Raw genomic sequence first — 123,593 nt, forward strand, 5'->3', positions numbered from 1 at the left:
TTCATGATTGGCCAGAAGGCATCACCTGCCTTTATCTCCATCACTGCCCACAGATCATTCCAGGTGGCTGCATATGTGCGCTGGTTCTGCTGCATTCTTCTGTAGAATGGCATGGGGTGCATCTCTGGGTCTGGAAGATTGTTGAGGATACTGGTCACCTGACTTGGGGTGAAGTGCACATAGTGTAATGGTGGTGCTTCTATCTGCCCGTCTCCTAGGTGCCCGTGGGTTTTTCTTTCTAGTACTGGGTAGCATGTATGAAGTCCCCTCTTCATCCTCATCAGAGGAATAGTTGTGATAGAGTGCACTGGGGTCCTGCAGTGGCTAATAAGCGGTCTTGGATATTGTCTTTTTGTGAGAGGATGTGTCCCCACCCTGCTGAGGCTGTGGAGGATTATAGTTCCATTGTGGTGTGAATGTTGGCTGCTCTGACCGGGGATACTGATCACCATCTGATGGTGATGCCTGTCCCCGGACCTGAGCTGCCTGCTGCCGGGTTTGCCTGGGGGAAGCCTGCTGCGGCTTGGGGGGTGCCTTCTACTGGGGGATCTCCACCCTCCTCCCCCGATACCATGACTGTCAGAGGCTGGGCTGTATTGGGAACATAGAATGTGCCTTGTGCTGTGAGCACTGGATACAGAGACACCACACTGCCTGGACTCGGCACCTGCCCGACAGGCAGCAGATCAGGAGAAGGAGAGTGTGTCACAGAGTAAGGAAAAGATGGGTGAGTATTTATATCATGTAGATCTCACTTGCATGTATACGCCTTTAAATCATATACATGTATACTCCTTTAAATCATATATATCTATCTACTCAGCTACTTTATAATCAATTGCTTAAAATGGCTGACATAAACTAATATAAGCCAGACAGACTGTTCGGTGTTTTCCACCCAAAAAGCAGAAGAACTCCAGATGTATTAAGTGCTGACGAGTTGTCTCAACTTTGTCCCAGATGCAGAGAGCTACATTTTAGTTGCATAATCAGCAGTCATATGCGCATTAATCACAATATTCCATATATATCAGATAACCAATAACTGAATTGTATGTTAATTAACTAACCGCCCCAACCACACCTTTCTATATGCTATTATAAAAACTATGTATCAGGAAATAAATGGCCAGTCTTTGATTGAATGTCAAGCTGTCACCACGTGTCAGACTCATTCTTTAAGGGCTCAGAAATAATTGGGAGCGGCCACAGCACACACGGGTAGATTTATCCAACCCAAATTTCCATATCACATTCTTAGAGCCCGGAAGGTACGAAACCACAAAATCAAAACGGGAGAAAAACAGCGACCATCGAGCCTGTCTAGGATTCAACCGTTTGGCAGACTCGAGATAAGTCAAATTCTTGTGATCCGTCAAAACCACCACGCGATGCTTGGCTCCTTCAAGCCAATGACGCCTCTCCTCGAATGCCCACTTCATGGCCAACAACTCTCGATTGCCAACATCATAATTACGCTCAGTAGGTGAGAACTTTCTAGTAATGAAGGCACATGGTTTCATCACCGAGCCATCAGAACTTCTTTGCAACAAAACAGCCCCTGCTCCAATCTCAGAAGCATCAACCTCGACCTGAAACGGGAGCGAAACATCTGGCTGGCACAACACAGGGGCAGAAGAAAAACGACGCTTCAACTCCTGAAAAGCCTCTACAGCCGCAGAGGACCAATTGACCACATCAGCACCTTTCTTGGTCAAATCAGTCAACAGTTTAGCAACACTAGAAAAATTAGCGATGAAGCGACGGTAAAAATTAGCAAAGCCCAGGAACTTCTGCAGGCTCTTCACAGATGTCGGCTGAGTCCAATCATAAATGGCCTGAACTTTAACAGGGTCTATCTCGATAGTAGAAGGGGAAAAAATGAAACCCAAAAATGAAACCTTCTGAACTCCAAAGAGACACTTTGACCCCTTCACAAACAAGGAATTCGCACGAAGGACTTGGAACACCATTCTGACCTGCTTTACATGAGACTCCCAATCATCCGAAAAGACCAAAATATCATCCAAATATACAATCATGAATCTATCCAGGTACTCTCGGGAGATGTCATGCATAAAGGACTGAAATACAGATGGAGCATTAGAAAGCCCGAATGGCATAACCAGGTACTCAAAATGGCCCTCGGGTGTATTAAATGCTGTTTTCCATTCATCGACCTGTTTAATACGCACAAGATTATACGCCCCTCGAAGATCTATCTTGGTGAACCAACTAGCCCCCTTAATCCGAGCAAACAAATCAGACAGCAGCAGCAAAGGGTACTGAAATTTGACTGTGATCTTATTAAGAAGGCGGTAATCAATACAAGGTCTCAAAGAGCCATCCTTCTTGGCCACAAAAAAGAACCCTGCTCCCAACGGTGATGACGACGGGCGAATAAGACCTTTCTCCAAGGATTCCTTTATATAACTCCGCATAGCGGCGTGCTCTGGCACAGATAAATTGAACAGTCGGCCCTTAGGAAACTTACTACCAGGAATCAAATTAATAGCACAATCGCAATTCCTATGGGGAGGTAGGGCACTGGATTTGGGCTCATCAAATACATCTCGGTAATCCGACAAAAATTCAGGGACTTCAGAAGGAGTGGAAGGCGAAATTGACAACAATGGAACATCACCATGTACCCCTTGACAACCCCAGCTGGACACAGACATAGATTTCCAATCCAAAACTGGATTATGGACCTGTAGCCATGGCAACCCCAAAACGACCACATCATGCAGATTATGCAACACCAAAAAGCGAATATCCTCCTGATGTGCAGGAGCCATGCACATGGTCAATTGGGTCCAGTACTGAGGCTTATTCTTGGCCAAAGGCGTAGCATCAATTCCTCTCAATGGAATAGGATACTGCAAGGGCTCCAAGAAAAAACCACAGCGCCTGGCAAACTCCAAGTCCATCAAATTCAGGGCAGCGCCTGAATCCACAAATGCCATAACAGAATAGGACGACAAAGAGCAAATCAGAGTAACGGACAAAAGAAATTTAGACTGTACCGTACCAATGGTGGCAGACCTAGCGAACCGCTTAGTGCGCTTAGGACAATCGGAGATAGCATGAGTGGAATCACCACAGTAAAAACACAGCCCATTCCGACGTCTGTGTTCTTGCCGTTCAGCTCTGGTCAAAGTCCTATCACATTGCATAGGCTCAGGCCTATGCTCAGAGAATACCGCCAAATGGTGCACAGCTTTGCGCTCCCGCAAGCGCCGATCGATCTGAATGGCCAAGGACATAGACTCATTCAGACCAGCAGGCGTGGGAAATCCCACCATGACATCCTTAAGGGTTTCAGAAAGACCCTTTCTGAAAATTGCCGCCAGGGCACACTCATTCCACTGAGTAAGCACAGACCACTTTCTAAACTTCTGACAATATATCTCCGCTTCATCCTGACCCTGACGCAAAGCCAACAAGATTTTCTCTGCCTGATCCACTGAATTTGGTTCATCATAAAGCAATCCAAGTGCCAGAAAAAATGCATCTACATCACGCAGTGCAGGATCTCCTGGCGCAAGGGAAAATGCCCAGTCTTGAGGGTCACCATGCAACAAAGAAATAATGATTTTTACTTGTTGAACGGGGTCACCAGAGGAGCGGGGTTTCAAAGCAAGAAACAGTTTACAATTATTTTTGAAATTCAGGAACCTAGATCTATCCCCAGAAAACAAATCAGGAATTGGAATTCTAGGCTCTAACATCGGATTCTGAACCACAAAATCTTGAATGTTTTGTACCCTTGCAGTGAGATGATCCACACAAGAGGACAGACCTTGAATGTCCATATCTACACCTGTGTCCTGAACCACCCAGAGGTTGAAAGGAAAAGAAAGACAAAACACGCTGCAGAGAAAAAAAAATGGTCTCAGAACTTCTCTTATCCCTCTATTGAGATGCATTAATACTTTGGGCCAGCTGTACTGTTATGGACCTGGTGGTTAGGAGCTCCCAGAACGACCTGATGGGTAAGCTAACACAGAACAAGCTCTGGGAAGTGGGAGCTCTGCTGACCGCAATCCCTAATCCTATCACACACACTAGAAATAGCCGTGGAGCGTACCTAACAGGCCTAGACGCCTCTTCACAGCCTAAGAGCTAACTAGCCCTAGAGATAGAAAATAAAGCCTACCTTGCCTCAGAGAAATTTCCCAAAGGTAAAGGAAGCCCCCCACATATATTGACTGTGAGTTAAGATGAAAGTCACAAACACAGAAATGAAACAGGTTTCAGCAAAGGGAGGCCAGACTTACTAAACAGACTGAGGATAGGAAAGGTATCTTTGCGGTCAGCACAAAAAACTACAAAAAGACCACGCAGAGTGTGCAAAAAGACCTCCACACCGACTCACGGTGTGGAGGTGCCACTCTGCATCCCAGAGCTTCCAGCTAGCAAGGCAAAATCATGATAGCAAGCTGGACAAGAAAACAATGAACAAATAATAAACTAGCAGGGACTTAGCTTCTGCTGGAGTAGACAGGTCACCAGAAAGATCCAAGACCGAACTGAACCAGTACAAGAACATTGACAGCTGGCATAGAGTAACGATCTGAGTGGAGTTAAATAGAGCAGCCAGCCAAAGAATAAACTAAATCACCTGTGGAAGGAACCTCAGAAGCAGCGGCTCCACTCACAGCCACCAGAGGGAGTCCATGGACAGAACTCGCCGAAGTACCATTCATGACCACAGGAGGGAGTTCGATAACAGAATTCACAACAATTTTGCACCCGTCTGGGGATCCATCTGTCATTCTCTTCAGCATATTTCTAATGGGCAGTCTGAACGAGTTAACTAGAATCTTGAGATGTATCTTAGATGTTTTGTCTCTTAGAATGAGGAGGATTGGGTTACTTACTTACCGCTAGCTGAATTTGCAGTAAATAACCGTTGTCATGAGTCTACTGGTAAGTCCACATTTTTCAGGGTATACGGGTTTCTTCCTCAGTTCAGCTCATTTAACAGGAATCATTATTCTGGAATACCTGAAGAACAATTTCCATCATCAATTATATCTGTGTGGCAGGGGGATATTGATAACTTGGGGAAGATGGGTTCCAAATATATGTGTGGCTGATCGGGGACGTTTTTCGGTGACCGTGTGGTTGACCTCAAGGAACATCAAGTTGAAGGTTTCCTCTTGGAAACTGGGTCCCAGGTTCATCAGTCCTTATAAGATTGTGGCCGTTGTCATTTTGTCGCATTCTGCCTTGCCGCACAATTTTAGGATCCATAATGCGTTTCGTTGATCTCTACTTAAAAAATAAGTTGGGTCCTCTGTACCATCACCACTACTGCCAACCCGTCACGGTGGATGGAAATTTCAGATAGCCAAGATGGTTGAGTCTCGCTTAGTTCGTCGGTCGGTTCATTATCTGGTACATTGGAGGGGAAACGGTCCTGGAGAGGATGTGGGTACCAGCATCTGACTTCCATGTGGCCAGGCTAATCCGGTCTTTTCACGTGGCACACCCTGATAAACCTGGCCCTGAGGTCTCTCGTAGAAGGATGGGTACTGTCACGGGTTTACCATGACAGAGAAGAGCCAGAAGACTATAGCATCTGATTTCTCTTACTCCTGCACTGATTAGATGCACTTCACCTTCATATTTAACAATGCAGGTTTCCTTTAGCAATGCAGGCGTTAATCTGCTCAGTTGAGAGCTCCTAGATTTCCTGCATTAAGGGTCTCAGCTGTGCACTGTTAGCCACTCCCATCTCCTATAAAATCTGGGTTCTGGCTAGCACTCATTGTCAGAGCATAGCTAATGCTGCATGGCTGGTGGTTGTTATTGGAGACAGCGTTTGGTGGATTTATCTGTGACTGTTTCTAGGTTTTCAGTGTGTGATAATTCCATTTCTTCTCCTACTTTGGTTTTACCCCATCCTCCACTGCCCGATGCATTTCTTTTGTTTGTGTGAGTATATTTGTGTAATTGGTATTTTCTTTTATCCCAGTTTGTATTACCTGGTTAGTCTAGTTGGTGTATTACGGTATACTACTACTCCCCTCTTCCCTGGGTTGGACATGGGTACAGACTGAGCTAAGGCAAGGTACGTGGCCCTGGCGTCTTCACCATCAGAAGTAATTAGGGAAAAAAGGGCGCCTTCCCGCACTGGGGACAGGGTAGGAGCCCCCAGTCCTGGGAAATGAGACTAAAGAGTTGTGACACTAGTATAAAGATTTTAAAAAACTCATGTTTTTGAATACACTTATTATTTTGAACAGTACTGTACATTACTCTGTGCTTCTTTTTCTAGAACCAACCTCTGCCTTTTACATTACTGTGTTCCTCCTCCTGGACCTTTCCTCTGACTTGTACATGACACTGAGCGCCAGCTCCTGTCCTCTGCCTTCCATATAACTTTGAGCTCCTCCTCCTAGAGCGGTCATCTGCCTCCTACCTTACTCTGAGCTCCTCCTCCTAGAGCGGTCATCTGCCTTCTACCTTACTCTGTGTTCCTCTTCCTAGATCTGTCTTCTACATTACTCTGTGCTCCTGCACCTGGACCCCTCCTCTGCCTTTCACATTACTCTGTACTGCTCCTCCTGGACCTGTCCTCTGACTTCTACATCACACTGACAACCGGCTCCTGTCCTCTGCCTTCCATATAACCCTGAGCTCTTCCTCCTAGAGCTGTCCTACAAGAGAAAAAAGTAAGCAAAAACCCTGATGTAACTAAGTAAAAAAGCATTCTGTGCAAGCTGGGGTGCAGCCTCCCTGTTTCTGAGCTAGAGACTATATATAAGGCTTCCACAGTCTGGTGTTTCACTGGTTGGGTCCAGTCCTTTTGTCTGCCCTTATTCACACTGAGGTCAACACTGACACATGGTAAGGTTTTAATATTAGACAGTGTAGGACTGTCCCGATCAGAGTTACCTTGACGCGGTGGGATGGCTTTTGTGCTATTTTTTGATAAAAAAACAGTATTACTAAAAACTGTTATTTAAACGCACTTTTGCTTTTTTACTTACTTACATCAGGATTTTTGCTTACTTTTTTCTCTTGTAGATTTTAATGTTTTGTGGCCAATGTGAACATGCGTTTAACCTCTGCATTTGTACCAAATCAAGTTAAGCTCAATTTTTGTGATTTTTTTTTTTATTCTACATTATTCTGTACTGATTTTCCTGGACCCGTATTCCATCTTTCACTTTACTTTGTGCTCCTCCACCTAGCCCTGTCCTCTGCCTTCTACAATACTATGGGCACTTGCTCCTGTCCTCAGCCTTTCACATGATCCGTAGTTCCTCCTCCTAGACCTGTCCTCTGCCTTCTACCTGCAAAGGAGCACAGTAAGCTCTGTGCTCCTCTTCCTAGACCTTTCCTCTGCCTTCTACATTACTCAGTGCTCTTCCTCTTAGGCCTGTCCTCTGCCTTCTACATTACTCTGTGCTCCTCCTCCTAGACCTGTCCTCTTCCTCCAATATCTGTTCTCTTCCCTCTATATCACATTGAGCACCAGCTCCTGTCCTCTGCCTTCCATATGACTCTCAGCTCCTCCTCCTAGATCTGTCCTCTGCTTTCTACATTACTCTGCTCCTTTTGCTGGACCTGTCCTGTCTTCTACATTATTCTTCCGTCGACCTGGTTACCTCACTGAGCTCCCCCCACCTGGTCCTGTCCTTTGCCTTTTACCTCACTGAGCTCCCCCCTTCTGGTCCCGTCCTTTGCCTTTTACCTCACCGAGCTCCCCCTTCTGGTCCCCTCCTTTGCATTTTACCTCACCGAGCTCCCCCTTCTGGTCCCGTCCTTTGCCTCTTACCTCACCGAGCTCCCCCTTCTGGTCCCATCCTTTGCCTTTTACCTCACCGAGCTCCCCCTTCTGGTCCTGTTCTTTGCCTTTTACCTCACTGAGCTCCTCCTTCTGGTCCTGTTCTTTCCCTTTTACATCACTGAGCTCCTCCTCCTGTCCTTTGCCTCCTACCTCACTGTGCTCCTCCTCCAGGTCGTTCTTTTACATTAGGGAGCTCCTGTCCTTTTACATCACTGAGCTCCTCGTTCTGGACCTGTCCTCTACCTTGTACATCATTTGAGCTCCTCCTCCTGGTCTTGTCCTTTGCCTTTTACATCACTGTGCTGCTCCTCCTGGATGGTCAGAATCACACAGAACTATGAAGCAAGCAGAGGGAGCACAGGCGTCTCCTGTAACATGCACTGTCAGGATGTCTCAGCTCCTATGCTTATTATGGCGGCTGCCCCCAAAGCTCAGTCCACGCTGGCTCCACATAGCGAGACCCCACTGAGCGGTAGGCCAGTCACCCCATTGCACAATGACAGATCAGTCAACAGTAGCAGATTGATGGTTTCCACACGCCTCAGTGCCTGCAGCCATTTCTTGGCTCTGTGTCTGGGAAAGCAGAGTTACCACTAATATTACTCCTATTCCCCCAGTCCAGCACGTCAGTGCAGGGTGAGGGGGGTGGTAGCTGGTAGCACCTAGCTTTCGCAAGATCAGACAGTGTTGGATGACATGAAATAAGAGTGGTGGCAGCGGGTACGGTACACAGGGTGGAGTTTAATAAAGTCCACACAAAGGTCAGTGATGAAAAAGAGGAGTGGCCCCTAGTGGTCACCCCTGTGATAACTGTGCACTGCCCAGCAGGGAAAGGCGGTGGTGGGCGGGGCTTCTGGACATAGGCTATGATGGGAATGGTAGGCAGGGCCAGTGCTGAAGGGCGGAGTTTCACCACCACAGCCACCGATAAATAAAATGTGCGCAATAAACAGTGCGGTCGTCTGAATGTGAAACGTTACCAATCACAAGGGATAGAAAGTATCAGCGGGGGAGGGGTAACAAAAATGTATAGAATCCCACAATATGGCATCCTCGGCTGTTGGCTCAATTGCCAATTCCAAAAATACATGAGTCAATCTAAGATTTAATGGCAGTAACCTCACAGACCACATGCTGCCTTAAAAAAATAGCTCAATCTTTTATCTTTACATTCAGATAAAGAAAACTCTGCTCCTCGTGGGCGGCATCTAGATGGAGAAAGGGGAGGGGCTTTACAGGAAGGCAGCTGGACATCCAGGTATGTATATTATATACAGGAAGAGCACAGATTACTCGCTATCCGCTGGGGCAGCTCCAAGCTATCAGCCCAATCACACAATGTCTCTTGATTCGGCATTTGGCACTTTGCGTCCATCCTAAAGAGTCCACAGATTGGGCTGAGGCGAGACTCGACGGCATCATGTCTGCTCCACAGTCCACAGCACTAGTCCGGGTAGTCTCTGGGACCCAATACTGGAAACGGGTGATGAAATCCAAACGCAATAATCATACAATGAATAAATAATTCCAGGAGGGAAATGGGTGGAGCTTAAAGTCCATAGGTAGAGCTTATAGTACATGGGCGGAGTAATGGCACCTTTTGGATCATCGCTGTTTCAGCAGAGCCTTGTACATAGCAAATCCCAATACTGCAAAGATGGTGGCCCCAAAACTGGCACGGAGCCAGAACGTGGAGCCTTTCAACTCCGCCTGCGACATGTGCCTGCAACAGAAAAAAACATCAGTAAAGTGACTGCGCCACCTCAGCAGCGGTAGCACCAGCCTGCACTGCAACTCCCAGCATCCCTCAGACGAGGCAGCAAATATGAACACCCACGTCAACACTGCAAATAAAAGCACCATTGAGGACGCTCTACACTGGGCCCCAACTACAGGCACCCGCTCAACACTGCTTTATGCTGAGTACAGGGGGATGCAAAACACAGCTCTACGCTGCGGACTACAGGCGGACACGCAATACCTCTCTACCCTGAATACAGAACACCGCTCTACGTTGACTAAAGGAGGACGCTCAACACCGCTCTACACCAACTACAGGAGGCTCAACATCGCTCTAAGCGGAGTACAGGGGGACACTCAACACCTCTACGCTGACAACTACAGGCGGACACTCAATAACTCTCTACTCTGAATACAGAACGCCGCTCTACGTTGACTAAAGGAGGACGCTCGACACCGCTCTACACCCACCACAGGAGGAAGCTCAACATCGCTCTACGCCGACTACAGGAGGACACTCAACATCGTTCTACGCCGACTACAGGAGGACACTCAACATCGCTCTAAACTGAGTACAGGGGGACATTCAACACCTCTCTACGCTGAAAACAGAACGGCGCTCTACAGACTACAGGAGGACACTACACCGACTACAGGAGGATGCTCAACATCGCTTTAAGCTGAGTACAGGGGAATGCTCAACACCACTCAACCCTGACTATAGGAGGAAGCTCAACACCGCTCTACGCTGAGGACTACAGGCAGACGCTCAATATTTCTCAATCCTGAATACAGGACGCCGCTCTACGCTGACTACAGGAGGACACAACATCACTCTACTCTGGATATAGAAGGACGCACAAATACGCTATATGCAGACTACAGGAGGACGCTCAACACCGCTCTACGCCGACTACAGGAGGACGCTCAACATCGCTCTAAACTGAGTACAGGGGGACACAACACCTCTCTACGATGACAACTACAGGCGGACACTCAATACCACTCTACTCTGAATACAGAACGGCGCTCTACACAGACTACAGGAGGATGCTCTACACAGACTACAGGAGGACGCTCTACACAGACTACAGGAGGATACTCAACATTTCTCTAAGCTAAGTACAGGGGAACCCTCAACTCTGACTATAGGACGACGCTCAACACCGCTCTACGCTGAGGACTACAGGCAGACGCTCAATACTTCTCAATCCTGAATACAGGACGCCGCTCTACGCTGACTACAGGAGGACACAACATCACTCTAGTCTGGATATAGAAGGACACACAAAGACGCTATATGCAGACTACAGGAGGAAGCTCAACACCACTCACGCCGACTACAGAAGGACGCTCAACCCTGACTATAGCAGGACGCTCAACATCGCTCTACCCTGGATACAGGAGGACGCACAAAGCCGCTCCATGCCGACTACAAGAGGATGCTCAACACCGCTCTATGCCAACTATGGGAAAACACTATGCCAACTATGGGAAGACGTTCAACACCGCTCTACGAAGACTACAGGAGGACGCTCAACACCACTATATGCAGACTACAGGAGGACGCTCAACACCGCTCTACGCAGACTACAGGAGGAAGCTCAACACCGCTCTACGCAGACTACAGGAGGAAGCTCAACACCGCTCTACGCAGACAATACGAGGAAGCTCAACTCCGCTCTACGCAGACTACAGGAGGAAGCTCAACTGCTCTACCCTGAGTGCAGGAGGACGCTCAACGTCGCTCTACCTTGGATACAAGAGGATGCACAAAGCTGCTCTATGACAAATATGGGAGGATGCTCAAAACAGCTCTACGCCGACTACAAGAGGACGCTCAACACCGCTCCACGCAGACTACAAGAGGAAGCTCAACAACGCTTCACGCAGACTACAAGAGGATGCTCAACACTGCTCTGTGCTAACTACAAGAGGACGCTCAACACCGCTCCATGCGGACTACAAGAGGACGCTCAACACCACTCCATGCAGACTACAAGAGGACGCTCAACACCGCTTCACGCAGACTACAAGAGGATGCTCAACACCGCTCTGCGCTAACTACAAGAGGACGCTTAATGCTGCTCTATGCTGACTACAAAAGGACGCTCTATACCACTCTGCGCTGACTACAGAAGGATGCTCACCATCGTTCTGCGCTGACTACCGGGCACTCAACACTGCTCTACATCGAGTACAGGGGGACACTCAACACCGCTCTACCCTGAATACAGAAGGATGCTCGACCCCACTCTACGATGACTACAGAAGGACGCTCAACACTGCTCTACGTCGAGTACAGGGGGACACAACACCGATCTACCAGACTACAAAAGAATGCTCAACACAGCCCCTATGCCAACTACAGGGGGACGATCTACGTTGACTACAGGACAATGAACAAAGCTCTACGCTGACTACAGGAGGGGTCTCAACAGCACTCCACACCGACTACAGGACAATGCTCAACACCGCTCTACGCTGAGTACAGGGGGAAGCTCAACACTGTTCTGCCCTGAATACGGGAGGATATTCAGCCGTTCTTTGCTGACTACAAGAGATGCTCTGCACCAGGTTGCCTTAGCTCCGACTATAGGGGAGGCTCAACACCACTGTACCCTGTCCTCACCACAGGAGGCGCTATCCACCGGTCTGCCCTAAGTACGGGGGGCGCGATCCATACAAATTGCCCTCACCACAGGGGATGTTCCGCTCTAGTCACTGCCCTCACCAAGGGAGTCGCTCTGCTCTATTCGCAGCCATCTCTTTGATTTTGTGCTGTTTCGTCTGGCATCTGCACTGGAGGTGTTATCGCGATGGTTCTAATCTCACGTTTGAGCACCGTGGCAGCTGCTCAGACTAACAATGACAGTGGTGCTGTGTACACAGAACAACGCTGACATGGACTCAGGTTAGATACAGCCAGTCCATGCACACACAGGCCCGGGAGGTTAGTAAATGCCCAGTCACACCCCTATGAGGGCACACGTCTTGGTACCTGCCCACCAGCTGCTCTGCAGATGATTCCATGAAGATGGAATGTTCCATGTGGGTGACGGGGTGGACTTGGTGTCCCAGGCTGCTCTCCGCATCGGTCATCAGCGACTCTCCCAGGACGTCTACCCAGGACCTCAACCTTTTACAGACACACAGGGGGCAGTCACCAGGGGCCCAGACTCCCACACCACATGCTGAGAGCCTACCACTGGAGGGCCGCAAAGGGGAAGACGTCCATCACTGGAGGGCGGCGCAGGGGAGGAGCCTGTCACTGGAAGTCAGCACAGAGAGAAGGAGCCCATCACCTGAAGTCAGCCCAGGGGGAAGAGCCCATCGGGGAGGAGCCAATCTCTGGAGGGCAGTAAAGGGGAAGGAACCCATCACTGGAGGGCAGAAAAGGGGAAGGAGCCCATCACTGGAGGGCAACAAAGGGGAAGGAGCCGATTTTGTAATTGGGACAGTACTGGGTTAGGAGCCGGTCTCGCTAATGGGGGCCAGAGCAGGGGGAAGAGCCAGTCATAATTGAGGGCCAGCGTGGGGGAGGAGTCCATCTCGTAATTGGAGGCCAGCGCGGAAGGAGGAGCCGGTCTCATTATTGGAGGCCAGCATGGGGGGGAGGAGTCTGTCTCGTTATTGAGGGCCAGCGCAGAAGGAGGAGTCAGTCTCATTAAAGGGGGCCAGCATGGGGGAGGAGCCGGTTTCGTTATTGAGGGCCAGTGCGTGGCAGGAGCCGGTCTCGTTATTTGGGGCAAGCGAGATTGGAGAAGCTGGTAATTGTGAGAAAGCACGGAAGGAGGAGCTGGTCTCATTAAAGGGGCATAGCATGGGGGAGGAGCCGGTCTCATTATTGGGGCAAGTGAGGTGGGAGAAGTTGGTCTTGTTATTGGGGGCCAGCGTGGGGGGGAAGAGGAGGAGCCGGTCTCACTATTGGAAGCTAGCGCGTGGGGGAGGAGCCAGTCTCGTTATTGATGGCAGGGCCGGCACAAATTCATTCAAGTATGATTAACACAGATCATGGGCCATTTCAGCAAAATAAATCAACCATTCAGTAGGGAACAGTCAATACCCCAATGTAAACATTCTCAATGTCTGAAGAATAATGAATTCAGCTCTGGAGGTGACTAGAGTATAGTAGAGCTCAACATATGTCATGAGGCTCAGTATGCGGTAACAGATGACCGGGCTGATCATGGACAAGGGCAAGTCTAGATTAAAAGACATGGGGTGACATTAGGAGGGCCGGAAGTACCTAGACCCCAACAAGAAAAAGGACCTACACCCAGAAAACAGGAGGACCACCCGAGAAGCCTGCAACCTAACAAGAGGATAACCTTAGGAGCCTATACCCTAAAAAGAGGACCCTAGGAGCCTACACCTAGGCAACAGGAGCTGGGTCCAAGGAGCTTACACCCCAACAAGAGGCAGACCTGAGATGCCTACACCCCAATAATAGAAGGACCCTAGCAGACTACACCCAGACAACAGAAGCAGGGCCCCAGGAGCCTATACCCCAACAAGAGGAGGACTCTACACCTTAACAAAAGGAGCTTACACCCAAAGAGGAGGAGGGCCCGAGGATCCTACACCTCAAAAACAAAAGGAGGACCTGAGGAGCCTAAACCCAGGCAACAAAAGGAGGACTGTGGAGCCTATACCCCGAGAACAAGAGGAGGGCACAAGGAGACTACACCCCAACAACAGGATTAGGTCCTGAAAAGCCCATTACTCAACAAAAGGTGGACCCAAGGAGACTACACCACAACAACAGGAGGTCGTCCTTAGGAGCCTAAACCCAAACAACAAAAGGAGGACTCAAGGAGCTTACAACTCAACAACAGGAATGCCCAAGGAGCCTATACCCCAACAAGAGGCAGACCCGAGGAGCTTACACCAACAAGGGAAGGACCCTAAATCCAGACAAGAGGAGCAGGGCCCGAGGAGCCTAGACCTCAAGAGGAGGATCATAGGAGCCTACACCACAACAAGAAGAGCCTACACTCCAACAGGAGGAGGACCTGAGGAGCCTACACCTCAACAACAAAAGGAGGACCTGAGGAGCCTAAACCCAGAAAACAAGAAGCAGGACCGAGGAGCATACACCTCGAAAACAGGAGGAGGGCACAAGTAGATTACACTCCAACAACAGGAAGTCCTGAGGAGCCCTTAACCCAACAACAAAAGGAGGACCCGAGGAGCCTACACCACAACAACAGAAGGAGGTCCTGAGGAGCCTACAACCCAACAACAAGAGGAAGGCCCAAAGAGCATATACCCCAACAAGAGGCAGACCTGAGGAGCTTACAGCAAGAAGAGGACCCTAAACCCAGACAAGTGAAGCAGGGCCTGAGAAGCCTAGACCTCAACAAGAGGAAGACCCTAGGAGTCCACACCCAGACAACTGGGGCTGGGTCCGAGGAGACTACACCTAGACAAAAGGAGCAGAGCAAGGCCCGAGGAGTTTATACCCCAACAAGAGGCCGGCCTGAGAAGCCTACACTCAAACAAGTGAAAGACCCTAGGAGCCTACACCCAGACAACAGGAGCAGGGCCCGAGGAGCCTATACCCCAACAAGAGGGAGACCTGAGGAGCCTACAACCCGACAAAAAGAGAAGGAAGATAGGATCCTACACCCGGACAACAGGAGCAGGGCCTGCGGAGTCTACACAAAAAAACAACAAAAGAAGGATCTGAGGAGCCAAAATCCAGACAACAAAAGCAGGACCGAGGAGCCTACACCCTAAGAACAGGAGGGGACAAGGAGACTACACTCCAACAACAGGAGGAGGTCCTGAGGAGCCCATAACCCAACAACAAAAGTAGGACCCAAGGAGCCTACACTGCGACAACAGGAGGAGGACCTTAGGAACCTACACCCCAACAAATGGAGGAGCCTACATCTTGACAACAGGAGGAGGTCCTGAGGAGCCTACACCACAATAATAGGAAGAGAATAGTGGAGCTAACACCCCGATAATAGGAGGGCCGCGGAACCAACACCAAGATAATAAGAGGGCCGAGGAGCCAACACCAAGATAATAAGAGGACCGAAGAGCCAACACCAAGATAATAAGAGGGCTGAGGAGCCATCGACACCCCGACGACAAGAGGGCCTGAGACCCCAACGACAGGAGGAGGGCCCGAGATGCCGAAGTCAGGAGGGCCCGAGACCTCGACGACGGGAGGAGGGCCCGAGACCTTGACACCCCGAGACCTTGACACCCCGACGACAGGAGGACCTCTCCTCCCCCTCTGGTGACCTGCTCTCCTTCTCTCCCCTCCGCCTCTGGCGACCTGCTCTCCTTCTCCCCTCCGCCTCTGGAGATCTGCGCTCCTCCTCCCCTCCGCCTCTGGAGATCTGCGCTCCTCCTCCCCTCCGCCTCTGGAGATCTGCGCTCCTCCTCCCCTCCGCCGACCTGCTCTCCTTCTCCCCTCTGCCCCTGGTGACCTGCTCTCCTTCTCTCCCCTCCGTCACTGGTGACCTGCGCTCCTCCTCCCCTCCGTCAGCCCCCTGGTCATACACATACAGTAGCAGTGTTCCTCCCATGATTACAGTGCTGCCCACAGCAAAAAACAGCGGATAAAGCAGAGCAGCAGCCTCAGGTGTCAGAGCGGTATGGCGACATGCAGCGGCCGGACAGCAGTGCAGAGCGCTACACCCTGCACCAGCCATGCAAGCGCCAACGCTGGGGAAACCAGGCAGCACAGGACACTACAGGCTACACCAGGACCCCTGTAATCCGGCATCATCACAGCGGACCATCAGATAGGAATAGGCTGTCAGCAGGTTCCTGCTCCCCCACCTGATGGGCTGAGACCCTGACTCCAGTGACTTGTCACCTAGTGGGATCATCACCGAGGACTAACTAGTAATCTGCTCCAGTCATCAGCTCAGTGTAACCTCACCCCCGATTGGCTGCTTTCTCTGTATACACCGCCCCCTGCTTTTTGCCTATGAACAGAGTACACAGGAAGTGTCAATCAGTTGTGTGGGCCGGGTTACATGGCGCCCTGTGGGCAGGGATGCGCATGGAGCGGAGCAGTATCACCGGAATCAGGGGCTCTGTCTGAATGACAGATTGGCAGCACTGACCTGCTGACAGCCCCTGCTATTGGCCACTCCTGAGAGTTTCTAGCATTTGATGAAACGTTCAGCTGCTCCGGCAGTGACTGGGAACATATGATCTGCACTGCTCACAGCTGAGGATTCGTTACAGTGCGTGAGATCTCTGTAGTCCCGACAGCTTGCTTCAATGTCCTCAGGGAATCCTGCACACACTGTAACAGCCCATCAGCTGTGAGAAGCATAGGGGGCAGTTACGGTTGTCGCCTCTGTATGGGACCAAGAACGTTCCCATTCACTGACAGCAAGTCAAGTCCAGAAACCTTTGGCCAGTGATGAATCCTCTTGATTTCAGCTCTGCAGGCTGTTTTGTAATTAAAGTGGAGACTTTCAGGGCTCAAAGGTAATTGGACAAATGAACTTTCCCATAAATAAAATCTCCATCTGTAATCCTTTGCAGAGAATCCTTGCAGCAAGGACGGCCTGAAGTCTGGAGGCCATGGCTGTCACCATCCAAAATTTCCTCCTGTGTGACGATTTTCAGGTGTTTCAGAGTTCCCAGTTTACTATCTATTTTTATTACAGAATGTACCAGACTGTTGATCTGGCAATGCTCCTAAACATTTCTGTCCTCTCATGGATTTCATTTTTTTCGAACTAATGGAGGTCGGTTTTTCTAGCTTTATCCACATGTTGTGGGTTCACAGCAACAGCTTCCAAATGCAAATGACGCACCTGGAATCAGCCCCAGACCTTTTACCTGGTTAACTGATGATGGATTAATGAGGGGAAAGCCCATGCAGCCAATTAAAGATCTTGTGATAACTGTCCAATCACCTTTGGAAGCTCCATATTAAAGAGCTGTAATTCCTGAACCGTTCCCCTAATTAGGATGTGACTCCCCCCAAGAGTTGTCACTTTACACCCAGACTGATTATAGGACTAGATCTTGTAAAAAACTAAAATGCCAAAAACTTGTGCCACCGTCCAAATATTTCTGGAGCTAACTGTACACCAAGGAAGGCGCCTCTCCAGTCCAAATCATCGGATGCCAGATTACAGGGACTGTGATCAATTAGTGGGTTAAGCAGGTGAGGGGAAGCTCCTGTAACTCTGCCAACCGTGCAGATACAGTACTGACATCAGGTATATAGGAGACATTCTAAACAACGCGTATATATAGTGGGGACTTAAGTATTGGACACGTCAGCAATGTCTTCAGTAAATCTATGGTAAAGGTGCTATTGACATGAAATTCTCCCCAGATGTCGGGTAACATCCAATCCACACAGGACAAAAATCCCGAGATGTCCATAAATGATGTGTAATAATGAGAGATGATGCAGGGTAAAGTAGTGAACACTTTCCTGCTATGTAATAAAAGCCTTTGGTGATGAAGCCTTGTGTATGGAGAAACTAGTCGCAGGCATTGCTCAGGTGTGATGTTGGCCCATTCTTCCACACTTGTCACATCCTGAAGTTTCCGCGGCTCCTTCTATGAGCTCTAAGCGTTAGTTCCTTCCATACATTTTCTGTAGGATCCTGGTCCAGTGATCGGCCATTGTAGCAGCTTTATTGTCTGTCTCTGACACCAGTGGAGAGTTTCCTCGGCTTTGTGTTTGGGACCATTGTCTTGCTGGAATGTCCTCCCTCGTTTCATCTTCATCATCCAGGTAGATGGCAGCAGATGTTTATCAGGAATGTCTCGGCACATTTGTCCATTCATCTTTCCTTCAATTATATGCCATTTGCCAGTGGCGTATGCTGAAAACTAGCCCCATGATGTTTCCACCTCCACACTGCACTGTTGGGATGGTGTTTTTCGGGTGACAAGCAGTGCCTTTTGGCCTCCAAACATGACGCATTATGGCCTCCAAGGAGGTTTCATCTGCCCAGACTCTATTCTCCCAATATTTCACAGTTTAAATGTTGCGGAGCAAACAGTAAACATGCTTGACAATGCTTCATGTTCATCAATGGAGTCTTTATAGTGAAATCTTGGTGGGAGCCACTGGTCATGGCCAGTGTATAGTGAAATCTTATGGGGAGCCACTGGTCGAGGCTGGTTTATGGTAAAATATTGTGGGGAGCACCCGGTTGTGGCCGGTATATAGTGAAATCTTGGTGGGAGCCACTGGTCGTGGCCAGTTTATAGTGAAATCTTATGGGGAGCCACTGGTCGTGGCTGGTTTATGGTGAAATCTTGTGGGGAGCACCTGGTCGTGGCCGGTTTACGGCGAAATCTTGTGGGGAGCACCCGGTCGTGGCCGGTTTATAGTGAAATCTTGCAGGGAGCACCTGGTCGTGGCCAGTTTATGGTGTAATCTTGCAGGGAGCCAATGGTGGTGGCCAGTTTATGGTTAAATCTTGTAGGGAACCACTGGGCGTGGCCAGTTTATAGTGAAATCTTGTGGGGAGCACCCGGTCGTGGCCGGTTTATAGTGAAATCTTGCAGGGAGCACCTGGTCGTGGCCAGTTTATGATTAAATCTTGTAGGGAACCACTGGTCGTGGCCAGTTTATAGTGAAATCTTGTGGGGAGCACCTGGTCGTGGCAGGTTTATGGTGAAATCTTGTGGAGAGCGCCTGGTTATGGCCAGTTTATGGTGAAATCTTGTGGGGAGCACCTGGTCATGGCCGGTTTATAGTGAAATCTTGTGGAGAGCGCCTAGTCGTGGCCGGTTTATGGTGTAATCTTGCAGGGAGCCAATGGTCGTGGCCGGTTTATGGTTATATCTTGTAGGGAGCCACTGGTCGTGGCCAGTTTATAGTGAAATCTTGTGGGGAGCACCTGGTCGTGGCTGGTTTATGGTGAAATCTTGTGGAGAGCTCCTGGTCGTGGCTGGTTTATGGTGAAAAGATATTCTTCCCACGTCTGATTTATGGCCCCAGCAGCGCTCACTGGAAATTTCAGTAATTTAGAAATTCTTCTGTAACCAATGCCATTAGGATGTTTTGTAACAATAAGGTTGTGAAGGTCTTGAGACAGCTCACTGGTGATACCCATCATGAGATATTTCTTGTGTAAGGACTCCTTTTTATTGGCCATCAGATTACTGATAGAGCTCAGCCGTTGTCAGGACTTTCCGGGGCTCTTTGCTCATCTCTTTCATGAGTTCAGTACTTTACCCTGCATCATCTCTCATTATTACACATAATGTGGTGATTTCTTTCCTGTGTGGACTGGATGGTTGTTACCGACATCTGGGGAGAATTTCATGTCAATAGCACCTTTACCATAGATTTACTGAACAAATGGGTGAGGTGTTCAATACTTATGTCACCGCTGTATATACACACACACTCGGCTCAGTATACAGAGTATATAGTGTTCGGGGCTCGGTATACAGAGTACATAGTACACAGCAGATACGGTGGGGAGCGGTTAGTGGTCAGGCTAGGCTGGAGAATAAGATGAAGGACCTGGTCACAATGGAGGTGAAGAGTTTGTTCTTTACGGCCTGGAGCAGGTCAGAGTGCAGCAGCTTCTGACACAGGCAGTATGTACACCTGTTGCAGGTACAGAGGCAGCGGAGCCGGGCGTGACTGCGGGGAGACACAGAAGACACAGGGTCAGAGACTGCACACGGCCCATCATCAGCATACAGTATACATGACCCCAGGAAGGCTAGCCCCGCCTCTAAGAGAGCACCCCCAGGCAGCCCCGCCTCTGGGATAGCAACCCCGCCTGTGGGACAGAGTACCCCCAGGCAGCTCCGCCTCCAAGAGAGCACCCCCAGGCAGCCCCGCCTCCGGGATAGCAACACTGCCTGTGGGACAGAGCACCCCCAGGCAGCCCCGCCTCCGGGATAGCAACCCCGCCTGTGGGACAGAGCACCCCCAGGCAGCTCCGCCTCCGGGATAGCAACCCCGCCTGTGGGACAGAGCACCCCCGCCTCTGTGAGATAGCACCCCCAGGCAGCCCCGCCTCTAGCACAGAACACCCCCAGGCAGCCCCGCCTCCGGGATAGCAACCCCGCCTGTGGGGCAGAGCACCCCCAGTCAGCCCCGCCTCCGGGATAGCAACCCCGCCTGTGGGACAGAGCACCCCCAGGCAGCCCCGCCTCTAGGACAGAACACCCCCGCCTCTAGGACAGAACACCCCCAGGCAGCCCCGCCTCTAGGACAGAGCACCCCCAGGAAGCCCCGCCTCTAGGACAGAGCACCCCCAGGCAGCCCCGCCTCTAGGACAGAGCACCCCCAGGAAGCCCCGCCTCTAGGACAGAGCACCCCCAGGAAGCCCCGCCTCTAGGACAGAGCACCCCCAGGAAGCCCCGCCTCTAGGACAGAGCACCCCCAGGAAGCCCCGCCTCTAGGACAGAGCACCCCCAGGCAGCCCCGCCTCTAGAACAGAGCACCCCCACCTCTAGGACGGAGCACCCCCAGGCCGCCCCGCCTCTAGGACAGAGCACCCCCACCTCTAGGACGGAGCATCCCCAGGCCGCCCCGCCTCTAGGACAGAGCACCCCCAGGCAGCCCCGCCTCTAGGACAGAGAACCCCCAGGCAGCCCCGCCTCTAGGACAGAGCACCCCCACCTCTAGGACGGAGCACCCCCAGGCCGCCCCGCCTCTAGGACAGAGCACCCCCAGGCCGCCCCGCCTCTAGAACAGAGCACCCCCAGGCAGCCCCGCCTCTAGGACAGAGCACCCCCACCTCTAGGACGGAGCACCCCCAGGCCGCCCCGCCTCTAGGACAGAGCACCCCCACCTCTAGGACAGAGCACCCCCAGGCCGCCCCGCCTCTAGGACAGAGCACCCCCAGGCAGCCCCGCCTCTAGGACAGAGCACCCCCACTTCTAGGACGGAGCACCCCCAGGCCGCCCCGCCTCTAGGACAGAGCACCCCCAGGCCGCCCCGCCTCTAGGACAGAGCACCCCCAGGCAGCCCCGCCTCTAGGACAGAGCACCCCCAGGCAGCCCCGCCTCTAGGACAGAGCACCCCCAGGCAGCCCCGCCTCTAGGACAGAGCACCCCCAGGCAGCCCCGCCTCTAGGACAGAGCACCCCCAGGCAGCCCCGCCTCTAGGACAGAGTACCCCCACCTCTAGGACGGAGCACCCCCAGGCCGCCCCGCCTCTAGGACAGAGCACCCCCAGGCATCCCCGCCTCAAGGACAGAGCACCCCCAGGCAGCCCCGCCTCTAGGACAGAGCACCCCCAGGCAGCCCCGCCTCTAGGACAGAGCACCCCCAGGCAGCCCCGCCTCGAGGACAGAGCACCCCCACCTCTAGGACGGAGCACCCCCAGGCCGCCCCGCCTCTAGGACAGAGCACCCCCAGGCATCCCCGCCTCAAGGACAGAGCACCCCCAGGCAGCCCCGCCTCTAGGACAGAGCACCCCCAGGCAGCCCCGCCTCTAGGACAGAGCACCCCCACCTCTAGGACGGAGCACCCCCAGGCCGCCCCGCCTCTAGGACAGAGCACCCCCAGGCAGCTCCGCCTCTAGGACAGAGCACCCCCAGGCAGCCCCGCCTCTAGGACAGAGCACCCCCAGGCAGCCCCGCCTCTAGGACAGAGCACCCCCAGGCAGCCCCGCCTCTAGGACAGAGCACCCCCAGGCAGCCCCGCCTCTAGGACAAAGCACCCCCAGGCAGCCCCGCCTCTGGGACAGAGCACCCCCACCTCTAGGACAGAGCACCCCCAGGCAGCCCCGCCTCTAGGACGGAGCACCCCAGGGAGCCCCGCCTCTAGGACAGAGCACCCCCAGGCACCCCCGCCTCTAGAACAGAGCACCCCCAGGCAGCCCCGCCTCTAGGACAGAGCACCCCCACCTCTGTGAGAGAGCAGCCCCACATCTACCTAGGAGACCATTGGAGGGAGGGGGCACACGTTGGTCCAAGCAGGAGAGGATGGAGTCTACTTCACATGCCGGTACTTTGCTCCGGCCTCATGCACAGACATGAATATAACAGCAGCTCGCCCCCGCGCTCAGTATCAGCGCTCAGTGTCAAGGAAGGAAAGATTTTTGTTTACATTTAGTTGTTAAAAATGTATCCTAAGTGCTAGTCACACAATGCGGCAGTGCCCGAACTGGTCCTCTAGAGGGCGATGTATGAGGATATCCCCCACATTACAAGGTTCCTAGCCACGGCACATGATGGGGGGTTGGGCCGAGGCACGGCACATGACGGGGTGGAAGCCTAGGCGCGGCACATGACGGGACAGCCTAGGCGCGGCACATGATGGGGGAGGCCTAGGCGTGGCACATGATGGGGGGGTTGGGCCTAGGCATGGCACATGACTGGACAGCCTAGGCGCGGCACATGATGGGGGGGAGGCCTAGGCGCAGCACCTGATGGGGGGGTTGGGCCGAGGCGCGGCACATGACGGGACAGCCTAGGCGCGGCACATGATGGGGGGGTTGGGCCGAGGCGCGGCACATGACACGACAGCCTAGGCGCGGCACATGATGGGGGGAGGCCTAGGCGCGGCACATGATGGGGGGTTGGGCCAAGGCGCGGCACATGACGGGGGGGCAGACTAGGCACGGCACATGACGGGGGGGGCAGACTAGGCACAGCACATGACGGGGGGGGCAGATTAGGCACGGCACATGACGGGGGGGGGGGGGGGCGGCAGACTAGGCACGGCACATGACAGCACATTCTGGCCATGGGATCACGGGTTCTGTATTTTGGGGACTATGGCACCCGATGAGCGCACAGGGTATAATACCTATGACCGCCACGAGGTCGCGGGGGGAGCGGGAGGCTACAGGCAGATACATGTAATGCTGGGGCAGCAATCACCCATCTGCCAGCCCCCCGGCCCCCTCACCAGACAGGCGGTACTCACGGGTACATGGACATGGTGGTCATCTTGATGAAGATTTCCCGGCTGGGGCTGTCGGCAGTGTTACAGGTGAAGGCTTGGGGTGGAGGCATCTTGTGCTTTTTACAGAATTCGGCTGGGGAGACGCTGCTCTCCTGCTTCACCTCATGGAGGTCCGACTTGGCTGCGACTATGAGGCAGGGGGTCCGGCTGTCCATGAAGTGTTGCTGTGAGGGATGGGAGATGAGCAGGTAATAAAAGCCAAGGCCCACCGGAAAACATCAAAGTGGTGACAGAGGGGATAAGGCAAAATTGCAAATGGGGGCCCTCAAGACTAGGGACTCCGGGAGCTGCGTGTTCAGCTCCCCCCACAGCCAAATAACAGCAATCAGCCGGGCGTCCCCCCAACCCAGGATGAAAATCAGCGTCCCCCCACCCCAGGATCCATCGGGGGGAAAAACGCATACCTTGAATATCCTGGCGCAGTACTCGAAGGACGTGGGGTCGGTGATGTCGTAGACCAGGCAGACGACATCACAGGCCGTGTCGGCAGGAGACAAGGACTCGCACTCGGTGATGTGGTGCAGCTGGAAGATAAAGGTGCGGCGGTCAATAGCGCAGGTAGAGCGCGCGCAGGTAGAGCGCGCGCAGGTAGAGCGCGCGCAGGTAGAGCGCGCGCAGGTAGAGCGCGCGCAGGTAGAGCGCGCGCAGGTAGAGCGCGCGCAGGTAGAGCGCGCGCAGGTAGAGCGCGCGCAGGTAGAGCGCGCGCAGGTAGAGCGCGCGCAGGTAGAGCGCGCGCAGGTAGAGCGCGCGCAGGTAGAGCGCGCGCAGGTAGAGCGCGCGCAGGTAGAGCGCGCGCAGGTAGAGCGCGCGCAGGTAGAGCGCGCGCAGGTAGAGCGCGCGCAGGTAGAGCGCGCGCAGGTAGAGCGCGCGCAGGTAGAGCGCGCGCAGGTAGAGCGCGCGCAGGTAGAGCGCGCGCAGGTTGGACACGGTGCTGTGATGTCCTCGGCACCTACCAGCAGATACTTCTCCTGCCCGTACACGTACACGGTGTTTACAGCATAGTAGGACTTGTGCTCCTCACGGATCCTCTTCTGCCGCTGTGGGGAGAGATTGGCGGCAGGTTACTACCTCTGGCCTCCATGTAGCCAGCAGCCCCCCATGTAGGGGCGCTCTGTGGTCTGTGCAGACTCACCAGCAGGTTCCTCCCCAAATGCGCCTGCAGGATCCCACTCTTCCCGCATCCCCTCGAGCCGATGACGTTGCACCTGAAGACGCTGCGCTGCGTCTGCCGCTTGTGAAGATCGATCTTCTTATCTCTCGTCACTAGGAAGGATAAAACAGCATGAGAAGTGCTGCGCTGCAGAGTCTCTCACCCTCCGCTCTACGGCGCGCTTTCTCCTCAGCTCCTGACCTGTGACTGCGGTGGCCTGAGACTCCTGCTCCGTCAGTATGGAGTAACCCAAGTATCCCAGGTACTCCAGACAGCGCTGTACGTCCAAGTACGTCGTTAACCTGTAGAGACCGAACCGTGTGAGCAGGAAGGGATAGGACGAAAAAACGTGGGGTAAGGGAAGCAAGGTTGTGTGAGCAGGGAGAGGAGGGCAAGGCAGCGGCAGAAGAACAGGAGAGCAGGGCGGCGGCGGAAGTAGAAGAGAGCAAGGCGGCGAGGGAAGAAGAGGAGAGCAAGGCGGCGAGGGAAGAAGAGAAGAGCAAGGCGGCAACGGAAGGAGAGGAGAGCAAGGCGGCGACGGAAGGAGAGGAGAGCAAGGCGGCGACGGAAGGAGAGGAGAGCAAGGCGGCGACGGAAGGAGAGGAGAGCAAGGCGGCGACGGAAGAAGAGAGCAAGGCGGCGATGGAAGAAGAGGAGAGCAAGGCGAAGGCGGAAGAAGAGGAGAGCAAAGCAACGGCGGAAGAAGAGGAGGAGAGCAAGGCGGCGGCGGAAGAAGAGGAGAAAAAGGCGGCGGTGGAAGAAGAGGAGAGAAAGGCGGCAGCGGAAGAAGAGGAGAGTAAGGCAGCGGCGGAAGAAGAGGAGAGTAAGGCAGCAGTTTAAGAGGAGAGCAAGGCTGCGGGGGAAAAGGGTAAGGCTGCAGTGGAAGAGGAGAGCAAGGCCGCAGTGGAAGAAAAGGGCAAGGCCGTTGTGGAAGAGGAGGGCGAGGTCACGGCCGCGGCTGAAAAGGAGGGTAAGGCCGCGGCAGCGGAAGAGGAGGACAAGGGGGAGGCAAAAGAAGAGGAGAGCAAGGCGGCGGCAGCAGAAGAGGAGAGCAAGGCGGCAGCGTGGGAAGAGGAGAGCAAGGCGGCGACAGGGGAAGAGGAGCACAAGTCGGTGGCGGCAGAAGAGGAGAGCAAGGCGGCGGCGGAAGAGGAGAGCAAGGCGGTGGCGGCAGAAGAGGGGAGCAAGATGGCGGCGGAAGAAGAGGAGAGCAAGGTGGCGGAAGGGCAAGGCCACGGCAGCAGCGGAAGAGGAGGGCAAGGCGGAGGTGGAAGAGGCGGACAAGGTCGCGGCAGTGGTGGAAGAGGAGGGCAAGGCCGCGGCAGCGGTGAAAGAGGAGGGCAAGGAGGCGGAAGAGGAGGGCAAGGAGGCGGAAGAGGAGGGCAAGGCGGCAGTGGAAGAGGAGAGCAAGTTCGCGGTGGAAGAAAAGGGCAAGGCCGCAGTGGAAGAGGAGGCTAAGGCCACAGCGGCGGCGGAAGAGGAGGGAAAGACCATGGCAGTGGTGGAAGAGGAGGGCAAGGTGGAGGTGGAAGAGGAGGGCAAGGCCGCTGCGGCTGTAGAAGAGGAGGGCAAGGTCGTGGCGGCGGCGGAAAAGGAGGGCATGGTCGGGGCGTTGATGGAAGAGGTGGTCAAGGCCACGCTGGAAGAGGAAGGCAAGGCCGCGCCGGTGGTGAAAGAGGGAAAGGCGGCGGCGGAAGAGGAAAGCAAGGCGGCGGAAGAAGAGGAGAGCAAGGCAGCGGCGGAAGAAGAGGAGAACAAGGGGGCGGCGGGAGAAGAGGAGAGCAAGGCGGCAGCGGAAGAAGAAAAGAGCAAGGCGGCGGCGGAAGAAGAGGAGAGAAAGGCGGTGGAGGAAGAACAGGAGAGCAAGGCGACGGCGGAAGAAGAGAAGAGCAAGGGGGAGGCGGAAGATGAGGGCAAGGCCGTGGCAGAAGAGGGCAAGGCGGACGTGGAAGAGGAGAGCAAGGGAACGGCGAAAGAAGAGGAGAGCAAGGCGGCGGCGGAAGAAGAGGAGAGCAAGGGAACGGCGGAAGAAGAGGAGAGCAAGGCGGCGGCGGAAGAAGAGGAGAGCAAGGCGGCGGCGGAAGAAGAGGAGAGCAAGGTGACGGCAGAAGAGGAGAGCAAGGCGACGGCGGAAGAAGTGGAGAGCAAGGTAATGGCGGAAGAAGAGGAGTGCAAGGGGGCGGCGGAAGAAGAGGAGAGCAAGGCGGCAGTGGAAGAAGAGGAGAGAAAGGGGGAGGTGGAAAAAGAGGAGGGCAAGGCCATGGCGGAAGAGGAGGGCAAGGTGGCGGTGGATGAGGGCAAGGCCGCGGCGGCGGTGGATGAGGAGGGCAAGGCCGCGGCGGCTGTGGAAGAGGAGGGCAAGGCCGCGGCGGCTGTGAATGACGAGGGAAAGGCGGCGGTGGAAGAGGGCAAGGCGGCGGCGGAAGAGGAGGGCAAGGCGGCGGCGGAAGAAGAGGAGAGCAAGGCGACGGTGGAAGAAGAGGAGAGCAAGGCGACGGTGGAAGAAGAGGAGAGCAAGGCGACGGTGGAAGAAGAGGAGAGCAAGGCGACGGCGGAAGAAGAGGAGAGCAAGGTGGCGGTGGAAGAAGAGGAGAGCAAGGGGGTGGTGGAAGAAGAGGAAAGCAAGGCGGCAGAAGAAGAGGAGAGCAAGGGGGAGGCGGAAAAAGAGGAGGGCAAGGCCATGGCGGAAGAGGAGGGCAAGGTGGTGGTGGAAGAGGAGGGCAAGGCCGCGGCGGCTGTGGAAGAGGAGGGCAAGGCCGCGCCGGCGGTGAAAGAGGAGGGAAAGGCGGCGGTGGAAGAGGGCAAGGCGGCGGTGGAAGAGGAGAGCAAGGCGGCGGAAGAGGAGAGCAAGGCGACGGCGGAAGAAGGAGAGCAAGGTGACGGCGGAAAAAGGAGAGCAAGGTGACGGCGGAAGAAGAGAACAAGGTGATGGCAGAAGAAGAGGAGAGCAAGGCGATGGCGGAAGAAGAGGAGAGCAAGGCGATGGCGGAAGAAGAGGAGAGCAAGGTGACGGCGGAAGAAGAGGAGAGCAAGGCGATGGCGGAAGAAGAGGAGAGCAAGGTGACGGCGGAAGAAGAGGAGAGCAAGGGGCCGGCGGAAGAAGAGGAGAGCAATGCGGGAGCGGAAGAAGAGGAGAGCAAGGCGGCAGTGGAAGAAGAGGAGAGCAAGGCGGCAGTGGAAGAAGAGGAGAGAAAGGCGGCGGAAGAAAAGGAGAGAAAGGGGGAGGCGGAAAAAGAGGAGGGCAAGGCCATGGCGGAAGAGGAGGGCAAGGTGGCGGTGGAAGAGGAGGGCAAGGCGGCGGCAGCTGTGGAAGAGGAGGGCAAGGTCGGGGTGGTGGAAGAGGAGGGCAAGGCCAAGGTGAAAGAGGAGGGCAAAGCCGCGGTGGAAGAGGGCAAGGCCGCGGTGGAAGAGAAGGGCAAGGCAGCGGCGGAAGAGGAGGGCAAGGTTGTGGCAGAGGTGGGCAAGGCCACGGTGGTGGTGCAAGAGGGCAAGGTGGCGGGGGAAGAGGAAAGGTGGCGGGGCAAGCGAGCAAGGCGGCGGGGGAAGAGTAAAGCAATGCGGAGGGAGAAGAGAGCAAGACGGCGGGGGAAGAGGAGAGCCATACGGCGGGGAAGAGGTGAGCAAGAACACAAAGGCATCGTGGTGTAGGATGGCTTCCCATGAAGAGCGACACTCACGTCCACTGTGACAGGAAGCCTTGGTACGTGATCCAGCCCTTGTCATTGGTGCAGACCGTGTTGTTGACATCAGGACCCCAGGGCATGTATGGGAAGACCCTAAACAAATCCTTCAGTTCCTCAGGAGACAGCGCGCAGTCCCGGTCCTGAACAGGAGAAGATATGAGAATTGCTAAGAGGATCTGGGGGAGAAGGTGTCGAGTCACATGGTCACACGCTGGAAAAAAAGGCATCGAGATCCCGACACCCGTCCATCATCAGAAGGATCTGTAGTGACAAATTGGAGGCCATGGTCAGCAGTGACCTGACAGGGGGCTTCAGCCAGTCTACGCGGTCTTCCTACACCAGAATGGAAGGCGACACCTGGCCAGAAGTTTCTCACCTGGTCGTGCTTGTCAAATATGCTCTGCAGGAAGAGGTAAGCGTGGTGGTTCAGCTCCGTGGTGCAGTCCACAGGGACCTTCAGTCTGAAACACCACACACAGATGTGAATAGGAAATATGGCACCAGGCCCATCCCACCGCTGCACCTCTGCAAACTGTCGCGCCACAGCGCAGCCCCTCCACAGCAAAGCACATCCCCCCGCAGAGCAACTCATATCCCCTCTGCAACCTATCCCCCTCAGCACAGCTCAACGGTCCAGCCCTTCTGCAGTCTGTCCCTCCCACATGGGAGCCTCCATGGTTCAGCCCCTCTTCTCCTCCCCCGTGGTCCAGCTCCTTTCTTTACTTCCCCCACCCACCGTGTAGTCCAGCCCACCCTCAACCCCGCATGGTCCAGCCCCTCTCCCCTGCGGTCAAGCTCGCCCTAAACCCCAGTGTGGTCCAGCCACCCTCCCCTACATTCCAGCCCTTCTGCAGCCCCTCCCCTGAGGTCCAGCTCCTCACACGAGGTACTTCCCCTTTGTAGTTCCTCCCCCGGGGTCCAGCTCTTCTGTGAGGTGCAGCCTCCACCCCCCCCCCAGTTGTACAGCCCACCCCTAGCGGTACAGCCCCTCTCCTCACCCCTGGGGTCCAGGCCATCTGTAGCCTGTCCCACGCCAGTCAGCCTGCCCCCACATCTGTGGTCCAGCCCTTCAGCAGCACAGTCCCTCGCCTTTGTCCCTGTAGTACAGCCCCTCCGCAGCCCGTCCTCCCCGGCGCAACCCCCTCCCGTAGTACAGCCCCCCGGCAGCCTGTCCCCTCCGCAGCCCATGCCACCGATCATAAGATGAGGACACATTACTGAGGGAAGAGATACTCCGGCGTCAGCTCCAGGTTATCGTCATATCCAAATCTGCGCATCACCGTCCACGTGGTCTCATGTCGCCCCCTCTGGATGAAGAGAGTGTGAAGGAACAGGAAACCTGCGAGAGGGAGAGAGGTCATCCCTTACTGATGTATCCACTACTCATCTGTATCTAAGCTGTTATTCTGTACTGATGTATCCACTACTCATCTGTATCTAAGCTGTCGGCACCATACTCACATATCCACTACTAATTTGCGTCTAAACCGCCTATGGGAGAGCGGAATCACCCAATAATCATGTATCCACTATTCATATATATCCAAGCTGTCGGCAATATACGCACATATGCACTACTTATCTGTATCTAAGCTACCAGTGGGAGACAACGACATCACCCTATACACATGTATCCACTTTTCATCTGTATCTAAGCCGCCTGCGGGAAAAGAGCAGAGTCACCTTGTACTCATCTATATCTAAACTGTCAGCACTGCGCTCACAGTAGGGATTCAGCTCTCTGGTATCCGCTTGGATGCGCACTTGCACAGGGTTTTTTGTTGTGAATTCTGTTGTCGAACTCCCTCCTGTGGTCGTGAATGGTACTTCGGCGAGTTCTGTCCATGGACTCCCTCTGGTGGCTGTGAGTGAAGCTGCTGCTTCTGAGGTTCCTTACACAGGTGACGTGGTTTATCCTTTGGTTGGCTGCTCTATTTAACTCCACTCAGATCGTTACTCCATGCCAGCTGTCAATATTCCTGCATTGGTTCAGTTCGCTCTTGGATCTTTCTGGTGACCTGTCTTCTCCAGCAGAAGCTAAGTTCCTGATAGTTATTATTTGTTCATTGTTTTCTTGTCCAGCTGGTTATCATGATTTTGTCTTGCTAGCTGTAAGCTCTGGGATGCAGAGTGGCATCTCCGCACCGTTAGTCGGTGCGGAGGTCTTTTTGCACACTCTGCGTGGTCTTTTGTAGTTTTTTGTGCTGACCGCAAAGATACCTTTCCTTTCCTCTGTCTGTTTAGTAAGTCTGGCCTCCCTTTGCTGAAACCTGTTTCATTTCTGCGTTTGTGACTTTCATCTTTACTCACAGTCAATATATGTGGGGGGCTGCCTTTTCCTTTGGGGAATTTCTCTGAGGCAAGGTAGGCTTTATTTTCTATCTCTAAGGCTAGCTAGCTCTTAGGCTGTGAAGAGGCGTCTAGGGAGAGTCAGGAACGCTCCATGGCTATTTTTAGTTGTGGTGATAGGATTAGGGCCTGTGGTCAGCAGAGCTCCCACATCCCAGAGCTTGTCCTGTGTGAGTTTAACTATCAGGTCGTGCCGGGTGCTCCTAACCACCAGGTCCATAACAGTTTTTATAACAAATCAGCATACATTTAAGTGTCCTTCATGAACTTTACAGCTTCCAAATGAAACCCGCTTTTCTCCAGTACAAGCAAATAGCAGACAGTCCTTTCTTCAGGCACAATGAGACTAGGTGATGTAGCATCCCCACCAGTCTCGATGTTCCAGACAGTAGCAGCTCAAGCAGTTTAAATGTGTTCAGAAAAACAAACACCTTAGTTAAGCTCCAGCCCAAACTCCACACTGCTGAGCTAACCCAGCTGCTGTTATTAGGCCTGCAAGCCCCAGGCTGAATTATACGAACCTTTCCAATCCAAACCCTTTTTGTCACTCCTAAATCCAGTCATATTATCCAGCTCCGTAACCTACTGCGACTGGTACAGACTTTACAATATCGAGACCAACCTCCTCAGTGACATCTGCCATCCTGTACCTTACCTCCTGCTTTCTTACATACCCACCCCCCTCTGCCCAAAAGCAGGGCTGGGCACAGTCTACTCTTGACAGAGCATACTCATTTCCATGTAGCTTACCAGGTCTATACTACCCTCTGGGACATGACAGCTCCCAGCCCATCATCCGATGTCTCTGTCTGGACTATGAATGCTCTGGAGAAATTTAGTGCTACCAACACTGGTTGTTTACACAAGTCCAGTTTAAGCTCCTAAAATGCCCTCTCAGTCGCTGGGGACCACTTAACCATCAATGACTTGTGCCCTTTAGGAGATCAGCTAAAGGCGCTGCTATCAAAGAACCCTAAAATGTTAGAGTTGGAAGGGACCCCCGGGGTCCTCGTGTCCAACCCCCTGCTCAATGCAGAAGTCACTGTCTAGCCTCTGTGTGAAGACTTCCATTGAAGTAGAACTCACCACCTCTCGTGGCCACTTGTTACACTCATTGATCACCCGCACTGTCAAAAAGTTTTTTCTAATATTTAATCTGTATCTCTTCACTTTCAGTTTAATTCCATTTATTCTCGTGTTTCCACGTGCAAATGAGAATGATGATCCCTCTACACTGTGACAGCCCTTCAGATATTTGTAGACAGATATTAAATCTCCTCTTAACCTTCTTTTTTGCAGCTAAACATTCCCAGATCCTTTAACCGTTCCTCGTAGGACATACTTTGCAGTCCGCTCACCATCCTGGTCGCTCTTCTTTGAACTTGCTGTAGTTTGTCAATTTCTTGTTTACAATGTGGTGCCCAGAACTGGACACAGTATCCAGATGAGGTCTGACCAAGGAGGTAGAGGGGGATAATGACTTCACGTGATCTAGACTCCATGCTTCTATTAATACATCCTAGAACTGTGTTTGTCTTGTTTGTTACTGCATCACACTGTTGACTCGTGTGCAATCTGTGATCTATGTATACCCCAGTCTTTTTCACATGTGCTGTTGCTTAGTTCTATTCCTCCCATTCTATAGATGTAATTTTCATTTTTCTTGCCCAGATGTAGAATCTTGCATTTCTCCCTGTTAAATACCATTCTATTAGTCGCTGCCCATTGTTCAAGCTCATCTAGATCCCTCTGAATCTTTTGTCTTCTCTAGTGTTAGCTATCCCTCCTAGCTTTGCATCGTCTGCAAATTTAATTAGTTTACCTACAGTTTCCTTACCTAGATCACTTATAAAAATGTTGAACACTGGGACCAGGACAGAGCCTTGTGTTACCCCACTTGTAACACTGAATACAGGACAGAGCCTTGTGACTCAACTTGTAACACTAGGTTCAGGACAGAGTCTTGTGGTTCCCCATGTGACACCCTCTTCCAATTGGATGTGCAACCATTTATTACCACTCTGAGTACGATCGCTGAGCCAGTTATGAATCCGTCTAACCGTAGCCTTGTCAATCCCATACATGATAATTTTTTCAATAAGGATAGAATGAGATACTTTGCTGAAGTTGAGATATACTATATCTACCGCATTTCCCTAATCCACCCAGTCAGTGATTCTATCATTGAAGAAAATTAGATGAGTCCGGCATGACTTGGTTGCTACAAACCCATGCTGGCTCTGGTTAATTACTGTATTAAATAAATAAAATAAATAATCTTTATTTTTATATAGCGCTAACATATTCCGCAACGCTTTACATTTTGCACACATTATCATCACTGTCCCCGATGAGGCTCACAATCTAAATTCCCTATCAGTATGTCTTTGGAATGTGGGAGGAAACCGGAGTGCCCGGAGGAAACCCACGCAAACACGGAGAGAACATACAAACTCTTTGCAGATGTTGTCCTTGGTGAGGTTTGAACCCAGGACTCCAGCGCTGCAAGGCTGCAGTGCTAACCACTGCGTCATCTTACCCAAGTACTTACATAATCTGCTGTTTAATAATTTGTTCACATCTTTCCTGGTATATAAGTAAGGCTCACTGGCCTGTAATTTCCTGGTATAGAAGTAAGGCTCACTGGCCTGTAATTTCGTGGCTCCATCTTCTTTCCTTTTTGAAGATGGGGACAACATTTGCCCATGTCCAATCTTCTGGGACTTCTGCTCTCCAGGATTTTTGTAGATACTGGCTAGTGGTTTTTCAATTTCATCTGCTCACTCTTTCAGTACTCTGGGATGTAATTCATCTGAACCAGTAGATGTAAATTCATGTAAATTAGCTCAGTGTTCCCTCACCATCTCTGTTTATAGATAGCGTGGATTCTTTTTCCTTTGATGGCCCCGTGAAGATCAGTTGATGTTACATTTACTTTCTTGAAGAACACAGAAGCAAAATAGGAATGTAAAAGTTCAGCTTCTCAACATCAGTTTTGACCACTTCTTACAAGCCTCAGTTCATTACTGGCTTTAGCACTGCTAACTCTTGCCCTCCATTGCCTGCAGACACAGACAGCATTATGTTCTTCTTTAAATATGCCCCCTCTTTCCATTTAATATACATTTCTTTGTTGCTCTTTAACAAGTGATAAGTTCTGTGTTCATCCATCCTGGTCTCTTTAAATGCTTCCAATTCTTCCTTCTTTTCGGGATTGTCACCGATTGTGCGATGAGAATTTCATTTAGTAAAATCTCCCATCCTTCTTGGACGTTTCTGTCCTTTAGAACATCCGGCCATTGGACCTTTCCTACCCTCTTACTGAGTCCATTAAAATGTGCCTTTCCTAAGTCCAACCTTAAAGTCTGAGTCCTAGCTGGTCTTCTCCTGCAATCCCAAAATTTGATGACAGCATGATCGCTGCCTCCTAAATTTCCGGCCTCAACCATTTTCTCCCTGTTGGTAAGAATTAAGTCCGAGATTGCAGGTCCTCTTGTTCCCTCTTCTACCTTTGGAAATATAAAGTTGTCACCAAGAGAAGATGAGAATTTTCTGGACCCAATACTTTTGCCTGAGAGAGATTCCCAACAAATATCGAATATCTTTACACTGACCCGAGCGTGAGGCTCAGTGAGTATCTCATGCCTGATTCCTCAAGGAAGACCTGGTAACTCCAAGAATATGTCCCTATTCTGGTGCTGGTTTTGGAAAGGCGTCAACAAGGCGGGGGCCAAGAAGCAAGGGATTTTGCTCCATATATCGAGATGGGCTTCCTTTTCCCTGGTCGGTGTAATTTACAGTTGCCCTCTCCCACCTTTTCTACTACCCCATAGTGTCCCCCTGCCACTGTGTAAGAAACTTGCTGTCCACTGTGGGAACTAACAAGTACCCGATACAGTCTTTGAGCATATCCACCTGGGCCATGGGATAGTTCTTGACACCTCCATGGATGCACTTTATCTCCAACCTCTTCCCAGGGACTAGCACATGCAGAAGTGTGGCCTCTACCAGTGTCACCAAACTCCTTGGGTCCAGTCACAGTAATGCCGTTCACAGGCAACGGCACAACTTAAGTTCATCACTAAGGTGCGGTAAGGCACAAGGGATATGTAAAATATGAGAGGCGTTGGCCTACGGAGCAGTCCCTCGGGTCTGAGATCAAAGGACAACGGGCCAATATATGACCCAGGCCCTGACACCTCCAGCAGAAAATGGTATGAGATTGATATCAGCTCTGACCCTTCCTGGGTCTTTGTGCGCCCCTCAGACGTGGACTTGGGCCCTTCTTTTAGGTGATCTCAGACTCCCTTGATTGCTCAGGGATTTCTCCAAATATCTGTCCACCAGGTGATCTGCATTCTGGAGATCTCCTTGGGCAACCCAGCTTTGCACAGATTTAGGTAGTGAGTGGATAAATCAGTCCACCACCTCTCTTTCCACCATCTGTGCTGGATAGCAGGTCTCAGGTTGCAGCAGGTGCAACATAAGGGACCAGGAAGGCTTATCTGTTATGAACTGGTGATTTAGAACCACAATGGACCTGGTGGTTAAGAGCACTGAAAATGACCTGATAGTTACTAATAACATAGGACGAGCTCTGAGACGTGGTAACTCTGCTGACCGCAATCCCTAATCCTATCACACCACACTAGAGGTAGCCGTGGAGCGCTCCTGACCAGACCTAGGCGCCTCGGGCACAGCCTGAGAAACTAGCTAGCCTGAAGATAGAAAAATAAGCCTACCTTGCCTCAGAGAAATTCCCCAAAGGAAAAGGCAGCCCCCCACATATACAGGTCCTTCTCAAAAAATTAGCATATAGTGTTAAATTTCATTATTTACCATAATGTAATGATTACAATTAAACTTTCATATATTATAGATTCATTATCCACCAACTGAAATTTGTCAGGTCTTTTATTGTTTTAATACTGATGATTTTGGCATATAACTCCTGATAACCCAAAAAACCTGTCTCAATAAATTAGCATATTTCACCCATCCAATCAAATAAAAGTGTTTTTTAATAACAAACAAAAAAACCATCAAATAATAATGTTCAGTTATGCACTCAATACTTGGTCGGGAATCCTTTGGCAGAAATGACTGCTTCAATGCGGCGTGGCATGGAGGCAATCAGCCTGTGACACTGCTGAGATGTTATGGAGGCCCAGGATGCTTCAATAGCGGCCTTAAGCTCATCCAGAGTGTTGGGTCTTGCGTCTCTCAACTTTCTCTTCACAATATCCCACAGATTCTCTATGGGGTTCAGGTCAGGAGAGTTGGCAGGCCAATTGAGCACAGTAATACCATGGTCAGTAAACCATTTACCAGTGGTTTTGGCACTGTGAGCAGGTGCCAGGTCGTGCTGAAAAATGAAATCTTCATCTCCATAAAGCATTTCAGCCGATGGAAGCATGAAGTGCTCCAAAATCTCCTGATAGCTAGCTGCATTGACCCTGCCCTTGATGAAACACAGTGGACCAACACCAGCAGCTGACATGGCACCCCACACCATCACTGACTGTCGGTACTTGACACTGGACTTCAGGCATTTTGGCATTTCCTTCTCCCCAGTCTTCCTCCAGACTCTGGCACCTTGATTTCCGAATGACATGCAAAATTTGCTTTCATCAGAAAAAAGTACTTGGGACCACTTAGCAACAGTCCAGTGCTGCTTCTCTATAGCCCAGGTCAGGCGCCTCTGCCGCTGTTTATGGTTCAAAAGTGGCTTTACCTGGGGAATGCGGCACCTGTAGCCCATTTCCTGCACACGCCTGTGCACGGTGGCTCTGGATGTTTCCACACCAGACTCAGTCCACTGCTTCCTCAGGTTCCCCAAGGTCTGGAATCGGTCCTTCTCCACAATCTTCCTCAGGGTCCGGTCTCCTCTTCTCGTTGTACAGCGTTTTCTGCCACATTGTTTCCTTCCAACAGACTTACCATTGAGGTGCCTTGATACAGCACTCTGGGAACAGCCTATTTGTTGAGAAATTTCTTTCTGGGTCTTACCCTCTTGCTTGAGGGTGTCAATGATGGCCTTCTTGACATCTGTCAGGTCGCTAGTCTTACCCATGATGGGGGTTTTGAGTAATGAACCAGGCAGGGAGTTTATAAAAGCCTCAGGTATCTTTTGCATGTGTTTAGAGTTAATTAGTTGATTCAGAAGATTAGGGTAATAGGTCGTTTAGAGAACCTTTTCTTGATATGCTAATTTATTGAGACAGGTTTTTTGGGTTATCAGGAGTTGTATGCCAAAATCATCAGTATTAAAACAATAAAAGACCTGACAAATTTCAGTTGGTGGATAATGAATCTATAATATATGAAAGTTTAATTGTAATCATTACATTATGGTAAATAATGAAATTTAACACTATATGCTAATTTTTTGAGAAGGACCTGTAATGACTGTGAGTAAAGATGAAAATACAAACACAGAGATGAAATAGATTTTAGCAAAGTGAGGCCCGACTTACTGAACAGACCGAGGATAGGAAAGATAGCTTTGCGGTCAGCACAAAAACCTACAAACAACCACGCAGAGGGCGTAAAAAGACCCTCTGCACCGACTAACGGTACGGAGGTGCTCCCTCTGCGTCCCAGAGCTTCCAGCAAGCAAAACAAACCAATATAGCAAGCTGGACAGAAAAAATAGCAAACAAAAGTAACAAGCAGAACTTAGCTAATGCAGGGCAGACAGGCCACAAGAACGATCCAGGAGAGAGCAAGACCAACACTGGAACATTGACTGGAGGCCAGGAACAAAGAACTAGGTGGAGTTAAATAGAACAGCACCTAACGACTTAACCTCGTCACCTGAGGAAGGAAACTCAGAAGCCGCAGCCCCACTCACATCCACCAAAGGAAGCTCATGGACAGAACCAGCCGAAGTACCACTCATGACCACAGGAGGGAGCCTGACCACAGAATTCACAACACTTATCCCTTTGTTAGCACCAGAGGTCCACCTGTAGTGACCCGACTACCAGGGTTATGCCAAGACGAGCCATATTGTCCACCTTCAGATTGCCGAACTCTATGACATCCTTCAGGGCAAGGTTGCAGAACACTTTCTGCGGTTCCCCTGTAAGGCATGGAGCTAGGACCTCTATTCATTACTCTGGGGGCAGTTTCTATTTGTCTGCCATCCTCTCAAAGATAGTCTGGAAAGCCTCAATGTCATCCTCCAGAGTCATTTTCTGCAAGGCCTTCCATACTGTTCGCCTTACATGGGTACTATCACTTTGGCTGGCAAGAGGTGCGGTCTCTCTGGCCTGGACAATTTGTGTGCTGCTGTATATTATTGGCCTGGACCAGTTGATTAACAATGTCCCCCATTCTCTCAGACCGTGGTTGCAACGATGTAGCTGCCTATACTTTTGGGACTTCATGCCCGCATTCTCCACCAATTGTAGAGACTCAGGTGTCTGGTAACGGCTTGGATAGACCCATCCACAGGGTTCTTATACCAAAACAGCATAAGGTTTACTGTGCATCAAACTCTACAGCTCTAAAATGAAAACATCATTTCTCCAGTACAAAATAACCCCTTCTGTTGTGAATTCTGTGGCTGAATTCACTCCTGTGGTCACAAGTGGTACTGCAGCTTCTGAGCTTCCTCCCTCAGGTGTTCTGGTGAGCTCGTTAACTGCTTCATTACTTAACTCCGCCTGATGCTGCTATCCTTGCTCCTTGTCAATGTTTCAGTGTTGGATCTGAGCTTCTCCTGATTGTTCCTGTGACCTGCTGCTCTGTATAGCTAAGTGCTTTTTGCTTTTTTGTTGCTTTTTTTCTGTCCAGCTTGTCTTTTGTTTTGCTGGAAGCTCTGAGACGCAAAGGGTGTACCGCCGTGCCGTTAGTTCGGCACGGTGGGTTTTTTTTGCCCCCTTTGCGTGGTTTTGCTTTAGGGTTTTTTGTAGACTGCAAAGTTCGCTTTACTATCCTCGCTCTGTCCTAGAATATCGGGCCCCACTTTGCTGAATCTATTTCATCCCTACGTTTTGTCTTTTCATCTTACTCACAGTCATTATATGTGGGGGGCTGCCTTTTCCTTTGGGGAATTTCTCTGGGGCAAGTCAGGCCTATTTTTCTATCTTCAGGCTAGCTAGTTTCTTAGGGTGTGCCGAGTTGCCTAGGTAGTTGTTAGGCGCAATCCACAGCCGCTTTTAGTTGTGTTTAGGATAGGATCAGGTGTGCAGTCTACAGAGTTTCCACGTCTCAGAGCTCGTTCTTGTATTTTTGGGTATTTGTCAGATCACTGTGTGCGCTCTGATCGCTAAGCACACTGTGTTTCTGGATTGCCTTCATAACACCTGTCATTAGCAAACATAACACCCTTCCCGACCTTTGACACAGCGTATGCGTCATGAAAACCCGTGCCAATCCGACCTGTGACACAGCATATGCGTCATGGCCGGATTGGGCTCCTGCATGCCGGGTGAAAGGGTTAACTCCAATTTCACCCGGCCTGCAGGGACAGGGGGACTGGTAGTTTAGCCCAGGGGGGGTGGCTTCGCCCCCCCGTGGCTACGATCGCTCTGATTGGCTGTTGAAAGTGAAACTGCCAATCAGAGCGATTTGTAATATTTCACCTAAAAAACTGGTGAAATATTACAATCCAGCCATGGCCGATGCTGCAATATAATCGGCCATGGTTGGAAACACTTTTGTGCCCCCACCCCACCGATCGCCCCCCCAGCCCTCCGATCTGTGGTCCGCTCCCCTCCATCCTGTGCTCCGCTCCCCCGTCCTCCTGTCCGCTCCCCCCATGCCCCAATCCCACCCCCCGTGCTCCAATCCACCCCCTGTGCACACCGATCCACCCGCCCGCACACCGATCCACCCCCCCGCACACCGATCCACCCGCCCGCACACCGATCCACCCGCCCGCACACCGATCCACCCGCCCGCACACCGATCCACCCGCCCGCACACCGATCCACCCGCCCGCACACCGATCCACCCGCCCGCACACCGATCCACCCCCCGTGCTCCGACGCCTGTTATGACCTGGTGGTCAGGACAATAATGGACCTGGTGGTTAAGAGCACACGGAATGACCTGATAGTTACTGATAATATAGGACGAGCTCTGGGACGTGGGAACTCTGCTGACCGCAATCCCTAATCCTATCAACCACACTAGAAATAGCCGTGGATTGCTCCTAACGCTCCCTATGCAACTCGGCACAGCCTAAGGAACTAGCTAGCCCTAAAGATAGAAAAATAAAGCCTACCTTGCCTCAGAGAAATTCCCCAAAGGAAAAGGCAGCCCCCCACATATAATGACTGTGAGTAAAGATGAAAATACAAACACAGAGATGAAATAGATTAAGCAAAGTGAGGCCCGACTTACTGAACAGACTGAGGATAGGAAAGGAAGCTTTGCGGTCAGCACAAAAACCTACAAAAAGACCACGCAGAGGGCGCAAAAAGACCCTGCGCACCGACTCACGGTGCGGAGGCGCTCCCTCTGCGTCCCAGAGCTTCCAGCAAGCAAGACAACAATCAAAATAGCAAGCTGGACAGAAAAATAGCAAACCAGAGAAAAACAAGCAGTCACATAGCTTCTGCTGGGAAGACAGGTCACAAGAACGATCCAGGAGTGAACTAGACCAATACTGGAACATTGACAGGTGGCATAGAGCAAAGATCTAAGTGGAGTTAAATAGAGCAGCCAGCTAACGAATTAACCTCGTCACCTGTGGAAGGAAACTCAGAAACACCCACAGCCACCAGAGAAAGTCCATGGACAGAACCAGCCGAAGTACCATTCATGACCACAGGAGGGAGCCCGACAACAGAATTCACAACAGACGCCCCCCCGTGCCCTGATCTCCCCCCACTTATATTTACCGAGCCTCCCGGGGTCCGTCCGTCTTCTTTCCTGGGCGCCGCCATGTTCCAAAATGGCGGGCGCATGCGCAGTGCGCCCGCCGAATCTGCCGGCCGGCAGATTCGTTCCAATGTGAATTTTGATCACTGTGATAAAACCTATCGCAGTGATCAAAATAAAAAAAAACAGTAAATGACCCCCCCCCCTTTGTCCCCCATAGGTAGGGACAATAATAAAATAAAGATTTTTTTTTTTTTCCACTAAGGTTGGAGTTAGAACTAGGGTTAGGGTTAGGGGTAGGGTTTTGGTATGTGCACACGTATTCTGGTCCTCTGCGGATTTTTCCGCAGCGGATTTGATAAATCCACAGTGCTAAACCGCTGCGGATTTATGGCGGATTTACCGCAGTTTTTCTGCACATTTCACTGCGGTTTTACAACTGCGATTTTCTATTGGAGCAGTTGTAAAACCGCTGTGGAATCCGCAGAAAGAAGTGACATGCTGCGGAATGTAAACCCCTGCGTTTCCGTGCAGTTTTTCCGCAGCATGTGTACAGCGATTTTTGTTTCCCATAGGTTTACAATGAAATGTAAACTCATGGGAAACTGCTGCGGATCCGCAGCGTTTTCCGCAGCGTGTGCACATACCTTTAGAATTAGGCTATGTGCACACGGTGCGGATTTGGCTGCGGATCCGCAGCGGATTGGCCGCTGCGGATTCGCAGCAGTGTTCCATCAGGTTTACAGTACCATGTAAACATATGGAAAAACAAATCCGCTGTGCCCATGGTGCGGAAAATACCGCGCGGAAACGCTGCGTTGTATTTTCCGCAGCATGTCAATTATTTGTGCAGATTCCGCAGCGTTTTACACCTGATCCTCAATAGGAATCCGCAGGTGAAATCCGCACAAAAAACACTGGAAATCCGCAGGTAAAACGTAGTGCCTTTTACCCGCGGATTTTTAAAAAATAGTGCGGAAAAATCTCACACGAATTCGCAACGTGGGCACATAGCATTAGGGTTAGGGGTGTGTTGGGGTTAGGGTTGTGGTTAGGGTTACGGCTACAGTTGGGATAAGGGTTAGGGGTGTGTTGGGGTTAGTTGGCGTTAGAATTGAGGGGTTTCCACTGTTTAGGCACATCAGGGGGTCTCCAAACGCAACATGGCGCCACCATTGATTCCAGCCAATCTTTTATTCAAAAAGTCAAATGGTGCTCCCTCCCTTCCGAGCCCCGACGTGTGCCCAAACAGTGGTTTACCCCCACATATGGGGTACCAGCATAGTCAGGACAAACTGCGCAACAATTATTGGGGTCAAATTTCTCCTGTTACCCTTGAGAAAATAAAAAATTGCTTGCTAAAACATCATTTTTGAGGAAAGAAAAATGATTTTTTATTTTCACGGCTCTGCGTTGTAAACGTCTGTGAAGCACTTGGGGGTTCAAAGTGCTCACCACATATCTAGATAAGTTCCTTGGGGGGTCTAGTTTCCAAAATGGGGTCACTTGTGGGGGGTTTCTAATGTTTAGCCACACCAGGGGCTCTGCAAACGCAACGTGACGCCCGCAGACCATTCCATCAAAGTCTGCATTTCAAAAGTCACTACTTCCGTTCTGAGCCCCGACGTGTGCCCAAACAGTGGTTTACCCCCACACATTGGGTATCAGCGTACTCAGGAGAAACTGGACAACAACTTTTGGGGTCCAATTTCTCCTGTAACCCTTGGGAAAATAAAAAATTCTGGGCTAAAAATTATTTTTGAGGAAAGAAATGTATTTATTATTTTCACGGCTCTGTGTTATAAACTTCTGTGAAGCACTTGGGGGTTGAAAGTGCTCCCCACATATCTAGATTAGTTCCTTTCGGGGTCTAGTTTCCAAAATGGGGTCACTTATGGGGGGTTTCTACTGTTTAGCCACATCAGGGGCTCTGCAAACACAACGTGACGCCCGTAGAGCATTCCATCAAAGTCTGCATTTCAAAACTTCACTACTTCACTTCCGAGCCCCGACGTGTGCCCAAACAGTAGTTTACCACCACATATGGGGTATCACCGTACTCAGGAGAAACTGGATAACAAATATTGGGGTCAAATTTCTCCTGTTACCCTTGGGAAAATTTAAAAATTCTGGGCTAAATAATTATTTTTGAGGAAAGAAAACGTATTTATTATTTTCACTGCTCTGTGTTATAAACTTCTGTGAAGCACTTGGGGGTTCAAAGTGCTCACCTCACATCTAGATTAGTTCCTTTGGGGGTCTAGTTTCCAAAATGGGGTCATTTGTGGGGGATCTCCAATGTTTAGGCACACAGGGGCTCTCCAAGCGCGACATGGTGTCCGCTAATGATTGGAGCTAATTTTCCATTTAAAAAGCCAAATGGCGTGCCTTCCCTTCCGAGCCCTGCCGTGCGCCCAAACAGTGGTTTACCGCCACATATGGGGTATCTGCGTACTCAAGACAAACTGGACAACAACATTTATGGTCCAATTTCTCCTATTACCGTTGGCAAAATAGGAAATTCCAGGCTAAAAAAATCATTTTTGAGGAAAGAAAAATTATTTTTTATTTTCATGGCTCTGTGTTATAAACTTCTGTGAAGCACCTGGGGGTTTAAAGTGCTCAGTATGCATCTAGTTAAGTTCCTTGGGGGGTCTAGTTTCCAAAATGGGGTCACTTGTGGGGGAGCTCCAATGCATAGGCACACAGGAGCTCTCCAAACGCGACATGGTGTCCGCTAACAATAGGAGCTAATTTTCCATTCAAAAAGTCAAAAGGCGCGCCTTCCCTTCCGAGCCCTGCCGTGTGCCCAAACAGTGGTTTACCCCCACATATGAGGTATCGGCGTACTCGGGAGAAATTGCCCAACAAATTGTAGGATCCATTTTATCCTATTGCCCATGTGAAAATGAAAAAATTGAGGCGAAAAGAAATTTTTTGTGAAAAAAAAGTACTTTTTCATATTCACGGATCAATTTGTGAAGCACCTGAGGGTTTAAAGTGCTCACTAGGAATCTAAATAAGTTCCTTGGGGGGTCCAGTTTCCAAAATGGGGTCACTTGTGGGGGAGCTCCAATGTTTAGGCACACGGGGGCTCTCCAAATGTGACATGGTGTCCGCTAAAGAGTGCAGCCAATTTTTCATTCAAAAAGTCAAATGGCGCTCCTTCCCTTCCAAGCCCTGCCGTGCGCCCAAACAGTGGTTTACCCCCACATATGAAGTATCAGCGTACTCAGGACAAATTGGACAACAACTTTCGTGGTTCAGTTTCTCCTTTTACCATTAGGAAAATAAAAAAATTGTTGCTGAAAGATAATTTTTGTGACTAAAAAGTTAAATGTTCATTTTTTCCTTCCATGTTGCTTCTGCTGCTGTGAAGCACCTGAAGGGTTAATAAACTTCTTGAATGTGCTTTTGTGCACCTTGAGGGGTGCAGTTTTTAAAATGGTGTCACTTTTGGGTATTTTCAGCCATATAGACCCCTCAATCTGACTTCAAATGTGAGGTGGTCCCTAAAAAAAATGGTTTTGTAAATTTCGTTGTAAAAATGAGAAATCGCTGGTCAAATTTTAACCCTTATAACTTCCTAGCAAAAAAAAATTTTGTTTCCAAAATTGTGCTGATGTAAAGTATACAAGTGGGAAATGTTATTTATTAACTACTTTGTGTCACATAACTCTCTGGTTTAACAGAATAAAAATTCAAAATGTGAAAATTGCGAAATTTTCGCCAAATTTCCGTTTTTATCACAAATAAACACAGAATTTATTGACCTAAATTTACCACTAACATGAAGCCCAATATGTCACGAAAAAACAATCTCAGAACCGCTAGGATCCATTGAAGCGTTCCTGAGTTATTACCTCATAAAGGGACACTGGTCAGAATTGCAAAAAACGGCAAGGTCTTTAAGGTCAAAATAGGCTGGGTCATGAAGGGGTTAATAACATGCAGTCCTTTCTTCAGGCACAATGAGACAAAGTAAATGTAGCATTTCAAAAACCTGACCTGCACATCCAAACATAGACCGAGTGTGAACAGGTGCTGAACCCAGAGTCGCCAACTCGTACATAGTTAAGTAAACAGGGCAGCACACTGCAGCGCCAAAACATGCAAACTTGAAAACACGAAATTTGAACTGCATTACTGCACTAGAAACATGAAAAATGAGAGCTTTTAGCGCATAAAAATGGCCAATTTTATGTGTACCTCGTAGCCACTTTACGGCATCTCTACGAGGTACACATAAAATTGGCCATTTTTATGCGCTAAAAGCTCTCATTTTTCATGTTTCTAGTGCAGTAATGCAGTTCAAATTTCGTGTTTTCAAGTTTGCATGTTTTGGCGCTGCAGTGTGCTGCCCTGTTTACTTAACTATGTACGAGTTGGCGACTCTGGGTTCAGCACCTGTTCACACTCGGTCTATGTTTGGATGTGCAGGTCAGGTTTTTGAAATGTATTCTCTAGCCTTCTGATCGTGCACTCCCCGCCTCCTAGCTTCAGGTGTTTTAATTATAGTAGGTCCAATACCCCTCCACAGAGAGAGAGAATTTGAGTCCAGGAAGAGGTTTCACATGTAACCATTCAGATGGAGACGTTTATTCTCAGCGAGGTAGGTCTAGCGTAGGACCTCGTATAAGAGAGATGCCGTAAAGTGGCTACGAGGTACACATAAAATTGGCCATTTTTATGCGCTAAAAGCTCTCATTTTTCATGTTTCTAGTGCAGTAATGCAGTTCAAATTTCGTGTTTTCAAGTTTGCATGTTTTGGCGCTGCAGTGTGCTGCCCTGTTTACTTAAAGTAAATGTAGCAGCCTAATAAATCTCAGTATTTCAGGCAGTAGCAGCTAAAGCAGCTTAAGCGTGTTCACTATACAAACACAATTCTGTTCAGCACCAGCCGAAACACCACTTTGCTGTGCTAACCCAGCTGCTGTTATTAGGCCTGAAAGCCCCAGGCTGGAATATAGGAACAACCTTTCTTTTGTTTGCCTATATCTTGGACATGAAATCCAGTCATATTAACCTTCTCAGTAACCTAGTGTGACTGATACAGACTTTACATTATCGAGGCCAACCACCTTGGTGACACGTATCTGCCATCCAGGATCTTACCTCCTGCTTTCTTACATCACATATCCACTGGTCATCTGTATCTAAGCCACTTGCAGGAGACAGCGGCGTCATTCTCTATTCACGTATCCACTACACATGTGTATCTCAGCTGTCAACACTCTGCTCAGGTATCCGCCACTTATCTGTATCTAAGCTGCTTGCAGAAGCTCCACCCCTGGTATCTCCTCACCTTTAAGAGTCAGCCCGTTTCCAGAAACTCCATCATGGACGTTCTTGCGCACCACGTTCTTCACATCCTCCAAAGCTTGTGAAGCGAGAGGAATGTGGAAGCACGTCCTCTGTAAGACACAGAAGGTGGCTGACGGATCGAGGGACGAAGGGGGCTGACGAGGGCGCAAAGGGGCCGATGGGGACGCGGGGAAGCCACCCCTTTCATCTCACCCCCACACACGACAGACGCGTTACCTGGAAGAAGTTCAGCTCGCTGTCATTCAGGATCCCGTCATTGTCCAGATCAGAGATTTTGAAGATGCGAGTGAGCGCCTTCACACAGGCCGGCTTCAGCTGAGGGGATAATGGCTACAGTCAGGAGGCCCGATGTGTAACCCCCCAAACAAGACCGCCATCACTACACTCCTAAATGTTACAGCAGCTTCCTCCCCAATCAACAGCCCCCACCCAGATGTTACCTCCTTGTCCTCGGGGCAGTACAGGGGGCCGGTGGGGTGCAGCACGGCTTTCTGCGCGTAGTAAAATAACTCCGAGATATTCTTCAGGTTTTTAGCTGAACACTGGGAGAGAAGACACAAGGAAATCACTCCCATCAGGCACGATCCCAGCAGTGTAACCCCCAACAGACCACCAGGCCTCCTATGTACAGGGGACCACGACTAAGACCCCCATACTCCTCACAAGAAAGGGAATTGTGGTCCTCAACCACAGCAGTCTATAATAATCCAAATCCCAGCGCACACTACATGCGACCGCCCCAGCGCACACTACAAGGCGACCGCCCGAGGGCACACTACAAGGCGACCGCCCCAGCGCACACTACAAGGCGACCGCCCCAGCGCACACTACAAGGTGACCGCCCCAGCGCACACTACAAGGCGACCGCCCCAGCGCACACTACAAGGCGACCGCCCCAGCGCACACTACAAGGCGACCGCCCCAGCGCACACTCCAAGGCGACCGCCCCAGCGCACACTACAAGGCGACCGCCCCAGCGCACACTACAAGGCGACCGCCCCAGCGCACACTACAAGGCGACCGCCCCAGCGCACACTACAAGGCGACCGCCCCAGCGCACACTACAAGGCGACCGCTCCAGCGCACACTACAAGGCGACCGCTCCAGCGCACACTACAAGGTGACCGCCCCAGCGCACACTACACGCCGACCGCCCCAGCGCACACTACACGCCGACCGCCCCAGCGCACACTACAGATGTCCACCCCAGGAGACCAGACCTGAGGAAGCGGGCACGCGGGACTCGAACAAGCCGGCATGTATAGCACCATGAACGCTAGTTTAATAATCCCCTCATTGTCTACTGAAGGCCTCGCCCTCCATCCCTGAGGTCGGCACAGGCCCAGCACCAGCTTACCTCCACACAAGTCTCTATCTCGGAGTACTGGTTCATTATAGGAAGGACAGTCTCCATGCTGCTGTAATCCAGCAGGTCTGACTTGTTCCCCACCAGAATAAGAGGGATCCTAACACAGGAGGCAGAACGTATTACTGCAGAGTAGAGGACCCCACACATCCGCACTGGCCCTCAGACCCCACATCACCTGCTGTCCTTGTCCATCTGCTCATTAATCAGAGGAATCCAATGGTTGGTGACCTACAGCCGAAAGTAGATCAGACAAGTCCATAATAATGGGAGGAGCCAGAATGAAGAGGAGGAGCTAAGAGCAAGAGGACTGGGAGGAGGAACCAAGAGGAGGAGGGGCAAAAAGTGGGAAGAGGCAAGAGGAGGAAGGGGAGGGGCAAGGAGCCAAGAGGAGGAAGGGGAGCGGCAAGGAGCCAAGAGGAGGAAGGGGCAAGGAGCCAAGAGGAGGAAGGGGAGAGGCAAGGAGCCAAGAGAAGGATAGGGGGGCAAGGAGCCAAGAGGAGGAAGGGGAGGGGCAAGGAGCCAAGAGGAGGAAGGGGAGAGGCAAGGAGCCAAGAGAAGGATAGGGGGGCAAGGAGCCAAGCACAGGAAGGGGAGGGGCAAGGAGCCAAGAGGAGGATGAGGGGGGCAAGGAGCCAAGAGGATGAGGGGGGCAAGGAGCCAAGAGGAGGAAGGGGAGGGGCAAGGAGCCAAGAGGAGGAAGGGGAGAGGCAAGGAGCCAAGAGAAGGATAGGGGGGCAAGGAGCCAAGAGGAGGAAGGGGAGAGGCAAGGAGCCAAGAGGAGGAAGGGGAGAGGCAAGGTGCGAAGAGGAGGAAGGGGAAAGGCAAGGAGCCAAGAGGAGGAAGGGGAGGGGCATGGAGCCAAGAGGAGGAAGGGGAGGGGCAAGGAGCGAAGAGGAGGAAGGGGAGGGGCAAGGAGCGAAGAGGAGGAAGGGGAGGGGCAAGGAGCCAAGAGAAGGATAGGGGGGCAAGGAACCAAGCACAGGAAGGGGAGGGGCAAGGAGCCAAGAGGAGGATGAGGGGGGCAAGGAGCCAAGAGGAGGATGAGGGGGGCAAGGAGCCAAGAGGAGGAAGGGGAGAGGCAAGGAGCCAAGCGGAGGAAGGGGAGAGGCAAGGTGCGAAGAGGAGGAAGGGGAAAGGCAAGGAGCCAAGAGGAGGAAGGGGAGGGGCAAGGAGCCAAGAGGAGGAAGGGGAGGGGCAAGGAGCGAAGAGGAGGAAGGGGAAAGGCAAGGAGCCAAGAGGAGGAAGGGGAAAGGCAAGGAGCCAAGAGGAGGAAGGGGAGAGGCAAGGAGCCAAGAGGAGGAAGGGGAGAGGCAAGGAGCCAAGAGGAGGAAGGGGAGGGGCAAGGAGCCAAGAGAAGGATAGGGGGGCAAGGAACCAAGCACAGGAAGGGGAGGGGCAAGGAGCCAAGAGGAGGATGAGGGGAGCAAGGAGCCAATAGGAGGAAGGAATGGGGGTGCATAGGAGCCAAGTGGAGAAAGGGGAGAGGCAAGGATCCAAGAGGAGGATTAGTGTGGGCAAGGAGCAAAGAAGAGGAAGGGGGGGCAAGGAGCCAAGAGGAGGAAGGAGGCAGAGTTAAGGAGCCAATAGGAGGATGAGTGGGGGCAAGGACCAAAGAGGAGGAAGGGGAGAGGAGCCAAGAGAAGGATGGGGGGGTTAAGGAGCCAAGAGGAGGAAGGGGGGGCAAGGAGCCAAGAGGAGGAAGGGGGGCAAGGAGCCAAGAGGAGGAAGGGGGGCAAGGAGCCAAGAGGAGGAAGGGGGGGCAAGGATCCAAGAAGAGGAAGGGGGGCAAGGAGCCAAGAGGAGGAGGGAGGGACAAGGAGCCAAGAGGAGGAGGGAGGGACAAGGAGCCAAGAGGAGGAGGGGGGGACAAGGAGCCAAGAGGAGGAAGCGGGAGGAGTTAAGGAGCCAAGAGGAGGAAGCGGGCGAGGTAAGGAACCAAGAGGAGGAAAGGGGACGACGACAAGGAGTCAAGAGGAGAAAGGGGAGGGGACAAGGAGCCAAGAGGAGGGGGGGACAAGGAGCCAAGAGGAGGAGGGGGGGACAAGGAGCCAAGAGGAGGAGGGAGGGACAAGGAGCCAAGAGGAGGAGGGGGGGACAAGGAGCCAAGAGGAGGAGGGGGGTGGACAAGGAGCCAAGAGGAGGAGGGGGGGGGACAAGGAGCCAAGAGGAGGAGGGGGGACAAGGAGCAAAGAGGAGGGGGGGGACAAGGAGCCAAGAGAAGGAAGGAGGCAGAGTCAAGTAGCCAAGAGGAGGAAGCGGGCGAGGTAAGGAGCCAAGAGGAGGAAGGGGAGAGGAGCCAAGAGAAGGATGGGGGGGTTAAGGAGCCAAGAGGAGGAAGGGGGGGGGGAACAAGGAGCCAAGAGGAGGAAGGAAGCGGAGTTAAGGAGCCAAGAGGAGGAAGCGGGCGAGGTAAGGAGCCAAGAGGAGGAAGGGGAACGACGACAAGGAGTCAAGAGGAGAAAGGGGAGGGGACAAGGAGCCAAGAGGAGGAGGGGGGACAAGGAGCCAAGAGGAGGAGGGGGGGGACAAGGAGCCAAGAGGAGGAGGGGGGGACAAGGAGCCAAGAGGAGGAAGAGGGGAGGAGCCAAGACGGGGAATGGGGAGGAGGCAAGGAACCAAGAGGGAAGGAGGGGAGGTGTGTGGGGGGGGGGGGGGGGGGGCATGTGCCGAGGAGCCAAAAGATAGAGGGAGGAGGCAGTAAGAGGAGTCAGAAGTGCGAAAAGGCAGGAGGAGGAATGGGAAACGGGGGGCAAGAGAAGGAAAGGGGGCCCCAAGGAGCCAGAAGGAGGAAGGGGGGCGGGGAAGTCAAGTAGCCAAGAGGAGATGGGGGGAATGGTTTCAAGAGGGGGCCACGGAGCCAAGAGGAGGAGACAGAGGGAGGAGGAGTGGCCAGGGAGTAAAAAGGAGGAAGAGAGGCCCATAGGCAAACAGGAAAAACAGTCCAATAGGAGGCGTAAGAGGGAGAAGGCAGTAGGAAGTAGACGGACTGAGGAGCCAAGAGGAGCCGATAGAGGGAGGAGCCTAAAAAGGAGCCAAGAGGAGATAATAGAGGGAGGAGCCAAGAGGAAACAACAGAGGGATGGGCCAAAAGGAGACAAAAGAGGGAGGAGCCAAAAGGAGACAATAGATGAAGGAGCCGAAATGAGACAATAGAGGAGCCAAGATGAGACAATAGAGTGAGGAGCCAAGATGAGACAATAGAGAGAGGAGCCAAGATGACACAATAGAGAGAGGAGCCAAGATGACACAATAGAGAGAGGAGCCAAGATGACACAATAGAGAGAGGAGCCAAGATGACACAATAGAGAGAGGAGCCAAGATGACAATAGAGAGAGGAGCCAAGATGAGACAATAGAGAGAGGAGCCAAGATGAGACAATAGAGAGGAGCCAAGATGAGACAATAGAGAGAGAGGAGCCAAAATGAGACAATAGAGAGAGGAGCCAAAATGAGACAACAGTGGGAGGTGCCAAGAAAAAGCAATAGAGGGAGAAGCCAAAATGAGGCAAGAGAGGGAAGAGCCAAGAGGCGGAGGAGGTGGCAGAAAGACAAGGGAGAGAAAAGATGCGAGATGGAGGAGGCCGCTGATGGGGCAGTAGTCAGAAGCTCCTCTTACCTTGTCGATGGAGTTCTTGTTGTTGACCGCGTAAACGATGCAGATAACATTCGCCTGCAGAACACGGAGCAGAATAAAGGTAAGAGCAGAGGGTAACCGAGCTGAACGTGGATCTGTGCTCCAGATGAGGGTTGTAGTCTTACCCGTGAGATCTCATTATACAGCTGCTCGTCCGTCTGCTCCGCCTCTGTGAAGAGAAGACACAATCCGCCGATTGGGTCAGACATAAGACATCGCTCTGCCAGTGGTCTGCAGATAATTATCTTGTGTGCCTGGATTTGCTCCATCCCATGACAACCGCGAGGCACCAGGGGTATGATCACTAACCTGAGTAATCCACAATGTGGGTGGGCACCCGCTCGGGGGTCACGTCTCCTGGGATTGTAATCTCCTCAGCGCGAGCAGGAACCTAAAAGAAAATTGCAGATCACCAGGTAATCTTGCAGCATCGCCGAAAATACAAGGTCTGGACCTCTGCTGCCACAGCTCCCCCAAGTCATCACCGGCCCCCACATTCTGGGGCACACCCGGCATGTCCACCCTCCACAGCCACCAAAATTACAGGGTCAGTCCGACCTTCATAAGGCCCCTCACCTCCTCCGGAAACTCCTCACTGACCAGCGACATTATGAGCGATGTCTTCCCCACGCGGGCTGCAGACAAAGCACAAACCACAGGAGTTATAATCTCGGTATAATCTCCAGGAGATCAGCGATGTTACGTGTTACGGAACCACTCAGCACCCAGAATATGTTGTGCAGTTATATGTATGTATAATAGGTTCCATGTGAGATGCATGTCCCTAATGCATCAGCCCACAAGCTGCGCCCCTGGGCAGAGGGGACATGATATACCCCTTTTGTCCTCCCCCCACCTTTGTAATTCCCACAGTAAATATCAACAGGCTCTGGCCACCTGCGGATATTGTAATGTATGTCTGGCCTGCCCTGTGTATCTGTGTTATATATTCTGTGTCCTGTGAGTAAAGTGTTGTCAGACTGGAAATACGTGGAGAAGCAGTGATCTTTTATATGCACCCATGTAACCAAGCAATTCCAGCCAGCGTCCTTCATTCAGACTCCAGCCAAAGCAGAGTGGACCTCCTGAAACACGGGGTGGTACTGAAAGAGGTACCCCAGCTTGGTAGACCCCGTTACAAGCGATAATCACGGTATACTCTCCAGGAGATCAGCGATAATCACGGTGTACTCTCCGGGGAATAAGCGATAATCACGGTATAATCTCCAGATCAGCGATAATCACGGTATACTCTCCGGGAGATCAGCGATAATCACGGTATACTCTCCGGGAGATCAGCGATAATCACGTTATCATCTCCAAGAGATCAGCGATAATCACGGTATACTCTCCAGGAGATCAGCGATAATCACGGTATACTCTCCAGGGAATAAGCGATAATCACGGTATACTCTCCGGGAGATCAGCGATAATCACGGTATCATCTCCGGGAGATCAGTGATAATCACGGTATACTCTCCGGGGAATAAGCGATAATCACGGTATACTCTCCGGGGAATAAGCAATAATCACGGTTGTTACGTGTTACGGAACCACTCAGCACCCAGAATATGTTGTGCTGTTATATGTATGTATAATAGGTTCCATGTGAGATGCATGTCCCTAATGCATCAGCCCACAAGCTGCGCCCCTGGGCAGAGGGGACACGATATTCCCCTTTTGTCCGCCCCCCACCCCCACCTTTGTAATTCCCACAGTAAATATCAGCAGGCTCCGGCCACCTGCGGCTATTGTAATGTATGTCTGGCCTGCCGCTTTTCTATTGGCCTGCCCTCTGTATCTGTGTGATATATTCTGTGTCCTGTGAGTAAAGTGTTGTCAGACCGGAAATACGTGGAGAAGCAGTTATCTTTTATATGCGCCCATGTAACCAGCGTCCTTCATTCAGACTCCAGCCAAAGCAGAGTGAACCTCCTGAAACACGGGGTGGTACTGAAAGAGGTACCACTGGCATTTTCCCCTCCTCCTTCAAACACTATCATTACTCCATTACTAAAGAAACCCACCCTCGACCCATCCTGCACAAACAACTACAGACCGGTCTCCAATCTCCCCTTCATCTCTAAACTCTTGGAGCGCCTGATATACTCCCGCCTTACCCGTTACCTCTCCACTCACTCCCTCCTAGACCCTTCACAGTCCGGTTTCCGCCCCCTACATTCGACAGAAACTGCACTCATCAAAGTGACCAATGACCTTCTGACAGCAAAACGTAATGGTGACCACTCTCTGCTCATTCTTCTCGACCTTTCTGCAGCTTTTGACACTGTTGACCACCCTCTCCTGCTCTCTAGGCTCCAGTCACTAGGCATTAAGGACACTGCTCTCTCCTGGTTCTCCTCCTATCTTTCTGACCGCTCCTTCAGTGTTCTGTTCTCTGGCTCCACTTCATCTCCTCTTCCTCTCACTGTTGGGGTACCTCAGGGCTCAGTCCTTGGCCCCCTTCTGTTCTCTCTCTACACGGCCCCAATTGGACAGACCATCAGCAGATTTGGCTTTCAGTACCATCTTTATGCCGACGACACACAACTATATACGTCATCCCCTGACCTTACCCCCGCTGTACTACAGAACGCCACTGACTGTCTGTCCGCAGTCTCCAACATCATGTCCGCTCTCTATCTGAAACTCAACCTCTCCAAAACTGAACTTCTTCTGCTCCCACCATCTACTAACCTCCCTAAATCTGACATTTCCCTCTCCGTGGGTGGCACCGTAATAACACCCCGGCAGCAGGCGCGCTGTCTGGGTGTTATGTTTGACTCCGATCTCTCCTTCACCTCCCATATACAATCTCTTGCCCGCTCGTGCCGCTTACACCTAAAAAACATCTCTAGAATCCGCCCTTTTCTCACCATGGAGACAGCTAAAACCCTCACGGTCGCCCTGATCCACTCCCGCCTGGACTACTGTAACGCTCTATTAATTGGCCTCCCCCTCACTCGACTTTCCCCTCTCCAGTCCATCCTTAATGCAGCAGCCAGGGTCGTCCATCTGGCTAATCGTTACTCGGACGCGTCCGCTCTTCGCCAGTCGTTACACTGGCTGCCCATTCATTACAGGATACAATTCAAAGTACTTGTTCTCACCCACAAAGCTCTCCACAGTGCGGCACCCCCTTACATCTCCTCCCTCATTTCTGTCTATCAGCCTAACAGACCACTGCGCTCTGCAAATGACTTTCGGCTAACCTCTGCACTAATCCGTACCTCCCACTACCGACTCCAAGACTTCTCCCGTGCTGCGCCAATCCTCTGGAATGCTCTACCCCAAGATATTAGGACCATCCATAATTTGCATAGTTTTAGGCGCTCGCTCAAAACACATTTGTTCAGAGCGGCCTATCACGTTCACTAATCAAAGTTATGTTATGTTTGTGTGTGTGTAGCCCATTCACTATCCCCATCTATCCCCAACCCCTGAAGATGGCTGGACCATGATTGTAAATACATCATTGTAAATACACACCTGTACTTTGCATCTCCCCCACCTCATTGTAGATTGTAAGCTCTCACGAGCAGGGTCGTCTTATTTTGCTTTAATTATTGTATTGTTAACGTTGTTACTTATGACTTTTGTGTTTGAAACTGTTAAACTGTAAAGCGCTGCGGAATATGTTGGCGCTATATAAATAAAGATTATTATTATTATTATTACCCCAGCTTGGTAGACCCCGTTACACTGGTGGCAGACAGCGGGATATGATACCCCTTCTACAGGAGGAAAGGAATGAATGGAAAACAACTACCAGAAGTTAAAGAGGACTACATTAAAAGATCTGGTGGAAGCCCGAGGGTTGATCGCCAGCAACAAAACAAAAGCGGATTTGATAGCAGCCATCATGGAACACGACAGTGCAGCGCCCCCCAATGTGAACGTGGAGGAGACTGAATTCCAGAGGGAGGTAAAGAACAGACTGGCGTTCTATGGCCCAAACCCTGCAGTAGAGATCATACGAGAGGTGATGGCTGATGTGCGTACTGATCTGAAGGAAAAGATGGCCGTGCGAACGAGAATAGAGCTAGCCAAGATGGAGATGGCAGAGCGGAGAGAGGAGAGTCAGCGAGCAAGGGGAGCTCTGGCCTCCGCCCAGGTACCTTCAACCGTAAGCCACAAAAAGATCCAGTATAATGCCTTCCGACAGTTGGGGGAGGCAGAGGAAGACATTGATGGCTGTCTGCAGGACTTTGAGCGGCAATGTGCCCTTCATCAAGTGAAGCCGGAGGAACGGGTTCAGATTCTGGCCAGCAAGCTGACAGGCCGGGCAGCGGACGCCTATCGCACGGTACCTGATGAGGACTGTATGGACTATGAGCGAATCAAAGAAGTGATCTTGGCCCGGTATGCGCTGACACCAGAGGCATACCGCCAAAAGTTCCGCAGACTTATAAAACAAGTAACCGATATCCACACTGAATGGGCCTGTAAATTACGGCGGCCAATGCTACAGTGGGTACAAGGGAGCCAAGCAACCACTAAGGAGGACGTCCTCCAGCTCTTCTTGTTAGAGCGATTCTTTAATGGACTAACCCCCGAGACACAGGAATGGCTTCGGGACAGGCGGCCAACGACTCTTGAGGAAGCCGCTCGTCTGGCCGATGAACATCATGTTGCCAGGAGGCCTCAGTTGTTTGGATCAAAGATGGTCACTAGGAGTCCGCCCATGGACCTGGAGGGCTAAAAACCACCGAAGATTGTAGGAGGACCAGCTAGAAACCCGGCCTACCATAGTCCCCTTGGGGCGCGATGCCACACCTGCCGTCAGCTGGGCCACCTGCAAAGACAATGTCCCAACCGGACTCAGCATACCCAGTGGCCAAAGGCGAGAACAGCTACCTTCAGCCGGACTGCTGTACACTGCTACCAAGGCGAAGCTGACCCGGCATTGGGGGCTAAGACTAACCAAGGGGTGGAAGAGATGGAGGAAGTGCTGCATGAAGTAGACGCCGTGCAGGCAGCCCGGGCAGATAATAGACAACAGCATCGACAGGTCATGTGGGTTAATGGGAAACTTATGCAGGGACTAAGAGATTCCGGGGCAACTTTGACCCTTGTGAAGCCTCATCTCGTCCGGGTCCAAGAGAAGACGGACCGGACAGTGGCAGTCCGTGTAGCAGGGGGAGCCATACATCGACTGCCCACTGCCAGGATTCACCTGAACTGGGGAGTCGGGGTTGGCCTTGTTGAGGTCAGCTTGATGGAGGATTTGCCTGCAGACGTCTTGCTGGGAAATTACTTGGGGCCCATGTTGTCTGCCTTCTCGGTTGCCCCTCTGGCTGAGACATATCCTGTGACCACCCGGAGACAAGCTCGAGCTGCGGAGGCGGAATCACACTCAGAGGAGGCCCAGGTAAGACATCCCAGCCCTACACGTATTCCCAGAGCCAGGCACATTTCTTGGGCCACCCCAGATTAATTTAAGAGGGAGTTACTTGAGGATCCTTCATTGGAGGGATATCGTGGGAAGGCACAGAAGGGGAGAGGGGTACTGGAAGGGGAACAGTTTGTATGGAAGCAGGGACTCCTCTACCGGATCACAGAGCAGCACCACACAGGGACGAGCCCCACTATAAAACGACAGCTGGTAGTTCCCAAGAAGTATGGGCGGGAGTTACTAGGAATCTCTCATGACATACCCTTGGCCGGGCACTTCGGCGTCAGTCGCACCAGGCATCGTCTGACACAAAACTTCTTTTGGCCGGGGGTAACCTATGATGTTCGTCAATACTGTCAGACCTGTGACAGTTGCCAGCGCCTTGGCAAGAGGGGAGATCGATGCAAGGCCAAATTAGGCCCCCTCCCCATTGTGGAGGAACCATTTAGCCGAGTAGCGGTCGATCTGATAGGGCCGTTAGCCAAACCCAGTCCGTCAGGGAAAAGGTATATATTGACAGTGGTAGATTATGCCACACGGTATGCAGAGGCGGTTGCGTTACCTAACATACTGGCAGAGACTGTGGCGGCTGCCCTGCTCCAGGTTTTCTCACGGGTTGGATTTCCCCGGGAGACTATCTCAGACCAGGGTACCCAGTTTACAGCAGAGGTGACCAACCAACTGTGGAAGCTGTGCAGCGTAAAGTCCATTAGAAACACCCCGTACCACCCGCAAACCAATGGGTTGTGTGAACGCTTTAACGGGACGTTAAAACAACTCATTGGGACTTTTACCAGGACCTACAGGGACTGGGAGAAATTCTTGCCACACCTCTTGTTTGCCTATCGGGAGGTGCCCCAAGAATCCACGGGGTTCTCCCCGTTCTAGCTGGTATACGGGAGACGGGTAAGGGGACCCCTAGACTTAGTGCTAGAACACTGGGAAGGGAGGGCCTCATAGAAGGGGTACCTATTGTATCCTATGTGCTGGAATTCCGGGACCGCCTATAGGAGCTGACCCAGGCTGTACGTGAGAACATGCAGGTGGCACAGCGGCGCCAGCGCGTATGGTACGATCGGAGGGCCAGAGAACGCACCTTGGAAATAGGACAGAAGGTCCTGGTGTTAGAGCCCACTAGGCAGAACAAGTTTCAAGCTGCTTGGCAGGGGCCCTACCAGGTAGTGGGGAAAATAGCCGACACCACCTATAATGTCGCCGATTGTGACGACCCCAGGGTTATCCGCATGTTCCACGTGAATATGCTGAAGCCCTATCGTGAGCGCCCTGAAGAGGTAGTGGCCATCTGTGCACCTGAAGCAGAGGATTTAGCCGGACTTCCCTTGCCGGATGTCTTAGGGGAAAGGACTCAGTCTAAAACATGGGACCAGGTACACTTGGGTGAAGACCTAGGTCCCCGGGAGACAGCAGGCGGAGTTGTTGAGGCAGCGACAGAGGATGTTTTCGGGGAAACCCGGATACGCTCACCTGGCACAACACAAGGTTGAGACCCAGGATCAGACCCCCCTGCGACAACCCCCCTTCCGCGTCCTTGAGTCTGTACGAGAGGGGATGCGACAAGGGTCATTGAAGAGTCAGATAGTCCCTGGGCATCCCCCGTAGTGTTAGTGCCCAAGGAGGATGGGAGTACACGGTTTTGTGTAGACTATCGTAAGCTCAATGAGAAAACAGTGACGGATGCGTATCCCATGCCGCGTGTGGATGACTTGTTAGACCGGCTGGCGGGGGCAAAGTATTTGACCACCATCGATCTATGCAAAGGCTACTGGCAGATTCCCCTTAGTCCTGATGCTATTCCCAAGTCGGCATTTGTCACCCTGTTTGGCTTATTCCAGTTTTGAGTTATGCCATTCGGGATGAAGACTGCCCCGGCGACCTTCCAGAGGCTGGCTGACCGGCTTCTGGGTGGTCTCCAGGACTATGCGTGTGCCTACCTGGATGACATCGCCATCTACAGCGTGACATGGGAAGAGCATCTAAATCACCTAGAGACAGTATTAGACAGGATCCACAAGGCCGGAATCACCCTGAACCCAAACAAGTGTCACGTGGGCAAAGCAGAGGTTTAGTATTTAGGGAATTGGGTGGGAAGTGGGAAACAGAGACCAGAACCAGCCAAGATTGAGGCCATATCCAAACGGCCCACCCCACGCACTAAAACCCAGGTCATGGCATTTCAAGGGACAGCGGGGTATTACAGGAAATTCGTTCCCAATTACAGCAGCGTAGCCAAGCCCCTCACTGATCTGACCCGTAAGAACCAACCCCGCCAGGTAACCTGGACCCCAGAGTGTGAGGAAGCCTTCCGCCAGCTAAAGGACGCCCTCACCAATACCCCTGTATTGGCCGCACCCGATCCAACGAAACGTTAACTGGTTCACACAGACGCTTCTATGTTTGGATTGGGGGCAGTACTAAGCCAAGTCGGGCCGGACGGCCAAGAACACCCGGTAGCTTACCTGAGTCGGAAACTACTGCCCCGTGAAGTGAGCTATGCGGCCATCGAGAAGGAGTGCCTGGCAATAGTATGGGCACTCAAAAAGTTACAACCATATTTGTATGGACGACAGTTTTCCCTCCTAATGGACCATAATCCCTAGTCTGGCTTAATCGGGTCTTCGGAGACAATGCCAGATTACTGCGGTGGAGTTTAGCCCTACAACCTCTGGACTTCACCATACACTACAGACCCGGCAAACAAAACGGTAATGCCGATGGACTAAGTCGACAAACGGAACTTGTACCAACCCCATAAACTTCGGTCATCCCCAAACCGATCCGTTAAGGATCAGACTGTGTACGCCGATCGCGTCGCTGAAAAGGGGAGCCGTGTTACAGAACCCCCAGCACCAAGAATATGTTATGCAGTATATATTATGTATAATAGGTTCCCTGTGAAATGCATCAGTCCACAGGCTGCGCCCCTGGACAAGATATTCTCTTTCTGACCTCCCCCCACCTTTGTAATTCCCACAGTAAATACCAGCAGGCTCCGGCCCCCTGCGGCTATTGTAATGTATGTCTGGCCTGCTTTTTCTATTGGCCTGCCCTGTGTATCTGTGTTATATATTCTGTTTGCTGTGAATAAAGTGTGTTCTTCTAGACTGGAAATACGTGGAGTAGCAGTCAGCTTTTATATGCTCTCACGTAACCAAGGAATTCCTGCCAGCGTCCTTCATTCAGAATCCAGCAAAAGCAGAGTGGACCTCCTGAAACACGGGGGGTGCTGAAAGAGGTACTACAGCACAGTAGACCCCGTTACACCTCCTATGCTCCGGTAGAACCTCCTATGCTCCGGTAGAACCTCCTGTGTTCCGGTAGAACCTCCTGTGCTCCGCTAGAACCTCCTGTGCTCCGCTAGAACCTCCTATCCTCCGGTAGAACCTCCTATACTCAGGTAGAATCTTTTATAATCAGGTAGAACCTCCTATACTCCGGTAGAACCTCCTATGCTCCGGTAGAACCTCCTATGCTCCGGTAGAACCTCCTGTGCTCCGGTAGAACCTCCTGTGCTCCGGTAGAACCTCCTATACTCCGGTATAACCCGCAGGACGGGATGACAGTGATATAGCGGTACAGTCCCGGTAGAATCTTACGTTCTCCCACCAGCAGGATCCGCACGTCCTTCTTCATGGTGCAAGGTGTGTGGTTGGCGCCGCGGCCGCTCCTGCAGTCGGGACCCCGGAGTCACCTCAAAGCGCGGCCCGCACTGAGGAGACTGAGGACGGCGGCCCGGCGGGGACAAAGGGGGCGGGACAAACAACATGACGTCACATCAAGGGCGGAGCAAATAGCGTGCGGCAATTCTCAGCTAGAAATCAACAATACGCATGCGCTTGATACCGGTCACATGACACAGGAACTTCTTACATTCCGTGTGCTGGCGCGTCACTTCTACGCATGCGTCAGAGGCGGAATCTTGCTGAGAAGTGACAGAGGATCTGTGTGCATGGGTGGTTACCTAGCAACGCATCACTATAGCGCCGGTATAACGGCCGAGAGCGAGTGCTGCTGTGTGCTGGAGAGACGGCCGAGAGCGAGCGCTGCTGTGTACTGGAGAGACGGCCGAGAGCGAGCGCTGCTGTGTGCTGGAGAGACGGCCGAGAGCGAGCCCTGCTGTGTGCTGGAGAGACGGCCGAGAGCGAGCGCTGCTGTGTGCTGGAGAGACGGCCGAGAGCGAGCCCTGCTGTGTGCTGGAGAGACGGCCGAGAGCGAGTGCTGCTGTGTGCTGGAGAGACGGCCGAGAGCGAGCGCTGCTGTGTGCTGGAGAGACGTCCGAGAGCAAGAGCTGCTATGTGCTGGAGAGACGGCCGAGAGCGAGCGCTGCTGTGTGCTGGAGAGACGGCCGAGAGCGAGCGCTGCTGTGTGCTGGAGAGACGGCCAAAAGCGAGAGCTGCTATGTGCTGGAGAGACGGCCGAGAGCGAGCCCTGCTGTGTTCTGGAGAGACGGCCGAGAGCGAGCGCTGCTGTGTGCTGGAGAGACGGCCAAAAGCGAGAGCTGCTGTGTGCTGGAGAGACGGCCGAGAGCAAGAGCTGCTGTGTGCTGGAGAGACGGCCGACAGCGAGCGCTGCTGTGTGCTGGAGAGACGGCCGAGAGCGAGCGCTGCTGTGTTCTGGAGAGACGGCCGAGAGCGAGCGCTGCTGTGTGCTGGAGAGACGCCCGAGAGCTAGCGCTGCTGTGTGCTGGAGAGACGGCCGAGAGCGAGCGCTGCTGTGTGCTGGAGAGACGGCCGAGAGCGAGCGCTGCTGTGTGCTGGAGAGACGTCCGAGAGCAAGAGCTGCTGTGTGCTGGAGAGACGGCCGAGAGCGAGCGCTGCTATGTGCTGGAGAGACGGCCGAGAGCGAGCGCTGCTGTGTTCTGGAGAGACGGCCGAGAGCGAGCGCTGCTGTGTGCTGGAGAGACGGCCGAGAGCGAGCGCTGCTGTGTGCTGGAGAGACGGCCGAGAGCGAGCGCTGCTGTGTGCTGGAGAGACGGCCGAGAGCGAGCGCTGCTGTGTGCTGGAGAGACGGCCGAGAGCGAGCGCTGCTGTGTGCTGGAGAGACGACCGAGAGCGAGCGCTGCTGTGTGCTGGAGAGACGGCCGAGAGCGAGCGCTGCTGTGTGCTGGAGAAACGGCCGAGAGCGAGCGCTGCTGTGTGCTGGAGAGACGGCCGAGAGCGAGCGCTGCTGTGTGCTGGAGAGACGCCCGAGAGCTAGCGCTGCTGTGTGCTGGAGAGACAGCCGAGAGCGAGCGCTGCTGTGTGCTGGAGAGACGGCCGAGAGCGAGCGCTGCTGTGTGCTGGAGAGACGGCCGAGAGCGAGCGCTGCTGTGTGCTGGAGAGACGGCCGAGAGCGAGCGCTGCTGTGTGCTGGAGAGACGAGCGAGAGATGCTGTGTGCTGGAGAGACGGCCGAGAGCGAGCGCTGCTGTGTGCTGGAGAGACGTCCGAGAGCAAGAGCTGCTGTGTGCTGGAGAGACGGCCGAGAGCGAGCGCTGCTATGTGCTGGAGAGACGGCCGAGAGCGAGCGCTGCTGTGTTCTGGAGAGACGGCCGAGAGCGAGCGCTGCTGTGTGCTGGAGAGACGGCCGAGAGCGAGCGCTGCTGTGTGCTGGAGAGACGGCCGAGAGCGAGCGCTGCTGTGTTCTGGAGAGACGGCCGAGAGCGAGCGCTGCTGTGTGCTGGAGAGACGGCCGAGAGCGAGCGCTGCTGTGTGCTGGAGAGACGGCCGAAAGCGAGCGCTGCTTGTGTGCTGGAGAGACGGCCGAGAGCGAGCGCTGCTATGTGCTGGAGAGACGGCCGAGAGCGAGCGCTGCTGTGTGCTGGAGAGACGGCCGAGAGCGAGCGCTGCTGTGTGCTGGAGAGACGGCCGAGAGCGAGCGCTGCTGTGTGCTGGAGAGACGGCCGAGAGCGAGCGCTGCTGTGTGCTGGAGAGACGGCCGAGAGCGAGCCCTGCTGTGTGCTGCAGAGACGACCGAGAGCGAGCGCTGCTGTGTGCTGGAGAGACGGCCGAGAGCGAGCGCTGCTGTGTGCTGGAGAGACGGCCGAGAGCGAGCGCTGCTGTGTGCTGGAGAGACGGCCGAGAGCGAGCGCTGCTGTGTGCTGGAGAGACGACCGAGAGCGAGCGCTGCTGTGTGCTGGAGAGACGGCCGAGAGCGAGCGCTGCTGTGTGCTGGAGAAACGGCCGAGAGCGAGCGCTGCTGTGTGCTGGAGAGACGGCCGAAAGGTAGCGCTGCTGTGTGCTGGAGAGACGGCCGAGAGCGAGCGCTGCTGTGTGCTGGAGAGACGCCCGAGAGCTAGCGCTGCTGTGTGCTGGAGAAACAGCCGAGAGCGAGCGCTGCTGTGTGCTGGAGAGACGGCCGAGAGCGAGCGCTGCTGTGTGCTGGAGAGACGGCCGAGAGCGAGCGCTGCTGTGTGCTGGAGAGACGGCCGAGAGCGAGCGCTGCTGTGTGCTGGAGAGACGAGCGAGAGCTGCTGTGTGCTGGAGAGACGGCCGAGAGCGAGCGCTGCTGTGTGCTGGAGAGACGTCCGAGAGCAAGAGCTGCTGTGTGCTGGAGAGACGGCCGAGAGCGAGCGCTGCTATGTGCTGGAGAGACGGCCGAGAGCGAGCGCTGCTGTGTTCTGGAGAGACGGCCGAGAGCGAGCGCTGCTGTGTGCTGGAGAGACGGCCGAGAGCGAGCGCTGCTGTGTGCTGGAGAGACGGCCGAAAGCGAGCGCTGCTTGTGTGCTGGAGAGACGGCCGAGAGCGAGCGCTGCTATGTGCTGGAGAGACGGCCGAGAGCGAGCGCTGCTGTGTGCTGGAGAGACGGCCGAGAGCGAGCGCTGCTGTGTGCTGGAGAGACGGCCGAGAGCGAGCGCTGCTGTGTGCTGGAGAGACGGCCGAGAGCGAGCGCTGCTGTGTGCTGGAGAGACGGCCGAGAGCGAGCGCTGCTGTGTGCTGGAGAGACGGCCGAGAGCGAGCGCTGCTGTGTGCTGGAGAGACGGCCGAGAGCGAGCCCTGCTGTGTGCTGCAGAGACGGCCGAGAGCGAGCGCTGCTGTGTGCTGGAGAGACGGCCGAGAGCGAGCGCTGCTGTGTGCTGGAGAGACGGCCGAGAGCGAGCGCTGCTGTGTGCTGGAGAGACGGCCGAGAGCGAGCGCTGCTGTGTGCTGGAGAGACGACCGAGAGCGAGCGCTGCTGTGTGCTGGAGAGACGGCCGAGAGCGAGCGCTGCTGTGTGCTGGAGAAACGGCCGAGAGCGAGCGCTGCTGTGTGCTGGAGAGACGGCCGAGAGGTAGCGCTGCTGTGTGCTGGAGAGACGGCCGAGAGCGAGCGCTGCTGTGTGCTGGAGAGACGCCCGAGAGCTAGCGCTGCTGTGTGCTGGAGAGACGGCCGAGAGCGAGCGCTGCTGTGTGCTGGAGAGACAGCCGAGAGCGAGCGCTGCTGTGTGCTGGAGAGACGGCCGAGAGCGAGCGCTGCTGTGTGCTGGAGAGACGGCCGAGAGCGAGCGCTGCTGTGTGCTGGAGAGACGTCCGAGAGCAAGAGCTGCTATGTGCTGGAGAGACGGCCGAGAGCGAGCGCTGCTGTGTTCTGGAGAGACGGCCGAGAGCGAGCGCTGCTGTGTGCTGGAGAGACGGCCCAGAGCGAGAGCTGCTGTGTGCTGGAGAGACGGCCGAGAGCGAGAGCTGCTGTGTGCTGGAGAGACGGCCGAGAGCGAGCGCTGCTGTGTGCTGGAGAGACGGCCGAGAGCGAGCGCTGCTGTGTTCTGGAGAGACGGCCGAGAGCGAGCGCTGCTGTGTGCTGGAGAGACGCCCGAGAGCTAGCGCTGCTGTGTGCTGGAGAGACGGCCGAGAGCGAGCGCTGCTGTGTGCTGGAGAGACGGCCGAGAGCGAGCGCTGCTGTGTGCTGGAGAGACGTCCGAGAGCGAGAGCTGCTGTGTGCTGGAGAGACGGCCGAGAGCGAGCGCTGCTATGTGCTGGAGAGACGGCCGAGAGCGAGCGCTGCTGTGTTCTGGAGAGACGGCCGAGAGCGAGCGCTGCTGTGTGCTGGAGAGACGGCCGAGAGCGAGCGCTGCTGTGTGCTGGAGAGACGGCCGAGAGCGAGCGCTGCTGTGTACTGGAGAGACGGCCGAGAGCGAGCGCTGCTGTGTGCTGGAGAGACGGCCGAGAGCGAGCGCTGCTGTGTGCTGGAGAGACGGCCGAAAGCGAGCGCTGCTTGTGTGCTGGAGAGACGGCCGAGAGCGAGCGCTGCTATGTGCTGGAGAGACGGCCGAGAGCGAGCGCTGCTGTGTGCTGGAGAGACGGCCGAGAGCGAGCGCTGCTGTGTGCTGGAGAGACGGCCGAGAGCGAGCGCTGCTGTGTGCTGGAGAGACGGCCGAGAGCGAGCGCTGCTGTGTGCTGGAGAGACGGCCGAGAGCGAGCCCTGCTGTGTGCTGGAGAGACGGCCGAGAGCGAGCGCTGCTGTGTGCTGGAGAGACGGCCGAGAGCGAGCCCTGCTGTGTGCTGCAGAGACGACCGAGAGCGAGCGCTGCTGTGTGCTGGAGAGACGGCCGAGAGCGAGCGCTGCTGTGTGCTGGAGAGACGGCCGAGAGCGAGCGCTGCTGTGTGCTGGAGAGACGGCCGAGAGCGAGCACTGCTGTGTGCTGGAGAGACGACCGAGAGCGAGCGCTGCTGTGTGCTGGAGAGACGGCCGAGAGCGAGCGCTGCTGTGTGCTGGAGAAACGGCCGAGAGCGAGCGCTGCTGTGTGCTGGAGAGACGGCCGAGAGGTAGCGCTGCTGTGTGCTGGAGAGACGGCCAAGAGCGAGCGCTGCTGTGTGCTGGAGAGACGCCCGAGAGCTAGCGCTGCTGTGTGCTGGAGAGACGGCCGAGAGCGAGCGCTGCTGTGTGCTGGAGAGACGGCCGAGAGCGAGCGCTGCTGTGTGCTGGAGAGACGGCCGAGAGCGAGCGCTGCTGTGTGCTGGAGAGACGGCCGAGAGCGAGCGCTGCTGTGTGCTGGAGAGACGGCCGAGAGCGAGCGCTGCTGTGTGCTGGAGAGACGAGCGAGAGCTGCTGTGTGCTGGAGAGACGGCCGAGAGCGAGCGCTGCTGTGTGCTGGAGAGACGTCCGAGAGCAAGAGCTGCTGTGTGCTGGAGAGACGGCCGAGAGCGAGCGCTGCTATGTGCTGGAGAGACGGCCGAGAGCGAGCGCTGCTGTGTTCTGGAGAGACGGCCGAGAGCGAGCGCTGCTGTGTGCTGGAGAGACGGCCGAGAGCGAGCGCTGCTGTGTGCTGGAGAGACGGCCGAGAGCGAGCGCTGCTGTGTTCTGGAGAGACGGCCGAGAGCGAGCGCTGCTGTGTGCTGGAGAGACGGCCAAGAGCGAGCGCTGCTGTGTGCTGGAGAGACGGCCGAAAGCGAGCGCTGCTTGTGTGCTGGAGAGACGGCCGAGAGCGAGCGCTGCTATGTGCTGGAGAGACGGCCGAGAGCGAGCGCTGCTGTGTGCTGGAGAGACGGCCGAGAGCGAGCGCTGCTGTGTGCTGGAGAGACGGCCGAGAGCGAGCGCTGCTGTGTGCTGGAGAGACGGCCGAGAGCGAGCGCTGCTGTGTGCTGGAGAGACGGCCGAGAGCGAGCGCTGCTGTGTGCTGGAGAGACGGCCGAGAGCGAGCGCTGCTGTGTGCTGGAGAGACGGCCGAGAGCGAGCCCTGCTGTGTGCTGCAGAGACGACCGAGAGCGAGCGCTGCTGTGTGCTGGAGAGACGGCCGAGAGCGAGCGCTGCTGTGTGCTGGAGAGACGGCCGAGAGCGAGCGCTGCTGTGTGCTGGAGAGACGGCCGAGAGCGAGCGCTGCTGTGTGCTGGAGAGACGACCGAGAGCGAGCGCTGCTGTGTGCTGGAGAGACGGCCGAGAGCGAGCGCTGCTGTGTGCTGGAGAAACGGCCGAGAGCGAGCGCTGCTGTGTGCTGGAGAGACGGCCGAGAGGTAGCGCTGCTGTGTGCTGGAGAGACGGCCGAGAGCGAGCGCTGCTGTGTGCTGGAGAGACGGCCGAGAGCGAGCGCTGCTGTGTGCTGGAGAAACGGCCGAGAGCGAGCGCTGCTGTGTGCTGGAGAGACGGCCGAGAGGTAGCGCTGCTGTGTGCTGGAGAGACGGCCGAGAGCGAGCGCTGCTGTGTGCTGGAGAGACGCCCGAGAGCTAGCGCTGCTGTGTGCTGGAGAGACAGCCGAGAGCGAGCGCTGCTGTGTGCTGGAGAGACGGCCGAGAGCGAGCGCTGCTGTGTGCTGGAGAGACGGCCGAGAGCGAGCGCTGCTGTGTGCTGGAGAGACGGCCGAGAGCGAGCGCTGCTGTGTGCTGGAGAGACGAGCGAGAGCTGCTGTGTGCTGGAGAGACGGCCGAGAGCGAGCGCTGCTGTGTGCTGGAGAGACGTCCGAGAGCAAGAGCTGCTGTGTGCTGGAGAGACGGCCGAGAGCGAGCGCTGCTATGTGCTGGAGAGACGGCCGAGAGCGAGCGCTGCTGTGTTCTGGAGAGACGGCCGAGAGCGAGCGCTGCTGTGTGCTGGAGAGACGGCCGAGAGCGAGCGCTGCTGTGTGCTGGAGAGACGGCCGAGAGCGAGCGCTGCTGTGTTCTGGAGAGACGGCCGAGAGCGAGCGCTGCTGTGTGCTGGAGAGACGGCCGAGAGCGAGCGCTGCTGTGTGCTGGAGAGACGGCCGAAAGCGATCGCTGCTTGTGTGCTGGAGAGACGGCCGAGAGCGAGCGCTGCTATGTGCTGGAGAGACGGCCGAGAGCGAGCGCTGCTGTGTGCTGGAGAGACGGCCGAGAGCGAGCGCTGCTGTGTGCTGGAGAGACGGCCGAGAGCGAGCGCTGCTGTGTGCTGGAGAGACGGCCGAGAGCGAGCGCTGCTGTGTGCTGGAGAGACGGCCGAGAGCGAGCGCTGCTGTGTGCTGGAGAGACGGCCGAGAGCGAGCGCTGCTGTGTGCTGGAGAGACGGCCGAGAGCGAGCCCTGCTGTGTGCTGCAGAGACGACCGAGAGCGAGCGCTGCTGTGTGCTGGAGAGACGGCCGAGAGCGAGCGCTGCTGTGTGCTGGAGAGACGGCCGAGAGCGAGCGCTGCTGTGTGCTGGAGAGACGGCCGAGAGCGAGCGCTGCTGTGTGCTGGAGAGACGACCGAGAGCGAGCGCTGCTGTGTGCTGGAGAGACGGCCGAGAGCGAGCGCTGCTGTGTGCTGGAGAAACGGCCGAGAGCGAGCGCTGCTGTGTGCTGGAGAGACGGCCGAGAGCGAGCGCTGCTGTGTGCTGGAGAGACGGCCGAGAGCGAGCGCTGCTGTGTGCTGGAGAGACGGCCGAGAGCGAGCCCTGCTGTGTGCTGCAGAGACGACCGAGAGCGAGCGCTGCTGTGTGCTGGAGAGACGGCCGAGAGCGAGCGCTGCTGTGTGCTGGAGAGACGGCCGAGAGCGAGCGCTGCTGTGTGCTGGAGAGACGGCCGAGAGCGAGCGCTGCTGTGTGCTGGAGAGACGACCGAGAGCGAGCGCTGCTGTGTGCTGGAGAGACGGCCGAGAGCGAGCGCTGCTGTGTGCTGGAGAAACGGCCGAGAGCGAGCGCTGCTGTGTGCTGGAGAGACGGCCGAGAGCGAGCGCTGCTGTGTGCTGGAGAGACGCCCGAGAGCTAGCGCTGCTGTGTGCTGGAGAGACAGCCGAGAGCGAGCGCTGCTGTGTGCTGGAGAGACGGCCGAGAGCGAGCGCTGCTGTGTGCTGGAGAGACGGCCGAGAGCGAGCGCTGCTGTGTGCTGGAGAGACGGCCGAGAGCGAGCGCTGCTGTGTGCTGGAGAGACGAGCGAGAGCTGCTGTGTGCTGGAGAGACGGCCGAGAGCGAGCGCTGCTGTGTGCTGGAGAGACGTCCGAGAGCAAGAGCTGCTGTGTGCTGGAGAGACGGCCGAGAGCGAGCGCTGCTATGTGCTGGAGAGACGGCCGAGAGCGAGCGCTGCTGTGTTCTGGAGAGACGGCCGAGAGCGAGCGCTGCTGTGTGCTGGAGAGACGGCCGAGAGCGAGCGCTGCTGTGTGCTGGAGAGACGGCCGAGAGCGAGCGCTGCTGTGTTCTGGAGAGACGGCCGAGAGCGAGCGCTGCTGTGTGCTGGAGAGACGGCCGAGAGCGAGCGCTGCTGTGTGCTGGAGAGACGGCCGAAAGCGAGCGCTGCTTGTGTGCTGGAGAGACGGCCGAGAGCGAGCGCTGCTATGTGCTGGAGAGACGGCCGAGAGCGAGCGCTGCTGTGTGCTGGAGAGACGGCCGAGAGCGAGCGCTGCTGTGTGCTGGAGAGACGGCCGAGAGCGAGCGCTGCTGTGTGCTGGAGAGACGGCCGAGAGCGAGCGCTGCTGTGTGCTGGAGAGACGGCCGAGAGCGAGCGCTGCTGTGTGCTGGAGAGACGGCCGAGAGCGAGCGCTGCTGTGTGCTGGAGAGACGGCCGAGAGCGAGCCCTGCTGTGTGCTGCAGAGACGACCGAGAGCGAGCGCTGCTGTGTGCTGGAGAGACGGCCGAGAGCGAGCGCTGCTGTGTGCTGGAGAGACGGCCGAGAGCGAGCGCTGCTGTGTGCTGGAGAGACGGCCGAGAGCGAGCGCTGCTGTGTGCTGGAGAGACGACCGAAAGCGAGCGCTGCTGTGTGCTGGAGAGACGGCCGAGAGCGAGCGCTGCTGTGTGCTGGAGAAACGGCCGAGAGCGAGCGCTGCTGTGTGCTGGAGAGACGGCCGAGAGGTAGCGCTGCTGTGTGCTGGAGAGACGGCCGAGAGCGAGCGCTGCTGTGTGCTGGAGAGACGCCCGAGAGCTAGCGCTGCTGTGTGCTGGAGAGACGGCCGAGAGCGAGCGCTGCTGTGTGCTGGAGAGACAGCCGAGAGCGAGCGCTGCTGTGTGCTGGAGAGACGGCCGAGAGCGAGCGCTGCTGTGTGCTGGAGAGACGGCCGAGAGCGAGCGCTGCTGTGTGCTGGAGAGACGTCCGAGAGCAAGAGCTGCTATGTGCTGGAGAGACGGCCGAGAGCGAGCGCTGCTGTGTTCTGGAGAGACGGCCGAGAGCGAGCGCTGCTGTGTGCTGGAGAGACGGCCCAGAGCGAGAGCTGCTGTGTGCTGGAGAGACGGCCGAGAGCGAGAGCTGCTGTGTGCTGGAGAGACGGCCGAGAGCGAGCGCTGCTGTGTGCTGGAGAGACGGCCGAGAGCGAGCGCTGCTGTGTTCTGGAGAGACGGCCGAGAGCGAGCGCTGCTGTGTGCTGGAGAGACGCCCGAGAGCTAGCGCTGCTGTGTGCTGGAGAGACGGCCGAGAGCGAGCGCTGCTGTGTGCTGGAGAGACGGCCGAGAGCGAGCGCTGCTGTGTGCTGGAGAGACGTCCGAGAGCGAGAGCTGCTGTGTGCTGGAGAGACGGCCGAGAGCGAGCGCTGCTATGTGCTGGAGAGACGGCCGAGAGCGAGCGCTGCTGTGTTCTGGAGAGACGGCCGAGAGCGAGCGCTGCTGTGTGCTGGAGAGACGGCCGAGAGCGAGCGCTGCTGTGTGCTGGAGAGACGGCCGAGAGCAAGCGCTGCTGTGTTCTGGAGAGACGGCCGAGAGCGAGCGCTGCTGTGTGCTGGAGAGACGGCCGAGAGCGAGCGCTGCTGTGTGCTGGAGAGACGGCCGAAAGCGAGCGCTGCTTGTGTGCTGGAGAGACGGCCGAGAGCGAGCGCTGCTATGTGCTGGAGAGACGGCCGAGAGCGAGCGCTGCTGTGTGCTGGAGAGACGGCCGAGAGCGAGCGCTGCTGTGTGCTGGAGAGACGGCCGAGAGCGAGCGCTGCTGTGTGCTGGAGAGACGGCCGAGAGCGAGCGCTGCTGTGTGCTGGAGAGACGGCCGAGAGCGAGCGCTGCTGTGTGCTGGAGAGACGGCCGAGAGCGAGCGCTGCTGTGTGCTGGAGAGACGGCCGAGAGCGAGCCCTGCTGTGTGCTGCAGAGACGACCGAGAGCGAGCGCTGCTGTGTGCTGGAGAGACGGCCGAGAGCGAGCGCTGCTGTGTGCTGGAGAGACGGCCGAGAGCGAGCGCTGCTGTGTGCTGGAGAGACGGCCGAGAGCGAGCACTGCTGTGTGCTGGAGAGACGACCGAGAGCGAGCGCTGCTGTGTGCTGGAGAGACGGCCGAGAGCGAGCGCTGCTGTGTGCTGGAGAAACGGCCGAGAGCGAGCGCTGCTGTGTGCTGGAGAGACGGCCGAGAGGTAGCGCTGCTGTGTGCTGGAGAGACGGCCAAGAGCGAGCGCTGCTGTGTGCTGGAGAGACGCCCGAGAGCTAGCGCTGCTGTGTGCTGGAGAGACGGCCGAGAGCGAGCGCTGCTGTGTGCTGGAGAGACGGCCGAGAGCGAGCGCTGCTGTGTGCTGGAGAGACGGCCGAGAGCGAGCGCTGCTGTGTGCTGGAGAGACGGCCGAGAGCGAGCGCTGCTGTGTGCTGGAGAGACGGCCGAGAGCGAGCGCTGCTGTGTGCTGGAGAGACGAGCGAGAGCTGCTGTGTGCTGGAGAGACGGCCGAGAGCGAGCGCTGCTGTGTGCTGGAGAGACGTCCGAGAGCAAGAGCTGCTGTGTGCTGGAGAGACGGCCGAGAGCGAGCGCTGCTATGTGCTGGAGAGACGGCCGAGAGCGAGCGCTGCTGTGTTCTGGAGAGACGGCCGAGAGCGAGCGCTGCTGTGTGCTGGAGAGACGGCCGAGAGCGAGCGCTGCTGTGTGCTGGAGAGACGGCCGAGAGCGAGCGCTGCTGTGTTCTGGAGAGACGGCCGAGAGCGAGCGCTGCTGTGTGCTGGAGAGACGGCCGAGAGCGAGCGCTGCTGTGTGCTGGAGAGACGGCCGAAAGCGAGCGCTGCTTGTGTGCTGGAGAGACGGCCGAGAGCGAGCGCTGCTATGTGCTGGAGAGACGGCCGAGAGCGAGCGCTGCTGTGTGCTGGAGAGACGGCCGAGAGCGAGCGCTGCTGTGTGCTGGAGAGACGGCCGAGAGCGAGCGCTGCTGTGTGCTGGAGAGACGGCCGAGAGCGAGCGCTGCTGTGTGCTGGAGAGACGGCCGAGAGCGAGCGCTGCTGTGTGCTGGAGAGACGGCCGAGAGCGAGCCCTGCTGTGTGCTGCAGAGACGACCGAGAGCGAGCGCTGCTGTGTGCTGGAGAGACGGCCGAGAGCGAGCGCTGCTGTGTGCTGGAGAGACGGCCGAGAGCGAGCGCTGCTGTGTGCTGGAGAGACGGCCGAGAGCGAGCCCTGCTGTGTGCTGCAGAGACGACCGAGAGCGAGCGCTGCTGTGTGCTGGAGAGACGGCCGAGAGCGAGCGCTGCTGTGTGCTGGAGAGACGGCCGAGAGCGAGCGCTGCTGTGTGCTGGAGAGACGGCCGAGAGCGAGCGCTGCTGTGTGCTGGAGAGACGACCGAGAGCGAGCGCTGCTGTGTGCTGGAGAGACGGCCGAGAGCGAGCGCTGCTGTGTGCTGGAGAAACGGCCGAGAGCGAGCGCTGCTGTGTGCTGGAGAGACGGCCGAGAGGTAGCGCTGCTGTGTGCTGGAGAGACGGCCGAGAGCGAGCGCTGCTGTGTGCTGGAGAGACGCCCGAGAGCTAGCGCTGCTGTGTGCTGGAGAGACGGCCGAGAGCGAGCGCTGCTGTGTGCTGGAGAGACGGCCGAGAGCGAGCGCTGCTGTGTGCTGGAGAGACGGCCGAGAGCGAGCGCTGCTGTGTGCTGGAGAGACGGCCGAGAGCGAGCGCTGCTGTGTGCTGGAGAGACGGCCGAGAGCGAGCGCTGCTGTGTGCTGGAGAGACGAGCGAGAGCTGCTGTGTGCTGGAGAGACGGCCGAGAGCGAGCGCTGCTGTGTGCTGGAGAGACGGCCGAGAGGGAGCGCTGCTGTGTGCTGGAGAGACGGCAGAGAGCGAGCGCTGCTGTGTGCTGGAGAGACGGCCGAGAGCGAGCGCTGCTGTGTGCTGGAGAGGGCCGAGAGCGAGCGCTGCTGTGTGCTGGAGAGACGGCCGAGAGCGAGCGCTGCTCTGTGCTGGAGAGACGGCCGAGAGCGAGCGCTGCTGTGTTCTGGAGAGACGGCCGAGAGCGAGCGCTGCTGTGTGCTGGAGAGACGGCCGAGAGTGAGCGCTGCTGTGTGCTGGAGAGACGGCCGAGAGCGCTGCTGTGTGCTGGAGAGACGGCCAACAGCGAGCGCTGCTGTGTGCTGGAGAGACGGCCGAGAGCGAGCGCTGCTGTGTGCTGGAGAGACGGCCGAGAGCGAGCGCTGCTGTGTACTGGAGAGACGGCCGAGAGCGAGCGCTGCTGTGTACTGGAGAGACAGCCGAGAGCGAGCGCTGCTGTGTGCTGGAGAGACGGCCGAGAGCAAGCGCTGCTGTGTGCTGGAGAGACGGCCGAGAGCGAGCGCTGCTGTGTGCTGGAGAGACGGCCGAGAGCGAGCGCTGCTGTGTGCTGGAGAGACGGCCGAGAGCGAGCGCTGCTGTGTGCTGGAGAGACGGCCGAGAGCGAGCGCTGCTGTGTGCTGGAGAGACGGCCGAGAGCGAGCGCTGCTGTGTGCTGGAGAGACGGCCGAGAGCGAGCGCTGCTGTGAGCTGTAGAGACGACCGAGAGCGAGCGCTGCTGTGTGCTGGAGAGACGGCCGAGAGCGAGCGCTGCTGTGTACTGGAGAGACGGCCGAGAGCGAGCGCTGCTGTGTACTGGAGAGACGGCCGAGAGCGAGCGCTGCTGTGTGCGGGAGAGACGGCCGAGAGCGAGCGCTGCCGTGTGCTGGAGAGAGCGCTGCTGTGTACGGGAGAGACGGCCGAGAGCGAGCGCTGCTGTGTGCGGGAGAGACGGCCGAGAGCGAGCGCTGCTGTGTGCTGGAGAGACGGCCGAGAGCGAGCGCTGCTGTGTGCTGGAGAGACGGCCGAGAGTGAGCGCTGCTGTGTGCGGGAGAGACGGCCGAGAGCGAGCGCTGCTGTGTGCTGGAGAGAGCGCTGCTGTGTACGGGAGAGACGGCCGAGAGCGAGAGCTGCTGTGTGCGGGAGAGATGGCCGAGAGCGAGCGCTGCTGTGTGCTGGAGAGACGGCCAAGAGCGAGCGCTGCTGTGTGCTGGAGAGACGGCCGAGAGCGAGCGCTGCTGTGTGCTGGAGAGACGGCCGAGAGCGAGCGCTGCTGTGTGCTGGAGAGACGGCCGAGAGCGAGCGCTGCTGTGTGCTGGAGAGACGGCCGAGAGCGAGCGCTGCTGTGTGCTGGAGAGACGGCCGAGAGCGAGCGCTGCTGTGTGCTGGAGAGACGGCCGAGAGCGAGCGCTGCTGTGTGCTGGAAAGACGGCCGAGAGCGAGCGCTGCTGTGTGCTGGAGAGACGGCCGAGAGCGAGCGCTGCTGTGTGCTGGAGAGACGGCCGAGAGCGAGCGCTGCTGTGTGCTGGAGAGACGGCCGAGAGCGAGCGCTGCTGTGTGCGGGAGATACGGCCGAGAGCGAGCGCTGCTGTGTGCTGGAGAGACGGCCGAGAGCGAGCGCTGCTGTGTGCTGGAGAGACGGCCGAGAGCGAGCGCTGCTGTGTGCTGGAGAGACGGCCGAGAGCGAGCGCTGCTGTGTGCTGGAGAGACGGCCGAGAGCTAGCGCTGCTGTGTGCTGGAGAGACGGCCGAGAGCGAGCGCTGGTGTGTGCTGGAGAGACGGCCGAGAGCGAGCGCTGCAGTGTGCTGGAGAGACGGCCGAGAGCGAGCGCTGCTGTGTGCTGGAGAGATGGCCGAGAGCGAGCGCTGCTGTGTGCTGGAGAGACGGCCGAGAGCGAGCGCTGCTGTGTGCTGGAGAGACGGACGAAAGCGAGCGCTGCTGTGTGCTGGAGAGACGGCCGAGAGCGAGCGCTGCTGTGTGCTGGAGAGACGGCCGAGAGCGAGCGCTGCTGTGTGCTGGAGAGACGGCCGAGAGCGAGCGCTGCTGTGTACTGGAGAGACGGCCGAGAGCGAGCGCTGCTGTGTGCTGGAGAGACGGCCGAGAGCGAGCGCTGCTGTTTGCTGGAGAGACGACCGAGAGCGAGCGTTGCTGTGTCCTGGAGAGACGGCCGAGAGCGAGCGCTGCTGTGTGCTGGAGAGACGGCCGAGAGCGAGCGCTGCTGTGTGCTGGAGAGACAGCCGAGAGCGAGCGCTGCTGTGTCCTGGAGAGACGACCGAGAGGGAGCGCTGCTGTGTGCTGGAGAGACGGCCGAGAGCGAGCGCTGCTGTGTGCTGGAGAGACGGCCGAGAGCGAGCGCTGCTGTTTACTGGAGAGACGGCCGAGAGCGAGCGCTGCTGTGTCCTGGAGAGACGACCGAGAGGGAGCACTGCTGTGTGCTGGAGAGACAGCTGTGTGCTGCTGTGTACTGGAGAGACAGCTGTGTGCTGGAGAGACGGCCGAGAGCGCTGCTGTGTGCTGGAGAGACGGCCGAGAGCGAGCGCTGCTGTGTGCAGGAGAGACGGCCGAGAGCGAGCGCTGCTGTTTACTGGAGAGACGGCCGAGAGCGAGCGCTGCTGTGTCCTGGAGAGACGACCGAGAGGGAGCGCTGCTGTGTGCTGGAGAGACAGCTGTGTACGCTGCTGTGTACTGGAGAGACAGCTGTGTGCTGGAGAGACGGCCGAGAGCGAGCGCTGCTGTGTCCTGGAGAGACGACCGAGAGGGAGCGCTGCTGTGTGCTGGAGAGACAGCCGAGAGCGAGCGCTGCTGTGTGCTGGAGAGACGGCCGAGAGCGAGCGCTGCTGTTTACTGGAGAGACGGCCGAGAGCGAGCGCTGCTGTGTACTGGAGAGACGGCCGAGAGCGAGCACTGCTGTGTACTGGAGAGACGGCCGAGAGCGAGCGCTGCTGTGTGCTGGAGAGATGGCCGAGAGCAAGCGCTGCTGTGTACGAGAGATGGCCGAGAGCGAATGCTGCTGTGTACTGGAGAGACGGCCGAGAGCGAGCGCTGCTGTGTGCTGGAGAGACGGCCGAGAGCGAGCGCTGCTGTTTACTGGAGAGACGGCCGAGAGCGAGCGCTGCTGTGTACTGGAGAGACGGCCGAGAGCGAGCACTGCTGTGTACTGGAGAGACGGCCAAGAGGAAGCGCTGCTGTGTACTGGAGAGACGGCCGTGAGCAAGCGCTGCTGTGTACGAGAGATGGCCGAGAGCGAATGCTGCTGTGTACTGGAGAGACAGCCGAGAGCGAGCGCTGCTGTGTGCTGGAGAGACAGCCGAGAGCGAGCGCTGCTATGTACTGGAGAGACGGCTGAGAGCGAACGCTCCTCTGTACGAGAGAGACGACTGAGAGCGAGCATTCCTGTGTACTGGAGAGACGGCCGAGAGCGAGTGCTGCCATGAGCAGGAGAGACGGCCGAGAGCGAGCGCTGCTGTGTACGGGAGAGACGGCCAAGAGCGAGCGCTCCTGTGTACTGGAGAGACGGCCGAGAGCGAGCGCTGCTGTATACTGGAGAGACGGCCGAGAGCTAGTGCTGCTGTATACTGGAGAAACGGCCGAGAGCGAGCGCTGCTGTGTATGGGAGAGACAGCTGAGATTAAGCGCTGCTGTGTACGGGAGACGGCCGAGAGCGAGCGCTGCTGTGTGTCACGATTCACACCGTGACTGTCACCACTACGTCACGGATCGGGGTGACTGTAGGCCAACAGATGGCTATTACATATGCAGGGGGCTTATCTTTAGTTATCCCTCCACTGCTCCAATGTGATGAAAACACACACAAGGCTATTGACCTTTTAGTTTACAGCAGGGGCTTATTTTAGTTATCCCACTGCTCTGCAATGTAACATGAACTGCAAGGATTTATGTATATCCCGCTTTACAGTTCCGCTTGAAAACTTGCAGCTCTCTGGCATCCCCTTACCCTCAGGTCAGATTAGGCACTGCACCTAGGATAATTAGTCGCCAGAAAGGCTGCCTGCTATGTACTGGCTATTGGGTACGCTGCAGCGAGGCAATATAACTACTCCCATTCAGGCAGGAACAATAATTATCAACGCCGCTGTCACGATATTGTATGAAATATAATATGATTTTGTAGCTTTGCCCTTCAGCCCATGCTGTGGGCTAAACCCCCCCCCCCCCCTTCTCTCTCTGGCTCTCTTTGCTTCTTTGTGTGTTTCTGAATGTATGGTATTAGAGGTTTTTATTGCCCTGGCCATAAATTCCAAGTTCTGAGCATCTTACTCGCCCTCCTCCCTTCTGTACTAGCTAGGACTGGTATAGAAGTTTTCCAAAATCCATGAGGGTCTTTGTTCTAATATGAGAAGATATTGGGCCAACGACTTGGGCTAGGAGAATATTCAATACATATTGCTAACGTCCATCGGCGGATCGGTCCGCCACTGTAAGCAGGAGCTTCTAGTTCCAACAGGGACAAAGTATGGATTTCTCTGGAACTGCGTGTCACAAATAGCACAAATTTGGTTTCATTAGAACGCCAATGTTAATACAAGATGAATGCTGGGTGTGTTATGATTCTGACCTGTTCGGTAGCGGAGATACAGTGATTAGACAAACTTGTGTGAAATTTACTAAGACTGAAGAGAGAGGAGGGTCTGGGTAGACCAGCCCTGATGGTGATGTCACAGACTGTGGTTTATAAGTTTTGCCAGACCCTCAGCAGTTAGTTTTACCTGGGAAGCCCTGACTGCTAGCCTGATGCATTGGGACATATGGAAACTAGCCTGGTTGCCTGCAATGCTCTGAACACATGTAAGTGTTGATTTCTCATGTAATCCCTGTTTTTTTATAATTACCTTGTACATATTTTCAATCGTCTCATATTGTAACATCTTTTTACAAACACTCAGAATGAGCAATGGACGGCACTAGAGAAGCACAAATACAATATGGACATACACTCCTTGAAGAACATCCGAAAAATACGCAGGTGGCACGAATGTTCTGGGTATATGGTGCTCAGCACTGATAGGCAATCCAGAGTAAATACGATGAAACAAGAAAAGAAAACAGTGCGGCACTCACCCTTATTATTTGAAGCTGTGAAATCGTGCTCTTTATTGGAGAAAAATGTATAAAACATCCATTAGGACATCAGGTCAGCGAGAGGGTGCGGAGGTGGAGTGTGGACTCTCGCTGACCTGATGTCCTAATGGATGTTTTATACATTTTTCTCCAATAAAGAGCACGATTTCACAGCTTCAAATAATAAGGGTGAGTGCCGCGCTGTTTTCTTTTCTTGTTTCATCGTTTTTACAAACACTGCCTTAACTTTAATGGAGTAAAATATATAAATTACTAGTCCGTTCTTCCTGTTCTAAAACGTACCCTAAGTCTTCTGAAGGGAATTACGGTACTGTTTTGGGTTAGCTTCGGACCCGTTTAATCGAAGCTGGTGGCAGCATACCTTTGTACTGGGTAGTTGGGAGTCATTGTAGTGACTGCTGCGTTGATAATTATTGTTCCTGCCTGAGTGGGAGTATTTATATCGCGTCGCTGCAGCATGCCCAATAGCCAGTACATAGCAGGCAGCCTTTCTGTTGACTCATGACCCCAGGTGCAGTACCTAGTCTGACCTGAGAGTAAGGGGGGCGCCAGAAAGCTGCAAGTTTCAAGTGGAGCTGTAAGTGGGATATACATAAATCCCTGCAGTTCGTGGTATATTGAAGAGCAGTGGGATACCTAAAATAAGCCCCTGCTGTAAACTAAGAGGTCAATATAGTCCTGTGTGCTGGAGAGACAGCCGAGAGCGAGCACTCGTGTGCGGGAGAGACGGCTGTGACGTTCCTGTGTACAGGAGAGACGGCTGAGAGCTAGCGCTCCTGTGTACGGGACAGACGGCTGAGAGTGATGCTGTGTATGGGGGAGTTGGATTCCTGACCAGCGATCCCTGCTGTCAGGATTCCCTGACCGCTGCCACCAATTTTTCACGATTCACCCCGTGACCGTCACCCCTACGTCACGGATTGGGGTGACTTTGGGCCAACAGACGGCTATCACATGTGCAGGGGGGCTTATCTTCGTTATCCCTCCACTTCACAATGTGATGAAAAAACACAAGGCTATTGACCTCTTAGTTTACAGCAGGGGCTTATTCTAGGTATCCCACTGCTCTTCAATATACCACAAACTACAGGGATTTATGTATATCCCTTTTATAGTTCCACTTAAAACTTACAGCTCTCTGGCGCCCCCATTACTCTCAGGTCAGATGAGGTACTGCACCTGGGGTAATTAGTCGCCAGAAAGGCTGCCTGCTGTGCACTGGCTATTGGGCACGCCGCAGCGACGCGATAAACTACTCCCACTCAGGCAGGAACAATAATTATCAACGCCGCAGTCGCTACAACATCACCCCAAAAGCCTGCACACTATCGCTGCCACCAGCTTCGAATAAACAGGTCTGAAGCTAACCCAAAAACAACAGTAGCGTATTTCCCTTCAGGAGACTTAGGGTACGGTTTAGAAAAGGAGAACGAACTAGTATTAAATAATATACCCCATCAAAAGTTTCAGGCAGTGTTTTATCAAAATATTTTACAAAGATGTTACAAATGAGACAATTGCAAATATGTACTAGGTAATTATAACAAAGGGGATTAAAGGAGAAAAGATAACACTCACATGTTCTCAGTTCATTGCATTGCAGGCAACCATACGTCCCAGTTCATTGGAAGTGCTCAGGGCCCTCCAAGTTAAGACAAGGAATCAAGAAGCCTGAGCTGGGGATCTGTGCAGACAGTTATAGCTTCAGCCTGTGACATCCCAGAAAGGGGTGGGATCACCTCGTCCCTCCTACCTCTTCAGTCTAACTAAACTTTAAACTATTTTCTCTAATTTCTATAACTTCGCTACAAAACATGTCATAGCCATAACAAACCCAGCATTCATCTCGGATTAACGTGGGCATTCTAATGAGATCAAATATGTCCTATCTGGGATACATATTTACAGAGAAATCCCTACTTCTTTACCAGATGGAGTTAGAAGCCCATGTTTAGAGGGATGGGCAGATCCACCGAGGGAGATTACGAATATATATTTTCGTGTTCTTAACGTAAACGGTTTGCGTAATATCTTACAAAAACAAAACAAAGAACTTCCATGGATTTCTGGAGACTTAGAATCCAGTTCTAGCTGGGAGGAAGATTCTAACCTGGTCGTAAATACCTTTCGGCCATAAAACTCCCCCCAGTACATTGACAAGGCAGCTCTTGGCTGAGTGAAAGGGAAGGGGGGCTTTTTAGCCCACAGCCTACTAACAAGAGAAACTACTTATATGATATTTCATACCATATCGTGACACCTGCTTTCTCAGTGGGACTTGCTTGTGTTTTGGAGATGAGAATGTCTGGAAGAGTCCTTGTACCTTTCTGCTCCCCGCTTTTTTCTTCACACGTCAGGGCCTTGGACCTGCTGCAGACCTCAGCTTTCAGCAGAATCATCAGTGATCAGTGGCCAGACATTGGGGGAGTATGGAGTGTTTTACTTGGGCCATAGAATAATTATCATCCACCTCCTTACAATATGGAGGATTACAGGAAGAACGGGACAATCCAGACAGGTCATACAGTATTGGCGTTTGTCCAGTGCTTCCACTGCATCAGCCTGCAGCTGTTGTATACTTGTCGCACCCCATGGCTTGTGAAGCACAGTCTACAACGATATGCGGGTATGAAACAGACTTTCAGAACAATATGTTGCCACCAGGATCAAATTCTTTACAGTTTTATTAAAAAAACATTTTCTTTACAGAAATATAAATGTATAATCTCAGAACTTTAGAAGGCGATCAGTTGTGTTCTGCGGACCCACACATTCACCTCCCGGATCAGGCTTCGGCCATCTTTATCCTGTTAAGCGCCCATACTTCCATTGCCCATCACTCCTTGGCCTTATTACACCTACATGTATGTCACGCGTACCGCCATCACAAACGTTGATACCCAGACTAGAAAAGAAACAGACCCTTCTTGCCAGAGGCAAGTGTGAACAGATGCCAGCTGCTGGGACCACTTCCAATTTACCACACCTTACCAGACTTTATTAGTACCCAAAAGTTTAACAAGCACCCCAATGTTCACCATACCCCTCCATCATCTCCCAAATCATGCTGACTTCACTAAGACCACAAACATAACTCTTTCAAATCTTCATTATGCGCCTGCATCCCAGACAACACTAGCACCCAAAATGCCATCATGGTGCACAAGCCAGGCTTTACCATGCACCACCCGACTTCACTGGTACCCAATACGTCACAAACCCCTCAGACTTCACCAACAGCCCAGACTTCATCCACTGCCCAATACTTCATCAACCCCTCAGACTTCACCAACTGCCTCAGAATACTTCACTAACCCATCAACTTCACCCAACGCCCAATACTTCACCAACTGCCCCAGACTACTCCAACCCCCAATATTTCACCAACAGCACTAGACTACAATGCCCAATACTTCACCAACAGCCCCAGACTACCCCAACGCCCAATACTTCACCAACAGCTCCAGACTACTCCAACGCCCAATACTTCACCAACCACCCCAAACTACTCCCAATACTTCACCAACAGCCCCAGATTATTCCCAATACGTCACCAACTGCCCCAGACTACTCAGACGCCCAATACTTCACCAACCGTCCCAGACTACTCCAAAGCCCAATACTTCATAAACCAGCCCAGACTACTCCAATGCCCGATACTTCCCCAACCCCCTCAGACTTCACCCACACTTTATTAGAGTTTGTCTCCCTGAGTTAGAGATGGATGAATCTCATGGACCATTAGAAGAAGACCGATACAGAAGAATGACCCCACTCTGGGGTGTGGCCCCCTCATCCAGAAGGTCCCCAGATGTGTTGGACATCATATCTGATGATCTTTGGTCAGGAGGCAGTGTTACGTCGTAGAACGTTTTGAACATGACAGAGAGGAGCGATGGCTTTTAGCTCATGCATCTGTCCTGATGTCTCGTATGGTTAGCGAGCTCCCTTTCTTCAGACCGTAAAGCCATACAGCAGGAAAAAGTCGTGTCTGGAAATGGATGTTGTAGGTGTGGATCAGTAACTCCGGGGACAGCGAGTAAAAGGAGACAAGCTTTTCCGTGCAGTCGAGCAGCACACCCACTATGGAGGGTCGTGGCAGGAGGCTCCGGGCCTCCTCGTTCTTATGCCACGCACTCAGGTGCCCCTTGTTCCATTTTACGCACCAGGACAAGTCATTATCCCCAAGTTGTTGGTGTTTGGCGATTTCTGATGCCGCCACCCCAATGCCCCAGCTATCGCTGTCCGCAGTGCTGACCTCCCAATACATGCTCCCGGTGGAGAAGCCTTGTGAGCAGAGGGCCTGGCAGCTAGTGAACCTGCGCTCTTTCTTTGGGTAGGAGTAATTCTTTTCAGCCACAGTCACAGTCTTCAAGTCTGGTGACACAAACAGACGACAGCTGACAGAGTCAGGGTCGAAAGAGACAACCGTCGCCCCTGGAATAAAAGAACCATCAGTTATATACCTGGGATGTATCACTACTATGCAGGAAGCTAGGAGCAACCTCCATGGCACCACTATGGGCTGAACAGAAAATCATCCTAGCCATACAGTGTATATTTCTGAGATCCCCAGAACAAGGCGAACACAACCTGGGTCTCAACCCGTTCTAGTACCCATGGGTATGGATATACATAGCACATGTAGTAGAAGCCAAGTAGCGAAGGCTTGTTTGGTCCCAAAGTGTAGCAAGGGCCTGGCTGGATCCGATGGTGCTAGAACCGCCGTCTAGAAAGGAGTTATGATCTTTCATAGGATTTCTGAGTTCTTAGCTGCAGAGGCAAGGGCAGGGGATAAAGGCTAGTGTAAGGCCATGTGGTCTCTCTCTGTTATACATGTGGTACACTTTGACAGTGGGGGCAGTGTCGAATAACGTGCTGTGAAGGACCTAGGAGCTAGCCGGCATCCTATGACCTCTGTGGCCCAGTGCACCCATGATCAAACATCACACAGTAATGGACATATAATCTGCTTATATCTTTGATCCTACCACTATTGTATTTGCATATCTGACCACTGTATAACCATCATGTATATGGAGTATTGTCTAGTGTGCCCTTAAGGCGATTAAATATATAATTAAACCTTGGGCCGCTCTTTTAACTCGATCCATGAATCCACAAGTCCTTCTCTCGGTTTTTCTTTCCATGCTGCCAGGGCTGGTTTCTGGACGATATAATCCAGTTAACAGACAAGGTTTATATCTAACGAGGAACTAGTGGCAGTCCAACCAGGCTGACAAGGTTCTGTATCACTGGTGCTAGTGAGAGGGGCCTCTCATCCTGTCAGGGTTGTGGGAGAGTGTGCTGCCATGTCAGTGACTGTGTGGGCCGCATCCTCTCACTTCCCGTACCTCCCTGGGCCCGTGTGGACATGGTGTGTCTGCGTAAAATTGCGTGAAGAAGACCTTACGTGTCCCCAGGGGGTGCGGGTCATCACATTGGTGAGGAGACCATACCACATCATCTCGCTGTCGTAATAGTGACGACAGGTAGGGTGGCGAGGTGCAGGTTCGTCACGTGGCAGCAGAGGGATTCTGCGTTGTTTCTCTAGTGTCACTAATGAGCCAATTATGATCTGTCATGTATCAGGCACGGACTGGACACAAGAGGCTCTGGTGGTCTTACGTGTCACTAATGAGCTGATTATGATCTGTCATGTATCAGGCACGGACTGGACACAAGAGGCTCTGGTGGTCTTACGTGTCACTAATGAGCCGATTATGATCCGCATGCACAGTATATTTGGCAGCTCTGCAGCAGGATCTACGTAGGAGAGAGGATAACACACTTACACTGCAGGAGTTGGCTCTGAGGTTTTACGGGAAGACTGATATTAATCTCCTGCTCACAAGGCTGCGGGGATCCGGGAGATAACACCAGGGAGTCCTCCAGAACTGGAAAAAGATGGATATGGATGCCATGAATACTTCATCAACCTGGGAGTCCACATCCACCCGAGTGTGGCCCATCCTCACCTTTCTTGGGTGGACAGGGGCTGTCTTCCAACAGTGCGTGGGACAGAAGACTGTTCTTCATTTTGGTCACAGCGTCAGTGGTGTCTACTACACGGTTCTCATCAAATGTGTACGGTCTCTGGGACTCCGATGATGATGGTGATGTGAAGGTCTCCTCAGATCCAACATCCTGAGGACCAAGAGAAGAAAGATCTGTCACGATACTGTAGCAGGATTTCCCAGAGCAGTGAACTCCTACCCTGTCCCTCAAGCCAGGAGGACCCCTAGGCTTTCCCTGTTGCCCAGATTACCCCTGATGGTGGGGATTTTAGAGTCTCGTATTTCGCTATGCTCCTAATGCACTCTGATCTGTTTCCTACCCCAACCAGGGAGGTATGGAAGCTTATAGGACAACACAAACCTGACAAGGCAAGCCGACAGGGATAAAAAAAAAAAAAACCTACAATCATACAAATACACTCACAAAAGAGAGTGGAAATCAAGGGAACGGTAGGAGGAGTAAATCAAATGGGAAGATGTCACGATATGGTATGAAATATCATATAAGTAGTTTCTCTTGCTAGCAGGCTGTGGGCTAAAAAGCCCCCCTTCCCTTTCACTCAGCCAAGAGCTGCCTTGCCAATGTACTGGGGGGAGTTTTATTGAAGAAAGGAATTTACGATCGCTTTGGAAGGCTCCAACTCTTCTCCAGCTATAACTGGATTAGAAATTTCCAGAATCCATGAAAGTTCTTTGTTCTGTTTTTGTAAGGTATTAGGCAAACGATTTAAGATAAGAACACGAAAATATATATTCTTAATCTCCCTCGGTGGATCTACCCTTCACTCTAAACACTGGCTTCTAACTCCATCTGGTAAAGAAGTAGGGATTTCTCTGTAAATATGTATCACAGATAGGACATATTTGATCTCATTAGAATCCGAGAATGCTGGGTTTGTTATGACTATGACATGCTTTGTAGCGGAGTTATAGAAATTAGATAAAAGTTAGGGTAAAATTAGTTAACTGAAGAGGTAGGAGGGACGAGGTGATCCAACCCCTTTCTGGGATGTCACAGGCTGCTGCTATAACTGTCTGCCCAGATGCCAGCAGTCACTTCTTGTCTTTTTCCTGGAGAGCCCTGAGCACGTCCAATGAACTGGGACGTATGGAAACTCCACTAGCCGGGTTGCCTGCAATGCTTTGAACACATGTAAGTGCTATTCTCATGTAATCCTTGTTTTTTTTTATATAATTACCTTGTACATATTTGCAATTGTCTCATTTGTAATATCTTTGTAAAATATTTTGATAAAGCACTGCCTAAATTTTGTGGGGTATATTATTTAATACTAGTTCTTTCTCCATGCTCTAAAAACGTACCCTACGTCTCCTGAAGGGAATTACGCTACTGTGTTGGGTTAGCTTCGGACCCGTTTAATCGAAGCTGGTGGCAGCGATACCGTGCAGGCTTTTGGGTGATGTTGCAGCGACTGCGGTGTTGATAATTATTGTTCCTGCCTGAGTGGGAGTAGTTTATCGCGTCGCTGCAGCGTGCCCAATAGCCAGTACATAGCAGGCAGCCTGTCTGGCGACTAATTACCCAGGGTGCAGTACCTAATCTTACCTGAGAGTAAGGGGGGCGCCAGAGAGCTGCAAGTGTTAAGTGGAACTGTAAGCGGGATATACATAAATCCCTGCAGTTCGTGATGCATTGAAGAGCAGTGGGATACCTAGAATAAGCCCCTGCTGTAAACTAAGAGGTCAATAGCCTTGTGTGTGTTTTTCCATCACATTGTGGAGTGGAGGGATAACTAAGATAAGCCCCCTGCACATGTGATAGCCGTCTGTTGGCCTAAAGTCACCCCGATCCGTGACGTAGGGGTGACAGTCACGGTGTGAATCCTGACAGAAGAGGATTAGGATAAATCCACAATACTAAATCCACACACAATGGCTCCTGCAAACTACACCAACCAACTGCTAACTCAGCGTACTCCTGAGGCCGCTTTCACACGTCCGTTTATTTCAGGGACCAGAAAAAACGGTACCGGAGATGTTCGTGTGTGTACTACGTGTGAAACACATGTAGCAACCGTGTGCCGCATCAGTACCACATGGACAACCGCCTGGGAAGCCGCGCTGTTCACACCTTCCCCCCCCCCCAAAGCTAACCGTGCATTGGTGGAGGTATTTTCCTCAGGCCAAACCCATAATCTGCATGCGAGACCCCCCTGTGGTGACAAATCCGCTTGGTCTACCATCCTCATCCACACAATGAGACTAGTGACTGGGAGAACAATGACTTGAGTCTGGTACAATAGGATAACAAAACCACGGAAAAGGGGGAAGGATTATGCACAGCTCACCAAGTGTGAAAATGTAGCCTCCATCAGGGAATGTGGTGCAGACTCCAGCCCGGCGGCTGGGCAACAGTCAGTAAAAGGACGGCTGTTCCAGTATCCGCCTTGTGTGATAAGGTTAAAACATGGCTGGCAGTCCTTTGCCGCATCTGGCTTGTCCACGAGGCTTCTGGCATGTATAGCTCCCCGCATGAATAACCCACAGGCCTTGCCAGCTATACTGTACGTTGTTTTCTGGCACAGATGCCTCTATTCCACGCTCCAGTAGTGCTCCCCTGGCATACATGTAATGCTTGAGACCTCTGAGACAGTGACGAGTAATGGAATGCTCGCCTTACCCGATTCCCAATCTTGGGTCTGGCCTTACGTATGAATAAGATCTGGCCTGCACACCTTAGAGCCGTGGACTCCGCTCTACAGGCATTTGTCCAACAGTCTTTAGAACTAAACCAAATAATAGGCCTAACTGAAGAAGGCACTCCCATGAATGCTAAATCAATCAAAAAGAAACAACCAGAAGCCTGAATGCCAATAAAACGTATCATTATTTTATTAATCATAACAATATATAAAAACAAGTCTCATAGTAGCCAGTGGAAAATACAAATTTAGCTAGCAATGGTAATAAGGAGAGGGGAAATATATGCACAAAAGTCCACTGTGTCTACCTATACATAATACTGTTCAAGTGAACAATGAAAAGGGGTTAACACCATAAAACATGGTCATAACAAAGTTGCTTAAGGCAGAAAAGAAACCCCATACAGTAGGACAGGACAAAAAGCATGTTGCATCACCAGTGCATATAAGCGGCCAAATAGTAGAAGGAAGACATATTACCTAAGTACGCAGCTCAGTAAACGGACCCCGACGCGCGTTTCGCGGTATGCTTCGTCCAGGGGGATGGTCACAGCCTTATTACCATTGCTAGCTAAATTTGTATATATATAGGCTTTTTCTTTCCTACTTAGGTATATGACCTATAAATAAGGAGGGCGCATGGAAGCTCATTAAAACAGATATGAGTATAACTTTATTAACAATAATAAACACACATAAATACATGCGACTGTCACATATTGACAGTGCAGACACAGACACAACAAGTAAAAGACACCAGAAAAAGTTGGGTCTACTGCATACAACTAGTAAACATGACACCGCACAGTAGGGTATAGTAAGGTGCTGGCAAGAAAAAGATCCCCAATAACGTCTCCTCAGCAGTCCAAATCTCATGTGAAATAAATATTGACTATAATGTGTAAGTAGCTGGAGACTTTCACCCACACTAAGTGCCTAACATGAGCCACTATAGAAGTAAGGGGGGGAGAGGAATAATGGGGGACCAGAGTCTCACCTCACTGCAGATAGGCCGCTGTACACGCCCCGACGCGCGTTTCGCCTAGCTTTCTCTGCAGTGAGGTGAGACTCTGGTCCCCCATTATTCCTCTCCCCCCCTTACTTCTATAGTGGCTCATGTTAGGCACTTAGTGTGGGTGAAAGTCTCCAGCTACTTACACATTATAGTCAATATTTATTTCACATGAGATTGTTAATAAAGTTATACTCATATCTGTTTTAATGAGCTTCCATGCGCCCTCCTTATTTATATATATTTGTCATATGGAAGTATTTATGATGGTTGTGGCTGATGTCGGTCACTAAAATGAAACTGGAAATTTTGAGACTCATTAGGTATATGACCGTATAGCATCTATGTATATGCGTTTATAGAGCAACATACTAGTATTTACTTTGACTGCTTATTGCAGTGATATCTTTGGAGTGGGCATTTTTGATAGGTTATCTTTAATATATTTGGGATATTTACTACCACTTCTCCTATCGTTTTATATATGTGTGGCTATTTTTGAGGCATATGTACATGTATTGTTTGACTTGGTATATTCCTATATGCAGACAGTATTATTCTGTCACATGTATTTTCCACTGGCTACTATGAGACTTGTTTTTATATATTGTTTTGATTAATAAAATATTGATACGTTTTATTGGCATTCAGGCTTCTGGTTGAGTCTTTAGAACTAGGCCAGCTCCTCACACCTCCATCTGTTTTCTTAAAGAAAAACTCTGCTGAAACCAGAGATGAGGAGGGTCTGATATGACCCTTGGCCAGACTCTCTGTGGTATAGGCCTGACTCTCGGGACCTGGAACGCTATAATGCCTGCTCATAGGCAACTTGGCCCAGAAATAATTAATGGAACAATCATACAGTCCACACAAAAATGCAGCGCAACGGGTCATCCCACCCAACTGCGTAGGTTCCTCGGTTGACTCAACCCTCAATTCCATTGATATCCACCTCCCCCCCCCATGATTGAGGTTTCTTTTTGTCTCCATTGAAGACTGTGATCTACTCGGATTTCTAGAGACATGGTCACTTCTTGGGGTCTCATATAGAACAAAGCCATCTTTCACCTTCTCTGAGAGCCCCGGACAAAACTGACTATGGAGCGCGGGATCATTCCACTTAGTATCTGAAGACCACCTACAGAACTCGGAGCAACAGTCCTCTGCTCGCCGGTCTCCCTGCTGAAGCCAATGAGATTTAGACTCAGCCAGAGAGACATGGTCAAGGACACCATAAGTTAGACAATCCCTCCAGCGTCTGAAGCCAGTGGGAATCAGGCTGGAGAGAAAATGCCCAGGGGTCACCCTGGAGAAGAGAGCTTAGAATCCCACCCTCTGTTCCTCGGTACCTGAGGAATAGGGACATACCCTCAAATATAGTTTGTAGGCCTCCTCAAAAATGTATCCCTACCCCTTGTGAATGGTTCCAATAGGTGTTGCCTGGAGGCAGCAGACCCCAAGCCTGGAGGCGATGGGTGCTGCAAGGCCATTGCCCTTAATTCTGCCATCTCTAGGCTAAGTGCATCTGCCCAGCCAGGACAACCACGGGATCCATAGTTGATCCAAAAAGGTATGGGCTGGTGACAATTCCTGGGTCAGTGGGCACCATCTCTGTCCCTCAAGCTAGGAGGAACCTAGGCTATCCCTGTTCCCCAGATTACCCCTGAAGGTAGGGATACCGGGGCCAGACACCTAGATATGCTCCTATATGCACTCTGATGTTTCCTCCCCCACCAAGGCAGGTAGGGAAGTGTATAGAACACCACAAACCTGAGAGACAGGAATAAAATACAACTACACTCACACACACACTCACCAAACAACAGAGTGGAAATCAAGAGAACAGTAGGTGGGGAAAAGCAAGTGGGAGAGGATTAGGATAAACACACAATACCAAATCCACACAGATACCGCCTGTAAACTACACCGACTGCTACTAGTTCAGGACGCTCCATCACCAAACCAGGAAATGAGAACTATCACTACCAACTCCCCAGTGCAAGAGTACAGCATATATACCTGAGAGGAGTGGCCAACACAGAACAGCTGAGACAACTTAGGGCAGATCTCCAAGAGATAGACAGAACCTAGGAAGACCTGCACTGCTAATAGGAAGGTGAAGCAGATCTACCATGACAAGGGGTTTGTGTAACCAGACGCCGTGATCTTCTGGCCCCTCTCCATCGCGGTATCCACAAGAACATCACATCTCATAGAACAGCCGATGACGGTACGATCCCACCAACGGCACAAAAGAATCCACCTCGGGTCGCAGAAGTGCAGACCTGGATGGCAGAGAAGGACTTCACCCCGGTCACCAAGAACCAAGGATAAGAAGGTCTGCTGCACCTTCAGCATCGAGATCCAGTCGTGCTCCAGCAGCTCCGCCAGTTCTGCCTTCCTCCGCTTCATGGCATCAAGCTCGTCCATCAGTTTCTGCACCAGCCGTGTGGTCTCCCTCTGTGCGCTGTCCTGCTCTTGCTTCATCCTCCAGAACGCAGCTCGTTCCTGCTGCTCCAGGTAGTCGCGCATCTCCCGAAAGTCCCGAGTCAGGGTATCCTTAATGTCAAAGACTAATATCTGCAGGGAAAGGAGGAAAAGACCAGTCAGCAGACCCGGGGACATGCAAGACAGAGCGCCAACCGCACTGCACCAGCAGAATAATGAGTGCAGCTCTGAGATATAATACAGAATGTAACTCAGGATCAGTAATGCATGTACACAGTGACTGCACCAGCAGAATAGTGAGTGCAGCTCTGAGATATAATACAGGATGTAGCTCAGGATCAATTATGTAATGTATGTACACAGTGACTGCACCAGCAGAATAGTGAGTGCAGCTCTGGGGTATAATACAGGATGTAACTCAGGATCAGTAATGTAATGTATGTACACAGTGACTGCACCAGCAGAATAGTGAGTGCAGCTCTAAGATATAATACAGAATGTAACTCGGGATCAGTAATGCATGTACACAATGACTGCACCAGCAGAATAGTGAGTGCAGCTCTGGAGTATAATACAGGAGGTAACTCAGGATCAGTAATGTAATGTATGTACACAGTGACTGCACCAGCAGAATAGTGAGTGCAGCTCTGGAGTATACTACAGGATGTAACTCAGGATCAGTAATGTATGTACACAGTGACTGCACCAGCAGAATAGTGAGTGCAGCTCTGGGGTATAATATAGGAGGTAACTCAGGATCAGTAATGTAATGTATGTACACAGTGACTACACCAGCAGAATAGTGAGTGCAGCTCTGGGGTATAATACAGGATGTAACTCAGGATCACTAATCTATGTACACAGTGACTGCACCAGCAGAATAGTGAGTGCAGCTCTGGAGTATAATACAGGATGTAACTCAGGATCAGTAATGTAATGTATGTACACAGTGACTGCACCAGCAGAATAGTGAGTGCAGCTCTGGAGTATAATACAGGATGTAACTCAGGATCAGTAATGTAATGTATGTACACAGTGACTGCACCAGCAGAATAGTGAGTGCAGCTCTGGAGTATAATACAGGATGTAACTCAGGATCAGTAATGTAATGTATGTACACACCAGCAGAATAGTGAGTGCAGCTCTGGAGTAAAATACAGGATGTAACTCAGGATCAGTAATGTATGTACACAGTGACTGCACCAGCAGAATAGTGAGTGCAGCTCTGGGGTATAATACAGGAGGTAATCCAGGATCAGTGCAGCATTACTGGTGTGTCCGGTGTTACCTGGATCTCCCGGTAGGCCTCCTTCTGGCTGCTGATCACGGCCTCCTTACTTGTGATACTTTTCTCTAAGTGACTGATTTTCTTGTCAATATTCTCCTTTAGAAAATGCAAAGAAAAATCTGAATTTATCAATTCAAACAAATGGTACCGACTATTGACGCCTCCCGTCCTTTATGCCCCTCCCTCTCCATCTGCCCTGTATGATCTACATTCACCTCAGACCACCAAGAATGTAACATTACCATAGAATCCTAGAAAGTTAGAGTTGCTATGGACGTCCTGGGTGCTCAATGCAGGAGTCACTAAACCCTCTCTGACAGATGTCGCTTCAACCTGTCCTACCCATATCTTTTGACCACCAGGGGCATTACAGCGATTCATCGTTTCCCCATCTCTGATGGGAAAGGAAGACTACAGAGGATACTGCCGCCATACATGCCTCTTCCCAGCACTCGCCCTCTTCCTCCTCCTCTTCCCTGCACTCGCCCTGTTCCTCCTCCTCTTCCCTGCACTCACCCTCTTCTTTGTCTTCCCTGCACTCACCCACTTCCTTGCACTCACCCTCTTTTTCATCTTCCCTGCACTCACCCTCTTCCTCCTCTTCCCTGCACTCACCCTCTTCCTCCTCTTCCCTGCACTCACCCTCTTCCTCCTCTTCCCAGCACTCACCCTCTTCCTCCTCTTCCCAGCACTCACCCTTTTTTTCCTCTTCCCTGCACTCACCCACTTCCTCCTCTTCCCTGCACTCACCCACTTCCTCCTCTTCCCTGCACTCACCCTCTTCCTCCTCCTCCTCCCTGCACTCACCCTCTTCTTCCTCCTCTTCCCTGCACTCACCCTCTTCCTCCTCTTCCCTGCACTCACCCTCTTCCTCCTCTTCCCTGCACTCACCCTCTTCCTCCTCCTCTTCCCTGCACTCACCCTCTTCCTCCTCCTTTTCCCTGCACTCACCCTCTTCCTCCTCTTCCCTGCACTCACCCTGTTCCTCCTCCTCCCTGCACTCACCCTCTTCCTCCTCTTCCCTGCACTCACCCTCCTCCTCCTCTTCCCAGCACTCACCCTCTTCCTCCTCTTCCCAGCACTCACCCTCTTCTCTGCACTCACCCTCTTCCTCCTCCTCCCTGCACTCACCCTCTTCTTCCTCCTCTTCCCTGCACTCACCCTCTTCCTCCTCTTCCCTGCACTCAACCGCTTCCTCCTCCTTTTCCCTGCACTCACCCTCTTCCTCCTCTTCCCTGCACTCACCCTCTTCCTCCTCCTCCCTGCACTCACCCTCTTCCTCCTCTTCCCTGCACTCACCCTCCTCCTCCTCTTCCCAGCACTCACCCTCTTCTCTGCACTCACCCTCTTCCTCCTCTTCCCTGCACTCACCCTCTTCCTCCTCCTCCCTGCACTCACCCTCTTCTTCCTCCTCTTCCCTGCACTCACCCTCTTCCTCCTCTTCCCTGCACTCACCCGCTTCCTCCTCCTTTTCCCTGCACTCACCCTCTTCCTCCTCTTCCCTGCACTCACCCTCTTCCTCCTCTTCCCTGCACTCACCCTCCTCCTCCTCTTCCCAGCACTCACCCTCTTCTCTGCACTCACCCTCTTCCTCCTCTTCCCTGCACTCACCCTCTTCCTCCTCCTCCCTGCACTCACCCTCTTCTTCCTCCTCTTCCCTGCACTCACCCTCTACCTCCTCTTCCCAGCACTCACCCTCTTCTCTGCACTCACCCTCTTCCTCCTCTTCCCTGCACTCACCCTCTTCCTCCTCCTCCCTGCACTCACCCTCTTCTTCCTCCTCTTCCCTGCACTCACCCTCTTCCTCCTCGTTTTCCCTGCACTCACCCTCTTCCTCCTCTTCCCTGCACTCACCCTCTTCCTCCTCCTCTTCCCTGCACTCACCCTCTTCCTTTTCCTTTTCCCTGCACTCACCCTATTCCTCCTCTTCCCTGCACTCACCCTCTTTCTCCTCCTCCCTGCACTCACCCTCTTCCTCCTCTTCCCTGCACTCACCCTCCTCCTCCTCTTCCCAGCACTCACCCTCTTCCTCCTCTTCTCTGCACTCACCCTCTTCCCAGCACTCACCCTCTTCCTCCTCTTCCCTGCACTCACCCTCTTCCTCCTCTTCCCTGCACTCACTCTCTTCCTCCTCTTCCCAGCACTCACCCTCTTCCTCCTCTTCCCTGCACTCACCCTCCTCTTCCCTGCACTCACCCTCCTCTTCCCTGCACTCACCCTCTTCCTCCTCTTCCCTGCACTCACCCTCTTCCTCCTCTTCCAAGCACTCACCCTCTTCCTCCTCTTCCAAGCACTCACCCTCTTCCTTCTCTTCCCAGCACTCACCCTCTTCCTCCTCTTCCCAGCACTCACCCTCTTCCTCCTCTTCCCTGCACTCACCCTCCTCTTCCCTGCACTCACCCTCCTCTTCCCTGCACTCACCCTCTTCCTCCTCTTCCCTGCACTCACCCTCCTCCTCCCTGCACTCACCCTCCTCCTCCTCTTCCTCCTCTTCCCAGCACTCACCGTCTTCCTCCTCCTCTTCCCTGCACTCACCCTCTTCCTCCTCTTCCCTGCACTCACTCTCTTCCTCCTCCTCCCTGCACTCACCCTCTTCCTCCTCTTCCCTGCACTCACCCTCTTCCTCCTCTTCCCAGCAATCAATCTCTTCCTCCTCTTCCCAGCACTCACCCTCTTCCTCCTCTTCCCAGCACTCACCCTCTTCCTCCTCTTCCCAGCACTCACCCTCTTCCTCTTCCCTGCACTCACCCTCTTCCCTGCACTCACCGTCGTCCTCCTCTTCCCTGCACTCACCCTCCTCTTCCCTGCACTCACCCTTCTCCTCTTCCCTGCACTCACCCTCTACCTCCTCCTCCCTGCACTCACCCTCCTCCTCCTCTTCCCTGCACTCACCCTCTTCCTCCTCCTCCCTGCACTCACCCTCTTCCTCCTCTTCCCTGCACTCACCCTCCTCCTCTTCCCTGCACTCACCCTCTTCCTCCTTTTCTCTGCACTTACCCTCTTCCTCCCTGCACTCACCCTCTTCCTCCTCTTCCCTGCACTCACCCTTTTCCTCCTCTTCCCAGCACTAACCCTCCTCCTCTTCCCAGCACTCACACTCCTACTCCTCCTCTTCCCTGCACTCACCCTCTTCCTCTTCCCTGCAGTCACCCTCCTCCTCTTCCCTGCACTCACCCTCCTCCTCCACTTCTCTGCACTCACCCTCTTCCTCCTCTTCCCTGCACTTACCCTCCTCTTCCCTGCACTCACCCTCGTCTTCCCTGCACTCACCCTCCTCTTCCCTGCACTCACCCTCTTCCTCCTCTTCCAAGCACTCACCCTCTTCCTCCTCTTCCCAGCACTCACCCTCTTCCTCCTCTTCCCAGCACTCACCCTCTTCCTCCTCTTCCCTGCACTCACCCTCTTCCCAGCACTCACCCTCTTCCTCCTCTTCCCTGCACTCACCCTCTTCCTCCTCTTCCCTGCACTCACTCTCTTCCTCCTCTTCCCAGCACTCACCCTCTTCCTCCTCTTCCCTGCACTCACCCTCCTCTTCCCTGCACTCACCCTCCTCTTCCCTGCACTCACCCTCCTCTTCCTCTTCCCTTCACTCACCCTCTTCCTCCTCTTCCCTGCACTCACCCTCTTCCTCCTCTTCCAAGCACTCACCCTCTTCCTCCTCTTCCAAGCACTCACCCTCTTCCTCCTCTTCCCAGCACTCACCCTCTTCCTCCTCTTCCCAGCACTCACCCTCTTCCTCCTCTTCCCTGCACTCACCCTCCTCTTCCCTGCACTCACCCTCCTCTTCCCTGCACTCACCCTCTTCCTCCTCTTCCCTGCACTCACCCTCCTCCTCCCTGCACTCACCCTCCTCCTCCTCTTCCCTGCACTCACCCTCTTCCTCCTCTTCCCAGCACTCACCGTCTTCCTCCTCCTCTTCCCTGCACTCACCCTCTTCCTCCTCTTCCCTGCACTCACCCTCTTCCTCCTCTTCCCTGCACTCACCCTCTTCCTCCTCTTCCCAGCACTCACCGTCTTCCTCCTCCTCTTCCCTGCACTCACCCTCTTCCTCCTCCTCCCTGCACTCACCCTCTTCCTCCTCTTCCCTGCACTCACCCTCTTCCTCCTCTTCCCAGCAATCACTCTCTTCCTCCTCTTCCCAGCACTCACCCTCTTCCTCCTCTTCCCAGCACTCACCCTCTTCCTCCTCTTCCCAGCACTCACCCTCTTCCTCTTCCCTGCACTCACCCTCTTCCTCCTCTTCCCTGCACTCACCCTTCTCCTCTTCCCTGCACTCACCCTCTACCTCTTCCTCCCTGCACTCACCCTCCTTCTCCTCTTCCCTGCACTCACCCTCTTCCTCCTCCTCCCTGCACTCACCCTCTTCCTCCTCTTCCCAGCACTCACCCTCTTCCTCCTCTTCCCTGCACTCACCCTCCTCCTCTTCCCTGCACTCACCCTCTTCCTCCTCTTCTCTGCACTTACCCTCTTCCTCCCTGCACTCACCCTCTTCCTCCTCTTCCCTGCACTCACCCTTTTCCTCCTCTTCCCTGCACTCACCCTCTTCCTCTTCCCTGCACTCACCCTCCTCCTCCACTTCTCTGCACTCACCCTCTTCCTCCTCTTCCCTGCACTTACCCTCCTCTTCCCTGCACTCACCCTCCTCTTCCCTGCACTCACCCTCCTCTTCCCTGCACTCACCCTCTTCCTCCTCTTCCAAGCACTCACCCTCTTCCTTCTCTTCCCAGCACTCACCCTCTTCCTCCTCTTCCCAGCACTCACCCTCTTCCTCCTCTTCCCTGCACTCACCCTCTTCTTCCTCTTCCCTGCACTCACCCTCTTCCCTGCACTCACCCTCTTCCTCCTCCTCATCCCTGCACTCACCCTCTTCCTCCTCTTCCAAGCACTCACCCTCTTCCTCCTCTTCCCAGCAATCAATCTCTTCCTCCTCTTCCCAGCACTCACCCTCTTCCTCCTCTTCCCAGCACTCACCCTCTTCCTCCTCTTCCCAGCACTCACCCTCTTCCTCTTCCCTGCACTCACCCTCTTCCCTGCACTCACCGTCTTCCTCCTCTTCCCTGCACTCACCCTCCTCTTCCCTGCACTCACCCTTCTCCTCTTCCCTGCACTCACCCTCTACCTCCTCCTCCCTGCACTCACCCTCCTCCTCCTCTTCCCTGCACTCACCCTCCTCCTCCTCCTCCCTGCACTCACCCTCTTCCTCCTCTTCCCAGCACTCACCCTCTTCCTCCTCTTCCCTGCACTCACCCTCCTCCTCTTCCCTGCACTCACCCTCTTCTTCCTCTTCTCTGCACTTACCCTCTTCCTCCCTGCACTCACCCTCTTCCTCCTCTTCCCTGCACTCACCCTTTTCCTCCTCTTCCCAGCACTAACCCTCCTCCTCTTCCCAGCACTCACACTCCTACTCCTCCTCTTCCCTGCACTCACCCTCTTCCTCTTCCCTGCACTCCCCCTCCTCCTCTTCCCTGCACTCACCCTCTTCCTCCACTTCTCTGCACTCACCCTCTTCCTCCTCTTCCCTGCACTTACCCTCCTCTTCCCTGCACTCACCCTCCTCTTCCCTGCACTCACCCTCCTCTTCCCTGCACTCACCCTCTTCCTCCTCTTCCAAGCACTCACCCTCTTCCTCCTCTTCCCAGCACTCACCCTCTTCCTCCTCTTCCCAGCACTCACCCTCTTCCTCCTCTTCCCTGCACTCACCCTCCTCTTCCCTGCACTCACCCTCTTCCTCCTCTTCCCTGCACTCACCCTCCTCCTCCCTGCACTCACCCTCCTCCTCCTCTTCCCTGCACTCACCCTCTTCCTCCTCTTCCCAGCACTCACCCTCTTCCTCCTCCTCCCAGCACTCACCCTCTTCCTCCTCTTCCCTGCACTCACCCTCTTCCTCCTCCTCCCTGCACTCACCCTCTTCCTCCTCCTCCCTGCACTCACCCTCTTCCTCCTCTTCCCTGCACTCACCCTCTTCCTCCTCTTCCCTGCACTCACCCTCTTCCTCCTCTTCCCTGCACTCACCCTCTTCCTCCTCTTCCAAGCACTCACCCTCTTCCTCCTCTTCCCAGCACTCACCAACTTCCTCCTCTTCCCTGCAGTCACCCTCCTCCCTGCACTCACCCTCTTCCTCCTCTTCCCTGCACTCACCCTCCTCTTCCCTGCACTCACCCTCCTCCTCTTCCCTGCACTCACCCTCCTCCTCTTCCCTGCACTCACCCTCTACCTCCTCCTCCCTGCACTCACCCTCCTCCTCCTCTTTCCTGCACTCACCCTCTTCCTCCTCCTCCCTGCACTCACCCTCTTCCCTGCACTCACCCTCTTTCTCCTCTTCCCTGCACTCACCCTCTTCCTCCTCTTCCCTGCACTCACCCTCTTCCTCCTCTTCCCTGCACTCACCCTCTTCCTCCTCTTCCCTGCACTCACCCTCTTCCTCTTCTTCCCAGCACTCACCCTCCTACTCCTCCTCTTCCCTGCACTCACCCTCTTCCTCCTCCCTGCACTCACCCTCCTCCTCTTCCCTGCACTCACCCTCCTCCTCTTCCCTGCACTCACCCTCTTCCTCCACTTCTCTGCACTCACCCTCTTCCTCCTCTTCCCTGCACTTACCCTCCTCTTCCCTGCACTCACCCTCTTCCTCCTCCTCCTTGCACTCACCCTCTTCTTCCTCCTCCTCCCTGCACTCACCCTCTTCCTCCTCCTCTTCCCTGCACTCACCCTCTTCCTCCTCTTCCCTGCACTCACCCTCTTCCCAGCACTCACCCTCCTCTTCTCTGCACTCACCCTCTTCCTCCTCTTCTCTGCACTCAACCTCTTCCTCCTCTTCCAAGCACTCACCCTCTTCCTCCTCTTCCCAGCACTCACCCTCTTCCTCCTGTCACGATATGGTATGAAATATCATATAAGTTTAGTTGCTCGTCAGCTCATGAGGTGGGCTAAACCCCCCCTTCACTAGCTGACTCTACTTGTTTCTCTCTGGGCTACGGACTGTATGCTAGAAGGGGGTTTTATTGCCCTGGGGTCGTAAATTCCAGGCTCAGAGGAAAGTCCCTCACCCCTCCCACCTTCACTAGTCAGAACTGGTAAAGTGGCTCCAAAATTCATGAAAGATCCTTTGTTTGGTTTTGGTACGATATTATGCACCATGTTTACGGTAAGAACACGAAAATATATATTCGTATTCCCACTCGGTGTAGGTACCCATCCCTTTAAACTCGGGCTTCTAACTCCGTCTGGTAAAGAAGTAGGGTTTTCTCTGTAAATATGTATCCCAGATAGGACATATTTGATCTCATTAGAATGCTCACGTTAACCCGAGATGATTGATTGGTTTGTTAGAACTATGACGTGTTTTGTAGTGAAGTTATAGAAATTAGAGAGAATAGTTTAAAGTTTAGGCAGAATGTAGAGAGAGGAGGGTCTGGATAAGCCAGCCTTTCTGTGATGTCACAGCCTTAATGTTTTAAGTGTCTGGCAGGCTCTGAGGAGTCACTTGCTGCTTGATTTCTTGTCTTGTCCTGGAAGAGCCCTGCTCACGTCCAAATGAGCTGGGACGTATAGGAAAAACTGCCCTAGCCTGGTTGCCTGTCATGCTTTGAACATGTAAGTGTTGCTTTTTCTCATTTATTCCCTTTATGTTATAATTACCCTTGTACATATTTGCAATTGTCTCATTTGTAACTTCTTTATAAAATATCTTTGATAAAGCACTGCCTAATTAATTTCAATGGAATATACTATTATATATTAGTTCGTTCATCCATGCTCTAAACTTACCCTGTCTTCTGAAGGGAAATACGCTACTGTTACTGTTGTGTTGGGTTAGCTTCGGACCCGTTTAATCGAAGCTGGTGGCAGCGAAAGTGCGCTGACTGTTGGATTATGCTGAAGCAACTGCGGGTTTGATAATTATTGTTCCTGCCTGAGTGGGAGTAGTTATCGCGTCACTGCAGCGTGCCCAATAGCCAGTACATAGCAGGCAGCCTTTCTGGCGACTAATTACCCAGGGTGCAGTACCTAATCTGACCTGAGAGTAAGGGGGGCGCCAGAGAGCTGCAAGTGTTAAGGGGAACTGTAAGCGGGATATACATAAATCCCTGCAGTTCGTGGTATATAGAAAAGCAGTGGGATACCTAGAATAAGCCCCTGCTGTAAACTAAGAGGTCAATAGCCTTGTGTGTGGTTTTTCATCACATCGTGGAGTGGAGGGATAACTAAGATAAGCCCCCCTGCACATGTGATAGCCGTCTGTTGGCCTAAAGTCACCTCAATCCGTGACGTAGGGGTGACGGTCACGGTGTGAATCCTGACCCATTGGTGACAGCGGTCAGGGGAATCGTGACAATTGGTGGCAGCGGTGGGATAACTAAGATAAGCCCCCCTGCACATGTGATAGCCGTCTGTTGGCCTAAAGTCACCTCAATCCGTGACGTAGGGGTGACGGTCGCGGTGTGAATCCTGACCCATTGGTGACAGCGGTCAGGGGAATCGTGACAATTGGGTCCGGAACTTTCTACGGTACACCTCGGGTGTAAGCTGGTACTTGGCTATCAGAGCCTTTTTGATGGCCTCATAGTCACCATCTTGTTCTTGAGGGAGGGCAGCAAACGCCTCCAGAGCTTTACCTCTCAGCCCTGGTGTCAGGTATCCGAGAGGTTCCACAGGCCTCGACGGGGTTCTCCCCCTTCGAGCTCCTGTACGGCAGGCGAGTCCGGGGACCCCTTGGGTTGGTAAGAGAATCCTGGGAAGAGGAGCCGAACCCTTCTGAAGTGTCCATAGTGGAGTATGTCATGCGCTTCCGTGACAAGATGCAGACCTTGACGCAGTTGGTGCATGACAACATGACGCAGGCTCAGGCTGATCAGAAGCACTGGTACGACCAGAACGCCCGGGAGTGGACCTACCACGTGGGTCAAAAGGTGTGGGTGCTGGTCCCTGTACCAACGGATAAGCTTCAGGCCGCCTGGGAGGGCCCGTACGTCGTCCACCAACAGCTCAACCCGGTCACTTACGTGGTCACGCTTGACCACGCTTGGGGTAGGCGAAAGGCCTTTCACGTCAACATGATGAAGGCTCATCACGAACGTGAACCTTTCGTCCTACCGGTCTGCAGCTTGCCCGAAGACGGTGAAGAAGACACCCTCCTGGACATGCTGGCCCAAGCCAAGGCCAATGGGTCCATTGAGGACGTGGAGGTAAGCGCCTCGTTAACTGAACCCCAGCGGTTGCAGTTGCAAACCACACTGGAACCCTTCCGGGTCGTGTTCTCCAACCGACCTGGGAGGACGGAGTTAGCCGTCCACGAGGTGGACACCGGGAATCACGCCCCACTACGGCGAACACCCTATCGAATCTCTGACCAGGTGCAGCAGACTATGCACCAAGAGATCGATGAGATGTTACAGCTGGGGGTGATTCGGCGGTCAAAGAGCGCGTGGGCATCACCTGTAGTTCTCGTGCCAAAGAAGGACCGGACCACCCGGTTCTGCGTGGACTACAGGGGGCTCAACGCCATCACAGCCTCGGATGCGCACCCAATGCCGCGCATGGAGGAGCTGCTTGAGAAGTTAGCTGGCGCAGATTACCTAACAATAATGGATCTGAGTCGAGGATACTGGCAGATTCCCCTGAGCCCCGAGGCGCAGGAAAAGTCCGCCTTTATCACACCCTTTGGACTGTACGAGTCCACGGTCATGCCCTTCAGCATGAAGAATGCCCCTGCCACTTTCCAGCGGATGGTCAACCTCCTGCTTCAGGGACTGGAGACGTACGCCGTGGCGTACTTGGATGACATTGCCATCTTCAGTCCCTCCTGGAAGGAACACCTGCAGCATCTCGAGGAGGTGCTCAGGCGAATTCACCAAGCAGGACTGACTATCAAGCCGGGAAAGTGTCAGATGGGCATGAGGGAGGTTCACTACCTGGGGCACCGGGTAGGCGGGAACACCCTGAAGCCAGAGCCTGACAAAGTGGGAGTGATCGTGAACTGGCCCACTCCCGTGACCAAGAAACAGGTGATGTCCTTCTTGGGCACTGCAGGGTACTATAGGCGCTTCGTAAAGCACTATAGTAGCCTGGCAAAACCTTTGACGGACCTCACCAGGAAGAAGCTACCTCACATTGTCAACTGGACAGATGGCTGTGAAAGGGCCTTCCAGGCGTTGAAAACTGCACTGTGCAACGCCCCTGTGTTGAAAGCAGTCGACAGCAGTCGACCGTTCTTGGTGCAGACCGACGCAAGCGAGTTTGGCCTTGGTGCTGTACTCAGCCAGGTTGACTCGGAGGACCAAGAGCACCCCGTGTTATACCTGAGCCGGAAACTTTTGCCGAGGGAAGTGGCCTACTCCACCATCGAGAAGGAGTGCCTGGCCATAGTCTGGGCCCTGCAGCACTTGCAGCCCTACTTGTACGGTCACACCTTCACTGTGGTGACCGACCACAACCCTCTGCGCTGGCTAAATGCCATGTGTGGAACCAACGGCAGGTTGCTACGCTGGAGCCTTGCCCTTCAGCAGTTTGACTTCACCATTGAACATAAAACGGGCAAAGAGCATGGGAATGCAGATGGACTCTCCCGCCAGGGTGAACCTACTGAGGTGCCCATGGAGGCATACCGTGGGGTACTGCCTCCCTAGCGCACACCAAAAGGGGGAGGTGTCACGATATGGTATGAAATATCATAAGTTTAGTTGCTCGTCAGCTCATGAGGTGGGCTAAACCTCCCCTTCACTAGCTGACTCTACTTGTTTCTCTCTGGGCTACGGACTGTATGCTAGAAGGGGGTTTTATTGCCCTGGGGTCGTAAATTCCAGGCTCAGAGGAAAGTCCCTCACCCATCCCACCTTCACTAGTCAGAACTGGTAAAGTGGCTCCAAAATTCATGAAAGATCCTTTGTTTGGTTTTGGTACGATATTATGCACCATGTTTACGGTAAGAACACGAAAATATATATTCGTATTCCCACTCGGTGTAGGTACCCATCCCTTTAAACTCGGGCTTCTAACTCCGTCTGGTAAAGAAGTAGGGTTTTCTCTGTAAATATGTATCCCAGATAGGACATATTTGATCTCATTAGAATGCTCACGTTAACCCGAGATGATTGATGGGTTTGTTAGAACTATGACGTGTTTTGTAGTGAAGTTATAGAAATTAGAGAGAATAGTTTAAAGTTTAGGCAGAATGTAGAGAGAGGAGGGTCTGGATAAGCCAGCCTTTCTGTGATGTCACAGCCTTAATGTTTTAAGTGTCTGGCAGGCTCTGAGGAGTCACTTGCTGCTTGATTTCTTGTCTTGTCCTGGAAGAGCCCTGCTCACGTCCAAATGAGCTGGGACGTATGGGAAAAACTGCCCTAGCTTGGTTGCCTGTCATGCTTTGAACATGTAAGTGTTGCTTTTTCTCATTTATTCCCTTTATGTTATAATTACCCTTGTACATATTTGCAATTGTCTCATTTGTAACTTCTTTATAAAATATCTTTGATAAAGCACTGCCTAATTAATTTCAATGGAATATACTATTATATATTAGTTCGTTCATCCATGCTCTAAACTTACCCTGTCTTCTGAAGGGAAATACGCTACTGTTACTGTTGTGTTGGGTTAGCTTCGGACCCGTTTAATCGAAGCTGGTGGCAGCGAAAGTGCGCTGACTGTTGGATTATGCTGAAGCAACTGCGGGTTTGATAATTATTGTTCCTGCCTGAGTGGGAGTAGTTATCGCGTCGCTGCAGCGTGCCCAATAGCCAGTACATAGCAGGCAGCCTTTCTGGCGACTAATTACCCAGGGTGCAGTACCTAATCTGACCTGAGAGTAAGGGGGGCGCCAGAGAGCTGCAAGTGTTAAGGGGAACTGTAAGCGGGATATACATAAATCCCTGCAGTTCGTGGTATATAGAAAAGCAGTGGGATACCTAGAATAAGCCCCTGCTGTAAACTAAGAGGTCAATAGCCTTGTGTGTGGTTTTTCATCACATCGTGGAGTGGAGGGATAACTAAGATAAGCCCCCCTGCACATGTGATAGCTGTCTGTTGGCCTAAAGTCACCTGAATCCGTGACGTAGGGGTGACGGTCACGGTGTGAATCCTGACCCATTGGTGACAGCGGTCAGGAGAATCGTGACACCTCCTCTTCCCAGCACTCACCCTCTTCCTCCTCTTCCAAGCACTCACCCTCTTCCTCTTCCCAGCACTCACCCTCTTCCTCCTCTTCCCAGCACTCACCCTCTTCCTCCTCTTCCCAGCACTCACCCTCTTCCTCCTCTTCCCTGCACTCACCCTCTTCCTCCTCTTCCCTGCACTCACCCTCCTCCTCCTCTTCCCAGCACTCACCCTCCTCCTCCTCTTCCCAGCACTCACCCTCTTCTCTGCACTCACCCTCTTCCTCCTCTTCTCTGCACTCACCCTCTTCCCAGCACTCACCCTCTTCCTCCTCTTCCCTGCACTCACCCTCTTCCTCCTCCTCCCTGCACTCACCATCTTCCCTGCACTCACCCTCTTCCTCCTCTTCCCTGCACTCACTCTCTTCCTCCTCTTCCCTGCACTCACCCTCCTCTTCCCTGCACTCACCTTCTTCCTCCTCTTCCCTGCACTCACCCTCCTCTTCCCTGCACTCACCCTCTTCCTCCTCTTCCCTGCACTCACCCTCTTCCTCCTCCTCTTCCCTGCACTCACCCTCTTCCTCCTCCTCTTCCCTGCACTCACCCTCTTCCTCCTCCTCTTCCCTGCACTCACCCTCTTCCTCCTCCTGTTCCCTGCACTCACCCTCTTCCTCCTCCTCTTCCCTGCACTCACCCTCTTCCTCCTCTTCCCAGCACTCACCCTCTTCCTCCTCTTCCCTGCACTCACCCTCCTCTTCCCTGCACTCACCCTCTTCCTCCTCTTCCCTGCATACACCCTCCTCCTCCCTGCACTCACCCTTTTCCTCTTCCCTGCACTCACCCTCTTCCTCCTCTTCCCAGCACTCACCCTCTTCCTCCTCCTCCCAGCACTCACCCTCTTCCTCCTCTTCCCTGCACTCACCCTCTTCCTCCTCTTCCCTGCACTCACCCTCTTCCTCCTCTTCCCTGCACTCACCCTCTTCCTCCTCCTCCCTGCACTCACCCTCTTCCTCCTCCTCCCTGCACTCACCCTCTTCCCTGCACTCACCCTCCTCCTCTTCCCTGCACTCACCCTCTTCCCTGCACTCACCCTCTTCCTCCTCTTCCCTGCACTCACCCTCTTCCTCCTCTTCCCTGCACTCACCCTCTTCCTCCTCTTCCCTGCACTCACCCTCTTCCTCCTCTTCCCTGCACTCACCCTCTTCCCTGCACTCACCCTCTTCCTCCTCTTCCCAGCACTCACCCTCTTCCTCCTCTTCCCAGCACTCACCCTCTTCCTCCTCTTCCCAGCACTCACCCTCCTCTTCTCTGCACTCACCCTCTTCCTCCTCTTCTCTGCACTCACCCTCTTCCAAGCACTCACCCTCTTCCTCCTCTTCCCAGCACTCACCCTCTTCCTCCTCTTCCCAGCACTCACCCTCTTCCTCCTCTTCCAAGCACTCACCCTCTTCCTCCTCTTCCCATCACTCACCCTCTTCCTCCTCTTCCCAGCACTCACCCTCTTCCTCCTCTTCCCTGCACTCACCCTCTTCCTCCTCTTCCCTGCACTCACCCTCCTCTTCCCTGCACTCACCCTCCTCTTCCCTGCACTCACCCTCCTCTTCCCTGCACTCACCCTCCTCCTCCCTGCACTCACCCTCTTCCTCCTCTTCCCTGCACTCACCCTCTTCCTCCTCTTCCCTGCACTCACCCTCTTCCTCCTCCTCTTCCCTGCACTCACCCTCTTCCTCCTCCTCTTCCCTGCACTCACCCTCTTCCTCCTCCTCTTCCCTGCACGCACCCTCTTCCTCCTCCTCTTCCCTGCACTCACCCTCTTCCTCCTCCTCTTCCCTGCACTCACCCTCTTCCTCCTCCTCTTCCCTGCACTCACCCTCTTCCTCCTCTTCCCAGCACTCACCCTCTTCCTCCTCTTCCCTGCACTCACCCTCCTCTTCCCTGCACTCACCCTCTTCCTCCTCTTCCCTGCATACACCCTCCTCCTCCCTGCACTCACCCTTTTCCTCTTCCCTGCACTCACCCTCTTCCTCCTCTTCCCAGCACTCACCCTCTTCCTCCTCCTCCCAGCACTCACCCTCTTCCTCCTCTTCCCTGCACTCACCCTCTTCCTCCTCTTCCCTGCACTCACCCTCTTCCTCCTCCTCCCTGCACTCACCCTCTTCCTCCTCCTCCCTGCACTCACCCTCTTCCCTGCACTCACCCTCCTCCTCTTCCCTGCACTCACCCTCTTCCCTGCACTCACCCTCTTCCTCCTCTTCCCTGCACTCACCCTCTTCCTCCTCTTCCCTGCACTCACCCTCTTCCCTGCACTCACCCTCTTCCTCCTCTTCCCAGCACTCACCCTCTTCCTCCTCTTCCCAGCACTCACCCTCTTCCTCCTCTTCCCAGCACTCACCCTCCTCTTCTCTGCACTCACCCTCTTCCTCCTCTTCTCTGCACTCACCCTCTTCCAAGCACTCACCCTCTTCCTCCTCTTCCCAGCACTCACCCTCTTCCTCCTCTTCCCAGCACTCACCCTCTTCCTCCTCTTCCAAGCACTCACCCTCTTCCTCCTCTTCCCATCACTCACCCTCTTCCTCCTCTTCCCAGCACTCACCCTCTTCCTCCTCTTCCCTGCACTCACCCTCTTCCTCCTCTTCCCTGCACTCACCCTCCTCTTCCCTGCACTCACCCTCCTCTTCCCTGCACTCACCCTCCTCTTCCCTGCACTCACCCTCCTCCTCCCTGCACTCACCCTCTTCCTCCTCTTCCCTGCACTCACCCTCTTCCTCCTCTTCCCTGCACTCACCCTCTTCCTCCTCTTCCCTGCACTCACCCTCCTCCTCCCTGCACTCACCCTCTGTTAGGGCTAGCGGAACGCACCAAATAATAAGACAGATAGAGTATGGTGCGTTCGCAGCCCGGGGTCCACCGTGCAGAGATGGAACCTGCTGCCAAGTAATGACGGACTATATGGCGGTACAAAGTGAATACACACATGGGCCAACCTCACCCTGTGTGAAGGAAGCGAACCCCGCTACGTCACAGGGCCGCGGTACCAGAGCGCAAGCAACGAGTCTCAGAACTCAATCCCAAGACACAGGATTTGAGTTCATAGACCTCATGCGCTCGACACCGCTACTGAGGTGTCAGAGTGACAGCAATAGAAGCACGAGAGTGCATGCAGTGCCGCACTGGCGAACGCCACTAACCACCCAGGCTTGGGTCAGGAAAGCGCCGTGAAAGCACAAGGCGCCGCACTGGCGGTCACAGCAATAAGACGCCGCACTGCGTGTTTACGTCCTGATGGCCAAGTCGGGCGCTAGACAGCAAACACACACCCCCCGCGAACAGTCATCCAATAGGGAGGGCCATCCAAAGAGCGACCCTCACTCACAACACACACACATCTACAAATGTACACTAGCGCATGGCCGTGCGGTCATGCGCAGCTTATATAGTTGCAGCACGTTCAGGACCTTCCAATAAAGGACCAATGGGAAGCTGCTACCAAAGTTTTGCCCTTTCAGGACCTTCCTGGAGGACCAATGGGATGTGCTGCAGTACCTGAGCATGTGACCCTCGATCTCCAATGGGAGATCTTGCCCTGGGCATGCTCAGAAAGAGAAAAGCAGGACTTAGCCCCAAAAGCATCTGCTCGCTGCTGCCCAACACTGACTTCAATGGCAGAAGCAGGAAAAGCAGCAGTAACTCTTTGTACAGAGTGAGACTGAGCAAGACGCTGGGACCGACGTCTCTGCTGAGCAGACTCCACTGCGGCTGGATAAGAATGGGAGACCGCAGCGGAGATGGCTCGAGATTCCCCTTGTGCAGAAGCGGGAACTCGACACCTAACACCCTCCTCCTCTTCCCTGCACACACCACCCTCCTCCTCTTCCCTGCACTCTCCCTCCTCCTCCTCTTCCCAGCACTCACCCTCCTCTTCCCAGCACTCACCCTCCTCCTCCCTGCACTCACCCTCTTCCTCCTCCTCCCAGCACTCACCCTCTTCCCTGCAATCACCCTCTTCCTCCTCCTCTTCCCTGCACTCACCCCCTTCCTCCTCCTCTTCCCTGCACTCACCCTCTTCCTCCTCTTCCCAGCACTCTTCCTCCTCCCTGCACTCACCCTCTTCCTCCCCCTCCCTGCACTCACCCTCTTCCTCCCCCTCCCTGCACTCACCCTCTTCCTCCTCTTCCCAGCACTCACCCTCTTCCCAGCACTCACCACCCTCTTCCTCCTCTTCCCAGCACTCACCCTCTTCCTCCTGTACAGCTCCAGCAGATTCACAGGGCGGCAATCTTCGTGCTGTAGATGTGGATAAGAATGGGAGACCGCAGCGGAGATGGCTCGAGATTCCCCTTGTGCAGAAGCGGGAACTCGACACCTAACACCCTCCTCTTCCCTGCACACACCCTCCTCCTCCTCTTCCCTGCACTCACCCTCCTCCTCTTCCCTGCACTCACCCTCTTCCTCCTCCTCTTCCCAGCACTCACCCTCTTCCTCCTCCTCTTCCCTGCACTCACCCTCTTCCTCCTCCTCTTCCCTGCACTCACCCTCTTCCTCCTCCTCTTCCCTGCACTCACCCTCTTCCTCCTTTTCCAAGCACTCACCCTCTTCCTCCTCCTCTTCCCTGCACTCACCCTCTTCCTCCTCCCTGCACTCACCCTCTTCCCAGCACTCACCCTCCTCCTCCTATTCCCAGCACTCACCCTCCTCCTCCTCCTCCCAGCACTCACCCTCCTCCTCCTATTCCCAGCACTCACCCTCCTCCTCCTATTCCCAGCACTCACCCTCCTCCTCCTCCTCTCACCCTCTTCCTCCTCCTCCCAGCACTCACCCTCTTCCCTGCAATCACCCTCTTCCTCCTCTTCCCTGCACTCACCCTCTTCCTCTTCCCTGCACTCACCCTCTTCCTCCTCCTCTTCCCTGCACTCACCCTCTAACTCCTCTTCCCTGCACTTTTCCTCCTCCCTGCACTTTTCCTCCTCCCTGCACTCACCCTCTTCCTCCCTGCACTCACCCTCTTCCCAGCACTCACCCCCCTCTTCCTCCGCTTCCCAGCACTCACCCTCTTCCTCCTGTACAGCTCCAGCAGATTCACAGGGCGGCAATCTTCGTGCTGTAGGACACAGGCTGCACACAAGGGGGCGCTGTGAGACGCACAGAAATACTCCAGGCCCTTCTCGTGCTGCCGGCAGGGCCATGTAGTGATGAGATCCACCAGCAGGTGGCGGCCGCGTCCTGTCGGATCGTGGTGCAGCCCCAGGTGGTCGCCGCAGAGGGGCGCCCCACAGGGCAGGCAGAGCCGCAGGGCCCCCGGGCCGGTGCAGGCCGCGCAGCGCTCATGGCCGTCCTGGCTCTGCAGCGCCTCCAGCAGGGCGGCCAGGTTCGTGTTCTTGTTCAGCTCCGGCCGCTCCCTGAAGTTCTTCAGACATAAGGGACAATTACAGCGGCCATTCCCGGCCCAGTGCTGCTCTATGCAGCCGCGGCAGAAAGTGTGACCGCAGGGCAGCGTGCAGGGCAGCGCGTACAGGGCACAGCAGACGGAGCACTGCAGGTCCTGGGGCTGGAGCAGGAGGAGCAGCGGCCTGTCCGCCATGGCCGCCGGGGAGTGGTGGAGCGCGACCGCCACCTGCTGGAGGAAGAGAGAGTGACAGTGTGTGATGGGTGCGCGGCCGCCACCTGCTGGGGAGAGAGGAAGTGACAGTGTGTGATGGGTGCGCGGCCGCCACCTGCTGGGGAGAGAGGAAGTGACAGTGTGTGATGGGTGCGGCCGCCACCTGCTGGGGTAGAGAGGAAGTGACAGTGTGTGATGGGTGCGCGGCCGCCACCTGCTGGGGGAGGTGATAAAGTGACAGTGTTTGCGTCAGCCACCTGCTGGGGGGACAAAGGAAGTGACAGTGTGCGTGGCCGCCACCTGCTGGGGGGAGAGAGGAAGTGACAGTGTGCACGGCCGCCACCTGCTGGGGGAGAGAGGAAGTGACAGTGTGCACGGCCGCCACCTGCTGGGGGAGAGAGGAAGTGACAGTGTGCGCGGCCGCCACCTGCTTGGGAGAGAGGAAGTGACAGTGTGTGATGGGTGCGCGGCCGCCACCTGCTGGGGGAGAGAGGAAGTGACAGTGTGTGATGGGTGCGCGGCCGCCACCTGCTGGAGGAGGTGAGGAAATGACAGTGTGTGATGGGTGCGCGGCCGCCACCTGCTGGGGAGAGAGGAAGTGACAGTGTGTGATGGCTGCGCGGCCGCCACATGCTGGGGGAGAGAGGAAGTGACAGTGTGTGATGGGTGCGCGGCCGCCTCCTGCTGGGGAGAGAGGAAGTGACAGTGTGCGATGGGTGCGCGGCCGCCACCTGCTGGGGGAGAGAGGAAGTGACAGTGTGTGATGGGTGCGCGGCCGCCACCTGCTGGGGAGAGAGGAAGTGACAGTGTGCGATGGGTGCGCGGCCGCCACCTGCTGGGGAGAGAGGAAGTGACAGTGTGTGACGGGTGCTCGGCCGCCACCTGCTGGGGGGAGAGGAGGTGACAGTGTGTGATGGGTGCGCGGCCGCCACCTGCTGGGGAGAGAGGAAGTGACAGTGTGCGATGGGTGCGCGGCCGCCACCTGCTGGGGGACAGAGGAAGTGACAGTGTGTGATGGGTGCGCGGCCGCCACCTGCTGGGGAGAGAGGAAGTGACAGTGTGCGATGGGTGCGCGGCCGCCACCTGCTGGGGGAGAGAGGAAGTGACAGTGTGTGATGGGTGCGCGGCCGCCACCTGCTGGGGAGAGAGGAAGTGACAGTGTGCGATGGGTTCGCGGCCGCCACCTGCTGGGGAGAGAGGAAGTGACAGTGTGTGATGGGTGCTCGGCCGCCACCTGCTGGGGGGAGAGGAAGTGACAGTGTATGATGGGTGCGCGGCTGACACCTGCTGGGGATAAGAGGAAGTGACAGTGTGTGATGGGTGCGTGGCCGCCACCTGCTGGGGGAGAGAGGAAGTGACAGTGTGTGTGGCCGCCACCTGCTGGGGGGACAGAGAAAGTGACAGTGTGCGTGGCCGCCACCTGCTGGGGGGAGAGAGGAAGTGACAGTGTGCGCGTCCGCCACCTGCTGGGGGAGAGAGGAAGTGACAGTGTGCGCGGCCGCCACCTGCTGGGGAGAGAGGAAGTGACAGTGTGTGATGGGTGCGCGGCCGCCACCTGCTGGGGGAGAGAGGAAGTGACAGTGTGTGATGGGTGCGCGGCCGCCAACTGCTGGAGGAGGTGAGGAAGTGACAGTGTGTGATGGGTGCGCGGCCGCCACCTGCTGGGGGAGAGAGGAAGTGACAGTGTGTGATGGGTGCGCAGCCGACACCTGCTGGAGGAAGAGGGGAAGTGACAGTGTGTGATGGGTGCGCGGCCGCCACCTGCTGGGGGAGAGAGGAAATGACAGTGTGTGATGGGTGCGCGGCCGCCACCTGCTGGAGGAACAGAGGAAGTGACAGTGTGTGATGGGTGCGCGGCCGCCACCTGCTGGGGGAGAGAGGAAGTGACAGTGTGTGATGGGTGCGCGGCCGCCACCTGCTGGGGGAGAGAGGAAGTGACAGTGTGTGATGGGTGCGCGGCCGCCACCTGCTGGGGGAGGTGATAAAGTGACAGTGTTTGCGTCAGCCACCTGCTGGGGGGACAAAGGAAGTGACAGTGTGCGTGGCCGCCACCTGCTGGGGGGAGAGAGGAAGTGACAGTGTGCACGGCCGCCACCTGCTGGGGGAGAGAGGAAGTGACAGTGTGCACGGCCGCCACCTGCTGGGGGAGAGAGGAAGTGACAGTGTGCGCGGCCGCCACCTGCTTGGGAGAGAGGAAGTGACAGTGTGTGATGGGTGCGCGGCCGCCACCTGCTGGGGGAGAGAGGAAGTGACAGTGTGTGATGGGTGCGCGGCCGCCACCTGCTGGAGGAGGTGAGGAAGTGACAGTGTGTGATGGGTGCGCGGCCTGTTATGTTTGCTAATGACAGGTGTTATGAAGGCAATCCAGAAACACAGTGTGCTTAGCGATCAGAGCGCACACAGTGATCTGACAAATACCCAAAAATACAAGAACGAGCTCTGAGACGTGGAAACTCTGTAGACTGCACACCTGATCCTATCCTAAACACAACTAAAAGCGGCTGTGGATTGCGCCTAACAACTACCTAGGCAACTCGGCACAGCCTAAGAAACTAGCTAGCCTGAAGCTAGAAAAATAGGCCTGACTTGCCCCAGAGAAATTCCCCAAAGGAAAAGGCAGCCCCCCACATATAATGACTGTGAGTAAGATGAAAAGACAAAACGTAGGGATGAAATAGATTCAGCAAAGTGGGGCCCGATATTCTAGGACAGAGCGAGGACAGTAAAGCGAACTTTGCAGTCTACAAAAAACCCTAAAGCAAAACCACGCAAAGGGGGCAAAGAAAACCCACCGTGCCGAACTAACGGCACGGCGGTACACCCTTTGCGTCTCAGAGCTTCCAGCAAAACAAAAGACAAGCTGGACAGAAAAAAAGCAACAAAAAAGCAAAAAGCACTTAGCTATACTGAGCAGAAGGTCACAGGAACAATCAGGAGAAGCTCAGATCCAACACTGAAACATTGACAAGGAGCAAGGATAGCAGCATCAGGCGGAGTTAAGTAATGAAGCAGTTAACGAGCTCACCAGAACACCTGAGGGAGGAAGCTCAGAAGCTGCAGTACCACTTGTGACCACAGGAGTGAATTCAGCCACAGAATTCACAACAGTACCCCCCCTTGAGGAGGGGTCACCGAACCCTCACCAGAGCCCCCAGGCCGACCAGGATGAGCCGCATGAAAGGCACGAACAAGATCGGAAGCATGAACATCAGAGGCAAAAACCCAGGAATTATCTTCCTGAGCATAACCCTTCCATTTAACCAGATACTGGAGTTTCCGTCTAGAAACACGAGAATCCAAAATCTTCTCCACAATATACTCCAATTCCCCCTCCACCAAAACCGGTGCAGGAGGCTCAACAGATGGAACCATAGGTGCCACGTATCTCCGCAACAACGACCTATGGAATACATTATGTATGGAAAAGGAGTCTGGGAGGGTCAAACGAAAAGACACAGGATTGAGAACCTCAGAAATCCTATACGGACCAATAAAACGAGGTTTAAATTTAGGAGAGGAAACCTTCATAGGAATATGACGAGAAGATAACCAAACCAGATCCCCAACACGAAGTCGGGGACCCACACGGCGTCTGCGATTAGCGAAAAGTTGAGCTTTCTCCTGGGACAAGATCAAATTGTCCACTACCTGAGTCCAGATCTGCTGCAACCTATCCACCACAGAATCCACACCAGGACAGTCCGAAGACTCAACCTGTCCTGAAGAGAAACGAGGATGGAACCCAGAATTGCAAAAAAATGGAGAAACCAAGGTAGCCGAGCTGGCCCGATTATTAAGGGCGAACTCAGCCAACGGCAAAAAGGACACCCAATCATCCTGGCCTGCAGAAACAAAACATCTCAGATATGTTTCCAAGGTCTGATTGGTTCGTTCGGTCTGGCCATTAGTCTGAGGATGGAAAGCCGAGGAAAAGGATAGGTCAATGCCCATCCTACCACAAAAGGCTCGCCAAAACCTTGAAACAAACTGGGAACCTCTGTCAGAAACAATATTCTCAGGAATGCCATGCAACCGAACCACATGCTGAAAGAACAAAGGTACCAAATCAGAGGAGGAAGGCAATTTAGCCAAGGGCACCAGATGGACCATTTTAGAAAAGCGATCACAGACCACCCAAATGACTGACATCTTTTGAGAAACGGGAAGGTCAGAAATGAAATCCATCGAAATATGTGTCCAAGGCCTCTTTGGGACCGGCAAGGGCAAAAGCAACCCACTGGCACGAGAACAGCAGGGCTTAGCCCTAGCACAAATCCCACAGGACTGCACAAAAGTACGTACATCCCGTGACAGAGATGGCCACCAGAAGGATCTAGCCACTAACTCTCTGGTACCAAAGATTCCAGGATGACCAGCCAACACCGAACAATGAAGTTCAGAGATAAGTTTATTAGTCCACCTATCAGGGACGAACAGTTTCTCTGCTGGACAACGATCAGGTTTATTCGCCTGAAATTTTTGCAGCACCCGCCGCAAATCAGAGGAGATGGCAGACACAATGACTCCTTCCTTGAGGATACCCGCTGGCTCAGATAAACCCGGAGAGTCGGGCACAAAACTCCTAGACAGAGCATCCGCCTTCACATTTTTAGAGCCCGGAAGGTACGAAATCACAAAGTCGAAGCGGGCAAAAAATAACGACCAACGGGCCTGTCTAGGATTCAAGCGCTTGGCAGACTCGAGATAAGTCAAGTTCTTATGATCAGTCAATACCACCACGCGATGCTTAGCTCCTTCAAGCCAATGATGCCACTCCTCGAATGCCCACTTCATGGCCAGCAACTCTCGATTGCCCACATCATAATTACGCTCAGCGGGCGAAAACTTCCTGGAAAAGAAAGCACATGGTTTCATCACTGAGCAATCAGAACCTCTCTGTGAAAAAACCGCCCCTGCTCCAATCTCAGAAGCATCAACCTCGACCTGGAACAGAAGAGAAACATCTGGCTGACACAACACAGGGGCAGAACAAAAACGACGCTTCAACTCCTGAAAAGCTTCCACAGCAGCAGAAGACCAATTAACCAAATCAGCACCCTTCTTGGTCAAATCGGTCAATGGTTTGGCAATGCTAGAAAAATTACAGATGAAGCGACGATAAAAATTAGCAAAGCCCAGGAACTTTTGCAGACTTTTCAGAGATGTCGGCTGAATCCAATCCTGGATGGCTTGGACCTTAACTGGATCCATCTCGATAGTAGAAGGGGTAAAGATGAACCCCAAAAATGAAACTTTCTGCACACCGAAGAGACACTTTGATCCCTTCACAAACAAAGAGTTAGCACGCAGTACCTGAAAAACCATTCTGACCTGCTTCACATGAGACTCCCAATCATCTGAGAAGATCAAAATGTCATCCAAGTAAACAATCAGGAATTTATCCAGATACTCACGGAAGATGTCATGCATAAAAGACTGAAACACAGATGGAGCATTGGCAAGTCCGAACGGCATCACTAGATACTCAAAATGACCCTCGGGCGTATTGAATGCAGTTTTCCATTCATCTCCTTGCCTGATTCTCACCAGATTATACGCACCACGAAGATCTATCTTAGTGAACCAACTAGCCCCCTTAATCCGAGCAAACAAGTCAGATAACAATGGCAAGGGATACTGAAATTTAACAGTGATCTTATTAAGAAGGCGGTAATCAATACACGGTCTCAGCGAACCATCCTTCTTGGCTACAAAGAAGAACCCTGCTCCCAGTGGTGATGACGATGGGCGAATATGTCCCTTCTCCAGGGATTCCTTCACATAACTGCGCATAGCGGCGTGTTCGGGCACGGATAAATTAAATCGACCTTTAGGGAATTTACTACCAGGAATCAAATTGATAGCACAATCACAATCCCTATGCGGAGGTAGAGCATCGGACTTGGGCTCTTCAAATACATCCTGATAATCAGACAAGAACTCTGGGACCTCAGAAGGGGTGGATGACGAAATCGACAAAAATGGAACATCACCATGTACCCCCTGACAACCCCAGCTGGATACCGACATGGAATTCCAATCCAATACTGGATTATGGGTTTGTAGCCATGGCAACCCCAACACGACCACATCATGCAGATTATGCAACACCAGAAAGCGAATAACTTCCTGATGTGCAGGAGCCATGCACACGGTCAGCTGGGCCCAGTATTGAGGTTTATTCTTGGCCAAAGGTGTAGCATCAATTCCTCTCAATGGAATAGGACACCGCAAAGGCTCCAAGAAAAACCCACAACGTTTAGCATAATCCAAATCCATCAGATTCAGGGCAGCGCCCGGATCCACAAACGCCATGACAGAAAATGACGACAAAGAGCATATCAAGGTAATGGACAGAAGGAATTTGGACTGTACAGTACCAATGACGGCAGACCTAGCGGACCGCTTAGTGCGCTTAGGACAATCAGAAATAGCATGAGTGGAATCACCACAGTAGAAACACAGACCATTCAGACGTCTGTATTCCTGCCGTTCAACTCTAGTCATAGTCCTATCGCACTGCATAGGCTCAGGTTTAACCTCAGGCAGTACCGCCAAATTGTGCACAGATTTACGCTCGCGCAAGCGTCGACCGATCTGAATGGCCAAAGACAAAGACTCATTCAAACCAGCAGGCATAGGAAATCCCACCATGACATCCTTAAGAGCCTCAGAGAGACCCTTTCTGAACAAAGCTGCCAGCGCAGATTCATTCCACTGAGTGAGTACTGACAATTTCCTAAATTTCTGACAATATACTTCTATATCATCCTGACCCTGGCACAAAGCCAGCAAATTTTTCTCAGCCTGATCCACTGAATTAGGCTCATCGTACAGCAATCCGAGCGCCAGGAAAAACGCATCGACACTACTCATTGCAGGGTCTCCTGGCGCAAGAGAAAATGCCCAGTCTTGAGGGTCGCCGCGCAAAAAAGAAATAATAATCAAAACCTGTTGAATAGGATTACCAGAAGAATGAGGTTTCAAGGCCAGAAATAGCTTACAATTATTTTTGAAACTTAGAAACTTAGTTCTAGCTCCAAAAAACAAATCAGGAATAGGAATTCTTGGTTCTAACATAGATTTCTGATCAATAGTATCTTGAATTTTTTGTACATTTATAACGAGATTATCCATTGAAGAGCACAGACCCTGAATATCCATGTCCACACCTGTGTCCAGAATCACCCAAATGTCTAGGGGAAAAAAAAAAAGTGAACACAGAGCAGAAAAAAAAAAAATGATGTCAGAACTTTTTCTTTCCCTCTATTGAGAATCATTAGTTTGGCTCCTTGTACTGTTATGTTTGCTAATGACAGGTGTTATGAAGGCAATCCAGAAACACAGTGTGCTTAGCGATCAGAGCGCACACAGTGATCTGACAAATACCCAAAAATACAAGAACGAGCTCTGAGACGTGGAAACTCTGTAGACTGCACACCTGATCCTATCCTAAACACAACTAAAAGCGGCTGTGGATTGCGCCTAACAACTACCTAGGCAACTCGGCACAGCCTAAGAAACTAGCTAGCCTGAAGATAGAAAAATAGGCCTGACTTGCCCCAGAGAAATTCCCCAAAGGAAAAGGCAGCCCCCCACATATAATGACTGTGAGTAAGATGAAAAGACAAAACGTAGGGATGAAATAGATTCAGCAAAGTGGGGCCCGATATTCTAGGACAGAGCGAGGACAGTAAAGCGAACTTTGCAGTCTACAAAAAACGCTAAAGCAAAACCACGCAAAGGGGGCAAAAAAAACCCACCGTGCCGAACTAACGGCACGGCGGTACACCCTTTGCGTCTCAGAGCTTCCAGCAAAACAAAAGACAAGCTGGACAGAAAAAAAGCAACAAAAAAGAAAAAAGCACTTAGCTATACAGAGCAGCAGGTCACAGGAACAATCAGGAGAAGCTCAGATCCAACACTGAAACATTGACAAGGAGCAAGGATAGCAGCATCAGGCGGAGTTAAGTAATGAAGCAGTTAACGAGCTCACCAGAACACCTGAGGGAGGAAGCTCAGAAGCTGCAGTACCACTTGTGACCACAGGAGTGAATTCAGCCACAGAATTCACAACAGCGGCCGCCACCTGCTGGGGGAGAGAGGAAGTGACAGTGTGTGATGGGTGCGCGGCCGACACCTGCTGGAGGAAGAGGAAGTGACAGTGTGTGATGGCTGCGCGGCCGCCACATGCTGGGGAGAGAGGAAGTGACAGTGTGTGATGGGTGCGCGGCCGCCACCTGCTGGGGAGAGAGGAAGTGACAGTGTGCGATGGGTGCGCGGCCGCCACCTGCTGGGGGAGAGAGGAAGTGACAGTGTGTGATGGGTGCGCGGCCGCCACCTGCTGGGGAGAGAAGAAGTGACAGTGTGCGATGGGTGCGCGGCCGCCACCTGCTGGGGAGAGAGGAAGTGACAGTGTGTGATGGGTGCTCGGCCGCCACCTGCTGGGGGGAGAGGAGGTGACAGTGTGTGATGGGTGCGCGGCCGCCACCTGCTGGGGAGAGAGGAAGTAACAGTGTGCGATGGGTGCGCGGCCGCCACCTGCTGGGGGACAGAGGAAGTGACAGTGTGTGATGGGTGCGCGGCCGCCACCTGCTGGGGAGAGAGGAAGTGACAGTGTGCGATGGGTGCGCGGCCGCCACCTGCTGGGGGAGAGAGGAAGTGACAATGTGATGGGTGCGCGGCCGCCACCTGCTGGGGAGAGAGGAAGTGACAGTGTGCGATGGGTTCGTGGTCGCCACCTGCTGGGGAGAGAGGAAGTGACAGTGTGTGATGGGTGCGCGGCCGACACCTGCTGGGGATAAGAGGAAGTGACAGTGTGTGATGGGTGCGCGGCCGCCACCTGCTGGGGGAGAGAGGAAGTGACAGTGTGTGTGGCCGCCACCTGCTGGGGGGACAGAGAAAGTGACAGTGTGCGTGGCCGCCACCTGCTGGGGGGAGAGAGGAAGTGACAGTGTGCGCGGCCGCCACCTGCTGGGGGAGAGAGGAAGTGACTGTGCGCGGCCGCCACCTGCTGGGGAGAGAGGAAGTGACAGTGTGTGATGGGTGCGCGGCCGCCACCTGCTGGGGGAGAGAGGAAGTGACAGTGTGTGATGGGTGCGCGGCCGCCAACTGCTGGAGGAGGTGAGGAAGTGACAGTGTGTGATGGGTGCGCGGCCGCCACCTGCTGGTGGAGAGAGGAAGTGACAGTGTGTGATGGGTGCGCAGCCGCCACCTGCTGGAGGAAGAGGGGAAGTGACAGTGTGTGATGGGTGTGCGGCCGCCACCTGCTGGGGGAGAGAGGAAGTGACAGTGTGTGATGGGTGCGCGGCCGCCACCTGCTGGAGGAACAGAGGAAGTGAAAGTGTGTGATGGGTGCGAGTCCGCCACCTGCTGGGGGAGAGAGGAAGTGACAGTGTGTGATGGGTGCGCGGCCGCCACCTGCTGGGGGAGAGGAAGTGACAGTGTGTGATGGGTGCGCAGCCGCCACCTGCTGGAGGAGAGGAAGTGACAGTGTGTGATGGGTGCGCGGCCGCCACCTGCTGGGGGAGAGAGGAAGTGACAGTGTGTGATGGGTGCGCGGCCGCCAACTGCTGGAGGAGGTGAGGAAGTGACAGTGTGTGATGGGTGCGTGGCCGCCATCTGCTGGGGGGACAGAGGAAGTGACAGTGTGTGATGGGTGCGCGGCCACCACCTGCTGGAGGATGAGAGGAAGTGACAGTGTGTGATGGGTGCGCGGCCGCCACCTGCTGGGGGGAGAGAGGAAGTGACAGTGTGTGATGGGTGCGCGGCCGCCACCTGCTGGGGGATAGAGGAAGTGACAGTGTGTGATGGGTGCGGGCCGCCACCTGCTGGGGGAGAGAGGAAGTGACAGTGTGTGATGGGTGCGCGGCCGCCACCTGCTGGAGGAGAGAGGAGGTGACAGTGTGTGATGGGTGCACGGCCGCCACCTGCTGGGGGAGAGGAAGTGACAGTGTGTGATGGGTGCGCGGCAGCCACCTGCTGGGGGGACAGAGGAAGTGACAGTGTGCGTGACCGCCACCTGCTGGAGGAACAGAGGAAATGACAGTGTGTGATGGGTGCTCTGCCGCCACCTGCTGGGGGAGAGAGGAAGTGACAGTGTGTGATGGGTGCTCTGCCGCCACCTGTTGGGGGAGAGAGGAAGTGACAGTGTGTGATGAGTGCTCTGCCGCCGCCTGCTGAGGGAGAGAGGAAGTGACAGTGTGTGATGGGTGCGCGGCCGCCACCTGCTGGAGGAAGAGAGGAAGTGACAGTGTGTGATGGGTGCTCTGCTGCCACCTGCTGGAGGAGAGAGGAAGTGACAGTGTGCGCGGCCGCCACCTGCTGGAGGAACAGAGGAAGTGACAGTGTGTGATGGGTGCGCGGCCGCCACCTGCTGGAGGAGAAAGGAAGTGACAGTGTGTGATGGGTGCGCTGCCGCCACCTCCTGGGGGAGCGAGGAAGTGACAGTGTGTGATGGGTGCGCGGCCGCCACCTGCTGGGGGAGAGAGGAAGTGACAGTGTGTGATGGGTGCGTGGCCGCCACCTGCTGGGGGAGAGAGGAAGTGACAGTGTGATGGGTGCGCGGCTGCCACCTGCTGGGGAAGAGAGGAAGTGACAGTGTGTGATTGGTGCGTGGCCACCACCTGCTGGGGGAGCGAGGAAGTGACAGTGTGTGATGGGTGCGCGGCCGCCACCTGCTGGGGGAGCGAGGAAGTGACAGTGTGTGATGGGTGCGCGGCCACCACCTGCTGGGGGAGAGAGGAAGTGACAGTGTGTGATGGGTGCGCGGCCGCCACCTGCTGGGGGGAGAGAGGAAGTGACAGTGTGATGGGTGCGCGGCCACCACCTGCTGGGGAAGAGAGGAAATGACAGTGTGTGATCGGTGCGCGGCCGCCACCTGCTGGGGGAGCGAGGAAGTGACAGTGTGTGATGGGTGCGCGGCCGCCACCTGCTGGGGAGAGAGGAAGTGACAGTGTGCGATGGGTGCGCGGCCGCCACCTGCTGGGGAGAGAGGAAGTGACAGTGTGTGATGGGTGCTCGGCCGCCACCTGCTGGGGGGAGAGGAGGTGACAGTGTGTAATGGGTGCGCGGCCGCCACCTGCTGAGGAGAGAGGAAGTGACAGTGTGCGATGGGTGCGCGGCCGCCACCAGCTGGGGGACAGAGGAAGTGACAGTGTGTGATGGGTGCGCGGCCGCCACCTGCTGGGGAGAGAGGAAGTGACAGTGTGCAATGGGTGCGCGGCCGCCACCTGCTGGGGGAGAGAGGAAGTGACAGTGTGATGGGTGCGCGGCCGCCACCTGCTGGGGAGAGAGGAAGTGACAGTGTGCGATGGGTTCGCGGCCGCCACCTGCTGGGGAGAGAGGAAGTGACAGTGTGTGATGGGTGCGCGGCCGACACCTGCTGGGGATAAGAGGAAGCGACAGTGTGTGTTGGGTGCGCGGCCGCCACCTGCTGGGGGAGAGAGGAAGTGATAGTGTGTGTGGCCGCCACCTGCTGGGGGGACAGAGAAAGTGACAGTGTGCGTGGCCGCCACCTGCTGGGGGGAGAGAGGAAGTGACAGTGTGCGCGGCCGCCACCTGCTGGGGGAGAGAGGAAGTGACAGTGTGCGCGGCCGCCACCTGCTGGGGAGAGAGGAAGTGACAGTGTGTGATGGGTGCGCGGCCGCCACCTGCTGGGGGAGAGAGGAAGTGACAGTGTGTGATGGGTGCGCGGCCGCCAACTGCTGGAGGAGGTGAGGAAGTGACAGTGTGTGATGGGTGCGCGGCCGCCACCTGCTGGGGGAGAGAGGAAGTGACAGTGTGTGATGGGTGCGCAGCCGCCACCTGCTGGAGGAAGAGGGGAAGTGACAGTGTGTGATGGGTGCGCGGCCGCCACCTGCTGGGGGAGAGAGGAAGTGACAGTGTGTGATGGGTGCGCGGCCGCCACCTGCTGGGGGAGAGAGGAAGTGACAGTGTGTGATGGGTGCGCGGCCCCCACCTGCTGGGGAGAGAGGAAGTGACAGTGTGCGATGAGTGCGCGGCCGCCACCTGCTGGGGGAGAGAGGAAGTGACAGTGTGTGATGGGTGCGCGGCCGCCACCTGCTGGGGAGAGAGGAAGTGACAGTGTGCGATGGGTTCGCGGCCGCCACCTGCTGGGGAGAGAGGAAGTGACAGTGTGTGATGGGTGCTCGGCCGCCACCTGCTGGGGGGAGAGGAAGTGACAGTGTATGATGGGTGCGCGGCCGACACCTGCTGGGGATAAGAGGAAGTGACAGTGTGTGATGGGTGCGCGGCCGCCACCTGCTGGGGGAGAGAGGAAGTGACAGTGTGTGTGGCCGCCACCTGCTGGGGGGACAGAGAAAGTGACAGTGTGCGTGGCCGCCACCTGCTGGGGGGAGAGAGGAAGTGACAGTGTGCGCGGCCGCCACCTGCTGGGGGAGAGAGGAAGTGACAGTGTGCGCGGCCGCCACCTGCTGGGGAGAGAGGAAGTGACAGTGTGTGATGGGTGCGCGGCCGCCACCTGCTGGGGGAGAGAGGAAGTGACAGTGTGTGATGGGTGCGCGGCCGCCAACTGCTGGAGGAGGTGAGGAAGTGACAGTGTGTGATGGGTGCGCGGCCACCACCTGCTGGGGGAGAGAGGAAGTGACAGTGTGTGATGGGTGTGCAGCCGCCACCTGCTGGAGGAAGAGGGGAAGTGACAGTGTGTGATGGGTGCGCGGCCGCCACCTGCTGGGGGAGAGAGGAAGTGACAGTGTGTGATGGGTGCGCGGCCGCCACCTGCTGGAGGAACAGAGGAAGTGACAGTGTGTGATGGGTGCGCGGCCGCCACCTGCTGGAGGAGAGAGGAGGTGACAGTGTGTGATGGGTGCGCGGCCGCCACCTGCTGGGGGAGAGAGGAAGTGACAGTGTGTGATGGGTGCGCGGCCGCCACCTGCTGGGGGAGAGAGGAAGTGACAGTGTGTGATGGGTGCGCGGCCGCCACCTGCTGGGGGAGAGAGGAAGTGACAGTGTGATGGGTGCGCGGCCGCCACCTGCTGGGGAGAGAGGAAGTGACAGTGTGCGATGGGTTCGCGGCCGCCACCTGCTGGGGAGAGAGGAAGTGACAGTGTGTGATGGGTGCGCGGCCGACACCTGCTGGGGATAAGAGGAAGCGACAGTGTGTGATGGGTGCGCGGCCGCCACTTGCTGGGGGAGAGAGGAAGTGACAGTGTGTGTGGCCGCCACCTGCTGGGGGGACAGAGAAAGTGACAGTGTGCGTGGCCGCCACCTGCTGGGGGGAGAGAGGAAGTGACAGTGTGCGCGGCCGCCACCTGCTGGGGGAGAGAGGAAGTGACAGTGTGCGCGGCCGCCAACTGCTGGGGAGAGAGGAAGTGACAGTGTGTGATGGGTGCGCGGCCGCCACCTGCTGGGGGAGAGAGGAAGTGACAGTGTGTGATGGGTGCGCGGCCGCCAACTGCTGGAGGAGGTGAGGAAGTGACAGTGTGTGATGGGTGCGCGGCCGCCACCTGCTGGGGGAGAGAGGAAGTGACAGTGTGTGATGGGTGCGCAGCCGCCACCTGCTGGAGGAAGAGGGGAAGTGACAGTGTGTGATGGGTGCGCGGCCGCCACCTGCTGGGGGAGAGAGGAAGTGACAGTGTGTGATGGGTGCGCGGCCGCCGCCTGCTGGAGGAACAGAGGAAGTGAAAGTGTGTCATGGGTGCGCGGCCACCACCTGCTGGAGGAGAGAGGAGGTGACAGTGTGTGATGGGTGCGTGGCCGCCACCTGCTGGGGGAGAGAGGAAGTGACAGTGTGTGATGGGTGCGCGTCCGCCACCTGCTGGGGGAGAGAGGAAGTGACAGTGTGTGATGGGTGCGCGGCCGCCACCTGCTGGGGGAGAGGAAGTGACAGTGTGTGATGGGTGCGCAGCCGCCACCTGCTGGAGGAGAGGAAGTGACAGCGTGTGATGGGTGCGTGGCCGCCACCTGCTGGGGGAGAGAGGAAGTGACAGTGTGTGATGGGTGCGCGGCCGCCAACTGCTGGAGGAGGTGAGGAAGTGACAGTGTGTGATGGGTGCGCGGCCACCACCTGCTGGAGGATGAGAGGAAGTGACAGTGTGTGATGGGTGCGCGGCCGCCACCTGCTGGGAGAGAGAGGAAGTGACAGTGTGTGATGGGTGCGCGGCCGCGACCTGCTGGAGGAGAGAGGAAGTGACAGTGTGTGATGGGTGCGCGGCCGCCACCTGCTGGGGAGAGAGGAAGTGACAGTATGCGATGAGTGCGCGGCCGCCACCTGCTGGGGAGAGAGGAAGTGACAGTGTGTGATGGGTGCTCGGCCGCCACCTGCTGGGGGAGAGGAGGTGACAGTGTGTGATGGGTGCACGGCCGCCACCTGCTGGAGAGAGAGGAAGTGACAGTGTGCGATGGGTGCGCGGCCGCCACCTGCTGGGGTACAGAGGAAGTGACAGTGTGTGATGGGTGCGCGGCCGCCACCTGCTGGGGAGAGAGGAAGTGACAGTGTGCGATGGGTGCGCGGCCGCCACCTGCTGGGGGAGAGAGGAAGTGACAGTGTGATGGGTGCGCGGCCGCCACCTGCTGGGGAGAGAGGAAGTGACAGTGTGCGATGGGTTCGCGGCCGCCACCTGCTGGGGAGAGAGGAAGTGACAGTGTGTGATGGGTGCGCGGCCGACACCTGCTGGGGATAAGAGGAAGCGACAGTGTGTGATGGGTGCGCGGCCGCCACCTGTTGGGGGAGAGAGGAAGTGACAGTGTGTGTGGCCGCCACCTGCTGGGGGGACAGAGAAAGTGACAGTGTGCGTGGCCGCCACCTGCTGGGGGGAGAGAGGAAGTGACAGTGTGCGCGGCCGCCACCTGCTGGGGGAGAGAGGAAGTGACAGTGTGCGCGGCCGCCACCTGCTGGGGAGAGAGGAAGTGACAGTGTGTGATGGGTGCGCGGCCGCCACCTGCTGGGGGAGAGAGGAAGTGACAGTGTGTGATGGGTGCGCGGCCGCCAACTGCTGGAGGAGGTGAGGAAGTGACAGTGTGTGATGGGTGCGCGGCCGCCACCTGCTGGGGGAGAGAGGAAGTGACAGTGTGTGATGGGTGTGCAGCCGCCACCTGCTGGAGGAAGAGGGAAAGTGACAGTGTGTGATGGGTGCGCGGCCGCCACCTGCTGGGGGAGAGAGGAAGTGACAGTGTGTGATGGGTGCGCGGCCGCCACCTGCTGGAGGAACAGAGGAAGTGACAGTGTGTGATGGGTGCGCGGCCGCCACCTGCTGGAGGAGAGAGGAGGTGACAGTGTGTGATGGGTGCGCGGCCGCCACCTGCTGGGGGAGAGAGGAAGTGACAGTGTGTGATGGGTGCGCGGCCGCCACCTGCTGGGGGAGAGAGGAAGTGACAGTGTGTGATGGGTGCGCGGCCGCCAACTGCTGGAGGAGGTGAGGAAGTGACAGTGTGTGATGGGTGCGCGGCCGCCACCTGCTGGGGAGAGAGGAAGT

General features: G+C 54.4%; 2 protein-coding genes across 5 annotated transcripts; both read right to left on the minus strand.

Annotated features, from left to right (window-relative positions):
* Positions 1–8,525: 8,525 nt before the first annotated feature.
* On the minus strand, positions 8,526–59,936 carry RHOT1 (ras homolog family member T1). Of its 3 annotated transcripts, XM_069748743.1 has the most exons (21): positions 59,787–59,936; positions 51,354–51,412; positions 51,087–51,168; positions 50,903–50,946; positions 50,760–50,813; positions 47,320–47,372; positions 47,133–47,241; positions 46,216–46,317; positions 45,992–46,090; positions 45,756–45,864; positions 29,486–29,606; positions 28,644–28,728; positions 28,262–28,407; positions 24,786–24,886; positions 24,567–24,697; positions 24,388–24,471; positions 23,839–23,958; positions 23,396–23,598; positions 20,028–20,150; positions 12,546–12,683; positions 8,526–9,527 (listed from the first exon to the last, which is right to left on the minus strand). In XM_069748743.1, exons 1-21 carry the CDS (start codon positions 59,821–59,823, stop codon positions 9,410–9,412), a joined length of 2,118 nt encoding a protein of 705 aa, XP_069604844.1. In that variant the 5' UTR covers positions 59,824–59,936; the 3' UTR covers positions 8,526–9,409. The 3 variants fall into 3 exon arrangements, with proteins under 3 accessions (XP_069604844.1, XP_069604845.1, XP_069604846.1); XM_069748744.1 differs by lacking the exon at positions 12,546–12,683; XM_069748745.1 differs by lacking the exons at positions 12,546–12,683; positions 20,028–20,150.
* A 19,782-nt stretch (positions 59,937–79,718) lies between these two features.
* RNF135 (ring finger protein 135) lies at positions 79,719–108,187 on the minus strand. 2 transcript variants are annotated; one of them, XM_069748746.1, is made up of 7 exons: positions 107,611–108,187; positions 106,797–106,847; positions 90,481–90,576; positions 89,094–89,324; positions 83,031–83,199; positions 82,848–82,949; positions 79,719–81,489 (listed from the first exon to the last, which is right to left on the minus strand). In XM_069748746.1, the coding sequence occupies exons 1-7, from the start codon at positions 108,139–108,141 to the stop codon at positions 80,960–80,962; spliced, it is 1,710 nt and encodes a 569-aa protein (XP_069604847.1). In that variant the 5' UTR covers positions 108,142–108,187; the 3' UTR covers positions 79,719–80,959. The 2 variants fall into 2 exon arrangements, with proteins under 2 accessions (XP_069604847.1, XP_069604848.1); XM_069748747.1 differs by lacking the exon at positions 106,797–106,847.
* Between the last annotated feature and the right edge of the window lie 15,406 nt (positions 108,188–123,593).

The sequence above is a fragment of the Ranitomeya imitator genome, chromosome 2 (genome assembly GCF_032444005.1).
Source record: "Ranitomeya imitator isolate aRanImi1 chromosome 2, aRanImi1.pri, whole genome shotgun sequence".
NCBI lineage: Eukaryota > Metazoa > Chordata > Amphibia > Anura > Dendrobatidae > Ranitomeya > Ranitomeya imitator.

Coding starts and splice junctions, on each gene's coding strand:
- RHOT1 (XM_069748743.1), bottom strand. CDS start 59,823: ATGAAGAAGGACGTGCGGATCCTGCTGGTGGGAGAAC. Junction 47,242..47,319: donor CAGATGGACAAGGACAGCAG/GTGATGTGGGGT, acceptor CTCCTGTGTTAG/GATCCCTCTTATTCTGGTGG. Junction 24,472..24,566: donor ATTTGGGGAGGAACCTGCTG/GTGAGTCTGCAC, acceptor CTCTCCCCACAG/CGGCAGAAGAGGATCCGTGA.
- RNF135 (XM_069748746.1), bottom strand. CDS start 108,141: ATGGCGGACAGGCCGCTGCTCCTCCTGCTCCAGCCCCAGGACCTGCAG. Junction 82,950..83,030: donor CCCCTGTCCACCCAAGAAAG/GTGAGGATGGGC, acceptor ATCTTTTTCCAG/TTCTGGAGGACTCCCTGGTG. Junction 81,490..82,847: donor TCAGAGCCAACTCCTGCAGT/GTAAGTGTGTTA, acceptor CTTTTATTCCAG/GGGCGACGGTTGTCTCTTTC.